Source organism: Pteropus vampyrus, unplaced genomic scaffold, assembly GCF_000151845.1.
Source record: "Pteropus vampyrus isolate Shadow unplaced genomic scaffold, Pvam_2.0 Scaffold139, whole genome shotgun sequence".
NCBI classification, from domain to species: Eukaryota; Metazoa; Chordata; class Mammalia; order Chiroptera; family Pteropodidae; genus Pteropus; species Pteropus vampyrus.
This window is the reverse complement of record NW_011888920.1, coordinates 3,626,570-3,765,720: the sequence shown is the minus strand read 5'-3', so window position 1 is coordinate 3,765,720 and position 139,151 is coordinate 3,626,570. Positions and strand designations below refer to the sequence as shown.

General features: G+C 33.6%; 1 protein-coding gene and 1 pseudogene across 6 annotated transcripts; one reads left to right on the top strand and one right to left on the bottom strand.

Annotated features, from left to right (window-relative positions):
• The first annotated feature begins 32,866 nt into the window (after positions 1 to 32,866).
• On the top strand, positions 32,867 to 125,181 carry CWF19L2 (CWF19 like 2, cell cycle control (S. pombe)). Of its 6 annotated transcripts, none has more exons than XM_023535389.1 (18): positions 32,867 to 33,033; positions 34,555 to 34,665; positions 35,393 to 35,530; positions 41,070 to 41,183; positions 41,938 to 42,060; positions 47,690 to 47,783; positions 52,557 to 52,672; positions 55,806 to 56,458; positions 66,793 to 66,889; positions 68,581 to 68,670; positions 82,638 to 82,754; positions 84,337 to 84,474; positions 106,202 to 106,414; positions 109,585 to 109,701; positions 116,241 to 116,396; positions 118,256 to 118,336; positions 123,483 to 123,584; positions 124,359 to 125,181. In XM_023535389.1, the coding sequence occupies exons 5-18, from the start codon at positions 41,953 to 41,955 to the stop codon at positions 124,500 to 124,502; spliced, it is 2,226 nt and encodes a 741-aa protein (XP_023391157.1). In that variant the 5' UTR covers positions 32,867 to 33,033; positions 34,555 to 34,665; positions 35,393 to 35,530; positions 41,070 to 41,183; positions 41,938 to 41,952; the 3' UTR covers positions 124,503 to 125,181. The 6 variants fall into 6 exon arrangements, with proteins under 6 accessions (XP_023391157.1, XP_011366436.1, XP_023391155.1 ...); XM_011368134.2 differs by having other exon boundaries at positions 35,408 to 35,530; positions 41,941 to 42,060; positions 124,359 to 125,047; XM_023535387.1 differs by having other exon boundaries at positions 35,408 to 35,530; positions 52,572 to 52,672; positions 124,359 to 125,047.
• LOC105297451 lies at positions 89,608 to 95,335 on the bottom strand (annotated as a pseudogene).
• Positions 125,182 to 139,151: the final 13,970 nt, after the last annotated feature.

Sequence of the window (139,151 nt, the reverse complement as noted above, 5' to 3'; positions counted from 1 at the left end):
CTCTTGTATTTTTTGAGGGTATCTCTGTGTTCCAGTATGTGGTCAGTCCTTGAGAATGTTCCATGTGCACTGGAGAAGAATGTATAAGCAGCTGTTTTGGGCTCTGTAAATGTCAATTATGTCCAGTTGGTCTAATGTGTCATTTAAGGATATTATTTCCTTATTGATTTTCTGTTCGGATGATCTGTCCATATCCGACAGTGGTGTATTTAGGTTGCTTGCTATGATAGTGTTTCGGTCTGTTTCTCCTTTAGTTCTGTTAGTAATTGCTTTACATATTTTGGGGCTCCCTGATTGGGACCATAGATATCAATAAGTGTTATTTCTTCTTGGTGCATGATTCCCTTTATCATTATGAAGTGTCCCTCATTATCTTTCTTTACCTTTTTTATTTTGAAGTCTACTTTGTCCGATATTAGTACCACTATTCCCGCTTTTCTCTGAATGCCATTTGCTTGACATATCATTTTCCACCCTTCACTTTGAGTCTATATTTGTCTTTGGAATTGAGATGTGTGTCCTGAAGGCAGCATATGTTTGGGTCTTTTTATTTATTTATTTTATCCAATCTGCAACTGCGTGCCTTTTTATTGGTGAGTTCAGTCCATTTCTATTTAGGGTGAATATTGAATATGAAGTTTTCCTACAGCCATTTTATCTTTTTCTCTCTGGTAGCTCGATGTTTCCATTGCTTCCTTGTCCTTGTGTGTGTGCATGTGTGTGTTTTTTATTTTGGTTGGCTTTTTTGGGTTTTCCCTCTGGTTCTTCTTGTTTTATGTTATATACTTCAGTTCTGAAACTTTGGTATGTGGTTACCATTACGAATAAGTAAAGGAAATTTATATATGTACAGTCATCCATTTTCTTCCGCATGTGACTTATCTCCATTTCCCTCTGTTAATTTAGATCTTTGAATCCTCCTCTTTTCAGTCCTTGTTATCTCAATTTGTCCCTATGTATGCTGAATGTTCATTACTATCTTGCTATAGCAAATCTCTTCTTATTGTTTAAGCTTATAATGCTCTGTTCTTAGTAAGAGTTGCACTCTTCTGCTTGTCTCTACCTGCTAGTCGCTTTACTCATAATTATGTTTTTGGTTTTTTTGTCATTTTGTTTTAGGTGAACTGACCCCTTTCAGTATTTCCTATAATGTGGGGCTCGTATTGGAGAATTCCCTCAATTTTTGTATGTCTGGAAACGTCTTTATTTCTGTTTCATATCTAAAGGAGAGCTTTGCTGGATACATTATTCTAGGCTGGTAGTTCCTTTCATTTAATAGTTTGAATATTTGATTCCATTCCTTTCTGGCTTGTAAGGTCTGTGCTGAGGAGTCCGATGATAACCTAATGGGTTTTCCTTTATACGTTGCCACTTTCTTCTCCCTGGCTGCCTTGACAATTCTATCTTTGTCGTTGATTTTTGATAATTTTAATACAGTGTGTCTTGGTGAAGGCCTTTTTGGGTTGAGATAATTGGGTGTTCTGTTGACTTCTTGAATTCCAAGCTCCAGCTCATTCCTTAGATTTGGGAAATTCTCGTCAACTATGTTTCTGAAAATGCTTTCTAGTCTCTGCTCCTTTTCCTCCCCTTTGATAACGCCCATGATTCTTATGTTTCCTCTCCTGATGGTATCAGCTAGTTCTTATATTTCTCTTTCATTATTTTTCATTCTTCGGTTTCTCTTTTCTTCTGATTTATTTCTAGATTTCTTTCTTTAATATCATTGATCCTTTCCTCCATTTTGTAGACTCTATTTCCTAAGCTTGCTATTTCGTTTTTCATTTATTTCCATGTGTTCTTCATCTCTACAAGTTCTATTTGGTTCTTTTTAAGGGTTTCTATCTCCTTGCCAAAAAACTCATTCTTCTGATCTAGTTGTTTTCTCAATTCCTGGAATTGTTGATATGAATTATTTTGGAAATCACTGAGTTTTTTCAGAAGTACCATCCTGAATTCTTTGTCATTTAAGTTGCATATTTCTATGACTGTAGGCTTATTTTCTGGAGATTTTTCTCTTTCTTTCTGAGATGCCTTGTCACCTTGGTTGTTCAGGTGTGTAATGGACTATTTCTCTGCCTAAGGGTTAATGGAAATGTATCCTGCTTTTTTTTTTTTTTTCCAGAAAGAAGATTTATTATATAAAGGTCTCACTTTAGCTTGCTGCAATGAAGTCTCTTTTCTTTTGTTTTCCAGTAGGTGGTGTCTAAGCCTCTTGGATCCCTGCTTTATATAAAGTCTTAATAATTTTTTTTCTTATAAATATTCAATCACGCTCGCTACCCTCAGTCTCAGTCCCTGTCAGTATTAGCAACAGTTTTTGGTAGCATTTGCTCAGATTCCCTTGGAGGTTCCGCAGTGTTTGGTCTTGGAGGATACGGGTAGAGGGGCCTTGTGAGTTGGGGGCTGGGAACTGAGGGTCAGCCTCACGTTTTGCAATTGTGGCTGGTAATAATCAACTATTGTTTCACTGCCTTCCGCTTCTCTGCTTTCTGCTCTGATTCCTGGACATGGCTGCTGCGTGGAGCTCATACCTCTTCCAGGCAGGGCTGATCAGGGAACCCACCACACTTTCTCCCCTCTCCCTCCTCCTGCATGTAGCTCTGGCTGTGAGAGGCAGCTTCTTTTCATCTTCCAAACTATCACCCGGCTCCTGGGTTCTGAACTGTGATAGCTCTTATTCACATATCCCATGCTCAGACATGCTGGTGTGCAGGCTGGGTGTTTTTTTGTTGAGTTTTAGATGTTTAGCTTATTGTTGATTCAAGGGAAGAGACCTGGAGACATCTCTCACTCAACCATGTTTCTGATTGTACTTTTGCATCACTTTAATTTTTGAGGGAGCTACATTGGTCATGTTGTACTTTTTCTTTTAATGGGATAATATTTTAAGCAGAATTTTGGCATTGAGATTTATTAATGAGAATTGTTTGTAGTTTTCTTTCTTTCTTTCTTTTTTGCAGTCTTTGTAGGTTTTAACATCAGTGTTCTATTTCCTTCATAAATCCAATTTGGAATTTTTCTTTCCACTTGCCCACTTCTCTCTTTGTGACTCTTCAAGTTCTAAGATCATTAAATAGCATTGGAATCATCTGTTCCTTAAAAGGTTGGTAGAATTCTTTTATGAAGTAGTCTGGCTGTTTTGTTTGTTTTGTTGAGTGGGAATTAGCTCTTTGACAAATTCTGTATTTTTTTCTGTAGAATATAATTAGGTTTTCTGCGTCTTCTGGGCTACAGTATTATCTTAGACTATTATCCTTTTTACACAAGTTTTCATAATTATTTGCACAGGATTGAACAAAATGATCTTTTGTTTCTTATTTTGTTTTTCCATTATTACTCCTATTATCATTTGATTCAGTTAGTAGTTTGTTGAACTTCTCTCCAAAGAACTAGCTATTGGATTTATTCTGTATTACTGTTTTTCTGTTTCCTAACTCATTAATATACTTGCTTCTGCTTTCCTTTTGAAGCAGATGTTTAATTTGTTTATTTTCTTTTCCTTTTATATTTTTCCATTTTCATCGAAGATCTTTAGATTCCGATAATATCATGTTTCCATCATGACTGATTTTAAGAAATCTAACAATTTCCATTAATGTTTCCTTTTTGTTTAAAGAGTTATTTACATAAAAGGGCTTTAAAATTTCCAGGCACCATGGAAACTTTTATTTTCTGATTTTCTAATAAATTTGTTTAATTCCATATATATATATTTTTTTACTTTTATTGTATTTGCGATAAGCGAATGTTATCTATACTGGTTCTACTTTTTATAATTTATCAAAACCGGGTTTGGAGCCTGATATATGGTGAGTTTTTATGAATGTCTGAGCATCTGAAAAGAAGGTATTTATTTTGGGGTTATAAAGTTAGATATATATCCATCAGATTTTCCTCACTTATTATCTTATTTGAGAACTCTGTTCTTTACTTTCCAAATTTGATTAAAGCCAGCCTTAGCTTCTTTACATCTAGATTACTAGGAAGTCCAATATCATTAAACATGGCCTGTTTAAGGGTTGCTCTCTATAAGTCGGAATTCAGCGTATAGCACAGATGACACACTCAAATTAGGTAATAGTGGAAAGTTTAATTTAAAGACTGTATACAGAAGTGAGGGCAAGGTTAAGGGAAACCATTAGAGCAAGGTGATGGCTGGCAACATCTGGGAGGCATCACTCTCCTAAGGCATGAAGCAACAAGGTTAGGGGAAAGGGGGTAGTTATTGGAGCCCAGAGAGGGTAACTGTGGGAAAGAGCTGCTGACAGCAGTCTATTTAATTAACAGGCAAATGGGTAGGGAAGTCAGGAGACTAAATACATCTACTTCTCTTTTCTCCTGCCTGTGTCTCTCATCGGCTGAACCCACGAGGAAACCAGAAAGCAAAGGAACCCAGAGATGCAGTCCACGAAGGTCAACTTCCTGGGGGCACAGAGTAGGATGAAAGGTGTGGAGTGGATATCTCCACACCTGACACAACTAACTCCCTTTGGGCCTGAAACCCAAAAGTTAGTTTCCTACTTTCCTTTCCAGGGAACTGAAAGGCCTGGGTATCATCTTGGGAGTGAGAAAAATTCTTTTCCAAGAGAAAGACACAGCACTATACCTCATAAGCTTATACTAGGTATTGTTATTACTGGTCGGACACTTCTGATCTTCCTCAGAAACTAGAGGATTCTGATAGGTAGGGAGAGGAAAAGACAGGTTCTCTGAGCTCTAAAGTCAAGTGGTGATTAAGAGAATAGAGAGCCTCTGCTCTACTTTAAAATTCAGTTTAAACTAGACACTAGGGCTCATCTGACTCAGTGTTCTGTCCTCTTTCTACATAATGCTACACAGGTGAAGGAAGATTCCCTTAAGGAATGAGAAATCTACATGTCTTCAGTTAGAAAATAAACTTCATAAAAATTCTGCTTGAGAAATGAATTGACCCAAGTAACCTTCTTGGATTACACAAGGTTCACGCATACAAGCCAGGATATTGTCAATGTATTAGACCTGCAGGAGGAACTTCATGCCAGTTGGCCAAAGGACAGTTTTTATCCTGGGTGATATTAAAAAGACAACTTCTTCAGAATGTCAGGGTTGTTGTGAAACGATATCATACTGGAAATTTTTTCCACAGAAGCAGGTGGTTTTAATCTAGGCAGAGGTTTTTTCCAGGAAGCCTTAATCCATTTTCCTAGTCAGCTGAACAAAATGTGAGTGAAGAACCTCTCATGAGGGAAATTGGGTTTGAAAACTTCAAGCCAAATGAGTTCCTCCAAAGCCCTTGTGAAATGAGAAATGCTGTAAATGACCTCTGTGTTTCTCAGAGGAGGAATGCAAAGCAAACATACCTGTCACAATCCAGAGGGAGGAGGTTTGTGTTGACCACCAAGCGGACTCTGGTCAGCCCATTATCTGCCGGTCTGGAAAAACAGACAGATGTGGTTTTAAGAAGCAACTTTCACAGTTACAGAGAAAATACTCTTTGGGCACACGGGCTATGATCTAGACTGAAACAAAAAAAATTTTTTCCCTCTATTAATTCTTAATTATTGTTGAATTATCATTTTACATGGGTAAAACAGGCCTTTGGAGGTTTTCCTACAATCTCCATATGGTGTGTAATCATCTAGAGCGGTTTTTCTCAAAATGTGGTCCCTTATCACCTGCACAAGAATTACCTGGTGTTGCCTGATAGAAATCCTGGTTCCTGGGCCTGAGAAACTAGATTAACTCTGAGACTGGGACCCAGGTGTAAGAGCATTTTGAGAGGCTCTCTAAGTGATGTTCGTGCTTTCATGATAAAAAAGGGTTTTAATTCTGTTTCTGTTTTTAATATTTCTAACAAGATCATTGAACTCAGGAGACCCAGGTTCAGGTTTCAGTTATATCCTTTACCAACTGTGTGAGCTTGGATAAAAAACACATACACTCTGAGTCAGAGTTTCTTCATCAGTAACGGCGGGGAGATAAAGCCTCCATTCTACAGTGAATAAAAAATATTAGAGGAGATATCTATGGAAGAACTTTGTAAATTGCAAAGACCTAAATAAATGATAATTGATTAGTTATAACAATAAGAGATGACATAAGTGGAACATATTATTGTAGAAATTTAGAGAAAGGCTGCGATAACATTTGGCTAAGGTAACCAGGGAAGAAATTCATGGAAGAGGTGGTGTTTTAGCTACACTTTGAAGAATGGATAAGGATTTCAATAGGTGTAAATGGTGGGAGAATTACAAAGAGTTGAAAGCAGAAATGCACATACCTACATTTTCAAAGTCTGATTTGACTAAAGCAGTGCACTGGTCAGGATCATTTGGGGAGCCTTTTAAAAATGTGAAGGTCTGGCCCACACCCTAGGCCAGTTAAGCAAGAACCTCTGAGAATTGGAGCCTAGGCATCCCCAGGTGATTCTAATGGGCAGGCCTGGCTGAGAACTATTCTAGACAGTGTTGTCCATTTGGGGTAGGAGGGAATGGGACATGAGGCTGGAAAGAGAGGTTGGGATAAGAGTATAAAAGGCTTCGCACACTAGTTAAGGAAAATGGAATTTATATAATAGGAACAGAGTCCTAATAGTTTTCTGAGCAGCAGAATGATTAAATTAGAGCAGCAGAATGATTAAATTAGAGCAGCAGTTCAGGGAGATTAATGTGGTCGAGGTGTATAAAATGGTCTGGGCTGAGAGAGGGGAAGGCAGAACAGGGCGCAAGGAGACTTGTTGGGCTAGCACAGTAGTCCATGAATGAAGTGAAAGAAAAACATATAAGACTCTCTTAAAAAATAAGATCAGAAAAATGCTTTTCTTTAAGGAAGATGTACAACTTCAAAGCACTGTAGGGCTTGACTGCTATATTGAAGTTAAAAAAAAAAAAGGTGTCAACATGAATGTATTTTTGGTTGCTTTCCACTTTAATAATTGATCTGTAACCTCCTAACCTAAAAAGAAAAGAAGATAATTCTTTTAGCACTCAGAAATTTGATGTTTTATTGGTTTATTTTTTTTCTCTTTCCCTTTGTTCTTTCTTCCAACAGACTAAAGCCCTCTGGTGACTTTTAATTGCTTCAAATGCTCTTAAACATTGTTCAGATAATTATATAATTATAATCAGAAAACATTTGTAAATGTGAAAATTAAAGGTGATTTTAAAATGTAGTCATTGATTTTAAAAATGTAAAACTTACTAAGCTTTTCTTAAAGGGGCAAGGTATTCATGACATACAAGAGCTTTATTTATCTTTGTGGTGTTTAATAAACAACTTATTACAGAGATAAAAGGTGATTTGAGAAGTTTTCCTGAATCTTAAACAGTATAGAAAACTTTCGTTTGCTTAACTGATTTTGACAATGAAATAATAAGAAGGTTAGCAGTGGGAGGGAAAAGAAAGGAATAATTGAAAATCTTATAAAAAGATTTAGCAACTACTTTGATGCGTGAGATCAAGGGCAAAAGAGTATGGTTGGTATCCTTGAGAGAAGTCAGATGTTTGAAAGAGACATTGGGTATTAAAAAAGATAAATCCAGTGTCAGTTACTCCTGAGTTGAGGTGCCAACTCCCTTTCCCCTTTCCACCTCTGTCTCTTCTTCCATCTTGGGCCAAATAGAGAAGATAACCCCAAAGATCACAATTTTATTGCCCTGTAGGAAAGTAACAAATGTTATTTTAGAATCTTATTTAGAATCTTATTTCAACATTTCTTTCCTAACCGACTATAAATTATAGTAGTTCACATACTCCAGTGATCTTGTCCTCCAGCTGTTCTTTTGTTAGTGGATCAGGTAAAACTTTGATATGTGCTAAAAAGCAATTTTGTCTGAGTATTTTGTATAATAGTATCTAACTGTTGCTAAACCCAATTTGTAAATATAATCACACTTAGAAGACCTGTTTTATATAAGCCAAGGATTTATTTATGAAGCAGCATCCATGGTTGTAAATATACCCACGTCTTTGGCAATGGTTGGTCTCCTACAGCTCACTGAATGGCAGAAAGAAATCACAAACTGTTATCCCCCAGCCCTGAAAGCCGTGAGTGACATTGTCATTGTTCTTTAGTGTGGAGTGCCATGGAAGGAGGGAGAGGACTTTGCAATAGTTGTCTGGCACACACAATTTCTTAAACTCTTATTTCTTCAAGAGCTGTGTTGTCTAACATGGTAGCCACTAGCCGCATGTGGCTATTAAAATTTAAATTAATTAAAATGAGATAAAATTTAAAACTTCAGTTTCTCAGTTGAATCAGTCATATTTCAAGTGCTCAATAACCACATGTAGCTATGGCTACCATATTAGAGAGTGCAGATATAGAACAGTTACATCATCCCCAAAAGTACTATTGGCCAGCACTGCTGTAGGAAATTTCAACCTTAAGTGAAAATGTAAAATACAGCAGGCTATCACAAACCCAGGAGTACTTCTCTGGAAATCTGGCTTAAGGGATAAAATATTTAAAAGAGCATCATGCCATGTTCTACTTTTCACATTTTCCCCCTTTTGGTAGATGCTATCTTTTGCAGTGACATCTGTTCATGAAAGCAATTGGATATCAGATGCGACAAGAACTCTCAATCTGTATTATAACCACTCTATGTGAGCTGAGGAACTTTGAAGGGAAAATCTGCTATATCTTAGCCAAAAAAAAAAAGAAGGGGTTTCCTATTGCTATGATTGTTTTTCTTAAATTTATTCTACTTATTTTCTAGAGATACGTTGACACTATGAATTATACAGGTTTTTGTGGCCTGTGGGAAATAGTGCTTTAATAAATAAAAGGAAAACAATGCAGACCTTTGCATTTTCCTTCAAGATGATAGGTCATGATGAAAAATAAGCTTGAGTTTGAGGAAATAAGTGGAAACAATAGAGAAGTGGTAGCACTCAAATTTCTGTATAAAAAACCCTCGTAGTATATGAGTATATGAGGCACTATTGATATTCTTTCCCTTGGAGAGTTGCTCCTTTAAATTACAAACTTACTAGGGAATGACCATGTTTACTTTTTGAGAAGTCTAGAGAGGTGCTAGATATCTCAAAAAGTAAACATGATCATTCCCTGTTCACTAATGCACTCAATTAATATAACTAATATAAAGTAGGGAATTATAAAAATTTGTTGTAGTTATAGAGCAATGAAGAGACTTGTAGCCACTCAGACAGGACCTCCTACTTAAAGTGGAAGGTGTGCCAGTGATTATCATAATCTAGGGGTGGGCTTCAGGTTTGTAGGTCCAGAAACTCAATTTTGATAGAAAGGCCAGAGTTGATCAGGAGCAGGAGACTGTCTCAGTATCTAAGGTCATGAGGGACTGATAGAATCCCTTTTGTTTCTGTATAATGGAAGACATTTCTTTCTAGAGACTAGACTTCAACAAGTAACGTTTGTTAGTATTAAGGTTCTTGGAATATAGCATTAGTCCTCAAAAGATTCTTGTGGAATTCATGGAATAAAATGGAAATGGTATCCTCTGGATTTATGCCATGTGACAGCCTGGGAATCCTAGCAAAGATAATTGAAGAGTTTTGAGGAATATTTCTCTTATACAATGATAGGAATTGACAAAACATCAACAGATCACATCTCTCTGGTGATTGACAAGTCAATGTTTTCTCTGTTTTTTTTTTTTTTTTTTTCCCCCTCTTGGACAATGGCTAATGCTTGTTCTTAGCTTTTCCCTCTTCTAGGCTCTATCACATGATATTTCCTCAGATGTAGTTCACCTCAGCCCCATGCAAGGACACTTTTTAAAAACATAATCTGCTTTGATCTGTTGTAAGTAATCAAGATTAGAATAAAATGGAGATAGAAATATAAATATGTTTTCCACTATCTACCCCTAGTTTCCATTTAGCACCCAAATCATCTCTTATCAAATATTAAAAGCGCTCAATCATTGCACAAAATATTATACTGATGTTCTTTTAAATGTTCTTCAATGTTTTATTACAATTATACTTAACATTACTGCCTTTTCTACTGCAAAAAGCAGTAGAAAATAAATAGTGGGTAACAATATCAGTTTTGAAATCAGAATAATGTTTGGTTCTTGTATAACTTAAGCTCTCTGTATTGCTCGACTGTAAAATGAGAATCGCGATAGTAACTTTTTTATAGGGTTGTTGCAAGGACTAAAAGAGCTAATGCACTTAAATTGATTTAGCATAGTTCTTGGCATGGACAACACACTCAGTAAATGTGAGCTTTTCTCCTCCACCTCTTCATCCCCATCTTATCTTTCTCCTCTTTCTCTACCCTCTCTCAAAGTTTCGATTAACTATTTTAGCATAAAATTGTTTTCACTATGAAGCAAACAACCATGGTCCCTAAACATGTGAACATGGCATCAAGTTGTCATTGAATAAATATTTTCTCTAATTTTTTCCTTTCTGGTAGGTTGTTCTCTTGTTAGTGTTTGATTACCATACATAGTCAATGCCTCACTCTAGATTATACCCCACTTCCACCCTAATCCCATCACATGATCTTGTTACATGATGTCTAAAGCAGGCACAATGACCGACTCTTCAATAGATGCATGGGATTTTTCTGTAGTAAGCATCTACTCTAAATATCTAAGCCAATACAGACTGGCTCCTGACAGCAAACAGGCTTTTGTGATGTCTCCTCATATGATTATAAGGCACAGTGCTCGGGGAAAGCAGACTCATTTTAATGAAATCACAAGTACAGCATAACTTGCAAAGTAAATCTGCTTCTGGGAAAAATAATTGTGCTCTAAAACATATATGATTCAGGACAATGCTGTATAGAAATATGTCCTTATGCCCCTTCATTACTATGGATGATTAAGAGTTGATTGGTACTTAAAATACAATGAACTTTTTGCATGAGAAAATAGAAATTCATAGTTTGTTATTCCCTGCCTTCCTCGCTTAGAAGACTAAAAATCCATTGGCTGTAGGCTCAGCCATCTTAGGTTCTAAACCAGAGAAAGCCTTACCTGGCAAAATAGTGGAAGTCTCAAACTCACTGAGATGGGAGGGATCAATTATCTTGACCCCTTGCCATGCAATATACCAGTGTTTCTATTGAGTGGAAAATGCAAGTCAATACTAGCAGGAGCTGGGAGAAACTAACAGGCAGAAGATATGCCCACCTCCATGGAGAAACAACATTCTTAAGTTACCAAGATCAAGGAAGTTTAACCTATTCTGCTCTGATTAGGCCAGGTGTCAATATCCAAGGGGTTCAGGCCAAAGGGAACACAATCAGGATTCTTAGGAATCTGGTAGGGATCAGAATCATATAGGTTGGGAGTTCTTTTCAGAATAGTGTGGGAGATAACAAAAGAAGCATCTATCTGGTCCCAGGGAAGAAGCTGGTAGATAGGGGAGATCCCAAACCTTCCCTTCAATTGAGCTGAGACTCAGGATCAGGTTTCAGTCTTAGGATCCAGCCCCAGTTGTACACCAGTGGAGGAAAAATTAGAAACTAGGCAGGACTAGTTGTGCAGATAGACCACATAGAAAACAGATGTAAAAGGAAGGCATTCACTGTGTCAGATTCAACCCAGGAACACCAGATGCTGTGTGAAACAGTAGTCATATAATTCCTTAGTACATGAAGTGCTCCCAATATCCTGCTAATTTAGACTTTGGTTAAATATTGGGTGGAGCTGAACTTTTTGAGTGGCAGACTTCTAGTGTCCACAGCAGTCAGGGTATGTCAGATAGGGGGAGAGAATATTTTCAAACCATTTCTACTACAACAACAGAAAATAATGAAAGAGTTCACCATGGTGACGTCTCTAACCTTAAAATCAATTATTAGTAAATCAATTAATTAAAATTAAAGCACTTAGCTAATGTGGACCAGATGAGGTAAAAGTGATTTTTGGACAACATGATCTCTAAATATAGGCTATAGCTGGTTTGTCTGGTGTTAAACTGAAAAACATTGATCTGTGCCATTCTGGCAAAGTACTGGCATATAGACTTACTGAGAAAGGGTTTTTTAAGTTTTTTTCCTACACGACTTGTAAATATGAATGCAATGAACTCTATAAGGATACATGCCATAAATATTGGGGGAAAATGATTTAGTGTGGCATCAGGTAATTGACAAGAGTGTGATAAGGCCTCAGTGAAGTCTAAAAATAATTGTTGGTGATATACATTGAGCACTTAGATGTTAGAGGTACTGTTCTAAGGTTTGTATACCTTTACTCATTTCATTCTCACAGAAGTTCTAAAAGGTATATATTATTTCCATTTCACAGGTGGAGAACCAAGGCGTGAAGCAGATTATGTAAACCAGCCCAGCTAGTAAGGGGCGGAGTTAGTATTTAACTGAGGAAGTCTGGCTTTAGAACCTATGCATTGAACACCTCACTAATGCCTTTACATCATTATAATAGTGGCTGGAAGATAGAGACTTTTATTTTTTTAGCCTTTTTAAAAATTTTATTATTAGTTTTAAGTATAAAATATATTGGTTAGACATTTATGTAGTTTATGAAACAATCCCCCCGATTACTCTGTTACCCCCTCGGAATCTACACCTAGCCATTACCTTACTGCTGACTACATTCTCTACGCTACGCTCCACACCCCTGTGATCATCTGTCAACTACTAATTTGTACTTCTTTAACCTTTCACCCCACTCTCCCAGCTCCCTAATGCCTCTCTCCTCTGGCCATTACCAGATTGTCCTCTATATTTGTGAGTCTGTTTTCAATTAGTTTGTTCTTTTTGTTCCTTAGATTTGCATATAAGTGAAATCATATGGTATTTATCTTTCTTTACCTGACTTATTCCGCTCAGTATAATAACTTCTAGGTCCATCCATGTTGCAAATTATAGAATTTCATTTTGTACAGGTGAGTAATATTCCATGGTATATATGAACTATAACTATTTATTCCATCATCTGTTGATGGGCATTTGGATTGTTTCTATACCTTGGCTATTGTGAATAGCACTGCCATGAACATAGGGGTGCATAGACCTTTATGAATTATTGTTTTGATTTTCTTTGGATAAATACCCAGAAGTACAATCGCTAGGTCAAAAGGTCGATCCATTTTTAATTTTTTTGATTTTCCATAGTAGCTGTACCAATCTCCAATCTCATCAATAGTGCATGAGGGTTCCCTTTTCTGCACATCCTCACCAACACTTGTTGTTCTTTGATTTACTGATGATAGCCATTCTGACAGGTATGAAGTGATATCTCATTGTGGTTTTAATTTGCATTCCTCTGATGATTAGTGACCTTGAGTATCTTTTCATATTTCTCTTGGCCATCTGTATTTCTTCTTTGGAGAAATATCTATTCAGGCCCTCTGACCACTTTTTAATTGGATTGTTTGTTTTTTTTTTGTTGTCAAGTTGTATGAACTCTTTACATATTTTAGATATTAACCCCTTAACTGATGTATCATAAGCAAATATCTTCTCCCATTCAGTAGGTTGTCTTTTCATTTAGTTGATGGTTTCATTTGCTGTGCAAAAAGTTTTTAGTTTGATGTAGTCTCATTTGTTTATATTTTCTTTTGTTTCCCTTGCCCAAAGAGATATATCCAAAAAGAAATTACTAGTAGCAATATCAGAGAGTTTACTGCCTATGTTTTCTTCTAGAAGTTTTATAGTTTCAGATCTTGCATTTAAGTCTTTAATCCATTTTGAGTTTATTCTTGTATATGGTGTAAGAAGGTGGTCCAGTTTTATTTTTTGCATGTATCTGTTCAATTTTCCCAGCACCATTTATTGAAGAGACTGTCTTTATGCCATTGTATATTCTTGCCTCCTTTGTCATAGCCATAGATTTGTGTATAGACTAAACTTCTTGCTGGTATTTTCAGAAAGTGATGCACTTTGTTTCCGGTAAGTTCTTAGTTTGTGCACAGGCATAGATTTATTTCTGGGCTCTCTATTCTGTTCCATTGATCAATGTATCTGTTTTATCCCAGCCCCATGCTGTTTTGATTACTGTAGACTTGCAGTATAGTTTGCTATCAGGTAATGTATTACCTCTAACTTTGTTCTCAAGATTGCCCTGGCTATTTGAGATCTTTTATGATTCCATAAAAATTTCAGGATTATTTGTTCTCGTTCACTGAAAATGCCATTGGTATTTTGATAGAAATTACATTGAATCTACATATTGCTTTAGGTAGTATGGTCATTTTAATGATGTTGATTCTTTCTACCTGTGAGCATGGTATATGCTTCCATTTATTTGTATCTTCTTCAATTTCATTTCCAATGACTTGTAATTTTTTGAGAATAAGTTTTTCACCTCCCTGGTTAATTTGATTCCTAGGTATTGTTTTTGATGTAATTATAAATGCTATTGTTTTTTTAATTTCTCTTTCTGAAAGTTCATCATTGGTGTATAAAAATGCAACTGACTTCTGAATATTAATTTTGTATCCTGCTACTTTACTGAATTCATCGATCAGTTCTAACGATTTCTTTTTGGTGGAATCTTTAGGGTTCTCTATATGTAGTATCATGTCATCAGCAAATAGTGACAGTTTTACTTCTTCCTTTGCAATTTGAATACTTTTTATTTCTCTTTCTTGTCTAATTGCTGTAGCTAGGACTTCCAATACAATGTTGAATAGGAGTAGTGAAAGTGGGCCTCCTTGTCTTGTTCCTGATCGTAAGGAAAATGCTTTTAGCCTTTCCCCATTGTGTATGATGTTAGCTGTAGGTTTGTCACATATGGCCTTTATTGTGTTGAGGTATGTTCCCTCTATTCCCACTTTGCTGGGAGTTTTTATCATCAATGGATGATGGATCTGTTGAATGCTTTTTCTGCATCTATTGATAAGATCATATGACTTTTATCTTTTAATTTGTTAAAATAGTGTATCATATTAATTGATTTGTGGATATTGAACCAACCTTACACCCAGAAATAAATCCAATTTGATTATGGTGTATGATATTTTTAATGTATTGCTGAATTCGGTTTGCTAATATTTTGTTGAGGATTTTTGCATCAATGTTCATAAGAGGTATTGGCCAATGGTTTTCTTTTTTTGTAATATCTTTGGTTTTGGAATTAAGGTAATGGTAGCCTCATAAAAAGTATTAGGGAGCCTTCCTTCTTCTTGAATTTTTTGGGATAGTTTGAGAAGAATAGGTGTTAATTCTTTTTTGAATATTTGGTAAAATTTGCCTCTGAAGCCATCTGGTCCAGGCCTTTTGTTTTGGGGGGAGCTTTTTGATTACCGATTTGATTTCCTTGGTGGTAATTGGACAGTTCAGATTTTCTGTTTCTTTTTGACTCAGTCTTGGGAGATTGTATGTTCCTAGGAATGTATTAATTTCTTCCAGATTGTCTAATTTGTTGGCATATAATTGCTCGTAGTATTTTATTATGATCCTTTGTATTTCTGTGGAGTTCATGTTACTTCTCCTCTTTCATTTCTGATTTTATTTGAGTTCTCTCTTTTTTTCTTGATGAGTCTCATTAAGGGTTTATCAGCGCTATTTTTTCAAAGAATCAGCTCTTGGTTTCATTAATCTTTTGTATTGTTTTTCCAGACTCTATTTCATTTATTTCTGTTCTAATCTTTATTATTTCTTTCCTTCTACTCATTTTGGGCTTTTTCTTTTAGCTATTCTTTTCCTAGTTCTTTTAAGTGTAAGGTTAGATTGTTTATTTGAGCTTTTTCTTATTTCTTGATGTAGGTCTATATTGCTATGAATTTCCCTTTTAGGACTTCTTTTCTTGTGTCCCATAGATTTTGAATCATTGTGTTTTCATTTTCATTTGTCTCTAGGTATCTTTTGATTTCTTCCTTGATCTCATTGTTAACCCATTCATTGTTTAGTAGCATATTATTTGGCCTCCATGTGTTTGTGTATTTCCTAATTTTTTTCTTGTAGTTGATTTCGTTTTATACCATTGTGATCAGAGAAGACGATTGACATGATTTCAGTCTTCTAAAATTTACTGAGATTTGTTTTTTGGCCTAACATGTGGTCTATCCTGGAAAATGTTCCCTATGCATTTAAGAAGAATATATATTTTGCTCCTTTCAGGTGAAATGCTCTGAAAATATCTATTATATCCATCTGGTCTAGTGTGTCATTTAAGCCTACTATTATTTCTTTGTTGATTTTCTCTCTGGAAGATCTGTCCATTGGAGTCAATGGCGTGTTAAAGTCTCCTACTATGAGTGTATTACTGTTGATCTCCCCTTTTATGTCAGTAAATAATTGCTTTATGTATATAGGTGCTCCTATGTTGGGTGCGTATATGTTTACTAGGGTTATGTCCTCTTGATGTATTGATGATTAATGATCTATTAATCATTATGTAATGCCCCTCTTTGTCTCTTATTATAGCCTTTTTTGTAAAGTCTATTTTTTCTCATGTAAGTATTGCTACCCTGGCTTTTTTTCATTTCCATTTGTATGAAATATCTTTTTCCATCTTTTTGCTTTCAGTCTCCTTGTGTCATTTGATCTGAAGTGGGTCTCTTATGGGCAGCATATGCATGGGGCTTATTTTCTTATCCATTCAGCTACCCTATGTCTTTTGACTGGAGCATTTAATCCATTTTCATGTAAAGTAATTCTTGATAGGTACATCATTATTGCCATTTTATTATTCATATTTATGGGCCCCCATCTTTTTTTTTTTAACAGAAGTCCTTTTAACATTTCTTGTAATACTGGCTTGTTGGCGATAAATTCCTTAAGCTTTTTTCTGTCTGGGGAGCTCTTTATCTCACCTTCCATTTTAATTGATAGTCTTGCTGGGTAGGGTATTTTTTGTTGTAGATTCTAGTTTTTCATAACTTTGAATATTTCTTGCCAGTCCCTTCTGGCCTGAAAAGTTTCTGTTAAAAGAATTAGCAGATATTTTTATGGGGGTACCATTGTAAGTAACTAGCTTCCTTTCTCTTGCCGCTTTTAAGATTCTCTGTCTTTGACCTTTGGCATTTTAATTATGATGTGTCTTGGTGTGGGCGTATTTGAATTCCTTTTGTTTGGGAATCTTTGTGCTTCCTGGATTTGTATGTCTAATTCTTTTGTCAGATTAGGGAAATTTTCTGTCATTATTTCTTCAAATAGATTCTCAATCCCTTCTCCTTCTGGTACTCCTATGATGAAGATATTGTTATGCTTCATGTTGTCCCAGAGGTCTCTTAAACTATCCTCATTTTTAAAATTATTTTTTCTTTTTGCTATTTGGAAAATAGAGACTTTTAAATCTGGGTTATTCACCACATTGTTAGAAAAGACTCTTAGCTTTCCTTTTAATTCTACTTTCATTTAAAGATAGGCAGACTTATGTTGACAAAGAATTAAGATTGGTTTAATGGTATGGTAACCATGTGCTTTATTATCCAAACTGGGACACCTTCAAAAATAAAATGGAGTGCTATTAATAACTTCACCAGGAATCCTGGAACATATGGTCATTATACTTACATGATATGTTTCAATTTCAAAGACATGCAGAGTACTGGTGAAGTTGCATATTACTGTACACATTACATATTAATACATGTATATTCCCATATATGGTTGTTTGCTCCAGACCACATACCTGTATTTTAATGACGATTTGAAAGATTTTCAAGGATAATCTTGACTGTGTTTGACATTAGCCTTATTTGTGGATAATGGAATTTAACCCTACAGAAATGTGACTTCAATATATAGATAGGGTAGACATTTTTAAACAAGTTCTCTCATCTAGCAGACTGGACAATCTAAAGAAAAATGTTTTTGAGATATTCTATGAACTGATAATTTTGAGTTCCTGTAACAATTAGCATGAATTTGAAATAAAAGAGATTTGAAAAGAGTGTTTTTATACTGTAAGTAGATTAATACATTTCTTTAGATAAATTCATTTATTCATGAAATTTGTTGAGCTCCCATGTGCCAGGTGCTTTGCTAGAGGTAGAGATACAGTAGGGCACAAACAAATAAGCAAATAAATAGTCAAGGTCATTGCAAGTAGAGGTCAAGTATTCTAATGAAAATAAGACAGAAGGATATGATAGAGTAATTGGGGAGTAGTGTCAGGGTATGGTAATTAGAACCTTCCTTGACATTACATTAATGTAATGTCAAGGAAGGTTCAGGGAAGAGACATTTGGTCTGAGACATGAATTACCAAAATTTGCTAATCATATAAGAGTTCCTGGCAAAGAGAATGCTGAGTACAAAGGCCTTGGGTGGGAAAGAGAACAGAAAGGAGTCTCATGTGACTAAGTCGCAGTGTGTGGAAGATCAGGTGAGAGAGACAGTGGAGGGGTAGTATCTGTGTAGTTCTTACACCCTATTCATCTCACTTGTATTGTCCCCTGAGCCTTGGCTGTCTCCTTCAGTATCTATCAGGAGTCAGGCCTTACCAGTCTGCATATCTCTTTACATGGTGGTGGGGACAGGACAGAGTAGATACTGTGAAATACATGACGATTCAGGTAACACGTGAGGGTGGACCAGGGCATGGGCAAGCAGCTCTGATCATAGCAATAACAATACCCAGTGGTCTTTCCCCTACATTGCATGATGGGGTGGTGGTGGGGGCAGGAATGTCAAGAAAAGAAGTATCAAAATCTAGCCTTTAGTTGCCTGATGTGTCCATTTCTTGTGATTCTTTTAGTAGAAAGGCTTATGGGTGTTTCTTTCTCAATGATAAAATGATCTTCCAAAGTCCCTCTGACTGATAGAGATACAAGATCACTATGTAAAGTGTACCAGAGTGGTTAGACGATATTTTATGACATGCTCTCTTGTATGCCTTAGGTACCAGGCATCTGTCTTGTCTTGTCACCTCGCCTGAGATGTACGAGCTGCGCAGTGTGCAGCCTCCCTAATAAAGTGAATGAAATCAGATAATCTCCAAGAGAAGATTTTACTTAAAACCTACTTTTTTTTTTTTGCTTAAAATCTACTCTGGAATTTAAAAAATGGAATTCATATCCTAGAAAAGTGAAAAGCATACGGCTTTTTGAAAATTCTTATTTCTGACACATAAGTCTAGCTACCTATCAGAGCTCTTCCTTTAGATATATGTCTTAAATATCCCTGAGTTGCCAGAGGCAAAGAAGAAAATAGCCTATCCTAATCTTCCCTTTTCTACCTACATGAACCAATTGAATTAAGTACTCAAAATGCCCAGCCTCTTGATGCAGAGAACTATTTATTGGCATGTAAAGAAGACAAAGGAGGAGGTCCCTTGGTCCCTTGGTGGGAGATAATCTCATGACTGAAGCATTTTTTCTCATGGTGATGGAATCTCCTCTTGTACCCAGGCCTGAGCAGCACTAGACCTTCAACCTCTGTAGATTTTTCAAGGAAGAAGCCTAGGAGTAGAATCAGGTATTGGAGTGCCATTCAAAGAAGCAGTTTTCCAAGGTTGCTTCGTCAGAAGGGATCATTCTAATCACTCCTAGAAAATTTGTTAGATAGGGAGCAGTCAGTTCACCTATTTTTTCACCTGAATGTGCCTTGTTTTCTTGTGCCTCTGTACATTTAGTTACACTGTGCTCTCTACCCAGAAGTCCTCCTACCCTTCCCACCCCTTGCCCTGCTCCTACAGTGTTTCAAGATTCAGTTTAAGTTTAGAATTACTACCAATGGAAAGCCTTTTCAGAAACCTCAACACTGAACTAGGAGCATCCCTCAACCTGTCCTACCATCTATAGTCCTAATCACTCCAGGAATTCCTCTGTCAGAGCCACCACATGCCTTGATAGTCATTAAACAGAAATGTGTTTATGGTAGACACTATTTTAAGCACTGGAGCAAAAATAGACTAAAATCCCTGTTCTAATAAAATTTATTTTTGGTGGAGGGAAAACAGGCCGTGAATAAATGAATAAATTCTTGTAATAGGATACTATGCAGCTATAAAAGGGAATCAGGAAAAGATATCTCACTATGGAGTGAGCTCCAGGATGTATTATTTATCTATTGTGATTCTAGATTTGGTCAATCACTTCCATGTAATGCCCCTTAACCTGTTTCTCTAGTTCCCATGTTTCTAATAAACTAGTTAGAACTAGAGACTGGATTGAATTCATGTTTCTTTTTGGGTCTTTTGTTTTTGGCAGAAATGTCTTGTCAGTGATGCTATGTACTTCCTATTGTATTGCATCTTAAAGAACATAATGTCTGGTATGCTTCCTTTTGTGCTTATAATTCTAAAAAGAAAATAAAAAAAGGATAACCAAAGGCTAATAAAAATGATTACCTATAGGGAAGTGAGGGTACAGGGATATAAATAAGACTTCTCTGGGTGTGTTTTGTTGAAACTGTATAAATATCTAGGTAATTTAGACAGAACACTACAGGGTGAGGGAATAGCATGTGCAAATGACCTGCACATGCCTGCCTGGTACATTCATGAAAGAGCAAAGAGGTCAGTGAGTAATTTCTGGTTTACTTGTATGCTTTCTCTGCTAGACTTTATGCTTTTGAAGATAGGGCCAATGGTTTTCATCTTTGTAGACTAGATTTTTATATAGTGTCTGACACATTCTCTATGCTTGATACATGTTTGTTGAATAAATGAGTGAAAGGTTGTTTGACTCCAATCATTCAGTGTCCTGGACAGGGGGAAAAAAATAAGATGGAAGAACTCTTGGGATTTCATTGCCATAAGGTAACGAATCTAAAAATGTCCTCATCAGTCTTCCCTGATAAATCTGGAGAAGGTTATAATGTCTCTAAAAGAGGATAACTCTGGCAAAATTAAAATATTAGCATGCTATTAAAGATCTTCAATGTACATGAGAAGCCAAAAAAAAAAAAAATCACGCTGTCTCAGGAAAGTAACACTTCAGAGCCACTTTTCTTTTCATTAGCTTATACTTGCATTTGATTATTACAATTATTTAAAGGCAATGATTTAATAAAAACAAAAATAAAATCTATCTTATGAACAAATAAGATAAAAATGATTGAACAAAATTTTTAAAATAAGTAAAATTAAAATTATAAACAAATACATAATAATAAATTAATAACAAAATGAACAAATCATTAAAACCATAAATAATACTTTAAATTTATTTCCTAGATGAGAATAAAATAAAGATCTCAGTTTTTTGCTCTTTATTCCTCTCTCTCTATGTGTGTATACGTGTACATCATTCCTACATGTCTGCATTGTACAGGTACCAAAGAAGAGCTGAATGAGGGAACCAAGAGTTGCTGCTGTTCTTTCAATTTATCTCTGCCTGCTTCAAGGCACCCAATTTAATGCATAAAATATGTGCAGAATAAAGGAAAATAAATATTTTATTGGCCCCTGAGGGGTTGGAGATGCATATTTAGAGTTTCTGGATATAGGAGACTGGTTAAAGACGGGTGACAAAAGAGTCCTTTCCGCTAGAATGGAAGCTCAGTGAGGGCAGAGGTCCTCATAGCCACAGGGCTTAGCAGAGCATTTGGTATGTAGGTGCTCAGTTAATGGTGTAAATAAGAATGAATAAAGTGTATCCATTGGTAGAACTCTTTTATATTATTTTATTCTGATGTGAAGAAGGGAAGAGGAAAAATCAGGAGCCTCTAGGAGTCATCTTGGGTAAGAGAACTCATTTCTTCAGAACTCAGTTTCCTCCTCTTTGAAATTAGGGGACCAGTGTTTTTCAATAGAAATTTCTGTGATGATGAAAATGTCCTGTATCTGCACTCTCTAGAAGCAAAATGAAGGAAACTAAAAATCTAGTAGTCACTCATCAGATATGCCTATTTTAATTTAAATGAATTAAAAGGAGATAAAATATAAAATTAATTCAGTTTCTCAATCACACTAACCACATTTTAATTCTCAATAGCTACGAGTTGCTAATGGGCTGCTATGCAGATGTGGTGGTGCTGGGCCAATTTTGATCTTGTAGATGAGGACAGTGCCCTAGAGATCAGCCAAGCAACAAGGAACCTGGGCCTCTGCATGATAGTTAGGCCACTACCTGTCTCTAACTAGCTTCCTACAGTTGGACCATTATACAACAGAAGGTTAATTTCTGTCTCACTTGGGCTGCTGTATTTTTGGGTTCCTTTGTTACTGCAGCTTCGCCTGTATTGGAATACAGTGATATGACAAAAGAAAGGAAAGGTGGTATGGGGGAAAATTACAATCTTGAGGGGTGAGGAACATTCATTTGAAGAAGTGGTTTTTTAGCTGATTCTTGAAGGTATAGGTTGAGTTAGTGATCATATGTATAAACAGTATCAATAAAACATTTGTTTCTGGTTCTGAATACTGAGCATGAAAATTTTAAATCTCTAAGCTTTATATTTGATATAGACAACAGCTGTCAAATCTTACTCAGAAAAAATATGAGTTCTTTGGTGCCAAGAGAGCAGCATTTCATAGACTGTAGTTTTCAAGAAAGAAAAATGTCATTATGGTCATTTGCTGCTGTAATCCTTTGTTGTGATAAATGCCATCACCAAAGAACTTGCACTAAGGAAATATAATAAAGGAATGACATGAGAAGAAGATACATTTTTGCCCCTAATCACAACCCTTATTCTCCTCTCAGTGCCTGGTTCTAGGATGTGTATTAGTAATTATCTTGGAGAAATATAGATTAGATATAATCATATTAGGGGGTGGTCATATTAAAATGGAACAAACATAAAAGAATGTCTAATCATTTAAATTTTGAGCCTAAGCGATCAAATTTTATAGGCTTTTTCTCTGACTTATAATTTTATTTTTTTTCATGCAAATCTATCAAGTAGATTTTACAGTGTGAAACTCATTTGGTTTGATTAAGATTAATTTGTTTCTGTATTTATTAAAAAGTAGTAGAAAAAATATGGGGAATAATTTGTACATGGTGAACCCCTCAGATGTTTATAGACTAAGTAAATGAATGTTTTAGTTTGTTAAAATTATTATCAAACCATTTTCACTCATTGACAGGCAAGAAATGATTCATTAAAGGGTGAAGTTTCTCATTTGTCATTGATAGGCAATGTAGAATAGTGGTTAAGCATACAAGGGAGAGCGGCTATCTGAATTCAAAGAGTGGCTTTGTAATTTATTAGCTATGTGAACTTTACAAATTATTTAACATTTCCATGTCCCAGTTTCTCATCTGAAGAATAAAAATAATAATAACATCTATAGCAGAGGTATTAAGGACTAAGTGAATTCACTTTTATAAAGTACTTAGAACAATGCCTGGTGCATATTAAATCCTGTATGTGTTTGGTTGATAAGCTACCTTCAGGAGCTATGATTGTGAAAAGACTGATAGCAACAAATGATATTTCTATATGGTATGGAAGGTCTAATTCAGGAATACTCAATCAGAGGCTCACATCCTCAGGGGGCATATCAGAATCTCTAGCCTTGTTTGAAGAATTATATTTAATATACAAATATTTAATATCATAATATATTTCAATATTTGGAAAACTTAGTCTAGTCTTCTAAAAGTATAGACTATAAAAAAATGTAACAGTATTCTTAGCAAGCTATTTTGTAGATATTGACAAACTGCTTCTAAATTTTATAGGGAAAGGAAAAAAGCTTTGGATAGCCAACACAATACTAAAAAAAAAGTTAGAAGATTCACATTACCCAATTTCAAGATTTACTATAAAACTACAGTAATCAAAACAGCATGATATTGATGAAAGAATAGATATATGGATCAATAGAACAAAATAGAAAACCCAGAAATAATCCATACAAATAGAGTCAATGACCTTTGAAAAAGGAGCAAAAGCAATTCAATGAAGAAAGGATAGTCTTTTCAATAAATGGTGCTATAACAGTTGAACAAACATATGCAAAAAATGAACCTAGACATAGACCTTATACCTTTCACAAACATTAACTCAAAATATATAATAAGCCTAAATGTAAAGTACAAAAATATAAAATATTTCTGGAAGGTAACAAAGAAAAAAATCTGTTATTTTGGACTTGGTGATGAGTTTTTAGATACAACACCAAAAGCCTAATCCATGAAAGAAAAAAATAAGTTGGACTTACTAGAATTAAAAACTTCTTCTCTGTGAAGTTTATCACACAACAAAACGACAAGACACAGACTGGGAGAAAATATTTACAAAACACATATTTGATAAAGGACTTCTATTCAAAATACATTTAAAAAAACTCTTGAAACTCAACAAGAAGGAAACAGATTTGAACAGACACTTCACCAAAAATGATATACAGATTGCAAATAAGCATATAAAAAGATGCTCACCATCGCCTGTCAGTATGCAATTGTAAACTAAAATAACAATGAGGTATTTTACATACCATTTAGAATGGCTAAAATCCCTCATACTTATAATAACAATTACTGGCAAGGAACAACAGGAACTCTCATTCAGTGTTGAAAGGAATACAAAATGGTGCAGAAACTTTAGAATACAGTTTGGCACTTTATTTCAAGCTAAAAAAAGTTTTATCATACAATCCAGCAATTGCACTCCCAGGTATTTACCCAACTGATTTAAAAATTTATGTCCACACAAAAACTTGCATGTGAATGTTGGTAGTAGCTTTACTCATAATTGCCAAAAACTGGAAGCAACCAAGATGTCCTTTGACAGATGACTGGATAGATAAATTATGGTATATCCATACAGTAGAATATTATTCAATGATAAAAAATGAGCTATCAAGACATGAAAAACACAAGGATGAATCTTAAATTCATATTGCTAGGTAAAAGAAGCTAGTCTATAAAGTCCATGTATTTTATGATTTCAATTCTATGACATTCTGGAAAAGGTGAAACTATAGAGAGAGCAAAAAGAGCACTGATTGGCAATGGTTTGGGGGAAAGTAGGGAGGTTGAATAGGTGAAACGGGATATTTCAGGGCAGTGAAACTATTCGTTATGATATTCTGCTGGAAGCTTGATGACATTATGCATTTGTGAAAACTTGAAACTATACAGCACAAAAGTGAAACAATGTATGCAGGGTTTTTAAATAGGAGGTATGGGGATTCAAGGATGAAATGTGGAAACACAAAAGAATCTGTGTTACATACATGGGAAACAACTTCACCAAAGGGGGTGAAGAAAAAGGTGCTCATCTAAGTAACTTTGGAAATGAGTGGAATCTGTAAGACTAAAGTAAAAAACTATACATAAGCACTGTTTCTCTAGTTGATAAACTTGAGCTGAACAATTAAGTAAATGGATGGCAGATGGTGGAAGCCAGGTTTCTCATTGCTGGAATGGGAATTTACAGATAAGGGGAGGAGGCTAGAATGATCTATGTAGCAATAGAGTTGGTGACATCAGTATGAACTCATGTTTATCTTAATATAGATAAGATGATCAAATATAGGAATGTTTACAGACATGTGTACACACATAGGTTAGCATGTAAACATATTTGTCTTTGTCAGTTAGGGGGCCTAGAAGGAATAGCACTTCAGTAGCGATGAGCACAGCTTGAACATCTTGATTTTTAATACTATTCTCCAAGAAAAGGAACCAGAGCTTTTTGGAGAAAGGATTGATTCTAGAACTGGAGCAGGAAATACATAAGATGAGCTTGGAGCCTCTTGTCACACCAGAAAATAAGGAAGTACTAAAACAAAACAAAATAAAACAAAACCCTGCAATAATGAGAGCATATAAAAGAGATAAGGAGCCCACTGAAAGAGCTCTCAGTGGCCAAAGCCGGAACAATTTGAATAGAAAAATATAGTATTGGATTTTAACTGAAAGTATGAAATAGATATCCATGAGTCCATACTGATGTAAATAACTGCATAAATAAGTAGGGGAAAAGAGACAAATCTCCTATGCAGAAAAATTTGAAGTAATTGATGTGGATACTCCACCCTGAAGGAGTTGCAGGGTAAACCCCTGCTCCTTATGTATGGACTGCACATAGAAACTTTCTTCCAGAGTGTAGTATGGAAAGGGAGAGAAGAAAAGAGGAAGTTTACAGTGCAGAAACCTGACAAGTACGACCTCAGCCAAGGGGTCAAGGTTAACATCCTAAACAGTAATCATGAGAAAAATCCCAACTGAGAGACAATTTACAAAATTACCTGATCAATACTCCTTAAAATCATAAAGGTCATCAAACAAGTAAAGTCTGAGAAACTGTCATAGGCATAAGGAACCTAAGAAGACATAGTAACTAAGTGTAATGTGATAAACTGGGTGGGAGCTGGGAACAGAAAAAGGACATTAGGTAAAAACTAAGGAAATTTAAATAAAGTATGGACTTTAGCAATATTAATGTAAGTTGTTAATAATAGGGAAGACTGATTGTGGGGTAAACTCCCTGTACTATCCTTGCAATTTTTCAGTAACTCTAAAACTGTTCTAAAATATTAAACAAACAAAATGTATCTTTTTGTCCAGTCCAGGAAGACAGAGAAAATGAGAGAGCATTTCCCTGTGATGTCTAAAATTAACATGAAATGTAAAATGAATGTGAAAGTGTGGTGCAAATTATATTGAATTTCTTATATCACATAACAGACATACCATAAACTATATGAGTGCAATGTTATATGAGCGGAAGTAATGTGTTCCATTCCTAGCTTAAGTTTCTTAAGAAGTGGGTGTACTTCTCCAACATTTTTTTCTTTCCATTGGTTGGATGCCAAACAGTGATGCCCTAGGTGATGACTGAGACACAGATGAAAGCAGCTCAGGCTCTTGAATGACTCCGTAGAGCAGAATCACGCACTGAGAAGAACACCTACCATGGGCTGTTAACAAGAAATAAACTTCTATTGTAATTTTACGGATTAGTTAACCACAGTATAGTCTAATCTAATTAATATAGGATCCTTTTTCACATAATTTATGTAAACTATTTCCTGATTCATGAAAGAGCTGATTATAAAAATAAAAATACAGTCTGAGGCAATTTAAAAAATAAATATATTGAATATGCATATGGAAAGGTATTAACCTCAAAAGTAATCAGGAAAATGCAAAGCAAAAGAACAGTAATACAGCATTTGAATTTCACTTATCCATTTCACAAAAAGTTAAAAAATTGGTAATATACAATATTTGTGAAGGATTGAGACTATAACTCTGTCATATGCTGATGATGGTGGTGTAAATTGGTAGATTAGAAGGCAAGTTTCACAACAATATATATAATATAATCCCATTTATATATGCAAATTGATATGCATAGACATAAATATATGGGCAAAGTGGGGAGAGAGATAAAGAGTTTATATTGCTAGAAATTTTTAGCAATGTAAAAATTATATTTTTAGTGAAAACTGTATTGTAGTGTTACATAATAAAAAAAACACATTTTGAAATCAAAGAAGGAAAGATTGGTGAGCTAGGAAATGTAACATATAATTAAATCCAAATTGATGGTAATGATGTTTAGAAATTCTAAGGAAGAAGTTTTTGAAGCCAACGAGGTATAATGTAAAGGAAAACGATAATATTCTACAAATAACTTTTAAAAATTTAGAACATTCAGGAATGTGTATGTGTTTGAATTTGGAGATGGTGGGGAAAGGCTTCATTTTAATGAGAGAGAGAAGGTTGGGTAAATAGATGATCCAAGTGAGGATGTATGAATAGTTATCATTTTTACTTAATAATAAAGATATAAATGTTTAGCTATATTAGATAAGAGCAGTAAGATAACTAGTAGCATAACTAGAATACATACTAGGATTTTCAAATCAATGAGAGAAAACTTGACCAAGCCAGTGAAAGTAAGGAAAGGGTAAAAGAAGGAACAGAGTAAAATTTGAAGTAAGCATAAAACAAGAAAGTCTAATATCTGGTATATCAGTTATTACACTAAATGTGATTGCACTGATTTCTCTTAAAAGATAGGGTAAAAATAATCAACATTCAGCTATATATTGAGTAAAAGAAATATGCCTATAATAAAATGACAAAAAAGTCAAAATACTAATATCAATGTAATACTAATATCAATTCAAGGCCAGAAACATTAAATATTGCAATTGGAGATAATACGTGATAATAAAAGGTACAACCCAACAAGAAAACATAAGTTAAACAAAGGATTGTGTAAGATAGGGCAGATCGCAGCAGAGTTGGCATATTTTTTTGATCTCTCTAAAGCTCCTGACAAAAAGAGAGCAACTAAGAAGGCAACTTTTTAAAGAACACTGGACAAGAAAGTATCCCAATAATCTCAGAATTTGAGTGGAAGAGGCCAAATCATCTACAACTTCAGGAGCAATAAGGAAGCAGCAACTGTATGAAAACAAAAGGAGAAGGATTGAGGGCACTTCTGAGTGTCTCAAGGACTATGGAACCTGAAATCAGCAACAAGCACTCACTTCAACACCAGGACACCCAACTCAAAGTGGAGGAATTGTCCAATCTGGGAGGGGCTCCACCGGCTCTAACCTTTTATCAAATATAAAGGGATGAAGTAAGATCTGAGAATGTTGAGTTGGTCTGGTTCCTCCAGGTTCTCAGAAACTCCCAGAAAAGATAGAGCCCATATAGAGGAGAAACTGATAAAAATAGAACATGTATAGGTCAGGGCAAGAACTCTTTTGGTAAAGGAGAAAGAAGGGTCAGACGTTTGTGGAAGAGATGCCAGGGGCTGGACATATAAAGCATGAAGGAGACATGGCAAAAAACATAGAGGCTGTATTTTTTCATGTCATGGCAACAGTGAAAAAGTGCACATGAAGCATAATCCATGAAGTAAATTATCTTGGCACCACAAATCCTCATTCTAAAAGTCTGAGAAAATCCATACAACAGAAAAAGATTATGGTGAAATCTCATACAGGATATCGTAAGGGGAAAAAATAGAATAATAATGATTTGACTATCATACAGATAAAAAATGGCATACCAGAAAAATATAGCCATCAAGTAGAAGAAAACTATAATGTAATATTTTAAATGGAGCTGTAGGAAATTAAAAAAATAGCCATGAGAGAAATACATAAATCGGAATTAGAGAAGCTCAGATATGAGATGGCTAGAGACAGGGAGACATACAAAGAATTCTTAAATTGGGAGAAAATTAGAAATCAAAGAAAACATTTCAGAAAGAGATATCATGGAAAATATCATAAGGAAAATAAAGAATGAAAAAAGTGAAAAAAAAAAGAAAACCAAACAGAAATGAAGAAGGAAATAAAAAGGATTTGAAAGTGACAGTTATATATGAGAGTCAAGGAAGATCTAAAAGGAATCCAAGAAGAAGAAAAAAAATCAAAGCAGTGAAACAAAACAGATAATAAAAGCTATAATTCAGGAAAACTTTTCTTAAATAAAGCAGACTTAAACCTACACATTGAAAGTACAAAGTGTGTACTTGGGAAATCGGCCCAGAATGGCCAACAATGAGACATATTCTAGTAAAACTACTGGATTTTAAAGGAAAAAAAGTATCTTAAAAAAAAGTATCTATAGGCAAAAAGACTGAGTCGATTAAGAGAAAGAAAATCAGATTGGCATTGAACTTTTTGATAGCAACACTTTACGCCAGAGAACAATGATATAAAATATTTTAAGATATCAGGAAAATAAACTGTAGCCAAGGATTTTCTAGCTAGCCAAACTGACCAGCATGCATAAAGGCTATAAGAAATACTATTAGAAACACGCAAGAACTCAGAGAATATTGTCCCTATGAGTCCTTTCCCAGGCTCGAGAATAGACCGGAAAAACTTTGGTATGACTAGTGGTGAACACTGAACATGTGTAAAAATAGAACAAAGACTAAATAATAGGGATAAAAATAACAGAATACTATGTAATTATTACATGTTCTGATAATGTAGATGTAATATAATTAAAAATAGAGGGAGAAGTAAATGCAAAGTAGAATATTAGGTATTTATAAAAAGACTCAAATTATCTTTAAAATGATACTGGGGAGATGGTAAGAAGGAATTACTAGTTAACCTAATTATTGTTCAAAGTACAAAATTAATAGTTGTTTATAAAAGTGGGGAATAGGGTTGTACATAAAAGTATTAATATGAAAGAACCATTAGAAAAAAACATGTAAACCTTCCTAAATACCAAAATAAATACTAAAAAACGAGAGAGGAAACGTAGCACACGAAGAAAGATTAGATATATGTATATGAAAGATACACCCATTTTCAAAAAGTCGTCATGGAGGCACAAAACAAACTCTTTACAATATGCTTACATAGGGAAAAGGAGAGAAAGTTTGAGACAAGGATAAAACCTTTAGAGTTTTTAGAGTTTAGACTTAGGACTATATAGCTTTTACAAAATTAAATATCCCCCCCACCCCCGCCAGCAAACCATAAAATGAAAAGCAAATACTAGTAACAAGTGAACCTAAGTGGCATAACCACACTGGGAAGAATCATTTTAAGTGACTGTAAAATGTATTTTTACTATAAATTACTGGTGGGATATATCTTAGGGACAAAAATAATCTCAAATAAATACCAAATTGCATTTGGTTATGTTATTGTTAGCAACATTATTGATATATATCTGAAAATGTAGATATAAGAATAAAAGTTATGTTAATATCATTAAGAACCAGAATTTTAATGAGTAGTGACACAAATATAAAATCAAAGATAAAAATCTGTCAATCTTCAATTCGAAGTGGAAATATCTGTACAAATTCGTAACTTATTTTTCTCTTTAGCTCTGTCCCTTGTAATGGCCTAGGGATAACAAAATCCTCCTAGCAATGAGCAACAGTAGTGCCAGAATTGTATCCAGATACTGTTTTCCCCATGACTGATTTCAAACTTTGCTCTAAAAGATTAGAGCTTGAAGGGACTGTCACTGGTCAAACCTGGAACAATTTGAGCATCAAAATAAATATCGATAATAATGTATTATGTATTAACCCTCTGAATAAAAATATAAGTCTACTGAATAAAACAGAAATCATGAGTCCATATTGGTATAAAAAATGAATAATTTGAAAGTTTGAGGAGGAATTTGCATAGTTTCAAGAACGCCTCAAAAAATACTTGTTAATTACAAAAAAAAAAAAGAAAAGAAATAACTTTGCAGTGAAGAAGTTTGACACCACTTTAAAAGATCAGTGTTAACAGCACTACTAATGGGTCAGACTTCTGTAATAGTTCTGCTCAAGATGCCTAACCTGAGTCTAAAAGAAACCTCAGACAAATCCAAGCTGAGTGTCATTCATAACATAATTGTCCTGGAATCTTCATAACTCTTCTGTAGTTATATAGCTGTGGTCATGGGACTTACTTCTGGTTCATAAGATTTAAATGGAAGAAACTGGACTAGGCTTTAGGAAAGATCATTTTTTTCCAATAAAAATGGAGGTAGGCTTAGCTGGCATACACTATTTGCCCTTTGTTCTTCCCTCTTATTCCTACATTTTTATAGCTGCTATGCATAGATGTGGAAGAATGCAATGCATTCCTCTTGACTGTGAAGAATTTAAGTCACAGATTAAATGTTACAAAGCAGAAAAGGAAAAACAACCTGTTTCCTTCAGCAACTGCACCAAACCTGTAAGAGCTACCTTCAGGCTCCTTATTACATTACCCCTTGTTTAATTAAACCATGGATTCCTATCATGTGTGGCCAAATGCAATTAATGAAGACAACTTGCTTTCTCCTTATTTTTCTGTATCAGCCTACTTCCCATCCCTGATCTCATTTTGTTGTTGTTGTTAGTTTTATTGGTATTGCATTATATTTACAAATTAATTTATGAACAATTGATTTCTTTATGATGTCGAGCCTTCTTCTTCAAGCACATGGTATACCTCTTCATTTTTTCTAGTCTTTAGTTTGTGTCTTGAGTAGGATTTAAAGTTTTTGTCATATAATTTTGCATGTTTTTGCTACAATTGCTCTTTGTTCTTACTTGTCTCATAATTAATGCAAGGGGGCAGCAATGGATGTTTTCTGAATCCCAAAAGAATCTGAAAAGACTTTTAATGTTATTTGAGTTATGACAAAATCAGTCAAGGCACAGTTAGTGGGTTAAATATTTCAAGGTCAATTTGTAAATTAAAATTCACTTTTCTGTATCAAAATACAATGAATATGTTCTATTTTATATGTCCAACAAGTAAACATTACATGCTCAAGGTTAAGATTTTCAGATTGGTAACGTTTAAACTCCTGGGAAAGCTTCGTGCAAACACAAATTTAAGCTTATAAAACCTGGAAAGAAAGCATATTTATCTAATCTGGTTTATGTTAACTATTTTTAATGCCTTTAAAGTAGCTAGTTTATATTATTCTCCAGCCTCTTTATCTTTACGATTATGTGAACTCGGTGTGTTCTATTCTCAGAACCCTCAAAGAATACTTCAGAATGTCTTATTCTTCATGAAATAAAGTTTGGGAGATACAAACATAAAACAAGAAAAGTCACACAAATAGGTAATTGCACACCATAAAGAAAAATGCTTGGATCGTATAAGAAAAATGCTTGGATCATATAAGAAAATAATATGAGGTCAGAGAAAAAATAATAATGTAAAATTTATAACAGCACCGATAAATTATGGAGTATATGCCTTTAAAGTAGCTAGTTCATATATTGGGGAAGAAAATCCACCAAAGCAAAACATTTCGTCTTCAAAGCAATTTTGCCCTTCTGACCAGCCTCCCTTCAGCCCACTGCTCCAGCACAGGGCAATTCTTTGTCGAGAAGGGCACTTTGGTGGGAAACTTCTGAGATGTACGGACTTGAAACCTCTACGAGTTTCTAACTTACTCCGGCGATTTTAAAAGAAAATAGGTGAGAATGCTGTTGGTATCGTGAAAAGCGCGTAATAAATGTACAATGACATTAATCCTGCTCAGGGCTATGCCACTACACCAAGGAAAGTAACAGCTCAGCTTGGTTTTCAAGTCTCTAAAACCTGGTGTTAAGAGTAAACGCCAGAGCCTTTCTGCGCATGTTCTATTGGTGGAGCAGCGCCCGTTCTCTCTAGTCGGAAGTCCGGTTTGTTTGTTAAATTACGACAGTCGTAAACTGAGATTCCGTGACGGTTTCCTAGCTTTACGATGATAACAAGTATGGCGGCTGCCAGTGGTAGATTTGAAAGTGCGAGGAATATCGAAGAGCGTAAAGAGCAGACCCGGATTGCTAGAGCCGAGGTGTTGCGCCAGGTACCTCCGGTTCGGGGCTTTTAGAACCGTTTAGAATTGTGAGGGTGGAGGTTTCTTGGGAGCTAGGCCTCTAGCTCTCCTTCCCCACCTCGCTTTTTCTCTCACCATCTCAGTATCTCACCTTATCTGATCAGAAGGGGGTCTCCCTTTGGGATGCTTGCAAACTTGAATATCTTCTTCCTCTTAGGTGCTCTGGCAGGCGCCAGTTGCTCATTTTCTTTTCAGGAAGGCCTGTTTTTTTTTCCCTCTGAGTTACTACTTTTTACATAATGCATCCTTGATATTTACGTCACCTCCTGCGCACTTTCGAGGCACTCCGCCGCTAATACTGTTTCCCCGGCGTATTTCACAGCTCCAGTCCTCACTCCTACTGTTTGTGAAATGAAATTTTTCGTTTTCAGGAACACTTGTAAGGCGTATTGCAGTAAATTGGGTTTGGCCGTTTCATTTTCCTGTCGTACTGTTGGTATCAGTTCCTGGTTTATTGTAAACCTTTACTGATCCAAACAAGGATTGACACAAGAGAGCCAGAAAATTTAGCCCTTCGGAACAGATTGAGAAATTTTATATTTCTAATTAAGATTGAAATGCAAAGAGTTAACTTATCAAGAATCGAGGAAGTAAACTATTGAATTATCCGACAAAATGTAAGTGTGGCAGCGAAGTGAAAAGTGAAGGAGAGAGCGTCATAGAGTGTAAGTGAGGATTTGTTTTGTTTTAAGATGGAACAGTTTTAACAAGTTTAAATATAGAGAAAGAGCAGGTAGAGGCGACAGGAAGAAGGCATAATGCCTACAGCTAGATTTTAAAGGGGAAGAGTGGGTGATAAGTTTTGGGCAGGTAAAAGGTCAGTATTCTTTGGTTTCAACATATGAAACATATATGTATAATAAATATTTTACACCCTTGTCTCTTTGATAGTTCAGGAAGCTTTTGGAGGGAATATGGTTTGTACACTGTGATAAATTTTATAAGATAGGTATAGAGCTTAAGAACCAAACCCAGCTTTAGAGTTTGAGGAGAGAATTAATGGCAGGAACAACCTCCTAGGAAGAACTTACTTTATTTGACTAAGGTTGAAGGATGAATAAAAATTAAAATGATCATTTGTTTTTAGAAAGATGACTGTTCCTGAAGCATTTTTGGGCAGTGGGTAGAGGGTTATGGGCAGATGAAGGCTTAGAGGTCAGTCTCCTAACAATTACAAATGTTTCAGGCAGTAGCACTGGGATGGTAAAGGGAAAAGAGATTCAAGTCATAATTGAAGTTAGAAGCTTAAGGAAAGAAGAAGGTCTAGAATAGTTCCCAAGATTCTGTCCTTGATTAATGGCTGGAGATTGGTAATGTGGAAAGAGAGGTATTTTTATTTAAAAAAAAATCTTTCCTACACTTTGGTAGAAGCAAATTCCTGGTAAGGGACAGACATTTGATTCACGAGAACATATATGAAAGTGGGAGAATGTATTGTTTTGTGAAAAACAGTTGAATCAATTGTTAATTTTTCTTTTTTCATCTTTTTAGGCTAAAGCCAATTTCGAAAAGGAAGAAAGGTGTAAAGAACTTAAACGACTTCGGGGTGAGGATACATGGATGCTACCTGATGTGAATGAGCGGATTGAACAGTTCTCACAGGTGAATATTAACAGGTTTACTTGCTATAAGCATGTCTGACTTCTTTTTGCTACTCCAGTTAATATTGGAGAAGCTACTTCATAGACTATTTTCAAAAGTTACAGAATGAATATCACATAGTGGGCATTACAGAATAGTTTTTTGTTTTTTGTTTTTTTGTCTCTGGAGAGATTATATATTGTAATATTTTGGACATTATGACATTGGACAGATTTTGTTACTTGAGTTAGCTAGTAGAAAGCTTAGCTTCAAATTTCTGGCCCACTTGTAGCAAGCTTATGAAGGATCTGAAGAAGTATGCATTTTAAGCTTAATGTCATGTTTTTGCTTTTTTTTGGTCTCAATCCTTGTTTTCTCTTTCCATAATTTTAATGTATGCTATATTTTCAATGCCTAATCTTTACAAATTCTTTTGGGGCCATAGATGGAAATATACATATAAATGCATACACACATATGTTTGTGTGTGTTTATTTTATTATATCTGTCAAATGAATCTACAAATAAAACTAAAACTTCCCTCATATTTTCAGATATCTCAGCTCTATGATTTATTAGTAGTGCACATATTATAGAAGCATGTTAAGATTTCTTAGATCTTATTCATTCAGTCATATTTCTTGTCTCATTTCATGAAAAATTTAAAGTCTTTGGAATATAGATTTTTTCCTTAAAATACTTCCTTTTAAAGTAAGATAAAATTAAATTCACTTTCTAACCTCTTCAGCATGATTATTTATAGGAACACTCTGTGAAGAAAAAGAAGAAAAAAGACAAGCATTCAAAAAAAGTAAAGAAAGAGAAGAAAAAAAAGAGTAAGAAACAAAAGTATGAAAAAAACAATGAGTCAAGTGATAATTCATCAGTAAGTATGTACTAAAACTAACCAAGGCAGCTACCTGAGAAAATTTTATTTAAAGAAATAATGTATTGGAACTTAAAATATATGAGAACCTAAAAAAAAATATTACTAGTTAGGATATGAAAATGCCTGGGAAGCATCTGACTTGGAGATATCCAGGAAGTAGTGGAAATACGGATCTTAGGTTACAGAGAAATGTAAGAAGATGGAATGAGATTTGGGGATCATTGCTTATTGAAGCCATTAGAATAAATGAATTGCGTAGGAAAACTGAAAAGAAAGAACAACACTGTGGAGCCAGACAGGAAGTAAAACACATTAAACAGAAGTGGTTGAAAAATTAGAAGCAGGAGAGAGCAGAACTGTAAAAATAAGAGAAAAGAGTTCCAAGACATTTGATAGTCTGTTCCTTCGGTTTGTTTTTTCATAGAAATTAACATTTAAATCTTTAAAATAGAATATATTTATTTATTTTTGGGACCAAAAGAGAATGCTAGGACTGCTCTGTCTAACCAGTTCTGGGATGAGCGGACTTAACAGAGGAAAGGAAGGCAAGTCAAAACCTTCATGCATTGTTTCAGGAAGAAAGAGGTATATTGTGCTTAGAAAGTGATGGGCTAGAGATGTTTAAGGTTAATCGGTCTCCTAGATATGATCTTCGAAGGTTATTCTCTCAAGTGAATCACCATATTCCCAAGTCTGGTCCTCTTACAGTTTTAGAAAGTAAATTTTTGGCAGTATGTCCTATATCCTAAGATGATAATTGGCTCATGAAAGGCTATCTTATATGAGAATGCAGTTTATTAATTCATAGTGAGAAGGACAACTGGCTAGTTTTGTCAAGTAGCCAGCATATTTTGTAATGGTAGGAATGTTTATATTGAAAACATTGTTTTGGAATGTAACTCAGGGCAAAAGGAGTTAGGAAAATTGTGAAAGAAGGTAAAGACACTATTTTTACACTTGTGGGTTTGGCTTGCAGATTCCATTGAGAAACTGATAAAAGTAAGTGATCTTTCAAAAAGAAATTGATATACAGATTTGTTTATTTCAGTGGGGTTTATCAAATTCCTTTGAGTTTATGCAGGGATCACATCCCGTGGGGCTAGATCTGCCCAGTTGAATAAACATTTTTGTCATTTCATTAAGGGCACTTACTTCCCCTTACTTGAAAGACATTATCCTGTCTTTTGTCTTCCTTTTTCTCCTGGAAATATACATCAGTCTTCTTATTGCAGCATACAGTATATACATATATACATACCTAATCAGTTGCATAACATATACCTTAGGGTAGTTTGAATGAATGCTCAGTGCCCGCATCATATTAAAGTGGATTGAAGAGGGAAAGAGAAGTCTATACTGACAGTGAAGAGAAGGAAAGACAGAAGAGTAGAGAAGTCAGTGTGGCTGGGAGTTCTTTTTGAGAAAATGTTTTTAGGGAAAGAAGGATAAATAATATTGAAAAGAATGACAAGTTTGGATGAGCAGGGTCCCAGAGGAAGGGGTAAGCTTTGATCAGAAGCATCTTCTCTTCTGAGCTAGGAAGGAAGTTGTGGAGATGTGTGCAAGAACAGATAAATGAGGAGGAGATATGGGGAGGAGGAGAGAACATTATTGGCGGTGTATCTGCTGCTGTTCTTGGTACTCTTGTGAAGTAGAGGATAAAATCATCTGAGAAGAAAATATGAGAGAAGTAGGATGTAAAGATTGAGGAAATAGTGTAAATTTGAAATAACTTTGCTTAGGTAATGAAAAGCAAATGAATTGCTGAGCAGTATTGAGGATCCATGTGAGGTTGGAAAGCATTATCTTGACTTTGTCAGGGTCTATTTTTTTCTTTTAACTTTTAAAATCAACTTTACTGAGGTATAATTTACGTATAATAAAATGTTCTCATTTTAAGTGTACTGTTTGGTAAATACACCTGTTTATCCCTGTCCTTTAAGATATTGCCGCCTTCCTCCCCCATGTATCTGCATTGGGACACTATAGATTAATTTTCTCTGTTCTAGAGTTTCATACAAATTATTCACATAATGTGATTTTTTTTGTGTTTTGGACTTCTGTAGCTTGACATAAATTTTTTTTTTTTTTTTTGCAATTCATGTAGTTTCATGTTATTAGTAGCTCCTTCCCTTTTATTTCTGCATTTTAGTGTATGAATATGCCACAATTTGTTTATGTGTTTACCTGTTGAAAGTCATTTGGGTTGGTTTTAGTTTTTGTTTTCAGTTTTGTGATAAAGTTACTATAAATATTTGTGTGCAAGTCCTTTTGTGCACGTTTTTGTTTCTCATGGGAAAATGTTGTTATTTTAGAAATGGTTGAATCATTTTTCACTCCTGTTAGCAATGTATGAGCATTCCAGTTATTCCACATCTTGCAAACACTTGGTATTGTCAGTCTTTGTACTTTTGGTCATCCTACTGTATGTATATATTTAATGTGAAATCATCCCTGAAGACCAGTGATGTAAAGCATCGTTTTAGATGTTTATTGGCCATTCTGTGTTTTCTGTTGTGAAGTCCAATTTATCAATTATAGTCTTTTTTCATTATTTTTCTTAGTTATTGCTGTTGGAATCCTAATCTTCGTACATCTCAAGGTTGTGAAGATTTTCTAGAAGTTTATAGCTTTGGCTTTTTTGCTTATCAAAGATTCATTTTGAGTTAACTTTTGTTTATGGTGTGTAGTAAGTGTTAACATTTAATTTTTTGTATAGATTTCCAGTTCTTCCAGCATCATTTGTTGAAAAAGCTAACCTTTCTCTGTTTAATTACCTTGGATCATTTGTCGAAAATAAGTTGAGCATACATATTTGTGAGTTCATTTCTCGATTCTCTGTTCTGTTCCACTGAGCTACATGAAAATTGTTTTGGTTATTCTAAGTTCCTTCCATTTAAAAAATGAATTTTAGAATCAGCTTAACACCTTCGACAAAAATTAGTACAATTGGTGGTAGTTCAAGTCATGAGAATGGACCTGGTAGCCCAAGGGGGCATGTTTAGGGATTTAAAAATGTAGTGGACAAAGAATGGAACATTGATATTTAAGGGCTGAGCAAAGGAGAATGAGTGCATGAAGGAAATGAAGAAGAAACAAAGAATGGAAGAACTGAGAAATGTTATGGAAATCAAGAAAGTGAGTAATTAACAGCTAAATTCAGCAGAGAAGTCTAGAGAGAGAAAGACAGAAACATTTTTGCTGAATTGGGCAAAGTGGAAGCCATTGGTGACTTTCGAAGATGTTTTAGTTGATTATTGAGACAGTAGCCATATTGTAGAGTTTTGAGAAATGAATGAAAGTGAAGATGTGAAGGCAGTGGATGTAGACTACTCTTTCAAGAAGTTTGGCTTAGGATGGATGTTGGAAGATAACCTGCTGCTAGAAGGAGAATAGAGTCAGGGAACGTACCCCTTCTTCCCTCCACCACTAAAAAAGAGAGGGAGAAATGCTTGAGCATATTTCTAGGTCAACAGAGAGTTTGGTCAAAGCTATAGGAAGAGATATTTGATGGAGCAAGGTCCTGGAGAAATAGGAATGGTTGGGATCAAGATCTTTGGAGGAGGAGCTGACTTAAACAGGAAGAGTTTATAGGAACTATGGGTAGGCACAGGTATAAATAATTTTGTTGGACAGTGGATAGGAAGCTAAGGCCTCATTTTTCTTGATCAAGGAAGAGGAAAAATCATTTGCTGAGAGTATGGGAAATGGGAGTTAATAGGAAACCTGAGGAGGGTGCTGAAGAAGATAATGAGTGCCTTCTATCTGCCAGGGTATTAACCTAGGTCCTTGGGGATGCAAAGTAGGCAAAAGCATATATGGTTGCTGTCTTCATAGAACTTACTGCTTAGTAGGAGAGTGAGGCATTAATCAAATAGTCACACAACTAAATGTAAAACTGATAAGTGCTTCAAAAGGGAATAAGTGAAGGGAATAGAAGAGAGAAATGACCAAGGACCAGTAAGAGGAATACTGGTTGGGTTTGAGACTCTAGCTCACCTGAAGTTGTAGATCATGATGACTGGATTTTTCCAGGGTTGATTGCAGTTGTAGTGGTGAAGCAAGTGATGGCTCTGGTTAGTGAATTTCAAGTAATTAGTTAACATATGGTAGATAGATAAAATCTATCTACTAATTTCAAGTAATTAGTTAACATATGGTAGATAGATAAAATCTGTAGTTTTAGAAGAAGGCCTTTGATGGAATCCTCTGGAATACCAGCTTATTTTTAGATTGATCTTAGCAAACTGACGATTCCCCAATGAAAGTGCTAATTTTTCTTATTATAAACTTTAATGGATAACACCAAGAGACAGGAACCAAGTCTCTCTAAATTGATTTGTTGATGTAAATATGAGTAGACCAGAAATATGTTTATAATAATTATACTAAAGTATTGTAAGTACACACACACACACACACACACACACACACACACACACGTAGTTCTAAGGTTTTTCTAAATCTAGATCAAGACCTAAATGAATGCTCTGCATTGGGAAACAGTGGGTAGTTGAAATGCCAGAGCACAAATATGTTTATATCATGTGGATTATACCTTTTACTGGACAGATTTGTGTTCTCTAGTTAGGTAATTTTCAGGAACTTCGTGGAATGAAAATATTGATATCATTCAGGAAACCCACTTTTTCCTTCCTTGGCTTCAGAATTTCTCTGCTACGCATTATTAATAAGTGGTTTGTGGTGGTTGATTTCCAGGATCTTTCCTACACTTCAGTTGTATAGTTTTAAGGAATAAATTTTAGAGGCAGTCAGATCTTGATTTCTGTTCTGGTTCTCCTGTTTGGATACCATGTATTCTGGGCAAGTTACTTGATTTGGGGGAACCTTTCTTACCTCTAAAACCAAAATAATATTTCATGTAGGGTTGTTTTAAGGAGTCAGCATGATAGCATATGTGAAAGTACTTATTATTGTACTTAACAGAGGAGTTGATTGACAAATTTGTTGAAAACAAAACCCCAAACCTGGCATAATGCTGAGCACATAGGGAATGTTGACTAAATACTACTTAGCTGATTTAATAACCTGGTTTTTAAACCCAGTAAGCAAAGTGCTTTTCCAGCCTAGCTGTTAAATGAGATTTCTGCATTTTTGGATCTAAGGAGATATCAAAATTTGAAACTTCGAGGCAAACTCTTTTAGTTGGGTGTTTTTTCCTTTGTTCTGGTTAAGCAAAAATGTCAGTACTACTTGATGTTGGTAGGAACTGTAGCTTTGTGCTGAAGTGAGTTCTCTATCCAGCAGTTCTCATTCTTTATTTTTTGCTTTCCCTTGGCTTGATAATAAGCTACTAAGAACAGAAATAATTTAAGTGGTGCTTTGTGAGTTTATTCCTAAATAGAGAGTTTACATGTTCTTTCTTCAAATTTTCAGTGTAATTTTTTAAAGGGGAAGTATATAGTGTAAGAATTTTATCTAGGAAGCTGAATTTCTACTATTTAACAACAGCATAGAATTTTTACATGAAAGTATGCAAATCTGAGAATTTCACTTGTATGCTAATTATTCTTAGAGCTCCGAAGATGAATGGGTTGAAGCTGTTCCATCCCAGACTTCTGGCAAAGAAAAGGCCTGGAAAGTAAAAGATGAAAAGTCAGAAAAAGAAAAAGATAACCAAACTATTAAGGTAAGCCACCTGATTTTAAGCAAAGAAGTATGAACTTTTAAGAATAGATGAATGTTGAAATGAAAGATGAAAGATAATTAAAATATAAGTGGAAAAATTAGATTTTGAAACAATATATTTTTATGAATAATTTTGGCAGTAATACTATTTGCTGAGCCATTAGACCCCCCTTGTTTTTTGAGAAGGTAAGAGTTTATCTCTATTCTTGTCCTTCAGAGGGTTTTATACCTCTGGTTTTTGATAGAGAAGTGGTACTTTCCCCTTATGTACTTGAAGCCTTGTACTATTACCTCTATCTAAGCTTTTTATAGTTAGTAGAGTTCAATCACAATATTTCTTTCCTTTTTCCTCATGTCATTTTTCTTAGCAATACTTAGAGTTGAATAGTTCACAGATTTTGGGTTATAGTTCATATGCCTGAGGAAGAATGCTATTTATACACTGATAGCCACAGGGAAAAACAGAAAGGTAAAAAAGGACCTAATGTTTGAGTGTCTGTTGTGTGTCAGGCACTGGTCTGGATGCCTTAAATCTGTTTTCTTGCTTATTTCTTAAAACAGTACTGAAAGGTAGGGATTTTATCCCATTTTTTCAGGGGAGACACTAAGGCATAGAGAGATGAAGAAACTTGCTTTAAGTTAGATAGTCATGTAGAATTTCATCCAGGTTTGAATGCCTCCAAAGTACCTAGTCTTACTACTGTTTACTGTTAAGTTCTAATCAATTTAGATTGAAATAACTTATTTATTTTTAGCAGAGGGATGAGTGGATGACTGTTGATTTTATGTCTTTTAAAACTGTGTCATCATCATCATTCAAAGCTGAAAAGGAAACAGTAAAGAAAATAGAGCAAGAGAAAACCCAAGCTCTTGAACAGGTAAGATAATATTTAAAATACTTTAACTTTCTAATTTGTCTTTATTAAACTGATGACATTTATTTAAATGCAGCTTTCCTTGTAAGATATCATTTTTTGTGGAATTTAATAAAATTAGTGGAAAAACTATGAAGTATAAGTTCTTTAAAAATAAGTTTTCTGTAGGAAGTCAGTTTAAAGGTATATTAAATTAAAAATATATTGATTTTGGTTTATAGCTTGGATTCATAAGGGTTTAGGGCTTGAACTGTGCTTCCTGTGTGGTCTGAAAAATCTTTAGGTGAGAATTTATTTTAAAGTATTCTTGAGTTGATAGTGTCTTGAAGTGCTTGGCAGAAGTAACTTCCAATCCTTTCTTTAGGATCACACTGTCAGTTCGCACATCATAAGTTTCCCAGAAACAAGTTCTGTGGAATGTAAGCTCATAAAATCATAAAATACATGAAAATACAAGATAGTCTATGAATGAGAGTCATCTGAAACAATAAACAGCAAAATCAGACCCATAAAACCTTTATCTGTTGGAATATTTAATAGCTTTATTATAGTAACAGTAGGTATAGAAAACATGAATAAGGAATAAAAGATTATTCAGAAGGCAGATTTGAGAAAAAGCCAAGAAGAACTTAAAGAAATGAAAAATATTACAGTTGAAATTAGAAAGTCAGTAGTTGGTTAAACAACAGATTGAATACAGCCAAAAAGAGAATTAGTGAACTAGAAGGTCATCTTTAAGAATTTACCTTGGATGCAACATAGAGGGACTGATAAATGAAAAATATGAAAGAATGAACACAAGAGTCCTATGATCAATGTTGTTTTCTGTTTTTGTTTTCCTCTAGTTTAATTTTAATTCTGAAAATGTACATGTGGTTAATTGTATAGGCTTATTAAGTAGCTATCCATATGGAACATTGGAAGCTAGGAGTTTTTAGAACATCTTGACTAAGTTCCATAAAATGTCTTTGTCTCTGAGTTAGTCCTGAAGGAGTTGGGACTCATACTAAAAGGAAAGGGGAAAGTACAATAAGGGGATAATCAGTGGATAGTGGAGCAAGAAGGGGGAGCTGTATGAAGTCTGGAAGTTAATTTTACGCATTGCTATTACATGTTTGCTTGTGAAATCATGCTCTGCTGGTAGTGAGTGTTGATGTCTGGTAACCCTGGCTTGTGGTCTTATGTTTTGCTGATATTCATGCCTGTTCTCTATAACAAATAATAGAACATAGTAAACTCTTGAATATCTTTAACAGATTAAAATAGTGATTAGTCTTTCTTTGAAATACTTTTAATAAAATTAATAAAATACTTTTAATACTTTTTAATAAAATTTTCACTTTCCTAAGAATCTAATACTTTTTTGTGCTTGTCATACCAACTTTCCATTTTTGAATTTTCGGCTTTCTGATTAACCATTTTTTTCTTACAAATTCTTATATAAAATTCTCTGATTTAGTTAAGTCAGCATGTATTGATCTACTCATTCGCTTTCATAGTTTTTGTCTTTTGCATCTGTATTATCTTTTTTATTCCTATTGGTACTGCTCTAGTTCAAATGCCACTTATTAGTTGTATGTCTTCATCTTTCTGAGCCTCATTTATCTCATCTGTGCTGGAGCTGAGTTAATATGTGTTATGAACTGAAGACAGTCCCTGGAACTAAAAACCATTTAAGGTGTGATATGGTTCAGGCTCTAAAATTACTCTTGGATGGGCAATTACAATAATAACCTCTTTGTTTTTCAGCATCCTACAGTTGATGTCGGTTAATTTTTTCAAAGTAGGATTTTGGTCACGGTATTCTGTTTAGAAGTCTTCAATGATTTAAGTTAAGGAGAATGTGTCTTTATCATTTTCAACGTTTCCTTTCTAGGAGAAGAAGCTCCACTAGTGGTATTTCATCTTATCCTTTCTCATTCTGTCTTTGAGGATATAGAGTAAATTTTCTTATTGGAAAATTTGGAAGGATAAATGGGGCATACTTTGCTTGCCTCTGCCTTTCCTGCAGGCTGCATGCAGAGACTATGTGGGGAATGAGGTGAGGTGGGGTTGATTGAGTGGTATTTACACCCGGGAAAGTCTTCTTTAATGTGGGCTTCCGATGACAGTCCCATTTGGCTTTCACTGAAAGAAAATTTATCTTCCAATTAAGCTTTATCAGCAATAGAGTTACTTTTTGTCCTTTATCTCCTATACTTTTTATTGTATTTCCTAACTTGTTCTGGGCCTGGATTGAAAAGAAAGATGCTGTATTTATTGTTCTCCTTTAAAGGCCCCAAAAAGCTGCCTGCAAATAGAGTCTAAACACGTTAGATTGAACTCTTTTTCTTAGGTAATTTGTACCTCAACCAAATTAGTTTAATTACTTTCCTTCATATGTCTCTGCATTTTCGTTCATCTCGTTCTTTCTAAGTGAATTCCCTCTCTCTGTATTTCTGCCTCCTGTTTTATCTTTCAAGACCTGACTTGATATGTATGATGAAATTCTTCATATTTCCTTTGATTGAAATAAATCTCTTCTTCCTTTAGTTTCTGCAGCACTTATTTGCTCCTTTACTATATAGTACTTATAGTTTTCTGTAAAGTACTGTAATTTAATGTAATAATAATAAATCATCGATTTATTATTATTTTCTCCATGAATTTACCTTGTTGCCCTGTAAATCCTGGATTTAGTTCTGAAGTTGATAATCTGTGGTAATTTTTTATTTTAATTTGAGTAAGAATTCAGCTTGTGTAGAGAAGTAAATTATTAAGATTAGTGAGACTAGCCAATTTTCAAACATCTGCACATCAGTTTGAGTGTGTTGTCCTGTGCATATCATTATATTCTTAACACATAATAAATATTTGGTTTGAGAAAAAAAAATGCTGTTGCCGTAGAGCCAAATGTTAATTCTGGTAATGAGAGTGAGGATAAAGATAGTAAGTCTAAAGTGATGGTTCTTCACTGAAACTTTGGTTTGAAGCATGTTGATTTATGTCTTCTGGATTTTGAGGACATCATTTCTTTGGTTTTCTAGGCTAATGTTTTTCAAAATGTGGGTGATGAAATTATTTCAATCACCATTTAAAAATATGAAATATCAAAATGTATTACGTATAATAGAGATATATTTTGTTTCCTAAATCCTTAGTTTTGAGGAGACACAGACACACACATGCACACACACTCTTTCTTTGGGTCAAAGTCACAAAAAAGTTTGAAAATCAATGCTTAAAGCTGTGTCTGTGTCTATGTCTTCAGACCTATAGATGCAATCTGTAGCATTATAACGATGCATACCAACTTCTTTTTGTAAGCAGGAGATCTCCCCATCCCAGTCCTTGACTTCATGTAATGAGACTGGCTTCATTTCCCTGTTTCAGCAGCACTTTCAGTGTTTATCTTATACAGATTGAACTAAGAACTAAGAACTTTGTGTTTGCATATAGAGCCCAAAAGGCCTGTGGCTTCAGTTCTGCTTGCTTACTGCTTTGCATTTCTGTTCTGGCCCACAGAGATATTTATTTTGTTTTGAACTCAAGTAAGTTTTATATCTTGTATATCTTTTCTGTTTATCCTGAGCAGGGAGGTTGTGATGAATGGAACTTTAACAAGCCATCTTGACTAGAAGACCTAAGAGATTGATTCATGTTGATATGTTTTATTTCTATTTTATTTTTTAAACACTGTATAGTGTTTCATCATCTAATTATGACATACTGTAAATATCCATTTCTTTTGGAATCTGTGGCCATTTACATTGCTGTTTTTCACTATTACACACTATTATAAACAGTGTTAAATGAAAGCCCTTATACAGTTTTTCTCATGCACATGTGTGCAGATTCTCCATGGTGCATATCTAGATGAAATGCTGAGTTATAAAGTATGTACTTATCTTCTTTTACAAAAACTTGCAGAGATTATAACAGTTTATACTGCTATCAATTTGTTTCTTTACCATACTATCTGTATTGTCAAACTTTAAAATTTGTCACGCTAATTAATAGGTAAGAAATGGTATTTCATTGTTTTTATATGCATCTGTCTTATTACTATGAGAGCTTTTCATGTTTTTTTGGTCATTCAGATTTCTTATAATATGAACTGCTTGTTTATCTTTTTTGCTTATTTTTCTTATGGAGTTTTCTTACTAATTTGTTGTAGTTTTTGATATATTCAGTTTTTTGCGTGTGTGTAGTATTTCATAATTTTTCTATCTTGTTATCAGTTGTCCTCCTTTTTTTTATCTTGTTGAGTATCTGATGTGTATCTCTTTGAGTGTCTAAATAAGACCACTGGAAGAAATTCCTTGATTATAGATGTTGTGAAATTTTGTAGTAGAGGTGAAGGAATCTTTTTTGGTACGAAAGAAATTAAATCCTTATGGTTTTGCTTATCTATAAACCTTTAACCTAAACTTTGTCCTTCGAAGATTTTGTACCTTTTTGTCAGCTCGTGGTATTTTAAAAGCCTCTTTTTTTTAATCTTCCATGTTTCTTTTCAATAGTTTGGTAGATTCATATTACTGGAAACTAACATTTAACTCTTTCCATTCTCCATCTAATTGCCATTTTTTGTTCTATTAATTGTCCTTATTCTCAGAAGCATTTTTTGACTTCTCAAGGTCAAGTTAGGAACCCTTACTTTGTGGTTTTATGGTATCCTTTATTCTTCATAGCACTTACCTATATTTATATTGCCTAATTGTCTCTTCCCTTTCTCTAGACCATAGTATCTTTGATGGCAAGAATTTTGATGCCTGGCTTACTCATTCCTCCAGTACCCAGCATAGGACTTGGAATACAGGAGGCACTTGAATTGTGATTAGGCTACCATCATCTCTTTCCTGATTAATGCCACAATCTTCTGACTAGATTCCTGCCTCTAACCTTGCTCTTCCTCAGTCTTCCCTCCACTCTGAAACCATTTTGCTCTTCATGTAATACAAAGCTTATCTTTTTCATGACTCCCCAGCATAAAACCTAACAGCAGTTTAAAATGGTTTATGTGGCGTATTCCCTGATTATTGTACAGCCTAATTTTTTAACAGCTACTCACTCATGCTTTTAAGTTTTAGCCAGTCTGAATTACTTTAAGTTTTCTGAAGTTGCTCTGTTTTTTAGTTTTCTCTACAGTTTTATGAACATGCTGTTCCTTCTACCTGGAGCATCTTTGTGTCTTCTTCCCCCACAAAAGAAAATTTGGCTAATTTCTGCTCATCCTACGTCTAAGAATGCACATATTACTTCCTCTGGGAAGTCTTTGATCCTTCAGTGTGAGAGGAATTTGAATTATATGTGGTTGTAGCTCTCTGTGCTTATATCTTCAAAACACTGTTAGTTACTTGTTTATTGTCTATATTCCTCATTATCTCATAAGCTTTCAAGAACTGAGTTAGGTATATTGATTGTTATGTCTTTTGTCTGTAGCACAGTTGTGGTTCATAGTAAGGATTCAATGGAAGCATTAGATAAATTTACCCATTATTTTCTGCAAGTTGCAGAAGAGCGTTTCTTAAGAGTGTTTTAAATGTTTGTCCAAGGTTACAACTGTTAACTGAGTATCAGATACATTATTTGTTAATACATTTTATAGTAGGGTTATTTTTAAATTATAACTTTTGAAAATGTTTTTTTCTAGTCCAGACTGCTGGAAAGAGAATTGAATCCATACTGGAAGGATGGTGGGACAGGTCTTCCACCAGAAAACTGTACTTTATCATCAGTTGGTAAAGGTATTCTCTCTCTATTTTGATTTGGCTACACAAACGTTTCTTCTAACTTGGTATTTCTAAGGCAGTGAACTGAGTTTGTTGGTAGATTGGCAAGATATATTATGTATTCCAAAAATGCTTAATAATCCAAATGAGATTTTGAGATGTATTATATCTAAATTTTATTACTGGTTATTTTACTATTTCTGCTTGATGCTGTACTTTTGATCAAGTCTGTAATTATTTATCTTTGCTTCTGTATTTGGAAAATAACTATTGATTATCTAATATGAAATTTGTATGGTTCCATATTAGGAGTATTTATTGATTATTACTAAAGGTTCAGTTTACATATGACAAGCATTGATAAAATGTTTGCAGTCTCGTGAGGCCATATTTAAATTATAAGTGATTGGAAGATGATATATTTGGGAGCAAATCGATTATATTTTTATAGTTATTAATCTTATTTTTGAGTTTTTATTTTGAATGGATTAATACAAAGTATGATTCTGTGAGGATATAATTCTTCGGTTTGTTACATTCTATAACAAAATGTTAAAAGTATTAAGTCTGAAATTTCATGAAAATAATATACAAATATTACAGATATGATTTCATATATCCAGAAATTTTTACCTTTCCAGGATTCATAAAATTGGTATTGAGCTTAAGATAGTGCTGTTATTTTCCAGCAGATGGAGACAAAATATTTAAGTGTCACATAATTATACTTGATACCATAATTAAAAAATACTTATGCCAACTAGGTGTTACATTGACAGCTCATCTAAAAGTTTATTTAACTACAATTAACCCAGCATACAGATAGTAATATTATCTTATTAAATCATATTATCTTTTTCTCTTAGTGATTTATCAGAATATTTTCTTGCTTTTTATACATATTTTTATTTTGGCCATTTGTTAAAATTCTTTTGTATTTTATGTAGAGATGCCTCTAGAGCCATTTTATAGGTTTTTTTAATTCTTAAATAACTTTTAATAGTTTACCAAAGTTATTAGTAACATTTTTTTATTGCCTTTTACCATGGGTAGAAATGTCTCTGCTAGTTTATATAATAGTAACTTTAGTCATACAAGGATCCCTTTGAAATGCTGTTTTTCAGAAAACTATGACTATGTAGGGCTGATTTTGTAATCCAAGAGTTTGCCACCAATATTGTCAGAGGACAGTCAATAAATTTGTTTTTGGGGAGAACTTAGAATTGACAAACACAATCTTTAGGTATTTGCAGTCAGCATGTCCTTGACTTCACTGAGTATAGGATACCTAATGTTCTACCTTAGGTAGTATCTTTAAGTGGGCTGTTATGGCAGAATGAAAAGATTCTAAGGAGAAAAATGACCTTTCATAAAGCTTTTAGAGAGCCTTTCTCCCTTCTTCTTCATATCATGCTTTCACCACTTCTTTCCCACATTTATTTAGAAAGAGGAAAAATGACAGCTTATGTCTGTCAAGAGGTTCAGATCCCAGAGTTGAAATTAAGTTTACAAATATGATCTGTAGATTTTACTGCATATGCAGATAGTGTGTTTTTTCTGTTTAGACCAATGGTAGGGCTGAAATGATCAGGCACCTGAAAGTGTCATAACTTTAGTATTGAGGTATGTAGAGGTGACATAGTGTTATAGGTAAGGATTCAGACTTTGGAGTTGGGCTACTTGGGATCAGAATTTTGCTTTTTTACTTACTAGCTTTGTGATTTTGGGAGTTTTCTGATCTAAGTCCAATGTACTCATCTGTAATAGGGACTGATGATAGTACCTATATACAGTTATTGTGAGGGTTAATTGAGAAACTTTTTGCACAATGTATGGAATATAGTAAATACTCAATAATGACAATGATGTCAAATACTTGTCCTTAAGATTAAATGTTTTGGGAAGATTTTATCAAAAATTTTTTTTTGCAATTATTGTGCCATATTTTAAATAATTCGTTAATTTTGATTTTTTGATTGAGAAAATTAAGTGGAGAAAGTAAGTAAACTGTTTTCAGCATCCATACAAAATTATTTTTAGTCGTATTTTAGTAATGAGAATATTTGTAAAATTTTAAAATTTACATGACACTTTGACATGTCAGCTTATTTTCGTTGCAACCATGTGAAAAAAGCAAAGTAGATGTCATTGTAATTTTATAGCTCAGGCAACCCAGGTTTAGAGTGGTTAGGTAATTTTCTTAGTCAGATGATTAATACTAAGACCCGGGGTTTCTGATTTCTAGTTCAGGGTTAGTTACTCTAGATTCTTCATTGGAAGACTATATTTATACATTGTAGTTAGTAGAAATTCTTGCTTACAAAACTCTTCTGCTATGTTCTTGTTCTTTTTATGTATTTTTCCCATCCGTTTTTCAGCTTTCACTTTTAGAATCTTTTGAGTTGGAAGAAATTTCAAAGGTGGTTTAAATCAGTTGCCTTAACAGATAAAGACACAAAGTTCCAAAGATGTCAATGACTTGCTTAAGATCTTTAAACTTGTTACTAGTTGCAGCAAGACTAAAAATCTAGGTCTCCTTATATTTATTTTATTGCTATTTTTATATTATCCTGTATTTTGAGAAAAATGGAGAGCGCAGCCCAGATTCATTTGATTGTATTTTGTCTATAACAATATAACTTTTAATTGTGATGGAAGCATACACTTTTTTAGTCTCTTAATTTTTGATTTACAAAAAGTAATTTTACATATTTATATATTAATATTAAGTGCTGCATACCAATGAATTTACTATAACTACTTGATATAACTTTTATCTCTACATGGAAGAGAGGGACTATATCTTATTCATGTTTTTACTCCCTAATGTGGGTAACAGATTTTAATATTCATAGTAAATTTCTGTAAATATTTGTTGGATTGAATTTTATGATCAGTGGTGCTTCAAATTGGTATTTTTTTGTTTGCTTTTTAAATATTAAATTTTTCTTGTTAAATTTGATTTCTATTAAAAATATTGTATTATTGCCATCTAATCATAAAATTAATAAAACTCTTGAAATAGGACACATAATCAACTGAAGGTGACATTATTACATAAATATTTCTAAAATTATAGATTTGACTCATGACCGAATTTACTAAAAGTTTTTATTCCTGTTAAGATTTTCTTAATGTCAATAAAAGCCGTCTTTTTCTCGTTTTTCTTTTTCTCTGAACTGTTAATATATTGGTGATTGTTCAGGAAGTTTTACTGTACCCATCAGCATTTTGTCAATTTCACAAATAAAGCTTTGGAATAATCAATTTAATTACATACCCAGGATATTAACATAGATATTAGTTATGGTGGATTTCTCTTAGCACTGAGTAAATTGCACAATTACACTAACTTTCTTGAGTAGTTGCATTGTTAATTTTGAGCTCGTAGACTATATAAATAAGAAAAAAAAAAAGAGGAAGGCAAAATAAACTTGAATGAAAAGTGAATCATTGAGTTAACTAGATATCTAGGTTTTGAAGTACAAAGTATTTTAGATCTGTAAAGAAAGACCCATAATCTTAGAACAGATTGCTTAGTAAAGATAAACTTGTTAGATTTGAATGAGGGACTAGAATTTGCGGGTTGAAAAATCTTTTTTTTTTTTAACCTTTCTGTTGACATTTAACACTTACAGGGAAGTACACAACTCATACAGAATGAAAACACCTCTGTTATCAGCACACAGTTTGAGAAACAGAACATAGTTAGCATTCCAGAAGATCTCTTTGCATTCCTTCTATGTCCCCATGCTCTTTACAGAAGAGTAACCACTATCCTAATTTCTAGAACCCAAAATCAGTTTTTCCTGGAATCATGTCTCTTTTGTTTCCTGATGCTTTAGTCCACATTTTCAGGTTGTTTGTATAGTTGTAATTACTCATTCTCATTGCTAGACTATTTTAAGAATATATCGTAATTTATGATATATATCCATTTGACTGATGGTAAATGTTTGGGTTGTTTTCTAGGCCAGGATTACTGCAGATTTTAAATGAATATTCTTGTACATGTCTTTTGGGGCATATATGTATGCACTTATATTGGTTATAGAACTAGGGTGGATCTAAAGTAGTCCATATTTGGACAAGGAAAATTCGGAAGAGTTTTGATTTAATTGATTAGATTTCTTCTTTATTCATCAAAAGTGTGATGTGTGTAGAAGAAACATAAGTTACTTAATAAAGCACATTGAAGGCATTCACATTTTCATATTTGGTAATTATAACTAAAGTAGAAAAATTTGATTTAATGGACATTTGAGCATTATCATCTGTAATTTCCTTACTTGTTTTTGTGCTGTATCTGGGGTACCTTTTTTCCCTTCTATGCCTGTGCCTTTATTCTTTCCTTATTTATTTTTGAGACTGCCCTGCCTGCTCTTAACTTTGTTTATAGAAATCTAACTCATTTTTTTGAGCCTTGTTTGTGAAATTTTACCTTCCACTTAGAAATAATTCTCCTCCTTTCTAATTTTTCTATAATTCTTTATATCTTTGTAATATTTATCCAATATTATTTTTATTGTTATTACTTATAGCCTTTTATCCTCATTCTCTTAGATTGCAGTTTTTTTGAGGGTACTTTTCTTTATTTTTCCTTGATAGTCACAAAACTTGGTACCTTGCATATATTGGCACCCAAATATATGCTGAATTTTAAATGCACTTATGACTTTTGTGTTCAAGGAAAAATATTTAATTTTATACTTTAGAAGTCATTTTGAAAGCAATAAATGTTGTCTTATCACATGAAAAGTACTACTGACATTTAATAATGAAAATTAGTTTCAGTAATAGAAGATGGTGGATTAAGCTGGCTAAGGAAGTCATATCAAAGAATGAAGGAACAAGCTGGGAAACAAAATAGAAATTTTGAAGACATTGTAGCTGAAAGATATGGGGTGAGTATTTATATTAAGGAAATATTTATTTTCAGAGTTATACGAGAAATTGTCTTTGTCAGTGTTTTGTGCCATGAAACACTTTTGAATTGAGTTGATATTAAATTTCAAATCTACATACCGTTGAAGCCATTTTCTGCTTTTTGTTATTATGTAAACTTATGTAACATTTTAATTGACATAATGAAAAAAGTATATAAAATTTAAGTGTGTGTGTTTAATGTAAAAATAACATTTTCTCATTGCGACGAAAATTTAAATAATAAGGAAAGCTTCCATAGTACACTTCTGGAGATAATCACTGTTGAGATTTTGGTGTATTTCAGAGTTTTTGGTTTATTCCAGAGTTTTTGTTATGTTCTAGAGTTTTGGAATATAACAGTTTTAAGAGTGTGTATGTACTCTTAAAACAATGGAACTATGCCGCAGTACATGATATTTCAGGACCAGCTCTCTCATTCACCATCTGCGGATAATCTATTTTAGGAGTTATTGATCTCTCTCTCTTTTTAATTTCCAGAAAAAAGCAGATTTAGGAAGTAAGGTTTCTAAAATACAGGCAAGCATCCTTTGTTTTAAGACAATCTTTGTTAACATTTTGATACATATATATTTTCTCAGATAAAATAGTTTTACTAAATTAGGCTCATAGACTACATCCTGCTTCTTTCACTAATATAAACATAGTTGGATGTCAGTAAATATATAGGTTTTAGTGACCTTTTAATATTTCAATATACATTTGTATGGTTTTACCATAATTGTCAACAGAGGGACATTTATGGTTTTGTTTTTTCTCTTAAATTGCAGTGTGCTGACCATCTTTCTACAGTGCATTTTGCAAACTTATGTTTTTTTTCTTAAAAACATTTTTTAAAAACATGACTATTAGTATCAATCTCATAAGATTATTGTGAGCATTAATAATAATTTGAGGGCTTTTCATGTGCCAGACATTGTTAAATGCTTTGTGTAATTAACTTATTTAATATCCACAACAGTACTATTTATTATCTTGTTTTATGTAAATGAGGAAACTGAGGCAGGCAGAGGTTTAATAACTTAACCAAGATTACTTATACTTAGTAGATTTGAATTAGATGTTATTCCTGGAGCCCACTTAAATTATGCAAACAATGTAACATAATAAGTGTGGTAATTGCTGTTTTTGTCTTTATTTTGTCATATTTTATTGACTCTAAGAAGTCACTAATTGTAGACACCATTATTTTATGTATCAGAAGAAAAAAGCTTCCTGTGAGGAGTTGCTTTCATTATGAAAATATTTCCCCCACCTCACTGCCATCATTCCTGTTCTATTCATGTTGTCATTAAATTTAAGAAACATGTTAAATCTATATTTTAAAAATAGTTAAAAAAATTAAATGTTATAGATTATCTCTGCCTAGTCTAACATGATAATTATAGCATGTTTTGATCCCCCATGTCCCCTCTCTGATATTATTGAAATAATTTGAAGTTTATTATACACATTTTATTCTTGACCATTGTATTAAACTTCACAACTACAAGAACAATTATTTAGACTTAACTTTTACATTTGCCATTTTGTTTATAGCATGTCTTCCCTTTTTTTAGTGATCTTTACCCTAATTCATTTATGGTTTGGCTTAATGATCCTGAGTAACCCCATCTCCCCCTCAGAATTAGTAAGTGATTTGCTTTCTGATTCTTTGCATTTTTGAAAATGACTTTCTTTTGCCCATACCGGGGAGGAATAGTTTGAGTGCGGATTAAATTCTATATATAGAATTATTGCCCTATGACATTTTTCAAAATTTGATCTTTATTCCATTATCTTACAGCATTTAGTATTGTAGATGAAAAATTGTTGAAAGTCTTACTTTTTTTCCTTTATAGGTAATGTGTTGTTTATTTTCCTATTCACATTTGTTTACATTCTCATATTCCCTCCTTCCTCTGATCCATTTTGATCCAGAATAATTTTTTTATATGAATTTTGAGATTTAAGAGTTAGAATTTTTAATGTATGAGCCTTTGTATGCTTCACTTTCTCCTCTCTACTAGGGGTATTGGATGGTCCCTTCAGATCTGGAAAATTAGCTAGGGAAATTTTCTTATTTTCTTAATGCTTTCTTCTATCTTTGTTCTCTTTCTGGAAGTACTAGAATATGCATATTAAATTCTTTTAGAATTAATTGTCCATGTGGCTTTTTTCCTTATATCTATTTACTAACTTTTCCTAAGTATAAAGAATTTCCAGGTTAATGTTGTATTCACTAATTTGGATTCAGTACTTTCTATTCTTCCATTCACTGCATCTGCATGTATTAGACGCAGTTTTTATTAACAAGCCCTTTTTTTTTTTTTGAACTGTGCTTTTTTCCATGAGAGGCTGTTACATTTTAGCAGTGTAGCAACCTTTGAATCTCACTGACAGTAGGAATTATTATTTTTTTAAATTTATGTCTTTATTATTTCCTGTATTACATATTTTACCTACTAGCTCTTCTTTTCAGTTCTCAGATTTTTTTTTTTTAACTTAGTAATTTTTTATTGATTACTCATATTTTTTTTAAGTACTCATTTTAGGGTAGTATATTAGTTTGCTAGGGCTGCCATTGCAGAGTTCCACAGAGCTGGGTGGCTTAAATAACAAATTTATTTTCTCACAGTTCAGGACAATGTCCAAGATGAAGGCATCAGCAGGTTTGATTTCTTCTGAGGCCTCTCTTCTTGGCTTGTAGATGGCTGACTTCTTGCCGTGTTCTCACATGGTATTTTCTCTTTCTGTGTGTGACCCTTGTGTCTCTTTGTGTGTCTAAATTTATTCTTATAATGATGTCAGATTGGATTAGGGCCTAACCTAGGGACCTCACTTTAACTTAATCACTTCTTTAAAGGCCCTGTTTTCCAATTCAGTCACATTCTGAGATACTATGGGTTTGGACTTCAACAGAAGAATTTGGTGGGAGGACACCTTTTAGCCCATATCAGGTTGGATGATTGCATAGGTCTTTTTTTCCCCCTTTCTTGGGTTTTTCTTTCATTGTGCCACATAACAGTATGTTATGACATATTGGCAAGTGGGGTACAAGTCACTAAGCCTTTTTAAATTTTATATATCTTGTTTAATTTTTCTCCTTTGTAGTCAATGGAAATATTTCAGTTGAAATTAGAAGAAGCTGAAAAAACTGCATACGCAAAAGAAGACTGTAGACGAGAACGCTGGATGAAACCAACATGTTCAGATAAAGCACAAAGTTGTCAAGGAAGTAGAAAATCAGATTTGGTACAATATGATATAAGTTCAAAGGATCGATATAGTTCAACAGATATTACAAAGAATAAAGATAATTTTAGTGGCGATGAAAAAGATAATAGATCTGGGTCTTTAGAAGCATATAGAAGAGACTCCAATCCAAGACAAAATCAAGAGTTTTCTTCTTTTGGAAATTTGAGATCTAAATTCTTAAGACCCTCTGATGATGAAGAACTGTCATTTCATCACAAGGGCAGAAATTTTAAACCATCTAGTTCATCCTCAGCACTGGTCACTCAGGATTCTGTGCATTGTGGATTTCGAAAACTCACAGAGAACAGTGAAGAAAGTTTATCATCATGGAGTCGATCTGATGATAGAGAAAGAAAGAGGAAACATTCAAATCGAAAGCCCTTAGAAACCAGTAGCAGTGTTGACTATCAGCACATTTCAGAAGACGCAAGAGAAAAATCACAGAATGAAAGCTTGAGAGAAGACTCTCTGAAAAAAGAACACCTACAGGACACAAAGTCATTTGCTGGGTATTTTGTCATTTGTTTTTTAAACCGATAAATGAATATTAAGGTTGGAGAATTCAAAGAACTGAACTGTGTTTTTAGAACATCAGTTATTAATTAGATGTGAGTTATCTCCTGTTTCTTAAATTTGATGGAAAGGATAAGATATGCACATTTATCAGTTCAGTATCATTTTATGGATTGCATTTAATTTCATTATTATTTACAAAAAGACCTGGAAGAATTCAGTAGCTATATTTGCTCAAAATTTGCTATTCTTTTGCAATCTGAAAAATTGAATGAGTTAATAATCCTTTTTAACTGGATGTGCTACTGGAGATATTTTGGTAGATTTTGTTACTGTTGCCATATTACTTTCAAAGGAAATTACTCCATTGTTAAGAATAATCATAATTGTAAGTATTGCATGCCTAAAGGAGGTCTGGGAGACTGACGGAAAATTTATTGCCATAGCCCAAATAGAAGTGAAAAACATGTGAAAGATCCTGCAGGGGGAAGCATAAATTAGAGCGATGGTTTTGCAGAGAGAGAGATAATCTACTTTTGACAGTTGACAAGTTTTAAAGCTAATGTTAGTGTTTTCAAAGCAAAATATAGGTAGGATAGTGGTTGTACCTGTAATGATTAGGAAAATAGGTAGCACTTACTGGTTTTGTTATTCTTGTATTTATTATGTTTATATATAAGGTTGGATCAGTAGAACAGGAAACCCAGCTTGACTGGGATCAGACCTAGGAGAACTTGATTTAGCCATAGGACTGGGCCTATAGGAGATAGCCATAAATAGAAAATGAATAATCAAAGGATAATGACTAACTTTCACTTGAATGATTATCAAAATATGTTCTAAAGTACCACCAAATGAATGGAACATTAAAGAAAGATGTTTTAGGAAATAATAGAACTCAGTGGTGGCAGTAGTAGGTTTTAAGCATTGTGTTTTGGGTCATAAGTCTGATAAATCGCTTTTGCTAATGACTCAATCCGAAGTTGTGGATTATAAATTACAGTGTGTAGCTTTCAGTGGGAGGAAGCTGGCCAAATCTGTACTGAATGATGGGAGGCCCAGTCAAATGGGCTGTTGTTCAAGTGGGGGCTTTGGTCCCAGGAAACCAGAGGAGAAATCCAATTGAATTGACCAGATAAACATGGCAGGGATTAGAGAATACTTAAAACTTTATATATATATATATATATATACACACAGTTGTCAAGGTTTCACTCCAGGTACTCTAGAAGGTAGACTATTTCCAGTCCCTAGTTGCTAGTGGGATGAGGCATTTGTTTCCTGATATCATTAGGGTTGGCTTAGTATTTGCGTGATCTGACTTCTACAACTGCAGTTAAGCAAAGGATGTGAAACAATCGTATTCTGTTAGTATTCTGTCTGGTTCTCTGATTGCTTCATGTTTGTATGTCATATTTAAATTGTAATCTGATATATTGTACAGGCACTCACTGAAAGCTATATTTTTTTGGTTGAAAGACTATTTGTTAGCTTTGTTAATTTTGATGTTATAGGTGGTTTGAAGCTTTCTGTGAATTCCATGATTAACTGGAGAGGGAAAGAACAGTCTAGGAATCATTCACATATATGTGAAAGGAAAAAAAAAATTACTGAGTGTGTAGAATTGTGTAAACTGAGAGACCAAGGTAGAACCTTGAAGAATGTCTGTTTTCAGGGACTGGAAAGATTCAGTGAAAGATTGTTAGAAACTGTTAGTATGTCTGAACATTATTGTGGGTATATGTCGAATTCTTTATAAAATGCCAGCATTCTAGGGAGGTTTACAACAAATAGATTTTAGAACTAAGAAAAAAATTGTAGAACTGATTTCAGATCTAGAAGAAATCACAGTCTGACTCCTGCATTTTCCAGATATAGAAACTAAGATAACTGAGGTTGTGACTTGCACAGTGTTATGTAACTAGAGTTGCCAGATATAGCATGTAAAACTAAGTCCCTGGCAGTATTTGGACATACTTATACTAAAAAAAATGTGTTGTTTACCCAAAATTCAAATTTAACTGAGTATCATGTATTTTATCTTCAGTCATGTGTAACACTTAGCCATTTCTTAGGTCTGTGACCTTTTTACAAGATAGCATATACAATGTAATTATGTTTAAAAACTTAATATATATTAAATGACTTAGTTTCACAGTGCATTTACTATTCTGATCCTTGTTATTTTTCCAGTCAATATATCTTAAAAATCTTTTCACGTTAGCCTGTATATATGTATTTTTTTCACATCAAAGGCTCTTTAATGTTCTGTTGTAAAACTTAGATATAAGTTTTTATTTCTCATTGGTCTTTAATGGACTTTAGGTTGTTTCTCGTTTGTTGCTCTTATAAATAATGCTGCAGTGAATAGTTTTGTCTGTGTATCTTTGCACACTATTTAAATATAGCTATACAATAAATTCCAAGGAATGGAATTTGTATATTTTATTGTATTAACCAATTTTCAATCTTAGCAGTCTTGTATGAGAATGACTTTTCCCTTCCTTGCCGACAGTATTGAACTTTTTAACCTTTGCCATATACATAGTTGAGAAACAATCTTTTTTTTGATTTGCATTTCTTTAAGTATGGGTAAAGTTTGGCATATTTTTATAAATGTTGTTTATTTTTATTTTATTTTTGTTAACTAGTCATGTTTTGCCTACTTTTTCTGTTTTTTTTTTTTAAATTGGGAGCTCTTTATAGTTGTCATGTTATATGTATAGTTTTTTCCATCATTTCTAGATTCCTTTTTTCTTCTTTACTTTTTTTTCACCTATTCATTCATTCTTAATGTGATGATATTTATCATTCTTTTCCTTTATCTTTTTTAGGCTCTGCCTAAACTACTTGAAAAACATTCTCTAGTAGAGGCCCATGTGATTAAGAATTTTAAGCTTATTATTCTTAGAATAAAATGTGTATATAATTTTGTTTTTTTGGGAAGTATATTAGCTATGTATTTTCAGGAGTTTGAAGCCTAGAGTAGTATGTAATATGAGCGAAAACCAGTGTGATGTCCTTCATTTAGTTTTATAAAGTTAATATCGGGAACTAACTCACGTTTTATTATTTATTTATTTATTTATTTATATAACTTCAATTACAGTTGGTATACAATATTGTATTAGTTTTCAGGTGTACAATATGATGATTAGATATTTACATAACTTAAGAAATGATTACTCCAGTAAATCTAGTACCTATTTGACACCGTACATAGTTATTATGATATTGACTATATTCCTTATGCTATATTTTATATCCCCATGCCTGTTTGTAACTACTAATGTGTACTTCTTAATGTGTGTAACAATATGTGCCAATGTGGGGAATTTTTTCACCCACTTCCCCAACCCCCCTCTCATCTGACAACCAGCAAAATGAGGAACTAACTCATTTTATATAATTTTAACTTTTGGATGTTATTCTTGGCAGAGTTTGCTATTGTAGCCCAGAAGGTCAAGAGAAAGATGCCAGATTCTGAAGGCTTTGAGTATAGTCATGAGATCCTTTGACAGGAGAGAAAATTTGAGAACGAGTGGTAAGAAAGGAATAATTAAAAGGAGGAAGTCTGTGAACACTGTCTGCAGGCAAAGAATAATTGCAATGTAATATACTCAAGGTTTGTGAAAGTCATTGGGCAGGAGCTCTTTTAATTCTTCAAAAGTCTTCAGCAGGGGCAGTGCGTGCGTGCGTGCGTGCGTGCGTGTGTGTGTGTGTGTGTGTGTGTGTGTGTGTGTGTTAAAGAGAATATATTTCAATGAGAAACTAGGATTTGCTTTTTAGAAATTAATTATGAAGAGGACTTCTGAAATATAACAGTAGTCATAGAAAATGAGAAATGATTGTACTTTTTTCTTTTTGTAGGATAAATGCAGATGTCATGTTTCAGAGCATCTGATTGTTATAAATGTTTAGAGAAAGTAAGGATCTATTTCTTGCTGTTTGGAGCAGAGCAGTATCTTTGCTGTGCTATTTAACAAGATGAAATAATGTATTCTTTAGTCATTATGTGCCAAACAACTCTCATTTAATGTCTTTATTTGATACCTATTACTGTTCTATTAAGTATGTTGAAGTTATCTGTTAATATTGAAAATACTAGGATCAGATATGTTCAGAATTCTTGTATATCATCTTATTTATCCTCATCCACTATTCACCTCCTAATAAACAATTTAATTCCTGTTAGAAAGTTAACCCTGCCCCCCTAAAATTCAAATGAATTATATTTATAATACAATAGAAATTACTTGTACCTCAGAATTTAATTTTAAAAAGTTATTGAAAACTATTTTCCTTACAAAAAAAAAAATACAACTAATGATACAAGCAGTACCTCAACCCACAGAAGCACATAAAAAGTAATAATGTTCTCTTGCTTACACAAATGCAGTGCCCCTACTGTTCGTCTTAATTGGTTTTTAAAATGTAGACTAACAGAACTTGAGGGGAACAAAAATGTTACTTTCTAGTGGTTCTTTGCATGAACTGTTTTAGATTTCTTAGTCTAAGCACCAGAGTATTGCCTTGCCTTTCACCAATATGAGAAGAAATGGTTCTTACAGAGTTTCTGCAAAAATTAATGTCTTTTTAAAAAAACTGAAGTTCTGTCTATTAAAAGACTTCTATTTTTTGCTCAAAAGGAATCCACTATTTAAAAATAGTTTCCATAAATGGTTGTTAGGTCGAGTTTTGATTTGGAGATCTGTTCATATATTTTGCTATTACTTGCTCAGAATGCATGTTGAAAACTCAGGTTAATTTCAGCAGAGTATGATGAAATGTAGGCATTCAGGAAAACTAGTAGTACAGATACATACTTTATATTTGAGATTATGACAGATTTTCTGCTTAAAAATTTTTTTTATTACTCAGGGGTTTTAAAAACAACTTTGAGCTATAATTGATATAATAAACTATGTATATATATATATCAAGTGCACACTTTGGTAAATTTTGAAATATGTATATTCTAACAAAACCATTACCCCAAAAATTTCCTGGTATCTTTTCATAATCCCTCTCTTTCACCTTTGGCAGGCCCTGCCATCTTCCATAGACAACCATTCATTATCTTTCTTTCATTATAGACTTTTTTTGCATTTTCTAGTCATATAAATGGGATCATCCATCACACACTTTTTGCTAGCATCTTCCACTCAGTGTAATTATTTTGAGCTTCATCCACGTTGCATGTAGCAATAGTTCACTTCCTTTTATTCATGGGTAGGATGGCATTGGTAAAAGATACCACAATTCGTTTTCCTATTCATCTGTGTGTGGATATTTAGACTGTTTCCAGTTTTCGACTATTAGAAATAAAAGCTTCCTTGAACACTTATGTACAAGTCTTTGTATGTATATATGCTTTCTTTTCTCTTGGGTAAATATCTAGAAGAATGGCTAGATCATATGGTAACCAAGTGGTTATATCATTTTACATTACCGTGAATAGTATGCGATTCAATTGCTTCACTTCCTTGCAGAAACTTGGAATGGTCAGCCTTTTTAATTTTAACTGTTCTAGTGGATGTATAGCAGTATCTCATGGTTTTAATTTGCATTCCTCTAATGACTACTTTTGTTGAGCATCTCCTCATGTGCTTATTTGCCGTCTCTTTTTGTAGGGTGCTTAGAATGTGTAGTGATTTTGCTTCTCTCATTTCTTCATTGGTAATTTTTATCTTTTCCTGATCGTTCATGGTAGAGGTTTATCAGTTTCATTGATTGTATTAACTGCTTTTGGTTTCATTGAATTTCTTTATTGTTTTTCTGTTTTTTATTTACTTTATTTCTACTTTTATTTTTACTTTTTCTTATTCCTGCTTGCTTTGGGTTTAATTTGTTCTTTTTCTGTTTTCTTAGTTGTAAACCGAGATTATTGAATTGAGATCTCCTTTTCCAATGAAAGCATTTAGTGCTATAAATTTCCCCGAGTAATGCTTTAGCAGCATCCCACAAATTCTGATATTGTTGTGTTTATATTTCTATACAGTTCAAAACACTTTTAAATTCCTCTTTGATTTTGTTCTTGATCCATGGGTTATTTACAGGTGTGCTTTTTAGTTTCCAAGTAGTTGAGGATTTTCCAGAGATCTTTATGATTTTTAATTTAATTGTGGTCAGAGAACATAATTTATATGACTTGAATTTTTTTAAATTATTGAAACCTGTTTTATGGCTCAGAATATGGTTTATCATGGTAAATGTTTCATATATGCTTGGAAAGAATGCATATTCTGTTGGGTGGAGTATTTTATGAATGTCCATTAGGTCATGTTAGTTGATAGTGTTATTCAGGTTTTTCATACCCTTGCTGATTTTCTGTTTACATATTCGATCAAGTATTGAGAGTAGGATCTTGAAATCTGCAACTGTAGTTGCAGATTGTCTGTTTCTCTTGGCAGTTTTGTCAGTATTTTGAAGTTCTGTTATTAGATGCGTATATATTAAGAAATTCTTCTGTACTCTTTATAGATTTACCTTTTTTTCATATGAAACGACTTTGTCCCTGGTGATGTTTTTTACTCTGCAATCTAATTTGATATTAAAGAAGCCACTTCAGCTTTCTTTTGACTAGTATTAAAATGTATTAATATGATACATTTTTCCCTATTTTTTTATGTTTAACACATTTATGTATTTTTATTTATAGTGCATTTCTTGTAGTTGAGTTGTGCTTTCTTATCCATCTGACAATTTTTGCTTTTTTAAAAATAATTTATTCAATTACCATTGACATTCAATATTATATTAGTTTCAGATGTACAGTATAATAATTAGACATTTATATAACTTACAAAGCGATCACTCTGATGAGTCTAGTACCCATCTGACACCATAAATAGTTATTATGATATTATTGACTATATTCCCACTGCTATATTTTACATTTCCATGACTGTTTTGTAACTACCAATGTGTACTACTTAATCCCTTCCCCTTTTTCAGTTATCCCCCAAATCCCCTCCCATCTGGCAATCATCAGTTTGTTCTCTATATCTGTGCATTTGTTTGTTTGTTTTTTAGATTCCACATATAAGTGAAACATATGGTATTAGTCTTTTTCTATCAGACTTACTTCACTTAGGATAATACCCTATAGGTCTATCCAGGTTGTCACGAATGGCAAGATTTCACTTTTTTTTTTATAGCCGAGTAATACTCCATTGTACCTATATACCACATCTTTATCTATTCATCTATTGATGGACACTTAGGTTGCTTCTGTGTCTTGGCTACTGTAAATAATGCTGCAATGAACATAGGAATGCATATGTCTTTTCAAATTAGTGTTTTGGGTTTCTTTGGATAAACACCCAAAAGTGAAATTGTTGGGTCCTTCTTTGTCTCTTGTTATAGCCTTTGTTTTAAAGTCAGTTTTATCTGATATAAGTATTGCTACCCCAGCTTTTTTTCGTTCCATTTGCATGAAGTATCTTTTTCTACTCTTTACTTTCGGTCTGTGTGTATCTTTCAATCTGAATGGGTCTCGTAAGCAGTATATGTATAGATCTTGTTTTCTTATTTATTCAGCCATCTTATGTCTTTTGATTGGTGTATTTAATACATTTACATTTAAAGTAATTTTTGATAGACATGTAGTTATTACCATTTTATTTGTATTTTTGATCTTTTTTTTTTTTTTTCCTTTTTAAAGAAGTCTCTTAACATTTTGTATAATACTAGTTTGGTTACAATGAACTCTTTTAGCTTTTTCTTGTCTGGGAAGCTCTTTATCCTTTGATTCTAAATGATAGCCTTGCTGGGTAGAGTAATTTTCATTGTAGGTCCTTGCTTTTTTCATCACTGACTATTTCGCGCCAATCCCTTCTGGCCCGAACTTCTGCCTTATAATTCAGGTGTTTAGACCATTCGTATATAATGTGATATAATTAGGTTCAAATCTGTAATTTTGTTATGTGTTTCTATTTGTCCTGGCCTTTGTTTTCTTTTTCCTCTTTGACTTCTTTTGGATTAATTGAATATTTTTATGATTCTATTTTATTTCTCTTATTGATATATATATATATATCAACATATATATATAATAACACACACACATATATATATACATATATATACGTATATATATATGTATGTTATTTTAGTGGTTTCTTTAGCTTTGAATAGTGACATTATGCCACTCCTTTATGGCATAGGAACTTTACAATAGTTTGTTTCTATTTCTCTTCTCCTGTCCTTTCTGTTACTGTTGTTGTACTTTTTACTCAAATTTTTTATAAACCCTTCATATATTGTCATTAGTTTTGTTAAATAGTTAAGGAGATTTAAGTAAAAAGGATAATGTGTTATATATTTACCCTTGTAGGCATCATCTCTGTTGCTCTTCCTTTTGTGTTGATCCATATTTCAGTCTGGTATAATTTTTCTTCTGCCTGGAGGCTTCTCTCGAACATTTTTTTCAGCTTTTTATGCCTGAAAAAGTCTTAATTTCACTTTTTTTTGAAAGATACTTTCACTTGACATAGAATCCTAGGTTGACACTTTAAAGTACTTTAGAGATGTTACTGCTGTCTTCTTGCTTGTATTGTTCTGATGAGAAATATGCTGTCATACTTACTTTGTTTCTATGTGCATTAATTTGTCTTTTTCCCCCTCCTATGCCTGCTTTAAAAATGTTCTCTTTATCACTAATTTTGAGCAATTTGATTATCATGTGCTTTAGTATATTTTTTTCATGTAGTTTTTTTATACTTAGGCTTCCTTGAGCTTCTTGGATCTGTAAGGTTTTTAGTTTTCAACAAATTTAGAAAATTTTAGCCTTTGTTTCTTCTGTTTCTCATTCCTCAATGACATGAATATTAAGGATTTAAGGTTATCCTACAGCTCTCTGATGCTCTTTTTATTTTTTAAAAGTTTTTTTCTTTCTGTGTGTTTCATTTTGCATAGTTTCTAATGCTTCAGGTTCACTAATATTTTCAGTTGTAGTTTAATGTTCCATCAATCCTATCCAGTGTATTTTTTATCTCAGACATCGTAATTTTCATCTGTAGAAATTCAACTTATTTAATATCTTAGTTGTTTCTAACTTTTGGAACATATGGAATACAGTTATAATAACTTTTAGTGCCTTTGTCTGCTATTTCTTATATCAGTGTCAGTTCTGGGTTGATTTTGATGGATAGCTTTTTCTCTTAATTATGGGTCTTATTTTTCTTTATCTTTGTATGTCTGGTAATCTTCGATTGGATACTAGATATTAGGAATTTTAATTTGTTGAGTGCTGGGTATTTTTACATTTCTATAAATATTCTTGAGCTTTGTTCTGGGACACGTTAAGCTAATTGGAAACCACTTGATCTTTTTGACTTTTGCTTTAACATTTGTTAGGTGGGCCCAGGGCAGCATTTAGTCTAGGGCTTATTACTTCTTACTAATGAAGTAAGACCCTTAATACTCTACCCAGTGCTTTGTGAATTATGACTTTTCTTACTCTGACCAGGCACTATTCCCAGGAGTGCTGAAAACTATTCTCTAACCCTTTGGATTCTTTTCCTGACTGGGTAGCTTCTTGCTGAATACTTCAGGAGAACTGCCTGCAGTTCTCTGGTATTCTCTCACTGTGCAAGCTCTCTCTTCTCTAGATGCTTCAGAATACTTGGACTCTTACCTATGCCTAGGTTTACCCTCCCTGCATTACAGTCTTGAATCTTCCTCAAGGGAGTAAGCCAGGGCAACTTTGTATGTGTCAGGAATCTGGAAATTTTTCTTCTGCAAAGCTTCTATAGTACAGGTTTGGTACATAATCTTTGTTGTAAATTGGTTTATGTAGTCTAATTGTTGACTTTGCAAAAGAGCACAGGATCATTGTTTTTATTATTTGAATGCAGTTAAATGTCATTTTCTGGTTACAGTTTTTTAGATTATCAATAACATCCTATTGAATGAGGAAGAAATTTTGCCAGATATGTAGAATAATGGCCTGATTATAGTGTTTTTATTTTATTTTTCATTTGTTTCTTTTTTAGAATGCGTGGGCGGTTATTTAATAGTGAAGAATAGTTTGCTTATATATTTTTACCATCGTTACTGGGACTTTGGTCAGATATTATAACTGCTATAAGCTATCATGGCATTGTAACAGTTTTTTAAACTATTGATTTATAGTGGAACGTTGAGATTATACACACACACGTATGTGTGTGTGTGTGTGTGTGTGTGTGTGTGTATATATATATGGATCATAATCTGTTTGTGTTTATGTTTTGTTGAGGTCAATTAAAGTAACATTTGAGTCTTGATGTTGTTACTTGCACTGTACCTGTATTTCATATGCTCTTAATCTTACCTGTTCAAACAGAAGTAGTACAGAGGATGAGTCCATGCACATCCTGAGTGTTGATGAAAAGAACAAGTTGGGAGCCAAGATTATCAAGGCAGAGATGATGGGAAATATGGTAAGACTTATATGTTGTTTTTTTTTGGAGAATAGTAATTAAATATTTAACTTATGAAGAGTAATATTGGAGGTTCCTTAACAGGTGGATATAGCGTACTTTGACAATAACTGCTGCTTATTGATTCTTTAAAGTAATTCTCGAACACTTCTAAAAACAGTACTGTCTGTCTGCTTTTAAATTATCCACTTTCTCTGTCAGATTTCTGATATTTAAGGTCCTAGGGAACCGAATGTTTTTTAATTTATTTTTTTACTTTGCTGCTTGCCTGCCTGCCTTCCCCTCCCTCCCCTCCCTTTCTTGCCCCTTTCCTCTCTTCCCCTCCCCTCCGTTCATTTGTTTGAAAATTTCTTGAGTTTATTTGAGTGAAACTGAAGATATATGCCAAGGAGCAAGATATCACATGTTCCCACTATTTGCTTTATTCTTGCATTTCTAACTTATTAAGCATATTTGAGGGGGATAAAGATATCACTGCCATCTTTCCCTTTTTTAGTCATATATTATTAAGAATGTGTATTACTTTCTTAAATTCCTTTACATAGGAACCTAAAAAATGAGATCCTAGAAAAGATGATTAATTCATTTATTCAAATTTTAAGTCAATGTATTCGTGCCTGATAATGTGTGAGATGTTTTGTATAGGTTAGTTCATTTAATTTCTATAATAATGTGATTAAGACTGATTTACCACAGAATTGAATAAAAACAGGGATGATTTGGTAAGAGCTGCATCTATTTATGTATATATGTATGTATGTATTATATTGTCACATTCCTTTTATACTAATATATGTTGCATTGCAAATGGCAGAACAGCAAAGTCTGATAGTTTTTCATGTCTTGATAGAATAGATTCTCTCATGGTCATATGTATGTACTTATCTCATACTCAAATATAAATCAGCTTTAAGTAGCCTTCTGTTTTGATATATATTACACACTTGGCCAAACAAGGTATGTCTATTGTTATTAGTTTGTATGTCTAATAAAAGGCATATCTTGCATATGCTGCACTCCCTCTTTGAATTTTAAAAGCACAAAAGAATTGGTTAAAATAGTGAGAGAAGTCACCAAGTTAGGAGGTTAATTTATGTTAAAAGAAATGTTCCTGTATTTATGGAACCACTGCAGTGGCGAATGCTGTTTTTTGCTTGTCATATAAATCTACTTATTTAATTTATTGCTTTGTAATTTATTGCTTTGTATGTCAGTTGTTTCATATAAATTCCTATAGATTTACTAAAGTAAAAATGAAGTGTTTTCAGAATTTTTATCTAAATTATTTATCAGCAGTAAAGAAGGTAATATTTTAAGTCTTGTGATGTCTCCCTTCTTACAAATAACTGAAATTTTGAGGATCAGACTTGGTAATATCTAAGGAACTATAAAAGTGCCATTCTTAAGGTTATATATTTCCTCCATCTCCTAGACTCTCCTAAAATATATCTCTTCGTAATTATTATCTTTTAAAGCATAAACAAATGCTACAGATATTTGAGAAGTTTGTAACTGAGATAAGTTTGTTAAAAAATGATATGCTAGACTTTGAGTTGGTAACTGAATTTAGGCGATGGCTAGATAGATGTTCACTATTCATTTTTCTTTCTATTGTATGAGTTTGAAATAGTCGATAGCGTGGAATTAAACTATATATATCACACTTATTTTGTTTGTTTTTCTATTTGAAGGAATTAGCTGAACAACTTAAAGCCCAACTTGAAAAGGCAAATAAATTTAAAGAAACTATAACACAGATATCAAAAAAATCTGGGATAGAGGTAAGCAATAAAATTTTTTTTGTAAGTATATAATTGCTTTGTGTAATACTGCTATTTTAGCAGTGGTAATATTTTAATATAAAATGTATGTATAACTGTATTGATATGTTTGTGTATATATGCTTGTTTTTAAAAGTTATTTTCATATGTATTCTCTTATTTTCCACCAGTGTGTCCTGATGGGAAAAAGCATAGGCCAGGGAGACCTGGTTTTGTTCTGGACTCTGTCATTTACTGTTTGACCTTATACAAGTCAAACTGGTTTTTAAATTCTACACCTACAGAATGAGAGACTTGAGTTTGGCGTCCATTTTATATAAAACAAGTTATTTTGTTCCACGATTCATTCATGCATCTGTTAATGAACAAAGTAGATAAAAACACCTGCCTGCTTGGAGTTTCATTTGGGAAGGGAGAGAGAGGCAATAAATAATAAAAATAATAAATTTTACAGCATAGTAGAAAGTTATACATCCGGTATGGCAGTGTAGTGAGGATCTTGAGTGCCAGGTATGCTGATTGCTTGGGGTACACAGGCTAATTCCATTGAGAAAGTGACATTGATATAAAGACTTAAATTAAAGCAGTGAATCTCTGTGTATCTGAGTGAAGAGCATTTCAGTCATTAGGAACAAATTTTTAAAGGTGCAAATATGGGAACATGTCTTATGTGTAGGAATAACAGCACGGAGAGGCCAGTGTTGCTGGAGTGGCATGAATGAGAGAGAGAGAATTAGGAGATCCAGGTTGGGGAGACTGTGGGAGGCTAGTTCATATTAAACTTGAAAGTCATAGTAAGGAAGTGGGCTTTTGTTCTGGGTGAGATGAAAGCTGTAAAGGGTTTTGAGCAGAAAATACATTTTGACAGATCAACCTGGCCTTTTTGTTAAGAACAGATTGAAAGGGAATAAGGGTGGAAGCTAGAGTCTAGTTAAGTTTTTGCAATAATACACACAAGAAATGATAGTGGCTTTGACCAAGATAGTAGCTGAAAAGATTGTTAGAAGTGATTAGATTTTGAATATGTATAAATGTTTTCTGTATATGTTTTGAAAGGAGAGCTGACAGAAATTTTATGATGTTTTAGATGGGAGAGGAGTAAGAGGTAAAAAAGAAATGGCAAAGTGGATTCTACAGTTTTTAGCCTGAGAAACTGGAAGAATAGAGTGGCCATTATTTGAGATGTGTAGAAAGAGGAGGAGTAGGTTTTTTGGGCAACAATTAGAAGTTCTGTTTTTGATATATTGAGTTTGGATGTCTTTTAGATATGGAACAAACAGAGATGTCAAGTAGGCAGGTGGATATATATGGTTGAGAGTTGGGAGAAGCCTGGGCTGGAAATAGAAATTAGGTAGTTATTAACATATAGATGGTATTTAAATCTACAATACTGCGTGAAGTCACCATGAGAGTAAATGTAGATAGAAAAAGTTGAAGGGCTGAATTGGGTGCATTACAGTGCTGAGAGGTTTATAATGAGGTTATAACTAATTTTAAAGGACTATTCTCAAAGATTAATTTATACAATTTAATGTTAGCATGAGAGGAGATGAGAATGTCTGAAGTCAAATTTCATAGAATTTTCTTCAATCTAACATTATTAATGACTTAGACAATAGTATATAAAGTATGTTTATGGAACTGACTTTTTACTAAGTTGTGCTAGCTAATGTTTTTAAAGAGTGGATAATATTAGGTTATATGAACAAGGTAAATCTCTTGGTTCAACGAGCTGAATATTTTGGCTTTGGTGAAAAGCCCTAAGCACTTGGCAAAATATTGATTTGCATATTTATCTTCCATTTTAGAGCGTGAACTATTTAATATTTAGGGCAAGGGCTATTTCTTTGATATCTTAGTGATATATGAAATCATACTTAGTTCATATCTGGTGTCTAGGGTAATGGTACATTGTAGATAACCAAGAAATACTTGAAATATTTGTTGTACAAGTATCTTCTATTTATTTTCCGCCCTATAGTTTTCTGTCGTAAATCTTAAAAATGATCCATGAACTTCTAAACCCTCTAGTCTGTCCTTCTTATGAGTAAGCTTCCTAATTTAAATATAGCATCTCCATCTAACTTGTACTTGGACACCGAGTAATAAAATTCATTGAGTTAATATATTAGATGTTAATTTGCCCTTCTGTAACTTCTGCTGGTTAATCATCCTTTAGTGGAATTACATCATGGACACATTTAATCTAAGGGAATTCATCTCTACACTTTTTTTTTTCCTAGTAGGGCAGAAAATTCAGCTGTTTGCAGTAAATAATGAAAGTCACAGCATAATTGTGGAGCAGCTTTAAAGTTTAGTTCACACTGCTGGGAAAGAAGGGAAATATATTATTATAATCCCCGGGCTGCTCTATAATCCTCGGACATTCTCCTGAAAGAAATTGGGGAGTTAACTGAAGGGCTTAGAAGATCATAGAGGAACATTAACTAATAATTAAATAACTAGATGAACTCACCTGTGGCATTTTGGACAGAAAGTCAGTTACTTAACTGGTGCTTAAAGTATTTCCAATAGTTCGACCATACTTTATTATTGCCTTAACACACTGTCTTTTAAATCTAATTCTTAGATCTTTTAAGTTCACTGTATTACCATTTGTGGGATTCGCAGGATATATGTACGCCTAGACTGGTTTTCTGTTTTGGCATCCCAGTCTATGCAGTGGATCCCTATAAACATAGTAAAACAGAAAAAAATTAATTACAAAATTAAAAAATCTATAGTGTTGATGGTTTGCTTTTCATTTTTATCAAGCGATCTTCTTTCAAAAAATACTTTTTAGTTCCTTCTTTGTAGAAGTCATTTGCATTCTCAGTTTTCCATATCAAATATTTTAAATCTAAAATAAACATTAGCTTGGCATTTATGTCACTATTTACCATATCACATTCCGATAGGTACACTTTACTTGATAGTATAGTGTTTCCTGACACAGAGTAGGTGCATAAAAATGTTTTCTCCTTGTAATCATTTAGCTGATTTCTTCCCCAGCCAAGCAGAATAGGTCAGTGCAATGGATGGACCTACTTTGTACACACTTCAGCCTGTTTTTTTACCCTCCCAAAAGTATGCCTCATTTCTGTGCTCTACAATTAGAAATAAGAGTATCTTATGCATTACTAGAGGGCTTATTTTTTGCAAACATTTTAAGCTAAATTAAAGCAAAATGATTTTATAGATAATATAGAAATACAAACATATTTTATAGTAACATAATCTTGTATCTGTGCAAATTTATCAATTTTACTTGCTAAATATTTTTTAAATCTACTGTTTGCTTTCCTTATCTACTACATTAAGATAACTATCTCTTCATCATCATCATCATCTATACCTCTGATGTAGCTTTATTCCTGCCTCAGTGCCTTTGTACAAAGTCTTTCCTTTGTTTATAATATTATTCTTCTTTCCCACTCTTTTCTTAGTTCCTTCGATTCATCTTTTAGATCTTAACTCAGACATCATATTTTCCTTTGGAAAACATTCTCTTTGGAAATAGAACATATAAATAGTATTAATTATACAAATAAACAATTATAATTTTGATAGTACTTCAAAGGAACAGTATAGAAATATGGGGGAAGTGAAGAGGGCCCAGTGCAATTTGGGTATCCAAAGAATTCTTGAGAATATAGCCATTATTCTTGAGTTTCATCAGCATTTTGTAACTTTGCCAAAGGAAAAAGCTATTCTCTTTACGACTGTTATCTGTAAGATTTATTTCTATACCCCAGAAATAATCTTTAACATGGCTGCTAAGTATTACCCTAGATGTGAGTGATGCCCCACAGACATCAGTCATTGAATAGGAAACAACACTCATTCATATGACTATAGGCCATATTTAATTGTTAATGCATTCTGGAACAGTTTTTTTAATTTTGTTTTATGAAGAGTATTCTCTCAAGTGTAATAATTTAGAGAAACTTTTAATTTGGATAGTTGTGGTTGTATATTTTTTAGATTGAATTTTGAGATGAATTTTTTGTGGACTGTCTCAAATTTTGAACCAGGACTCTGCAACAGATACTGAAGCCATATAGTTGGTTTCTTTGGAGAAGGAAGAATGACTAGCAGCAGCCTTTCTGCTCCACCAATTTGCTTCTGTTCCCCCAAGTGCTCATTAGTTGTTTTCTCACTAAGTCTGCTGTCATCAACATTTCATTTATTTCTCTGCTTTTTAATTAAATTTAAGAGAAAAGTGAAATTTTGCTCCATATTTTCTTGAAGAGATTGATCCTTACATGTTCCCTTTCCAGGATTTTTTGAGGAGAAGGGAGGGATGATGTTACATATCTCTACTGTATTTTTGCAATTTAAGGAGAAAACATTTTAAGTGAAATGAAATAAATCAACTCTAAAGTAAATTTTATCTTTACATATTCAAAAATTGCTTTAGCTATATTGTAGAATGTGTAACAAGTTATTGAAGATAGTTATAAGAAGTCAAATTTAATTTGTTTTTAGGAAAGCTGAAAATATAGTTTTCATTTTTATAGTGCATAATAAGTATGCAGGTACCAAACAGGTTCTGACCAGAATAATTGTAGTAGACAGTTACTAATAAAGATTTATGAGGAAGAGAAAATAAAATTAGTTGAGTGAAACTTAACACCGAAAACCCCAAAAACAAAACAAAAGAAAAACACTTGAAATTATGTCACAATGAATCAGAAAAGAATGATGGTATTTATCATGTTCTTGTCTACTCAGAAATACTAAGTAAATCATCCATGCGTGTTTCTTTGAATTTAGTCTAAAAATTAAGTTATAAAATGTGGATTAGTTTAAAAATCTGTGCCATCTGAACACTATGGAATATGTTCAATAAAGAATTATTACCTTGAGAAAACCAATTTGCTTTTTAATTCTTTTAATATCTTATTTTTTTACTTAAGTTCTATTTCTAAATTTGTTTCATTGAATTTCAAGGTATGATTTTATTTTTCAAGACAATGATATTAATTGACGTATATTGTACTACCATTCCTGCTATAATTATATAGTAATGGGTGATATTTTTTGAGGGCATACTATGTGCCAAGATTTGTTTTAAGCACTTTATATAGAGAAATTTCTTCTTCTTCTCTTTAAAATTCTGTGGGTTCATTTATCTTCATTTTTTGAATAAGTGTAGATGAGCTGAGTCTCAATTAAATTTTAATTTGGTGGCAAGAAATAAGGTTAAGTATATGTGTGCAATTTAAAATTATTTAAAGTAAATAAAAATTATTAGAGCAATTGCTTTGACTTAGATTGATAAGCTGATGTTTGAAATATAAAACAGCAATCTTGCCTATATGTTGAAATTAATTTTAAATTAAACTTTTTATATTTTTTTAATTAACTTTTTTTATAGTGACATTATTTAACGAAATCCAGTAAGTTTCAGGTCTACAATTTAACAGTCAGGCATATATATATTGCATCGTGTGTTCACCTCCCATAATTAGCTTTCTTTCTGTCACCACATATTTGACCCCTTTTATCCCACCTACCTCCCCTCTCCCCGACCTTCTGGTAACCACTAGTCTATTGTCCATTTCCATGAGTCTCTGTTTGCTGTCCTGTTCGTTTGTTGCTTTTAGGTTTATATCCTACATATAAATGATATTATGTGATTTTTAACTTTTTCTGTCTGGTTTATTTCGCTTAGCATGGTTATCTCTAGGTCCATCCATGTTGTCACAAATAGCAGTATTTCATCTTATGGCTGAGTAATATTCCATTGTATATATGTACCATAGCTTCTTTATCCAGTTATCTATTGTAGGACACTTCGGTTGCTTCCATGTCCTGGCCACCGTGAAAAAATTAATTTTATATTTGACAGTTATATAAGCTCTAAACACAAAAATTTAAGTTATCTTGAAATGCTCATGTAATAGAAAAATTTCCATTAAAGTGATTTTGTATGTGGGCTTGAAAAAATAAATTGAAGTATATGTTTCTTTTTTTATTCTTAGGAGACTTCCAATTATAAGTAAAATATACATTTTTTTGGTAGAATTTGGAAAATGCAAAAAAAAAAAAAAAGCATAAAGGAGTAAATAAAAATCTCCCCAAATCCTGTCATTCAATTTTAAGTATTTCCCTCTAGATTCCCCCCTTCATTCTTTCCCTTCCTAATAATGTGTTAAATATTCTTGAACAATTAACATAATAAAGCAAAACAGAAGAAAAACATCCACTTTGCTTTTTGGTATTTCCCTCAAGTCTCTGTCTATTATAAATATGTATACATGTGCATAATGTTACATAATTGTAATCTTTTTTACTCATTGTATCAGCATTTTTCCATGGTACACAGTATTTATCATTTAATGAAATTGTAATCATATCAGTTTATTCAGTGTCCCATTAACATAATTTCTGAAATCTAAGGAAAGGATACTGAAGAAATTCAGAATGGTTTTTTTCCTGTAAATTTGCCCCCCCCCCCCAAAAAAAAAAAAAAACCTTTTCTTTTTTTTAACAGTTACTCAAAACTTTTGCCATTCTGTGCAGATTCCCTGTTTTACTTTTAGTACTTTGCTTCCTACTTCATTTGGAAAATAGAGATTGTAAGTTTGAATATTTACAAAGGATGTCTACCAACCAGAAATGAATGGGTAGGAATGTTTTAATGTCTGCCTCTGCTCCCTGAAAATTAATCTTTCTGCATCTCTCATTTGGCAATGGGAACGGCATTCTCTTTAAGGCCAAGTTTTTATAAGGTTCCTAATTTCATTCCTTTTCTGTCCCTTTGGAACAAGTTCTACCAGTTATACGGAATCTTTTAGTTTCTTTCTGTTGGCCCCTTTCCCATTACTTGCAAGTATGCTTATGAGACATTGTCCTTAAACAAACAAAAATCAGCTTGCTTTTCCCTGAGGAACTTTACCATCCTCCTCTGGCAGGAAAGCATGATACAGGCAGGGCAGCTTGGGTAACGGTGCAAAGGTGAGAGCGAGATGTTTAAAAAATGGTATGTTGTCTTGAATGGTTACAGAGTAAAGAATGAGTGAGAACATAGGAAGAAGAGATTGGATAGGTAGACAAGGATCAAATCTCAATTTTCATCCTGTCTATATCTCCTAGTTTCATGATTTCAGTTAACATCTTTATGAGAATGTGAATCTCAAATATGTAACTCTAGCTCTGTACTCTGTGCTGAGCTCTAAACTAGTATTTTCAGTTGTCTACTAGACTTTTATGGGTATTTTGTAAGTTCAGCTTTTATAAAACCATCCCTTTTATATGTAATTTCCCTTTTCTTAATCATATGATCATCTGTCTATTTTTCTTGAATTAAAAACCATGTAGAAGTCCTTAACTACTTCTGGCAGCGCGTTCAAATTATCATCAAGTAGTATGGTTTTACCTTGCCTTCTCTCCTGTACATATCTTATCCTTTTAATTTCTTCAGTCACTGCCCTAGTTCAGTGCCTCATCATCTGTTGCCTAGAGTATTACAGTAATATTCCAAGTGATCTACTTGCCACTATTCCTTTGCTCATCAAAGTGTCCTTTCAGCTACTGCCAGAATTAATGTAAATGCATTTGTGGTATAGTTGAAAGAACTCTGAATTTGGGGAGTTAGAATCTCAGGTTATGTCTCTTTTTATTCCTTTAGCTAAGTTATTTATCTTGAGACAAGATCCATTAAAATAATATTGAGAACTTAAAAATGTAATATAAATTTTAAAATTTTCTAAGACACGAATGTGCCTTTGCTTAGAAATCTTTATGTACTACTGGATCTTTGTGCTTTTGTTCACTGTTTTTCTCTTTACTTATAATTCTTTTACCTGTTCATCTTTGCTTCTGAAAACCTAGTTCAGTTGTACCTAGGAATGGCTCCATTTCTCATCCCTGTGATCCAGTACTACTTGGTTTAACTTTATCTTACTTGCTAGTCAAATGAAGATTTGTATAAACTCTTGTTTCCTCCTCCTTTTTCTCTCTGCCATTTTATTTATGAATTCCTTAACAACTGGAGCCATATCTTGTTCATCTTTTTAGACACATTTATGCCATTGGATTATATAATATAAAAGAAATTCTGAGTGTTATGAGTTCATTGATTAAATAGAATTAAGTGAAATAGAATATTAAATAATGAAAAGTCTGCATTTTTTTTCTCTATTTATGCAGTTTCATCCCAAAACCAGAGAGTCTCATAAAATATATTAAACCAAAAATTAAAATTTGGTTTTGTTGTTGAGTTCTTAATAAGATACTCAAGCATTCTGTCAGAAAGTGGGCAAATTTTCATTTATGTGAAAGAAATTTTCCATAATTAAAAAACAGATCACCAGTAAAAGGAGCATTGTTAGCTTACTTTTTCTTTCAAAAAGTGACAGGGTTTACTAAAATGTAATTTTTACTAAATCATTTTATTAGAGACATGGAGTAATAGAAATAGCATGTAATGGAAAGCGTATAGGGATAGAAATAGCCTGAGATTTTGAAGCCAAAGATCTAGAATTGGATCTGCAGCTTCATCATTTATTGTATGTGATTCTTAGTATCCTCATTAGTAAAATGTGGCTTAATAATACCTATATACAGAATTGTTAAAATTAGGTATATTTTAGAATTTTATAAAATTATGTCAGTATTAATTTCTATCTGGAAAAATCGTCAAAATAGGAAAAACATGAAGCAGATTTTAGATTTCATTGCTGTTAATGTATGAAATATAATGTCCTTAAATTTATATTATAACTGTCAAATAACTAAAGCTTTTTTCACATCTAAAAGAATTTTATTATTTTAATGTGAAAAAATTCTAAAATGTTAGTCAACCTTGAAAAATGTTTTAAATCTTTTCCTCTCCTCCCTCTCCATCCTGGCATATGCCGAAAGGAATGTGGTTAGAAATACGATATAAATTATATTCTCATAGCTAGCTTTATATGTAAGGATTATGAAAGGAACAGTTATGAAAGAAGGAAAAGAGACTAAAGAATGGAATTGGTTTTTTTATGCTAGAACCAGATTTTATATTGGCTCTAGAAAATATCTGCCTAACAAAATTAAAATTGATAGTGGTTAAACATGTCTCCGAATAATCCGCTTTTGATATTCTGAATTGAACTGTAGTCTTAAAATATTACTCATACTTTTTTTTAGTGATGATCCTTTCCACTAATATTTTTCTCAAGCTTATACATGTTTAATGTATTTCATGTCTATTTTATTCGCAGCTTTATGAGAGAGACATTAGGCAGGTCATTATTACTATTACAAGAAATAAAACTGAGGCTAAAATAAATATGTGCTTTCATTTTAATTCTAGAGCATGCTCTAGAAGAATTCCAGGATGGACAGGATGGCTTGAGTAACTTAAAAGATGTGGTCATGGAATATATTTTCAGTTTATATCTGGCTTATCTCTTATCTTTCTGAACCTCAATATTGATACAGAGTTTGCACAGTGGTGTCTACAACCTAAAGAATTTGGGAAATTATTGAGCAACATTTCGAGTGCTATGATTAGAGGTGCATTAATGCTTTGAGGCCTTCACTCTGTACAAAAAACAAAGCAATCGCAACCAAAATATAAAAAGAAAAAATTGGAAGAGATGTAACATGGCTCAAAAATAAATACTTTTGTGTGAATGGAAAACTGAATAGAAACATAAAACAATAAGGAGCTGGAGTTTGCAGGGATCCAAATTCAAAAATAGGCAGAGTGGCTGAGAATTGAAAATCCGAGATAATGGGAATTAAAAGATCCCCTTTCATAGCTTCTCTCTACCTGAATCAAGTTTGATGGTTTCTGTAAAATAAGTGTGGAAAAGGCCTTTTGGATTCTTAATTAAGGCTGTAGCTCATAAGAAATTGTTTATGATGGGAGGCGTAGAGAAAGCAGACATAGGTTTTCAGCCATGTAGAATATCCCCAATATCACATGGGTGATATTGTAAGAACTGGGAATCCTAATAGATTGAGTGGAGACAGTGTCAAAACTTATCAATCAGCGAGTGGTCAGAGTAGGCAGAGAGACAGGAAAGAAGGAAATAAACCTACTTAAAATATGCTTGCATACCAGGAAAGACAGTAAAAAATAATTGGGAAATAGATACTCTCTGTAAGTAAATTTAAAATGGTAGAACAACTTTAAAATGATTTAAAATAAGTATGTTTAGTAGCTTCACTTATAAGAACAGAATAATATTTGTAAAAAAGAAAAAGATATGAAACAAAATCAAGTGAAACAATAGGTAGATATGAAGAAAGAATAAAATTTTAGGAAATTTGAAGGTGAAATGAGATAAATTTGAGGCAGAACTCAGACAAAGAAAGAAAGAATTAAAGATAAAAATTAGAGCTAATATTTTTTTGATCACTTTTATATCTAGGTATTGTTCTGAATACCTTACATATATTATTTGGTCCTGAAAACACCCTATTATTTTATTTTACAAATGAGGGAATTGAGGTGATTAAATAACTTGCAAGGTTACCTAATGAGGCAGGATTGGAACTTGGGTGTTCTGGCTCTAGCGTCCGTACCATCACACTGTGCTGCCGGTGGTATTGGCCAATAACAACACAAGAGAAAAGAAAAAGAGAATATATTAAAAAGTGGATATGAAGTATGATGGTTAGATAAAAGCTTAAATTACTGAAATAGAAAACTGAAAATAAGCGGAAGTGATCAAAAAAGCAGAAGCTTATTCTTTGAAAAAAAAAAAATAGGTAAGCCTTTAGAAAGACTGATCTAGGAGGGGATGCAGGATAGAAAGAAGACACAAACAGTAGTGAAAATTGAAAAGAGGAGACATCTGGTGCCTTTATCAGATTAGATAAAGGTGCCTCCTTTGAGCAGATGCAGTCCTATGAATGTCTTCGTATAAATTTAAAAATTAGCAGTGAGTAGACCAAACACTAAGCTACATTACATTAACATCTCAGTTAATGTAATGTAGTGTAGCTTGGTGTTTGATCTACTCACTGCCTTGGTCAGGTACTTGTGTGTGTAGTGAACAACCTGCTCTCTGTGGACGTAATTAGAAATACAGTAGAGAGTGTTCAAAAGTCATGAAAATGCTAAGAACAATAACTGCTTATTTCTTGAAAATTTAAAAGATAAAAATGAAAACAGATGCTATATGGCTTTCAATAATGACAAACTTGCAAAATCTCAGTTGGTGGGAAAATATGATCTTGTAGAAGTTTTCCTTTCTTTCCAAAATGCTAGAAAAAGGCTTTCAAACAAACACTTAGAATTTTTAATACCAGCTTTGAATCAAAGCAACGTATGCTTTTTCCTTTTCTTTTTAATCAGTGTGTTATATATAAATGGTGCTAAAAGGCCTGTATCAAAGAATAACAATGGCTTGAGCCTTTTCCAGACCTTACTGGATCCAGCCCCTTTTAGTTGTCAGCTGCTGCTTCTGGCTTTTACTTCTCTAAGCAAAGTTATCTCTTGATTCTGTAAATAGATACTGTTAAGCCAAATTATATTATGATTGTCTTTCTTTTATGTAAAAAACTTAATTGACATTAATATTTGCTTTTTTTTTTTTTTTTTTGGTTTGCTTTATTTTCTTTGGCCTTTGGGCCATAATTTGTTGACCCTGATATACATTCTTAAATAAGCCCAAACTTCTGAATTAATGTAGTAGCAAATACAGAACTTACTCAGTGTTTCTAGTTTTTTTCAGTATTTCTATCTTGGGTTCTGAAAGTGGGAGAACTTGCTGTCCTTTGTATTGGCATGCCTGAGGAACAGAAAGTAGAAAAGCTGGGAGGAGAGGAAAGTGGAAGGGATAGTGGTTTAGCTTAGGAAGTATAGTTAATCTGAGACGCCAGTTTGTTAATTCCATTTATTAAGCATTTATTGAATACCCACTGTTTTTTGACACTGTGCCAGGTCCAGTACATACCAAGTAGTATATAGCTTGGTCTTTGGCCTAGAAAAGTGACAAAGACATATAATTGTAAATGGACAAGTAGTTACTTAAAAGAATACTGTCTAGCAATATAAGTATGCCTAAAATTATTTAGAAGCAAAATGCACAGTAAATTAACAAAAGTGTGAAGAGCTAGAAAAAAAGTGAATTTGAAGAGGGCCTTAGTATTTGAATTTGTAGGCCTCATATACTGTATTAAGATGCCTGGTCTTTATTCCACTGTCTAATGCAGTGTTTGTCAGATTGATGTAGGATCAGAATGTTTTTTGTTTTTTTTTTTAATTTTCCAGTGCATCATGGACAATAGTTTTGTAAAACACTACAAAAAATGTGGAAAAATGTAATATATGTTATAAAATATAAAATATATAGGTCCAAATTTTATTTAGACTAAACAAGCATAAGATTACTCTTTAAGATTGTTTTTAAGCTCATTTTTTATGCTTAACTCATCATGGACTGGTAAATATTTCATGGCTGGTAATTCTCAGATTGGCACTAGCCTGTGGGCCACACTTTGGTCTTGATTTCCTAGACGATATGGGGTCTCTGCAGGTTTTCAGCCAGGAAAAGCATAATTATATTTATGTATAACATAACAAATATTTTGGCAGTACAAGTGATAATTAAGTTTCAGACTGGATGTAAATGAAGGAATCCTGGAATCATCAGCATTGAAGGGTAGCTCAAAATGGAGGCGAAAGTGAAATTGACTTTCTTTATACTGATAATTTATGTAGAGAATAATTCTTTCAATGGGCTATAAGCTTCTCAAAGGCAGGGACTATATTTCTTTTAGTTACTATGTAAGGCAGGCACTTTTAAAAATATTGAATGAATGAATGAATGAATGAGTCAGAGAGGTAAGGCAGCAGAACCAGGAAAGTAGAGTATTTAAAATCGGAAAAAGAAGACTTTTAGGCTGAGAATATAATAAACAGAATCAAATACTTTCAAATCAAGGAAGATGATAATTGATAAATATTTATTAAATTTAGTAATTTGAAAATCCTTAGAAGATCGGCTTTAGCAATATGATAAACTTAGAAGCCAGATTATAGTGTTTTGCCCATCTCTCTTATGTAGTAAGAGAGTGAATTGAGGTACCCTTTAAAATACGACAATTAATTAATGTTAATTATTTGAAGAAAAGAAGTGATGTTCTTAACCATCTACTTAATACTGTGCGTGAAAATAAGATCAATAATTGATAAGTATTTTTTATTCCATTTCAACAGGGGAACTAAATCTTTATTAAATGGAATTGATTTTTAATAATTGATTCTGATTTGAGAAGAAAATTGAAATGTGAATAATTTGCTTGGTCTTGTTTCAAATTGATTTTTAATAAAGTAGTTATCTAATATTCATTTATATGTTTTTTTCATTAGAATAGAACCTTTCTAATAACATTCTATTTTCATCATAGTATAAAGTTTATTCTTATTTTATACTGTACTGGGTGTGTATGTATTTGGCTAAAAATTTGTAGAAAAAAGATATGGATTGAAAAAGTATGTGGGATATAACTTCTTCCAAAGATTCAGAGATGTGAAAAGCATTTCAAGACTGTTAATGGAAAAAAATAGAAATCATGTGGAGTATCATGTGTGTGGAGTGGCTAATTTAACAAATTTGTTTTGTCATTTAATTGCTTTATTTCTTAAAATCAAATCTTAGTAAGATCTTTTGAAATTAAAGAAACACGGACTACGTAGGTGATGGATAGTCTTATGTCTTTGAATATTGATTCTTTGTCGTCTTTTAATATTGTCTAAATGAAACTTCATTTGAAGTTTGCTTCTATGATTGCTTTAGAAAAAACAACAGTAAAATAAACTGGATATTTTTTCCTACCTTTTCCATGAAAAGATTGTGGTCGTTTTACTTTATAGTGGGTAATGAAAGTCGAGAGTACTTAAGATAATCCATAATATTATATGAAAGCTAGAATCATTTTTATTTTTTTCTTGTTATTAAATATAAGTGTTCAACACACTTCACAATAATTTCAAAAGTTATTTCCAAATCTTCCTATAGAATGAAGATCAGCAAGAAGTGATTCTTTTCAGGACAGATCAGTCTGGAAGAGTATGGCCTGTGAACACGCCAGGGAAACCTCTGGAATCTAAGGGAGGAAGAAGGAAGAGACAGATGGTACATTCAACATATGTCTTTGTTTATTCAGAATTCCTTTTGTCCCCTTGGGGCTTTCTTTGCAACAGATTACTTTAAAATATTTTCTGAAATCTCTGTATAATACAAATATTAGAAGGTAGTAAATTATGTTATTACAGGTTAGTAAATATTTGTTAATACAAATATTAGAAAGTAGTAAATTATGTTATCATATTAAACATTTAATGTAGACATTAAATGTTTAAGGCAGTTTTAATTTTAATGTACATTTCTTTTCATATACTTACCATAGCTCTCCCAGACCTGTTATCTCTGTTAGCCAATTTGAGACCTAGTGATGGAGTATGTATGTATATAATGTCTTAATTATGTAGTTGCTATGATTCTTTATAAACCTAGTACTCTTTTTCATCTTCTAGCTCTACAATTAGTTTTTAGCAGTACCTTGAGGCTCTTGAGATGACAAAAACAGTGTATTCAGTTTTCCCAAGTTAGGCGTTTTGTTTTAAATTTGAAATGTCGTACAAGTGGTAATTGGGTCCATAAAAGATTTGTTCATTCAGAATTTTTCTGTCAAATATTTATCATTTGCTTGTTGAGTACCTATGCTGCTAGAGATAGTAATTAACTTATTCAGCAAATAGAAGTGAGATAGATACCTCTTCTAATGAAATGGGTGGAATTAGGGATTTGGAGGGACAAAGTGGCAGGAGAATAGTAAAGGTTTGAATTGTGTGAAATGACAGAACTGGCTAGGGATCCATAGATGCATTGTCAGTTGGTATCATGGGATCTTTCTGAGTTGCTACCAAGCAGTCTAGCTCTGGGAGTAAAGAGAGCAGACACCTTCATTCAAGACTGAGGTTTGCTTTTCGACTATTATGAAAGGACAAGAGGGCCAGGAATTAAGGGTCTGGAGCCAGAGAGTCTTTGAAATCAAGGAATATGAGATGTGAGCTAGTGAAGACAGGAATAGTAATGTTGGAGAAAATATCGGACAAGTGGTTCCAAAGATCTCAAAGAAGTTGAAGAGCAGGTTTTACTTGTATAAGCGAATGTGAGAACAGTGTGGGAGAGATTTGATTTGGGAGGAAATAAAGAGCACTTTCCCTTTCCCCTTGGAGGTATGGAACCAACTGATAGGAAAACCCAGGACTGATTTAGCTAAGAATCAGAGTATCAACTCTATTTCTGATAGAGCTGTTCGGAGTGGGTTTGCTAATACTTTACCTGTTTTCAATATGCTTTCTTGATCTATGGATAACCACAGACTTCCCTCCACAGGAGTAGGGAATTTTTACTACAGTGAGGAGAAGAGAAGAGAGAAGAAGAGATAAAACGATTCTGCCTTTTCTTCCAAACTTAAAAATCAGATAATATCCTGTCTCTATCCCCGGGGAAGAGGAAAATAAAGGGGCAAAAGTAGGGAGTGTTATTCTAATTGAAATTCTTATATGTGGAAGCAGATAGGATAGGGATAAACTGGAAGATCATAATACATAAGGGGATTTTTCATTTAATATTAGATTCATATGTAATTTATTAAAATACTTTAAAGACTCATATCTTTATTAAATTAATAATGTTCTTTTTGTCATAGGCTTCAACCCATGAGGAAAAAGAAAGGGTTCGATACTTTCATGATGATGATAATCTAAGCCTAAATGATTTAGTCAAGAATGAAAAGATGGGAACAGCAGAAAATCAAAACAAACTTTTTATGAGAATGGCATCTAAGGTAAGATATATTCCTAGGATCCCTTTGAATTTTGAGAAGCTAGTTTTTCAATTTAGCAATGATCTACTTTTCAGACAGAACTAGTTCTTTCTAATCTTGATTTATTTTATTAAACTAAAACCTATGTAAGACATATTAGGAACATTCATTTTGGAATTGATTTAATTGGGAAATATACATTTAGGATTTAGTTATTTTTTTAATTTTTATTTATTTTTAAAATTTTATTTTAATTTTTTATGATGACATTGATTAACAAAATCCGAAAGTTTTAGCTGTATATTTTAACAATAAGGCATATATATATTTACATTGTGTGTTCACCTCCCATAGTTAGATTTCTTTCTGTCACCACATATTTGACCCCTTTTACCATCTACCTCCCCCTTCCCCGTCTACCCTCTTACTTAGTTTTTAAATATAGACTCTGGTTTAGTTGTTTAAATGAATTCCATAAAGATGTTAATTATATATTTAATCGATCATTTAAGGGAAAGTTTTGGGTCAGAGTTTAATGTTGACAGCATGCTGCTAGTTAGGTTACCAGTTCATTTTGTCTTAATGTTCCTCCAGTTCTTCATAATTATGCCGTAGGGAGTATATTTGGAGTAATAGATTATAGAGAAGATATTTTGGAATAATCTTGTCTATTTATATGAAAATTTTATATTTATACTTTATATTTGTATGAAAATGTATATTAATATATTGTTATTGGTAGTATAAATTTTTGTTTCAAATAGCATTCTTCGTTGAAATATTTACTGTCTGGCCCTTTACAGAAAAATTGTGCCCATTCCTGCTTTATTGTACTAGTGTTTACTTTTGGATGGTAGGAGTTTGAACTAGGTATCTGAGGGACAGGAGGGAGGCTTTCTACTGTACCTTTTCAAATTTTTTTTAAAACTATGTGAATATATTACCTAGAAAAAATTTTACTTAGTGAAAACTAGAATAAAGGTAACCAAGGTATCTGTGTGTGTATTTGTTAGGGGAGGGGTAAAACAAAGGTTCAAATAGAAACGGCCATTCTTCTTTCCCATCACCAAGAATTGTGTGAGATCTTAAATTTAGCCCATTAGGATCATTTTACTTCTCTGTTTTGGAGGAAATACTCGAAATCTCCTAGGATCTGGAAATTCAGTGCAGAAAGAAGGACATGTTTTTATGAAAGTTTCCTCAGAAATGTGACAGACCACTTTATGTGCAAGTCTGAATTAAATATAGTTTTAGTAATCTTATCATAATCTGTTCAGGTTTATACACAAGATAAATCTTGTTGAAAATTGCAAGTCATTTATTAATCCAACAATTGTTTATTGAACACCTAATTTGTACTAGGTACCATGCTAAGTGTTGTGTATAGAGGAGTGATCGAGTCATAGTTCCTCCCCTCAAGAAGCTTATTTTTCCAGTGGATAACACAGAATATGAACAAAAACAGGATATAAAAGATTATATAACATAGATAATATATTCTAAAATAGAAAATATTTTTGTAGAGAATAATGCAAAATAGAAGGAGAAAGGGTAGTATTTTCAGTAGAGTGTTGAAAGAAGGTCTCTGTGGAGGTGATGTTTCTGTATATTCTGAACCAAAGTGAGGGAGTAGTTCGTGTGAATATCTGAGGGAAGAATATTCATACAGAAGAAACAGCAAATACAAAGAAGCAGAGAAGTTGAAAGAGCATTAAAAGACAACAAGATGACATGTGTGACAAGCACTAGACAGAGAAAAGAAAAGAGAAATAAAAGATGAGATGGGAGACATAGCTGAGTCAGATCATGTAAGGTATTACGTACGGGCTATGGTGTAAGAACTTTTGTTTTTGTTTTAAATAATAGGAAGCTATTTAAAGGTTGTTAGTAAGATAGTGTCATGATTTGATTTACGTTTTTTTTTTTGTAGTTCCACAGTTCCTGTATATTCTGTTTTTTGTTTTTGTTTTTGTTTTTTTCATTCTTGTTCTCTCGGCTTTTCAGTTGTGAAAGTCTCTGTTGTCATACCCTCAAGCTCAGAGATTCTTTCCTCAGCCACATCATTTTCTAATAAACCTATCAAAGGCATACTTCATTTCTGTTACAGTGTTTTTTATCTCTAGCCTTTTTTTTTTCTTAGAATTTCCATCTCTCTGTTTACATACGTTCTTGGTGAGCATGTGCCCCTGGACTGTGAACTTCACCAGTACTTCCCAGTGTTCTCCCTGCTTAGTTGGGACAAGATGACTAGATGGAGCTGTAGTTGGGTGTTTTCTCTTCCTTCAGGTAGGGTAGGCTCTGATAAAACCCCAGCAAGCTAAGCTCTAGTAAAATAGTTTCTGCAGAGGACAGGCCTTGTTAAGAACAGAACACTCTGGTGTATTTCAAAATGGTTTCTTTTCCCCTGGAACCAGGAGAAGATTTTTTTTGACCTTTACTAGGACTTGATAGAACTCTTAGAGGTAAGGAGGACACCTATGACTTGGTCCTCTTGGAAGTTTTTAACTCTCAGACTTGTTTATGCTGAGCCTCCAGCAATTTGTCAATTACAGTTTAGGTTTTCCTGCACTAACACTGGTTCCCACAGAACCACTAGGTTTCTGCACAGATAAATTGTATTTTCTGTACCCATCTACCTATCTATCTGATTTTGGGAGCAGTCACTTTCCTGATGGATCTAAGAAGAGATGTAGATTTTTCAGTCTGTTCAGCTTTGTACTTCTTAGGATAGAACTTCTCAGCTCCTTAAACTTCAGACTGGAAACCACTGCCTTATGTTTTGAAAAGGTTTTTCTGGTGGCTCTCTGAGAAGTTAATGTAGAGAGTCAACTGTGCATGCAGCAGGGCAATCACTTAGCATTGTTATTGCATTAATTCCGATAGAGCCTCAGATTAGTAAACTGGTGAGAAGTATTAGGATTTGGGGCAATGGTGGTACCATTTATTTAAATAGAAAAACTTTGCAGGGGGACAAATTTTGCAAGAGTCAGGAGGTCAAGTGTACTATTATGGACATGTAAAATACAAAATGCCCATCAGACGTTCACATGGTGATGTGGAGTTTCGAGTAGTTGTTAGTTTTCTCATATGTATTTGGATACTGTTAGTATTTAAATGTATTTAAAGCCATGGGACTTAAGAAATTATTGAGGAGCTTCTGAAGACTGAGCCCTGGAGCACTGTCTGGTAGAGGACAAAAAGAATTTAAAAAATGAGATTGAGAACGTGAAGCCAGAGGTAGAAGGAAAAGTGAGGGTGTGGTGTTTCAGAAGACAGGAAGGAGATTGTGAGTAACTGCTTCAGTTGCTTCTCAGAGGTAAAAGGCATCTATCTATATCGGAAAGGAAGAAATAAAATTTTCTCTGCTGATGATACAATCTTGTATATAGTAAATTCTAAAGATGCCAGCAAAAATTTGTTATAACTAATAAATGATTGGGTAAAATTTCAAGATACAAAATCAGCATACAAAAGTCAGTTGTAATTGTACGCACTAACAGTGAACTATCTGAAAAAATAAATAAAACATTCTCATTTACAATAGCATGAAGAACAATAAAATACTTAGGAAGGAATAAATTTAACCAAGGAAATGGAAGATCCGTACACTGAAAACTATGAGACATTGGTGAAAGAAATTTAAGACAAATGAATGGAAAGATATCCTGTATCCATAAAATTTCCATACTACCCAAAGCCATTTATAGATTCAGTGAAATTCCTATCAAAATTCTGTTGGCATTTTTCACACGAGTGAAAACAATTCTAAAATTTGTATAGAACCACAAAAGACCCCAAATAGCCAAAAAGGTCTTGAGAAAGAAGAAAACTGGAGGTATCACACTTTCTGATTTAAAGTATGTTACAAAGCTATAGTAAGCAAAACAATATGGTATTGGCATAAAAGCAGACACATAGACCAATGGAACAGAATTGAGAGCCTAGAAGTAAATGCATCCATTGGTCTATGTGTCTGCATAAAAGCAGACACATAGACCAATGGAACAGAATTGAGAGCCTAGAAGTAAATGCATCTATGTATATATAATCAACTAATATTTGACAATGGAGTCAAGAATGGAGAGAAGATAATCTCTTTAACAAATGATGGGAGAACTGAGTATTCACATGCAAAAGAATGAAATTGAACGTCTATCTTTCACTTATCACAAAAATTAACTTGAAATGGATTAAGGACTTAAATGTAATACCTGCAAACCATTAAACTCCTAGAAAAAAACAGGGAAAAAGTTCCTTGATGTCGGTCTTGGCAATGTTTTTTTCCTATATGACACCAAAAGCACAAGCCACAAAAACAAAAAATGAACAAGTGGGACTACATCAAACTAAAAAGTTTCTGCACAGCAAAGGAAACAATCAAATTGAAAAGGCAGCCTACTGAATGAGAGAAAATATTGGCAAACCATCTCTCTGATAAGGGTTTAATATCCAAAATATATAAAGAACTCATACAACTCAATAACAAAAACAAAACAAAACAAATAATCTACTTTAAAATTGGCAGAATAGACAAAGTTTTGTAGAGATGACATATAGATGTTCCACAAGTACATGAATAGATACTTAGCATCACTAATCATCAGGGAAATACAAATAAAAACTGCAATATCACCTCACACCTGTTAGAATGACTTACCGAAAAGAGAACAGGTAACAGATGCTGGTGAGGATATGGACAAAAAAGGAACCCTGATACACTGTTAGTGTGAATGTAAATTGGTACAACCACTATGGAAAACGGTATGGATGTTCCTCAAAAAATTAAAGATAGAACTACCATATGATCCAGCAGTTCCACTTCTGGGTATTCAGAGAAGATAAAACCATTATCTCGAAGACATCCGCACCCCCATATTCATTGCAGCGTTATTCAAAATAGCCAAGACATGAAAATAACCTGTGTTCATCAACAGATGAATGGATAAAGAAAATGTGATGGGGATAGATAAACGTCTGTTTGCCTGCCTGCCTATTTGTTTATCTATCTATCTATCTATCTATCTATCTATCTATCTACCTACCTACCTACCTACCTACCTACCTACCTATCTATCTACCTAACTATCTATCTATATATATAAGAGTCAGCCATAAAATAAAAGGAAATCCTGCTATTTGTGACATGAATGGATCTTGAAGGCATTATAAGTGAAATTAGTCAGATACAAATGGTGTATGATTGTATGTATATATGGGATCTGAAAATACTAAACTCAGAAACAGTAGAATGGTGTTTGCCAGAGGTGGGTGAAGAGAGGAGCTATTGGTCAAAAGGTACAAACTTTCAGTTATAAGATGATCTGATGTACAGCATAGTGACTATAGTTAACAGTACTGTATTGTATACTGGCATGTTGCTGTGAGAGTACAGCTTTAATGGTCTCACTATAACAACAATGAAAAAATAGTAATTATGTAAGGTAAAGGATATGTTAAGGAACCATTTTGCAATATGGACATATCAAATCTTCACATTGTACACCTTAAACTTACACAATGTTATATCTCAATAAACTGGAGAAAAAAAGTTTATCAGTAGCATATGATTCTTAAAAGTTTCATTTCCAGGCTATATTAGCTACAGCAGAAATTTTTAACTTACAAAATAATATTCCAGTTTTATAAAATGACACGTTTTGGATTAAATAGTCACATGAAATCATCTTTACTAAATGGATTTATAAGAAATCCATTTTAGACAGTAGGCACTCAATAAATGTTTCTTTCTCATTGTCCATTCATTTTTTCCCCACTACTCATAAGTAAATATTTTTAATATGATTTAGATATTGCCTAATGATTTTTGGCAGAAATCAGCCAGAGCTAATAGCAATAAGTAAACCTACAAACTGGGCAAACTTGATAGACATAAAATTCAGATTTTATGAAAAGCATTGATCGATTTTATGTATTGATATTGTAGTGGTGAGGTATTAAGATTTTCAAAAGGGTGTCGTTTTATTCTGAGCAAATTTTCTTTGTATTATTTAATGTAGATGTTAATTTTGTTGTAGCAACCAAAGAAATGCATTAAGTGCCCTCCCATTTCCCCTCCTGCAGTCAGTTGTTATAACTTTATCATGTCTTTTTGTTTATTTTTGGCTGAAGATGAATTTGTATATGATAGCAGAAGGAAAGAGGTTGGCTTGAATCATCTTAGGTAATTTCTTATAGAAAAGATAAACTTTTTAAATACACAGAGTAATGCCCATTCCTACCATTTATGTGGTAGAGTTAATGGAGTTACAGATTACTATAAAAATGCTGATTTGGCATTATGATTTTGTTCATCATGGCAAATAATTAACCATAGCATAGTAGCAATTTTTGTTTTTTATGTTTAATAATTAAAATCAGCTTTCCTAGAAATTTGAAGAAATGCTAAAAAGCTTATAAAAAACAAAGTATTTAGAGTATTGACCATTTCTATTAATACTGTGCTTAATCTCTTTACTCTTAAAAAAGTATGAACTAATGTAGTTGTTACTGCATTTTTTACTCCAAAATTTCAATAGCCATTTATTTTTGGGAATATTTTCATTCATATTTAAAATGGGGATTATTACTTTTTATCATTGACGCAGACCAGTTTACATGAACTGTCATTACATAACATGAAGGGAGCATGTGGGAAAATCAAGTAGAAATAAGATTTTCAACTAAACAGTTCTTAAACTAACGATTACTGTTATGGAAAATATAAATGCTTTGAAACATAAAATATTGTACTTAGAATAACAGCATTCTAGAAGAAAATCTTAAACTGAAGACAAGGTCTTTATTTTACAATAGGTATAATTATGTAATTTATTAAAAATACAATTTATATACAAAATATTAACGTGGTCATTTTTAAGTTTGATAAGCACTTCAAATACAAAAATGTTAAGATGGCAAAACTACACTAAGAAACTTTTGCGTCAATAAATCTAGCTCACTAGTTCCTGCTGAACATTCACTCTCCTAAGTCTTTCTTCAGGCATGCAAAAAACAGGACTAATAGGTTTACCTGTTCTCCAAAAAGTGACAATCCAGCAATTCCAAATAAAATATGAAAAGGATCTACTATATCTCCTGGCCTGTCTGCAAATCTTTCTGTTTCTTCATCTTGACATACAAATACAAAACGATGCAGTTTTTCTTTTCTCAGTCCAGTGAAGCCTTTCAATTATCTTAGGAAAGCCAGCACTCCCCATGAGTAACATACATCTGGTAACTTCTCTGGCCTTGCATTGAGTCCTCTTGAAGGTAACTGTCATTCACTAAGCCACCAGCCGAGTGAATCAGAATTTACTTGATTCAGCTGCTTAGTAATAGCCAGGAATCTTGCCCCGTATGGGATTCAGAACCTAGTCTACTACGAAATCCACCATCGAAGTTCATACATGGTAAAACAAATACGATTGCCTTTTCCACATTAATAACATCCCGCTTCCCCAATAGACCCAAAGTTGTCACTGCACAAAAAGAGAATCTCGTATTAATTTATCTCTAGTATATAAAAGTAGATTTTGACATTCCATGAAGCAGCTCTTCTCTCCAGCCTGCGCTGTATTCAGTCCTTATCTTTTAGACCGGCCCCCTCTGTTCCAATGCTTCTGTATGCTGATATAACTAGCCCAGTGCATGCTGGCACTTAAAGCAGACCATTAACTCCAGTTAGACCAGCTGCTTAGTGGGACCCCAAATATCTCCAGCAAAAGAACCCTCTTCTTTCTATAGACTCTGAACATATTTCACAACTTTCTTTACATCAATAACATTAATACTAACATACAGAATACGAATCTGGGCAGCACTCAAAGTATACAAAAGATGAGGTCATGTCCAATGCTAGCACCTATTCCACCACTTTTGTTGACATGACTTCATAAATTTGAGAATTTCTTCCTTATTTATGCGGTGTAGTTGTCCAATGGGATCTCTTATAGTCAGACCCCAAAAGATGCTACTCGTTCTCAGGTACTCATACAGTACTTATAATCTTTCTTTGAGCCACAGGATGTGATATGTAATCTGCATGCTTCTCCAGTAATAGGGTGTCAGGTGCATCTGGCTTGATAATAACATTCTTTCGTGATGTGCCCATGTCTGAGAGCAAAAAGACTTACTGCATTTTTAGAGAGAATAATATCATTGGCATATAGTTTCGATGTTAAATAGTTTCGTGAAAAGAGCTCAAGAGCTCATTACCCTGTGTTTTTTCTTTTATTAGTCTATGATAGAGGTTGACAAACTTCTCTAAAGGGCTAGATTGTGAATATTTTTAGCTTCCTTTTGCAATTACCAGCTCTGTTATTGTGGCATAAAAGCAGCTAGAGCCGATATATAAAATGGTATGACTGTATTCCAACAAAACTTTATTTCCAAAATAGGTACCTGGCCTAATTTGGCCTGTGGGCCATGGTTTGTCAGTCCTTGGTGCAGGATATCAGAATGATATGTATTTTTATGGCAAATGTCTTTGAATTTGGGTCCTTCCTTTACTTAGTAGTTACTCTGAAAATGGATCTAAAAGGCCTTGGGAGAAGTAACCAGTCAGTAATAACTGATATAAATCAAGTTCCTGTTTATTTGTTTATTCAGTCAAAAAATGTTAATTGACTACATTCAGTGTGTGAGGTGTTCTACTGATACACTTGGTACTTTAGGAAGACATGACCCTTGCTTTTAGGAAGCTTGTAATCTAGTGAGAAAAAAGACACATTCAATAAATAATTATGAGAAATGAATCTAGTAATTATGGACGTGCAAATTACTGTGAAAGACCAGGGGAAGTCTTTTGAGAGTAATACCTGGTGTCCTCACCTAAACTGAGAAGAGGAAATATTTCGGATTGAACAGCAAATTTGATACTACTTCCGGTCTGTATTCAATTCTACTCTTTTGTATTATATTTATTTGTTTATTTAATTTTTACTGTCCATTCTTTTTTTATAATTCTGAAATTCAGATTATGCTCACTTTCTTTACAGTTGTATTTTACCACTAAATCATTAATACCATCTCTTTCTTATATCTAGGTTAAGAAAGGTATCTCATGCCAAATATAAACTTGATTATATTTTTATATTTGGTTAGGGAAATAGTGGTTGTTGGTCTTTTTATCCTTTCTGTATTTCTCAGTTTTTTTCTGAGTATTAATGAAATAAGGAGAAAATAAAAAATATCTTGACAAAGAACAGTATGTACATCTATTATCATACTGTATATATATCTTAGAGTATAGGTGACAGTGTATTTATTATATACCTAAGAAAATAGGTATATAGTAACTTTTTGAAAGTTTCTTCAAAATCATAGAACTAAAGAATATTCGATTGTAGGAAGGGACTTTACTAATCTTGCTTTAACCTTCTACATTTTACTAATGATGAAACTAAGACTAAGAGAATTAAATGGCTCATGCGAGGCTAAGTAAGTATTCCAAGTTCCCAAAGCTAATGAATTGTAAAAGCCAGCACCAGAAGCATTAACTTTTAACTCCCAGTCCAGCTTTTTTCATTAAACAGTACTGCCTTTTAGATGACTCAGGTTAATGGATAGTTGTTGATTGTTTCCTAAATTTAATTGTCTTTGTACAATTGCCATGTGCCATTTGTTGGTATTTGGGAATAAATGGTGTGTGCTTTGCTCTTTCTTAAAATACATTCTTTTGACTCCAACCTTCTTTAAATATAAACTCTTCCATTTAAAATCTAAGACGTCAGTGTTTCCTTGGCAACGTAAACTTAGGCACATCTTCATGAGATCTATATACATCTTTCCTCATTAATTTTGTTAGCACTGTGGGCAGTAATTTTATACTTTTTATACTGATAGTGTGTTAAAAATGGACTGAAGGGGAGGGCAAATGGAAGGTACAAGAGAAGACAGGAAGGGAAAGAATGACTTAAAGTAATTAAGATTTTACTTTAAATTGTAAGAAAAGATGATTTTATTTTCTATTAAAGGATGCTTGTGTTTCTATTGATAATTTTATTTTTCCTGAATTTGTGACACTCACGAGTTGATATATTTTTTGATGGAAGTCTTTAAATACAAAGTACATATTTCCAGAATATATAGTAGAACTTAAATGCTTTTTTTATTTTTTAGTAAGCCAATATTAATAACAAATCTTAAGAGATTAAGTGACATACTTTTCTTAAAGGCATGATTAGAAGAAGATAAGGAATGTCAAAATTGCCAACCCATTGCAGCATCCTTTCATTGTTTAAGTTCTCATGGTAGCTATTTCCATTTTCATAAACTTTCATCGGAAAGGGGTTGAAATTAGTGTTGGAAATAGTTAATCCAAGAGTGTGAAATTATGTATATTTTCCTGTGACATCCTTTAAAGAAAATTTGAAGTTTGGTTTTATAGATTGATAGAGGTGATATTTTGCTTATATGTGGAACAGAATAAAATAAATTTTCATTCAGTTTGTTTATTTTATAAAAGATTTAGGCTTAAATCCAGTCTATGCTGTATAACAAATTTTATTTTTTTCCTGAACATCACTTAGGGGTGGGAACACCAGAATTTATTTAATATACTTTAGTTCAATCTTATTTGTTTTTTTTTTTTTATGGTAAAATATACATAACAAAAAACTTAATACTGTAATCATTTTTCACTGTGCAATTCAGTACATTCATGATGTTGTGCACCTCTCTGTGATTTTGTGTTACCACTATCTATTTCCATACTTTTTCATCATTCTGAACTGAAGCTCAGGACCCATGAAACAATAACTCCTGTTCCCACCTTTGTGTTTCCCTTAGCCCATGGCAACCTCTGTTCTTTCTCTGTCTCTATGGATTTGCGTATTCTAGGTACGTCATATAAGTGGAATCATACAATATTTGTCCTTTTGTGTCTGGCTTATTTCACTTAGCATAATTTTTTCAAGGTTTATCCATTTTGTATCATGTGTCAGAATTTCATTCCTTGTCCAGGCTGAATAACATTCCATTGTATGTATATACCACGCTTTTTTTTATCCATTCATGTGCTGATTGACATTTGGGTCATTTTCTACCTTTTGGCTATTGTGAATAATGCTGCTATGAAGATTGGAGTACAAGTGTCTTTTGAGTCCCTGCTTTCAGTTCTTCTGGATGTGTATACGTAAATGTGGAATTGCTCAATCTATGTTCAACTTTGTGAGGAACTACCAATCTTTTTTCTTTTGTCTGTTTTTTTTTTTAATCCTTTTTAAACGCAACTGTCCTAAATGGGTGTGAAGTAGTATCTTATTGTGGTCAGGTCCTAGTTTTTGACCATGGTGAGATTTATGAGATCTGTCTGCAGTTCTCTCAGATTTTGGTCTGTTAAGTAATTAGAATCAACTAATTCTTTTTCTAGTACATTTGAGGCCTTGGAGTTTGAAAGATAGTTTCACAGTTTTGATAAAAATTTTGATTAAAAATTGTCATAAAAGTTGAAATGCTTATGTAAGAATTAGACTGTAATCTGTTTTTCTCTGTTGGTAAGCCCTGTGTAGTAATGCAATATTACTTAAATATATTTGTTGCAAATCATTGTTTCTACATAATGATGCTAAGAAAAGCTTTCAGTTTTCAATTTTCATGTAGTTTTTCTTAGTATCTGATTTTTTATAAGGTGACAGTTTGTTATAGTTCATGTTTTTTTACTCAAACATCAAAATAGGAAAACAAATTCACTTACTTGGTTAGAAGACATTTTTGTATGCTTAGTATTTAGCTATTCACAAACATCTTCAATTTCTAGGCTTGAATTTGGAAACTATTTGCAAGATTAAACAATTTAATAATTTAACTCCTCAATTCACGTAGATGGTCATTATAATCAATGAATACAAAAGAACTTTCCTTGCTGCAACAATGTGATTATATCCCTCTGGAACAGGGTTTTTCACCTGTGGCATTTTTGATATTTGGGGCTGGTTAACTCTTTGTTATCAGAAGACTGTCTATTGTAGAATGTTTAGCAGCATCCCTAACCTTCTACCCAGTCGATGCCAGTAGCATCCACACTCACGCCATGTCATGACAACCAAAAATATCTCTAGACATTGCCAAATGTCCCGTTGACAGTCACCCCTAGTTGAAAACTGTGCTCTAGGAGAGAATAATAACTACTGTTCTTTTAGGTTTTGCTACATACCAGGCTCTTTACATACACTGATGTTTATAACTATTAGACAGCATTGGTATTATTAACCCCATTTAATAAAGAAAAACTGTTGCTCAGAGATACTGAGTAGCTTGCCAATGGTCATATTTCCCTTTCCTGAGCCCTGATTCATTTTCAGTTTTTTCCTTTATCAGTACATGGTACTACTACCTAGCCTAGGTCTGAAAGCTAGGATTTATCAGTGACACTTCTCCTTAATTTTCCACATCAAGTCTGTCACCAATTTTGTCCTCCCCCTATTCCTAATCAATCATCTTCTCTTTATTCCCACTGTTACACCAGGTCTGTGAAAGTAGTGTTGCAGGTGCTTTTTGGCATTCCTTCTTACCTTCTAATTCTTTCTTAACTCTACCTCACTGAAGGCAGAGGAATTTTTTTTTTTTTTTCCCAAAATGTATATCTGATCTTTTGGCCTCTGTGTTAAAACATTTCAAATGCCATTTGGTTTCTATTAGGTTAAAGACCAAATTCTTAAATATGGCCTAACAAGACCTTGAATAGTTTGGTCTCTACCTCTCCAGCCTCATCTCGAATCTTGTTTTCTATTTTCTGTTGTTCTCAATAATGCCTGTTTTGATTTTGCAACAATATTATTTTAAAACCAAGCACAATCTTTCATCTCTTTGTTTTTGTCCTTTTTATTATCAACCTTCTCTACATCTAAAAAAATTTTGAAGTTGTCATACCACTGAACTGCAGAGAAATAGTCATTCAGGTTTTATCAGAAAGAAGAGGTGTGGTGATAGGGATAGTCAGATAATGGAGAAAATTTCCTGGAATGTGTGGTTGATTTGTAGTACACAGAATCAAGAATTGAATGTATATGTTTTTAAGTTTCAAAAATAGCAGTGATATTTTTAGAAGCTCAAATGCTTAACAAATAGCATGATGAGAATATATTAACTATTAAGTTGCTTGAATAAAACTAGCGAAATTTTAATAGCACCTTTTAAAAAAAAAAAACAAACGTTTGTCTGTAATCCATGCCTTAATTTAAATATCAAATACATAGAATTACATATAAGCCAGTACCATATTAGCAAATATTCTCAAGTTCTGCCACTAATTCCTGTTATTGTCCTCTTCCAGCAAAGACCTTAGGGAGGGCTCAGGATATTTATACCTCCTGGCATAATATACATGACCCAGTAATGCTACAGATGGAAACATTGGAAAAGTAAAATTATACAATACTGATTTTTTTAAAAAGTGAATAAATGTTGTTGAATAGTCTTATTAAATGTGTTATACAGAAATTATCCGCACAGCAAAACAAGGATGACAGGGATTACTTATAACGTTCCCAGGTCTTTTAGACATGTAAATATTCTAATGAAAAATGTTGTGAGTTGCTTGTAAAAGCTAACATTAAAGTTTATTTTTATTTATGTAGGTAGTAAGAGAATGTGGAATTAAAAACTACCCTAGGAGTTTGCTCATTGATAGGTCGAATCTCTTTTGCTTCTTATGGCATCAGTAATATCCACTTCCATTTTCAATGTTTCAGATAAGGTTTTCTTTTTTATTTTAATAATTTTTTAATTTTTCATTTAGCATGCAATATTATATTAATTTCAAGTATACAGCATAGTGATTAGACATTTAAATAACTTACGAAGTGAACTACAGTACCCATCTGACACCATACATAGTTATTACATTATTGACTATGTTTCTTATACTGTACTTTACATCTCCATGACTATTTTTTAACTACTAATTTGTATTTCTTAATCCTATCCTCTTTTTTGCCCACCCCCTCAACTCCCATCTGGCAATCATCAAAATGTTCTCTATGAGTTTGTTTCTGTTTTGTTTGTTTCTTTATTTTGTTCTTTAGAGTCTACATGTAAGTAAAATTATATGACATTTGTCTTTCTCTGTCTGACTTACTCCACTCAGCACAATACCCAACAGGTCCAACCAACCATGTTGTTGCAGGTGGCAAGATTTTATTCCTTGTTATGGCTAAGTAATATTGCATTGTATACATGTACCACCTCTTCTTTATCCATTCATCCATTAATAGATGCTAGGTTGCCACCATATCTCGGCTGTTGTACATAATGCGGCAATGAACATATGGATGCACATGTCTCTTTGAAGTAGTGTTTTGGGTTTCTTTGGATCAGTATCCAGAAGTGGGTTTGCCGGGTCCTTCTTTGTCTCTTGCTATATAGCCTTTGTTTTAAAGTCTGTTTTGTCTGGTATAAGTATTGCTACCCCAGCTTTTTATTTTGTTTTGTTTTCATTTTCATGAAATATAAAATGTTTTTTTTCTATGATTTAACATCAGTGATTTCTTCTCTTTTCATAATAATTTGTGTGTGTGATTTTTTTTCTTCCATGAAGAAATCACTTATGAAAGTGACTCATTCTTGTGCAATAAAAACTGATAGTTCTAATAAGTTAGTTTTAATTCCCAGATGTTTTGTAGGGAAAAATATAATTAAGAAATCAGCTTTAGGATTTAAACCATCTGGAAGTGAATGATTTGTTATGTAATTTCATAAGATTTTAATATAATTTGATGGAATTCCATGGTTTTTCTTGTCTTGTTCTTTTTTTTTAAAACAGACTTTGTTAGTAGACAAAATTATGATCCATTTGGCATATCTATTTAGCTGCTGAGTTTCTAGCATTACAGTGGTACGTGATTTAACAAGAGAGCAGTTTTTAAAAATAGTTTTTCAGCTAAGAATTGCTATAATAGGATGTATTTCAATTGAGATTTTTCTGTCAACTGAAACTTAATGGTTATTTAATCATCACTTGACTTGTATGCTTGCTTGGTAGTTATATGAAAAACTGAAACATGGGTATGTTTTTAGTCATTTCATGAAGTTGACACTTGAAAATTAGTATTTATCAACAAACTAGGTGATAATGATGCTAGTTCTTTATGAACTATGAGAGTTTTATTTGTAAAAGAGCTAGGTAATATAATACTTCACATAGTATGAATGTGTAAGGTGAAGACCAAAAGCACAGTTACGTTGTTTTAGTACATCATTTGCTCTTCTTTGTCTTTGCCACTTGGCTTTAGTTCCACTTCGAAAAATAATTACTCGTGAGTCTTTGAGTTTGAAATAATCTTAAACAATTTTGAAAATATAGAATTAATTTCCTTATTTTATTCTTCTAACAGATTATAGTGACTATTTTAGCCTCATAATAATGCAGTGTACAAATGGTGATTAGTAGTAGAAGAAACAAGATTCAAAAAGTTGCTTCTGGCTAGGATGTCATTGTAGGCCAGTGAATAAGACAAACATATGAACCCTTTTTTTCCCCATGATATGTCATGGTTTTAAAATATAGCATTTTATGTCTCTTCTCTTGATGCTAATCAAATATTTATAGATTGTAGGCTAGCTTTTCTGTTTTTACTCAAAATATAACAACTATTTATTGATTACCTGGAGAAGGTGCCTCAAGAACCCAACTTTTATATATGTATATATATATATAATTCTAATATACCTGGTTATCCAGTTTCAGACTAGAAGTATAATACAATCAGGAGGTTAGAAGTGGGAAAACAGACTACCACAAGGAGAAATGCTTACAGCAATGAGAACTGACAGCTGACTTAATACACAGAGCAAAGAATAAGATGGAAAAATGGAGAGAAATAACTAAAAAAAATCACGGATGTCTTGGTTGATATAGCTAGCATAGAAGCAACCAGACCTCCAGAGGGCCTTTCTAGAATTATAACACATTATAGTAATTGTCCCAGTAATTATCCTGTATTATCAGGGAAAGATTAAGTTCCATATATTCTATTTTAAAAGGCAGGAATGTTTATAATACTGTTTGGGAACATTTCTTTTCAAAGTGACTACAGTAAGAAATGTTTTTATACATCAGTGGTAAACCTATAGCTATTTGGAAATTTGGCTCTTCAGAAGGACTTATTCTACCATTTTTCAATAATGGTTGTATTCTAAATATCATTCACAATTTGACATCTCCCACATTATTATCAGCTATCAGTCACTATTTAATAAAATTCTGACTTCTTCTCTTGATATTTAAGAGATTTAGCTTTTGACTGTGGAATGCATTCCAAAAGCATATTTAAAACAGAATAATCTTTAGCATGCTCGAATACTTAAATTCTGATTTGGAAGAGTTGTTGGCAAGTGAAGGAAAGGCCGATAATAAAGGAAAAAATGGAGAAGTTATGAGTGACTTATCTGAGCAGACTCTATCCAGAGTGTATAGAAAGGGATTAGAGTTCAGTGAATGGATGCCAGGATTAATTTGAATAGGAACACATGTGCCTTTTATTATAGCAGTAGGGAAGAAGTACAAGCCCTGTGCTTGCTGGGTGCTTTGTAGGTCTGGAGGTAGGAAGATGAGGAAATTCGTGTCTAATTTTAATTTTCTCTTTGAGCCCATCTACTGAGAGTGAGAGGGGAGTTGATGGAGTATACAGAATTTAATGGTGATCTTCCAAAATAGCTACTGTGGAAAATGGGAGTTTTTAAAAATCGTGTTGAAGAGTTAGTTCAGCTTATGAGTTTATAGTGGAACCATTTGCAATATTTAGTGACTTTTCTGTCATAACATGGCAACCAGGACATAGGACTAGAGAAGGGAGATAATTGACTACATTCAAATTGGACCATACTAAAATAGTATTTTTGGATTTAGTCATTACAGATAGTGGACTGAAGCAGAAAAAGAATGGTTTTACTTCATTATTACATTAATTTTAGTTGACATTTGAAATGTCTCAGTTTCTGTACTGTTACATACTACTTCTAAACAGTGGTTAATGATATTAAAAATAATATTATTCCTGGAACATTCTTGAAAGAATATACAAGCATAGTCCCTGAACAAAAGCAGCTTGTTACTGCTATTTTTAGAAGGTTAAATCTGTATCAGTCACTTTTCAGTCAGAGAAACAGAACTACTAAGAGATAACAGATACAGGTTTCATACAGGGATTTGACCTTATGAAATTGTGGGCGTTGATTAAGCAGTCTCATTAAGGCTTTTGTGTTTGCATCTGATGTTGGAGCTTGAAGTCTAGAGGGCAGGCACTCTAAGCCTTCCATAAGAATCTCTTTCATTGCCCACCCTAACCATAACACAAACAGAAGGGAATTCTGGTAAATGTATGTCAGACTAGTCAAATTGACAGAGTGACCATGCCTTATATCTATCTATCTATCTATCTATCTATCTATCTATCTAGATAGATAGATAGATAGATAGATAGATAGATAGATAGATAGATAGATATAAGGCATGGTCACTCTGTCAATATATATATATATTGCCTTGGTATATCGCCTTAAATTGTATTTAATCTCCAAATAAAGAAAATAAGAAAGTCATGCTTTTGTCTAACATTATATAACTATCTTATATACAACCAAAAACATGCTAACCTTTTCTCTGGAATAGAATACAAAGCTACATTATAATATATTTTGTGTTAGATGGTAAGGGGATGAAAAGAAAAAAAGTTTTGGTTAATGTTTAAATGTACATTCACATAAGTATTCATATAAAAATATTGAAGGTATATTACAACTATTACAGTATTAATTTCTGAAACTGGTTATGTGGTTTTAGCTAGCATTTACAACTGCTTTCTTCTATTACCCATTCCATATTCCCTTTGCTTTCAGCAGCACCTTAGCTGCCGAAGGTCTGGACCACTTATTAGCAATCTTGCCTTAATGGAGTTGTTGTAGTTTATCATTGACTTTAATCATAGGCCATGAGAATACTAAGAGGTGCCCCAAAAGATCTCCGACATTCTAGATATTCTTCACTTTACCTCAGTTGTGTAATAGCAGCCCAATTTTCCCTTGACAGTCAATCAGTTACTCCAGCAAGTACAGTAACTCCTTTCTTTGCCTCTTGATTCAGTGGAACGAGGAAGTAGAGCGGCCAGATGGCAGTCTCACTTCAAGTTCAATGAGTGATTGTTGTGTCCCTTGGTAGACGTATTCCTCCCTTTGGAACTAAGACCTCTAGACCAGTAGGGCCTAAAGTCAAAGAGATGAGAAGCAAAAATTTGCTAGTGTGTCAAAAGGGACAAGAGTGAGATGGGTCACTCTTATTTTTTCACCTAGATTCTCAGACCTGTGAATCCCAGCTGTGGGAGAGGCAACATCGTGGTTTGGATGCTGGTTTAAGTATACACTTCATCCTGGAGAACATTGCCCTATCATCACAAAATGTCACCTAGCCAGCACTTGTAACTAAATCTTGAAAAGGCCAGTTCACTGTTCTGTCCAGCCGGCTACTTCAGGATGATGGGGAACTTGGTGAATTAAATGAGGATGGGCCGTTGTCTGGTGGTCATCTTCACCTTCTTTCCTCCAGCAGTTTTTTTTCACTTTTCCCCCTTAGACTTAATACATTCTCCACTATTTGTTAATAGTCCATCCATTAAAACAGTATTTTTTAAATGTTAATTACGTTGCCAAAGATAGAAAGGGCTAAAGGTTATAGATGATGTGTACATGGCTGACAAATTTCAAATATTTTGGATCTAACCCCAAAGACAAGATAATGGAAAAAAATGCAAAAAATTAGAGGATATTAGGAGGAGGGAATTATAGTTACTGTTCTTGGATTGATGAATATCATATTTTATTTCATTTATGTTGAAGAATCATTCAGATTCAATTGGCAAGACTGTACCCTGTTTAATTCAACACTATGAATAAATCAGAGAAGTTTGACAACACTTGTGAATGTAAAGAATAAAAACACTGTCTCATATGTAGAGATTTCATTTGAATTGAATATATTCTCTGATCAGTTATGAACTTTTTTTAATAGTTGATATAATCATATATCATATGAAAGCCCAGTTAATATATAAAAGTCTGTATTTTTCTCCTACTAATATATTTCAAATAAGATAATTACCTATTAGATATCTGTGTTCTCTTGGATAAGTACCTTAACCTAATTGGGTATGTTTATTCTAGATGAAATTTAAGTTTTCTTCAAATTCTCTATTCTGCTTCAAAGACTATATATTCAAGATATACCCTTTCTATGTTTTAAAGGTGGATTTCTTAAGTGAGAGAGGCTTATTATATACCTGGCACTCTTCAATTTCATAGTTGGATCAACCTGTGTTTGATTCTGTATTCTGTCTTTTAGTAGCAGTGTGATTTTGACTGTTATTTAGTCTCTATTAGCCTCAGCTTTTTAATATGTACAAGTGAGAATGACAGTTCCTGTGTTGCCAGGGATATTTGGAGAGAGTACTTAAAGTTTTTATTAATATCTAGCACATAGTTGGTCACTATTATGAAAAACATTTAGTGAACAGTTCTGACATTTTTCAAAATGTAATGCACTACAGTTGAGATACAGATCTGAAGTTAAAATAATAATTTGTAAGTTATAGCAGTTTACATAAATAGACAAACTTGAAAGAATAGCAAGATATACAAAGATTAATATGGAGAAAAAGAAGATAAAAATCAGTTCCGAGTATGGACAAGGAAGCCGATGTGCTCTGAGAAATACCTAACTAATAACCTTTTTACCTGATTCTCTCAATAATAATATTTTAGAAATTTTCTTCTGTTTATATTTTTTCATTATTTCTTTATTTTTTGTAGTTTTTTTAAGATGAAAGGTGACATTGATTTAGTCCTTTCCTGTTTTCTAATACAGGTGTTTAATGCTTTAATTGTCCCTGTGAGTACTGTTTTAGCACCGTCCCACATATTTGCATCTATTGTATTTTTTCTTTTTTCTGCTTTTTAATTTTTTTTATTTTTTATTTTTTTGTTGATCCATTGGTTATTTGGAAGTGTGAAATTTAGTTTCCAAATAGTTGGCGGTTTTCCAAATATTTTTCTGTTGTAATTTCTTATTTAATTCCATTGTGTTCAGTGCACATACTTTATGTTAATTGAATCCTTTTAAATTTATTGAGACTTATGTTAGGGCCAAGAATGTTATTTATCTTGGTAAATGTACTCTGTGCACTTGAGAAGAATGTATTTTGCTGACATTGGATAGAATCTTTATCAGTGTCAGTTAGGTCAAGTTAATTGATAGTTTGTTCAAGTCTTCTATGTGCTTATTGATTTTCTACTTGTTCTATCAGTGTTTGAAAGGTATTTAAATTTATGACTACAGTTGTGGATTTGTCTATTTCTCCAGCAATTCTATCAAATTTTACGTAATATATTTTGAAACTCTGTTATTAGGTACATAAACTTTAGGATTGTTATGTCTTCTTGATGGTATGACTCTTATCATTATTAAATGACCTTCTTTATCCTTCAAAATATTCTTTGCTTTCCAGTCTACTTTCTCTGACACAGAGCCCTCCAGCTTTCATCAACTCTTTAAAATATCAGTTAAGATTCAAGCATCTTGCTATTGCTTTGTATTTGATGATAAAAGGTAGTTCTCTTTTTGGTAGTTAGTAGACTAAGTAGAACTTAGAACTTAGTCTAATGGAAGAAAAACACAAGTTAATAAGCACTTATGATACATTGTGCTCATGAGACTGATGTGGTTATAGTGCTGGAGGAGCATGGAAGATCTAGGGAAGTTCTTTTATAGAGGTGACAACTGAAATGGAGCCTCAGATTGAATATGAGTAGGAGCAGAATGGCAGAATTGATGGGAAAATTGATTAGAGAGTTATATGTGCCAAGCCTGAAGAAAACTGTACTTTTGGGCACTGAAAATAGGGTGGCTGGAGCATAGAGTTTGCATAGGGATGTGATCAAATGTGCCTGGAGAGGTCATCATTGCCACATCTTGAAAAGATTTGTAATAATGGTGGCTCACAATTATGAGTCTTTTCTGTGTGCTAGGCATGTGTTGTAAGGATTAAGTGAAATAACCCTATTATAGATACTGTTATAACCATTGTAAAATGAAGAAATAAAGCATAGAGAGAGCATGGAGAGATTAAATAACTTGCCCAAGGTGATAGAGTTTTACCACGGTCTTTCCAACTATAGAGTGCAAGCTTTTAACCACTGTACCTTTCTGTTCTGTGATTCAAAAGACCAAACTAGAGTTTGATCTTGATCTTGTTCACAATGTAGAGCTCTTCGAGGATTTTAATCAGACATAAATAAAATAAGTAAATAAAATTTGTGTTGTGTGTTATAAAAATGTCATCTATAGTTTGTGTTATAGTTTATGTTGGGGAGGTATGGAGAAGGTACCTGGAGATATAGTTGAAAAATGTTTTATGTTCTATATGACTCTATATATGCTAATTTTAAAGTGAACTAGTTCTTAACCTCTCTGTGGTTCAGTTTCCTCATCTATTAAATGGAAATGAGAATGATCCCCTCTTCATAGGAGTATAAAACAATCAAATTTCATAGAATTGCACATAGTAATTAGTAAACTTTAGCTGTGATGATGACGATGATGATGGATTGACCCTTGAAGGTCAAGCTTAAATTTTAATCATTTTTTTTCTTTTTTTCTAATGTAAGAATTTTATCGTAGAACTTATGAACATGACTTCCATGTGCTACAGTACAATAAAATCTTAGCTACTATCTTCCGACTACTGTTATTTTGATTTTTCAGTTTATGGGAAAAACAGATGGAGACTATTATACTCTGGATGACATGTTTGTCTCCAAAGCAGCCGAGAGAGAGCGTTTTGGTGAAGAGGAAGAGAACCAAAGGAAACAAGCTATTGCAGAACACCGGAGTCTTGCTGCACAAATGGAAAAATGTCTGTATTGTTTCAACAGCTCTCAATTTCCCAAGCACCTTATTGTTGCAATAGGTGTTAAGGTAGGAAATATAACATTTATTGCCCTAAAGAAATGATTTAGTGGAATATGTAGTTTATCTCTTTCTTCATACTCTTATAAGATTCCTAAGGAATCTGTCTTCTCTTATTCTGTGTTTCAAATATTTTTTTTCTAGAATCCCGTGATTCTTAGAATCTTCTTTATAGTAAATATAAATATTTAAGTAATATGAAGCTCACATTTTGTATGGTTCTGCTCTTGAGAAACAGCATTGGGTAGTGGTTAAGGCCTTGGATTGTGGAACCAGACTACCTGAGTTCAAATTCTGGCCCAGCCATTTACCAGCTGTACAGACTTATTTTCAAGATTGTCACTTGATTCTCAGTATTAAAATCACTTCAAAGTTACTCAGTCTAAAGTAGCTTCTGCTTCTTCCCTTACTTCCTCATAATTTCTATTTATTTTTTCATAGACTATCCCATAATTTGAAAAAGTTTAATGTATTTTGGTTTACTTGTTTATTGGGTCTCTTCCCCTATAGTCTGTAAGTTCCACGAAGGCATAGATAACTTTTACTCATCATCATATACCAAACATGCATATTTACAATCATTTGTTCAATAATCACTTATTTAATAGTCACTAATAATAGTCACTTATTTCAATAAATATTTGGTGATTTAATTCTTACATTAAGTAAATCATTATCATGTAGCTGATATATGCCAAACTCTAATTGGTTACTGGGGAAAGTAGAGACTCAGAGCTTGTATTCTAATGAAATAGGACAGAAAATAAACAGAGTAATAATTTTCCTGATTTAAGAAAGTGATAGTAAGTCGTAGAGCAAATAAAAGGAAGGGGAATGAAATAAAATGATGGGAGAGTATTTTTGAAATGGTGGCCAAAGAGGCTTCCCTGAGGAGTTATTTTGTAAAGATATGAAAGACGAGAAGGAGCAAGTAACATGAAGATATGAATGAGTAATAGTTGAGGAAGGGGCATCAGTGAGTGAAAAGCCTTAAGGAGGAAATGAACTTGACATTCATGAAAGAGAAAGACTAGTGTAGCTGGAGTGAAGTGAGTGAGAAAAAGTAATGAGAAGAATGAATGCTAGTCTTAGGAAGTCATAGTTTTGGGAACATACATATACATTTTCCTTAATTAATTTGTTTATTTTATATACACACTTACATGCACACCCTTATGTATCCAAAGAATTAGCTTTTCCATTCCAACTCCAGTCTTTACTATCTTTAGGTCATTAACAGTTTATCAGTTTGGATTTTGGTTTCTTTATTCCCTTACCCTTCTTTTTCTTCTCCTTCCATACTTTATGAAAAAGGCGAATGTAAAAATTTGATTCAAAGTTTAATCAATTTAAAAAAACTCCACTTTAACCAGTTAACTCGTATTATTTTTTCTAATTTCTTTTCCAGATCTTTACATACACATTTACATTTTTATAATTATGATTGTGTATAAATATTTCATTCCTCTTCAGTCTGACTCCTTATCTTTAAAAAAATGTAAGAATAAATTAAACAAAATTTTCCTAATGTTTCAAATGCTTTAGGAGAAGTTTGGGTTTTTTTCAGTGACTTCCTTTTCCCTAGTGTACTGAGGACAGGCTGGGTCCAGGGAAGCACAGAGGGTTAAGTGTACAAAACTTTTGTTAGCCTCCTGCTTCTGTAGGCTGAATCACGTAGTAGGCATTTTTCATTCACTGATGAAAGGAAACCATTGGCCAGTAAACAGACATTTTCTGTGTTTTGTTTTTTTTAACTCATATTACTATCTCATAGATTCTTTTTCCCATTCCTCTCAGCTTTCCTCTTCTGTGAAGCAATCTACATTTTCCAATTAGTTATTTCTAATGCATTTCCTACAGTATCTGACTGCCTCTTTATTCCATGGTAGCTAATAGGTTATTTTATTAATCTGAATAAACAATAACAAATTATTCCTTTTAGTTATTACTTAAGTTAATCATATTTGATAATGAGTTTCTAAGTGTACAGTTAAGCAGAAACGATAAATAGTATTTCAAAACAATTCAATAATTCTCACTCAGCTTGAATGTCTAATATTTGAAGTTAATGTTTCAAATCCAAATGCATTAATGAAACAATATTGTACTCATTAGAGTCAGTTAAATAACTTTCTGGTCATCAGCTGTCCCTGACTCTTCGTTATTTTTTGAAAAGAAAAGTTATTTAGCCATCTCCTTGTCTTAACACTATATTTTACTTTTTTTAAAAGTGCAGTTTGTCTTTTAGAGCAGTTGTAGATTTATATTGAGAAGAGAGTACAGAGCTCCTTAAACTCCATACTCGTTTCCTCTGTTAACTCCTTACATTAGTACATTTTTACAATTAATGAATCAGTACTGATACTGTATTTAATTGTGAATATGGTCATGATTTTACTATAAATTTAAGTAAATATATCTACTACTTTGTCCTTTCTCAGCAGTTTAAAAAATTTGCATTACTTTGTTAAACAAACATACATTGTCTGCTATACAAAATATTTCTAGCTAAAATCTCAACAAACAGTAACAGAAAATAAGATCAAGCCTTTTTGCAGAACATTATGCTCCTGCGAATACCTTTTGCTCACTACATACATACTAATTGAGCCTTTTAATTTTAAAAAGGACAGTTTATAATGGAAAAGTAGCACTAGCTTGTAGGTAATACATGTATGTAAACAAATAGAACTTAACCAGGGCAGTAAAGACATACAGAGGTTATTTCATTGTCTTTCTTAGTTGAGTTAATTCTCTTTTCTCAGCCAGTGAGAGAAGGAAGGCCTGAATTAATAGGCATCAGTTAGATTTCTCTGCCATTACTAGACCATGGTGTTTTTTCTACTCTTGCAAAAATTGTATTATTTCAAGGGCTTTGATATCATACAGCTTTCTCAGATCAAAGAAAAAGTGTCATTTATTCTGCCCTTGGGTAAGCTTAATCTTTGATGTAAAATAGTTAAAATTGAGACGTGCTATTAATTTCCAGTTTATTAAAAGCTATCTTCATGGCTTTTTAAATATTTTTAAAATATTAAATATCTATTAAGGCTTTAAAATATATTGCTTATAAACAAGTATACTTTATTAAATGTTAACATGTTTCCTTTTAGGGGTTCATCTGTTGCAACTGAGAATAAATAGCAATAACATTTCACCTTTCCAATTTTTTCCCATAGGTTTATTTATGTTTACCCAACTTTCAATCTCTTACTGAGGGGCACTGCCTGATAGTCCCTTTGCAGCACCACAGAGCAGCTACTTTATTAGATGAAGACATCTGGGAGGAAATTCAAGTCAGTATGATAATGCTCATTGCTATTGTCAGTATGTAATGCTCACAAGCAATTTTTACAAAACTATTGTGATAAATTATAACAAGTTTTATACTTTTGTCGGATGATTTTACTTTCTGAACTTAAATATTCGTATACATTTTCATAGTGCGGATATATATGGATCAGGATCTTTTCACCATAATCCTTTATGTACTCCATGTTTTGAAAGCTTTAAAATTGTTTTTTATTGAGATATAATATACATATAACATATTAGCTTTAGGTGTATAACTGAAAGTTTTTGTCTACTAAATAAATTGTGACAAAGTAATAATTATTTTTACTTAAAAAAATCAGTGGAACATTTCTAAGCCATGCTTTTGTGGAACATTGAGATCATCATTCTTATAGTAAGCTAATAACTTACAGCCAAAGGAAAGATATTTTCAGATAATAAAAAATAAATTTTGGAAGTCAGAGATTTATATTCAGCAGTTGTCATATTTTCCTATAATGGAATTATTAACTTATTCTGCTACTATGATTTTTGTGCTGATTTTGTTACCAGCTTTAATTTTTCTCTCACTATTCCTTTCATAACCTGACCCAGAGTTTAGATTCAGGGTTGTGTGTGTGTGTGTGGCTGATTTTTAAGAAATTGAAAGGTACAACATAGGTGAAATTATATCAAGACCTGAATTACATCAAGATCTAGCACAGGTTACCAAAAAGAAGGAAGGAGGGAGGGAAGGAGAGAGGGAGGAAGGGGGAAGAGAGAGAGAGAGAGAGAGAGAGAGAGAGAGGGAGGGAGGGAGGGAGGGAGAGAGAGAATGTTAGTTTTGTGTTTCTAATACCTGACAGCCGAGTAGGTGTTATAGTGACTTTTAGTTTAAAAATGTGAAAATTGTAAGATTTCAGAAGAGACCATATACTAGTTTTTGCATCATGCTGATAAAGATACTAAAAGAGGAGATATTCAGACCGCGTTCAGTGAAATTCAGTCTCTTTCTCCCTGTAATATTTAAGTCTGTGCTGTGAAAGTTAAAGGGCAAACTGTTTTAATGCATCTATGGCCTAACAAGGATAAGAATGTGGACAAATATATTTGATGTGAAATTTTTTTTTTCTAATACATACCAGTGCTGTCAATAATTTAAAATGGAAAGTATGCAAATTTGGTGTTCAGAATTATTTTGGGACTTTTCTGAAATGCCTTTTAAAAATTTATACATGCAAAGCTGATTTAACTTAGAGCAAAATACAGTGCCAAAAATATTCTAAGTAATACAAGAATCTGGCCTGTGTGTTTTATATTTCTGTGAGAAATTAAGCTACTTGATGAAAAACATTGAGGTAGATAAAGAAGAAATTTATTCAGTACAACATATGCTGAGTACGTGAGTATAAGATAATTCAGGTGTTGTGAGAACTGCAGAGACAAAATCATCTATCAATTTTGCCCAAAGGATGGTATATTCTAGCACAGGTTACATTATAATTTAGCAGATTGTATAAGCCATATGCATTATGGAAATTTGAGTGAGGGAGGAAAAGCCAAACCGCTTTATGCAAATAATAGCTCTCTTTGTGTGATAAAAGAAAAAAATTGTTAGAAGTTGTAAACTACTGTAAGATAGTGAACACACAGAATATCTGAATTCTAGCTTACTTCAAGAAATGTAGCTTTTTGGATTTTTGTTTTTACTTTCAAATATGTACAAAAACTCAAATTAATTATGCCTTGGTGAATATCCTTATGGTCAGCCATTCACCTCTTTTAGGGAATATATGTATTTAAAAAAATATTGAAAAATATATTGTTTGCTAATACAGGAACCATTTCATTCAAGTGATTTTTATCACCAACCTCTAGTAACATTTAATGAATTTTTAGATCTTATATTTAATAGAAGATGCGAAGATAAATTTTAGCAGAGCATATGGGAATAATCATAAATTTCGAATGAATAAGATCCAGATTTTTAGTTTATTAAATATATAGTGAAACTCTGTCCCCTTTAAATTTATTCTTATCAGTTTGACAAATACGCTGGAACATATGTTATAGTCAGACACTGTAGGTTCATTTTTTTAAACACCCCAAGTTAACAGTATGATGGTGGGGGCCCTTGGTGCTTATCTACAGTAGGCTTCACTGTGGAGTGATTTGGTGGGGCCATTTTATTCGGACACCTCCAGTGTTGGTACCTTTAGGTCTTTTCCCTGGAGCCAGTCAGAATCTTTAGAATCCTTTTAATCCTTTTAATCAGAATCTTTTTAATCTTTTGCCTAGAGCACTAAGTCAGCTTGCCAGTGTTCTGGGAGCTGAGTTGGGGAATAAGGCTGGGGTGGGGTGGCAGAATGTTGAACATTTTAGAACATTAAGTAACACCTCCTATAATGCCCCTCTTTTCAGACTGTATACTTTCAACTCTCTAGTTTCCCCAGCCCAGCAACCTTCTCCAAAGGATAACTCTATAGTGTTCTGCTGGTGTGGAGGAAGGGATCTGGCATGTTAATTGCTTTTTTCAAAAGACTTTCATCTATGCCATCTGTTTTTCACCACACTTTCACTTCTACTTCCATGGCTACTTGGCACTGTCAACTCCTAAGCCTTTTGAGGATTCTGTGGTGCAGCTTGGCTTTCTTTACAATTCCTGCTTTACTCCCTGCCCCCCCACACCACCCACGTATCTAATCAGCTTTCTAGTGTTTAAGTCAGATATGTGGGCTGATCTGATTTTCAGTGTATTTTCTCTATTCTCTTTGTTTTTGTAGGTTTGCGCTGTTTTAAAAATTAATGTCATTTTCGAAAGGGGTCATTCTATGAAGGGTATAGAGTTTAAAATGTATATTCTGCTCTATCTCATAACATTTATCTTTGGATAACTTTAGACATTCTATTTAGAAAAAATTGAATAATTTTAGTATTAATATTACATGATCAATCCTATATAGCTTTAATATTTTTAAAGAAAATACATTTTTATTTGAAAATTGTTTATTCAAATTTCTTGATTTTTTTGTAACGTGAATTGCTGAATATTAAGAATTATAAAACCCTGTAGTATAGTTTACTTAACTATGTTGGAAATAATTTTAGTTTAGGTGTGTTAACTAAATGAAAAATGTAGATGAGTAATCATAGTTTAGAAATGTGGAAAATATTGATTACCCAAAGGATATAAGTGTTTTCTACTCAGAATAATGGGAATTTTATGTCATCCCCATAACATGAGATCTCTGTCTCTTTCTGAAGCATAAAATAATTTTGGTATCTTATGATAATGAACTAAAAAACTTTCTTCACTGTTTAGTTATCATGTAACTTTAAAAAAAATGAATATTATTTAAATATGTATAAAATATTATATTGAGCTTGGAGGAAATCCTGCTTAATGGAGTTGGGAACTTCAAATTATACATTATACCATTAAACTCATATTTTTAAATTAAAGTCTTTTATATACATAGAGAAGTACTTAAATGTGTGTTTCTTCCTTGAAGCTATTAGTATGATGTTTATATATTTTATAATATTGAACTATTCTTGCATCACTACTAATTTAGTACTGTTGAGTTTTCAGTATAATGCATGACATCTTGAGTCTGTCTTCACTGTTGTCCAGGTTAGAATCTAAAACAGTTAAACCAGGAAAGGATTATGAACAGACATGAAGGAAGGAACTTTGTGAGATAATCTTTGGATTATCTAAATTTTTATTGTTGTTACTGCTGCTTTTTTATCTTTTAAAAAAGTTTGGTTTTCAAATATATAGTACCATCTTAGTAATAATTTTTTATTTTTCTGGTATATAAAATTATCTTCTCACGACAGAACTAGATAATTAAATGACAATTAATTGAAAATATTCATAATACATAAAAATTCACAAACATAGTAACAATTAACAAAATAGAGACAATTTAAAAAACTGTTATAAAACCAAATTTGTTTATTTTCCCATTTGATTTTGTATTTTAGTTTCAGGAATGAGAACAAAATCTGGGACATACAATTGAATGGAGGGAACAATAGAGTTAAATATTGTCACTTTCTGGTTCATCAGCAGCTTCAGTCATATCACTGATGTCAGTTAATTGTCCATCTTACTATTCTTACTGCTGTTGCAAATAAAACCTAACTCACAATACCTTAAGCCAGCAAAGTTAATTTTTTATATATACATTTATTACTCAGAGCTGAATGTAGCCCCACCTAAGTCCCAGAGAAGCTGGAACATTTAGTCTTCTTGTTTGCCTAAGAAGAGGAAAATGAAACAGTGTAGTTAACACAGAATTTATTGAGAAGGGTTTTTATCTGCAGAAATTAGGTTGAGGGCATGGCAACTTATAAAATTTGAATGATCAGTTTTACCATTTAGGCATTTATACCAATATTTTATATTTTATTATTTTTATTGTAATTTAGCTTCAGTTGTGCGTGTGCTATTTCTATTAATGGGATTTTATAAAGTGTAATACCTAAGTTCGGAATTTTTAAAAGGGGAAATATTCATCTATAATCATCTATAATGGTTTATCTAACTGTCACCTCTAATGAGATTATAGAGGTAGAAAGTCTGCAGTCCCTTATATTATTGGAACTTTGAATTTAGCATCTTGGCAGACTTTGAATTAAACAACAAATCGAGTGTCTAAAGTAGAGAGACTTCAGTATATATACACACATACGTGTGTGTGTGTGTGTGTGTGTGTGTGTGTGTGTGTGTGTGTGTGTGTGTCCCGTATCTGTTGCTTACTAGGTACCTTTCTAATTCACCTCAAATTAATAATAACTCAATTCCTTTTTTTTTTTTTATACCTACTTGCTCTTATTTTATCAAGTAAGTGGAAAACAGAAAAGTGATGAGTGATCGATAATGTTATCAGTGAGGGCCTGGTGGGAACCCAGAATGTTCATCTCCTACCCAGCAGAGTAGGTGTCAACAGAGGCAAAGTGAGGAACCTGAACTTCTATCTCCATGTGGTAGTAACTAGGCAATGTCTCAACAGCAACCTGGTTGACTCTCCAGGGAATTATGCTGCGTGAACTACGCCAGCCCCAGAAGATTATGTAATTCCATTCATTTATATTACATTCTTTTTTTTCTTTCATTTATTTTTTAATTTGTGTAATTGGTATACAGTCTTAGATTGGTTATATTTGTTTCTGGTGTACAATATAGTGATTTTACATTTTTATGTCTTATAATGTGATCACCCCACTAATTATCTGACACTATAAACTTACCACAGTCTTATTGACGATATTCCCTTACTCCTTTTTTATCCATCCCTCAACCTCCTCCCTCTGGTAACCATCCCTTTGGTTCTATGAATTTGTTTTTGTTTTCTTTGTTTTGTTTTTTTATATAACTTTCTTGAAATGACAAAATTAAAGAAATGGAGAGCAGATTAGTGATTGACAAGATTTAAGAAAGGGGGAGTGGGAGTGAGTGTGACCATAAAAGGACAACAGGAAGGATCCTCATGGTGTTGGAGTTGTTCAGTATCTAGAATATCAGTATTAATTTCCTGGTTCTGTGTAGTTTTGGGGTAAATTGGGTTAAAGGTACATGAGATTGCTCTGTATTATTTCTACATGTGACCTAGGATCATAATTTAAAAATTTAATTAAATATTAAGTTATAAATCAAGCTGACAAATTAAAAAAAAAAGTATCTCGTCCTCCTACTTAGGCACATATACTTGCATCACATTCTACAAGGCCAAGTTGGAATATGTAATTCTCAGATACCTTGGAGATCCACACATGGTGATATGGGTGGAGGTGGCTTTTGGCTCTTGGTCTGCAGCCTCCTCCTCTTTCTTCTAATCCCCGGCTTCATCCTGTACTACAAGGGACATCCTGTGAATACATGTGAACATCCTGGACCCCAACCACCTTCTATAAACAACTGTTCTTCAGGCTTAGTAGTGTAAAATAAATAAATAGATAAGTGAATAAGTAAAAAGTCATAAAAAATATGGATTTTATAATAATGATGGGCTCTTTGGGAAAAGAAAACACTCTTACTTGCCAACTTTAGTATATTCAATTTTCATATAGGACCGGATTGTATGTAAAAATAGGTTACAAGTGAAAGGTCAGCAGACATGTATGGAAATAAGCAAAAGAAGGTGCTGTGAGCATACGGAAACAATTAGAAGTGAATTCTGCTTGTCTCCTACTGAATTGAAGGATACCTACCTGCTCAGAGCATATTTTGGGCTTATGGATGTTTTCTATGATTTTACTGTCAGTTCTGCGTATTTTACAATCTGAATTTGATTTTATCGCTTTCTTTTCTTATTTTGGTTTACTGGAACCATTTAATACACGTAAAACTATGCAGAGTGAGTTTTAGTTTTAAAAAATGTTGCTTAAATATGTGAAATTATGTAGAGGATTTAGAAAGTGAAGTAACATTATGGAGTTCAGATATTTACCATTTGTTTTTTATTTTAGAGGGATTCATTGTACTTTATTATTGTTTTTGTGTTTTGCATCTTCTCTAAATGCTTTATTTATGTAACCATTTTCCTTTCTTCAGATGTTTAGAAAATCATTGGTCAAGATGTTTGAAGATAAAGGATTGGACTGCATCTTTTTAGAAACTAATATGAACATGAAGAAACCGTATCATATGGTTTATGAATGTATTCCTCTCCCAAAGGAAATGGGTGATATGGCTCCCATCTATTTTAAGGTATTTATAGATAGTCTTTACGTGCATACTTATTTTTTGCTGTGGTGATGTTTTATGAATACAGTTATCTTCATTCTTTTTTTTCCCTCTAATATACTTAAATTTTATATAAAGAAATGGAGTAAAGCATAAAAAATTCTGTATAAATTTAAGTAGAAAGATATTTGGGATTTTGACCTTTAAAAGCATGCTTATTTATAAGTGTGAATATACTGTCAAGTGGTAATTTGTAATTTCTATTTTAATTTCTCATGAAAAATTAGGGTTTTACCTTGAAGTACTTCCAAGTCAAAATTATAGTCATAACTCTAAAAACCTTACCAAAATTCACAAGAGCTATAGATAGTTACATATAGACAGTACAAATTACAATTGCTGAGACAAGTTATTGCTGTAAGTTTAGTATTTAATACCTCTTTATGCTATTTGTAAGGAGAAACTAATATCTAACCTTGACATACATTTTTGGATGTATACTAAATGACTAGAGTTCTTAATTAAGTGTTATTATAATATTCAAGCAGCTTTTACTAAATAGCATGTGTTTGATACTGACTTGAATACTCTATAATTTATAGACTAAATACATAAATGTGGAACCATATATGAAATAATAACAATGTGCAATGAAAAGGAGGTAATACATTGTGAGGTAGGTGTAGGAAGATTTGCATGTACAATGTTTAAACTGTTTAGGCTGGTAAAGTTTATTGATGTGAAATTTCAAATAAAAAGATTATGAAACTTTGTAAGGTTAAAGAGGTGAAAACCTGCTTTCTAGGAATTTTAAAAAACAATCTGATTATTTGATTTGAAGACTTATGCTATTAAAATATAGGAGGATAGACCAGATAATCTCAAAATCCATGTCAACCTTATATTAAACAAAATCAGTTGAGAAAAATTATTATATTGTTCTTCAGTGGTCTTTTTCTGGGGGGTGGTACTTCCTCAGTAGACTCTTCGGTGATCAGGGTTATAGGCATTGAAGTATAGGACACAACATAGGACAGCCACTGTTGCTCATGTTGAGTGACAGAATTATCATCTCTTAGCAGAATGATATGTCACTTTTCTACACTAAACCTTTTATATGCTCATTAAAGATGCATTTATTGTATTTGGCTTCAGTTTCACAGGGAATGCTACATTATTGTGTCAACACAAACATCCCATGCCTTTTTAATAGGGAACAGCAGTATATGTGTTGTATTTAAATTGTGCTTATTTGAATGTTAATTTGCTCCATTAATAATGATACTGTACAAAATGAGATTATTTTATACTTATCACCCTGGCCTTTCTATTAAACATTTCTTTTCCATAAATAGTAGTCATACTATAAGCCTAGAAAGTCTTATAATACCATTTCTATCATTTTCCCCTTGCATTTTACTTTTTTGTTATATGGCCAGATACAGTTTAAGTACTTGGTTGCTAGAAAGCATATAAATTGCTCTTTTCATCTTTTTAAGAAGAGCAGTAAAGCTAAGTGTATTTGAGTAGAGTTCTATGAATCTTAGGAATTTTTGAACTTTTATGTTCACACATTATGTGCAATATTAAATTGCCTGGTCTTATTAAGGATTGTTTCTGTCATATTAAGGTGAGCTGAAGTTAACTTCAATACCAGATTTAAGGATGAGTAAAATAGTATTATCTTGGCTAAAGATAGGATTATAAAAAAAATCAAGAAGTTCCAATTTTAAATAACAGAAATTGAAGCCTAATTTATTCAAAATAATGACTTACCATGTATAATATACCTTGCAATTAATTTACTGTATTATTTAACTTTTAAACTGTCTTTTTGTATTTGCACATGTATTATTTTTTACTAATATATGGCTATTTCTTAGAAAGCCATAATGGAATCTGATGAAGAGTGGTCTATGAATAAGAAATTGATTGACCTTTCTTCAAAAGATATCAGAAAGTCTGTAAGTATCTTTTTTTCCCTCCAATATGAAAAAATTACCCTAGTGTTCAGGATTTTCATTAATTTCTACATTTTACTTGAGAAAGAGACCATTTGGCTGAGTGACCAAATGAAAAAGTAACTAATGAAGAAGAAAATATTTTCATTCTACTTGATCTAACAAATGCATATTTGTTCTAGTGCTTATCTGAATGTTTATTCCTGACCTTCTGGCCCTCTGTCATATAATTGGCTGTGACAGCCATCAGACTTGGCCAGAAATCCTCTCATGGGCTCCCCAGTCGCTGAAGGACAAGTGGTGGGAGAGGCTTTCTCGTTAATGGAATTATAATGAGAGCAACACTTTCCTAGAGGCTCTATTTTGAATTTGGAACTCATTTTTTGTTTGTTTGTTTTTTCTTATGCAAAGGTTCCCTGTTATATTTCTTTAAAACAGGTGAGTTAGACAACACATTCATAATTTTTGGGAAAAGCTTCTTTACCATTTTTCATAATTTAATCTTGATTTGCTTGGGTCAACTTGTAGATACAAGTTACACATAAGTTGAATACTTCTGTGATGACCTCTCTTCTAGAAATATAAATTAAATGGAATAGAGATATAATAGAATTGTGGATTCTTTTTTGTTTTTTTATTAAAAAAGTAATTTAGTCTATAAAAGTTTATTGAGTACCTCCTCTTTACCAAGCACTATTCTAGCTGCTTTTTATACATAATGGAACAAAATAGAGATAATCCTTGATTTTAGAGAGCTTATACTTTAGTGCAGGGGTTGGGAACCTCCAGCCTGTGTGTGAAATCCAGCCTGCTGTCTATTTGTAAAAGTGAAGTTTTATTGAAACACAGCTGCACCCATTTATGTATTGTCTTTGGGAGCTTTCATGTAACAAGGACAGACTTAAGAGTTGCAACAAGAGACTGTATGATCTGCAGAGCCCAAAATATTTTATTTAAATGGAAACTTTGACAAGTTTTTTTTCTTTAAGTTTGCTAACCCCTGTTCTCGGAGATGTCACTAGAATATTTTTCTCCGATTTCTTCTTTTGGAAAGCTAGACTCCTGATTTATGTGACTGATAGGATTCCTTATTACATTTATTATATCCCAGTCCAAAGATTCAAATTTCATTGCATTATTGAAGATAATTTTAATTTAAAGGTAAAATATTCTCTATGATCTTTTTCTCTTTCCTTGCTGGCGAATGGGGCCAGAAAATATTTTAACAAACAAAACCAAACAAAACTCCTTCTAAATAACCTATATACTTCTGCCTTATGAGCCTATAGAAAAAGGTATCTAATGTACACTTATTTTGTGTCTGAGTTTTTCACTTCGCATAATTTCCAATGCATTAAATATTCTTTTAGATCACGATTTTAATGGTAGTTGAAAATATTTCAAAGTAGAAATTTTAAAAGAAATGTATTGTTCTTCATTTGCCGCACTGCGTATGCAGTTTTTTTTACTGGTAAACTATCTCCTCCTACCTGTTTTAAGTTTGTTTTTTAAAACTTGGATAAGTACTTAAGTACCCAGAGGGTTCTAATATTTTAACTTAACCAGTATGGAGAATAAGAAACAGATACAGATACTTGTAGGAATGGTAGTTGTATATTCAACTTTGAAGCATTTCAAATACAGTGCCAATCACCTTTTCTAAATCACCACATAGTATTGTATCTAAGAGTCACAGCAAATGGATGGGGTGTGAGCTTGCTGACCTCTTGAGGTCCTTCTACACTTTAGGATTCAGTAATTATGTGCATAGAATTGTGAAGGGAACTCAAGTATAAGAATAATTCCAAAGCAGGTCACTTTTTAGGTTAACAATCTTTCCAGTGTCCTTTTCAAATGATAAAAATGTTTCTGAGCATGAAGTGAACAGTCTTTAGTTATTTTAACATAATTTTTATTCTGAAATAACCCCATTATACTTTTAAAAGCTCTGTGTCCTTTGCAGTTTCATGAGGTATTTGACCTGCTTTATTAGAGAGAGGTAGGGTGATTTTCTTCTCCTCAGTAGATTCTTATTTTTTATTAGAGATTCACAGATTTATAATTCATTTTGATTCTTTGTTGGTTTATGTTTTCCCTTGATGTGTAAGTATAACCTTTTCTTTTTATGCCCATTTGTTGATTTTCTCTGGGTCTTTTGATATCTTTGCAGTGTAGTGTGAAGTTTATGAAAATATATAAGGGAAACATCTGAATGTTCATTACAAAGAAGTTACATGATATTAAATAACTTGTCAAGAAAAGTCATTTTTTACAAGGCTATTTTATTGAGATTTCGGATGAATTCTTTCTGAACTTTTAAATATTGTGGTTTTTAAGTTTAATTTTGTGATAACAATAGTTGAAAAACATCTAAAACATTTAGGGACTGGTTTTTTTTTTAAACTAAAGAAAGGCAGTCTCAGGGAAAATTTGGATTTACCCAGAGACCTTTAAACTCACGGACAATTATAGAATGTCAGGAGTAACATCTGGAATTTTAAGAGGAGAAAATTCAAATATTACTGTTTTTCTACCATCAGTAACATTTTTTTTTTACAATTCTGGTAATTGCAGAAAATATAATTCTATTAGTACCTTTCAAGAGTGGTACCAAAGTTTCAACTTTCTTCCCTCTGGCTGGTCAAGGCAAGAAAAGGAAAATGCTAAATGTGCATATATTTTGGTAGTAGAGGCTTTGCAATGCCTGCCCACTGACAACTCTTCTAGCAAGACAGTAGCTTATACCTTTTGCAGCCTGCATGCAGAGAACAGGAAAAGCTTGTGACAACAGTTGTTCTTTGTGTAAAAGTAGTAAAGTGTTCATTGTGCCATCTTTGCACTTAGGCAGTAGGTCGTTGAGATTTGGTGTGTATATTAGTTTTCTAACGCGGTTTTAACAACTTACCACAAACTTATTGGTTTAAAACAACACAGATTTATTAGTTCTGGAGATCACAAGTGTAAAATAGAGGTCACTGGGCTGATATCAAGGTGTTAAGCAGACCTTCATTCTTTCTGGAGGCTCTAGAAAGAATCTTTTTCCTTCCCTTTTCCAGCTTCTAGAAGCTACCTGCATTCCATGGCTTATGGTCTCTTCCTTCATCTTTAAAGCCAACAATGTAGGGTCTTCCAGTCTTTCCCTGACTCTTAGTTTTGTTCCTCTCCTAAAGTACCATTGTGGTTACATTGGGCCCACCTGGATAACTCAGGATAATCTCCTGACTTCAAGATTCATAACTTAATTGCATTTGCAAAGTCTTTTTTGCCATATAAGGTAAGGTATTCATGGCCAATAATGGATTAGATTATCAACATATTTAAGGGGCTATTATTCTGCCAGACACAGTTAATACAAATGAAAGGCATGGACACTGTCATCACAAATTGCTTCCTCAAGTTCTCTCTCCTTTGAAGTACTGTCCTTTAGTTGATATAGTTCTATAACATTCTTTTATCCCTTCAGAGTCACATTTCCCACATGATCTACTTCACATAGCAAAAATATTCTAATGGAAACTTCCATCCTTTTTTCTTTTACCACTGGTTTTACAAAAAGCACTATTGTTTGGGAGACAGTAATGTTCAAATAATCTTGTCTGTGCCAAGCATTGGGCCATGCACTTTATGCACATTTTCCGATTCTATCCTCATTGCAAACCTCTGAACTCTTCATAATTCTCATGAGATTTAGAGATGTTAAATAACTTGCCTGTGGTTACATAGTTATAAGAATCAGGCTGGATTGAGAGCATTGTTTGTTTCTTTTTTTTTTCTTAATCGTCTAGGTCATACATGTTTGTATTTAAAACATGAAAATATAAAAAAAAAATACAAAGTCATAAAATGTTAGCCCATTTCTCTGCATTTTATGTTTTATACTATTTTGTAAACTGATTTGTTTTACTTATGCTTTTCTTGTAACATGAACAACTCTTTATTAGCCCTAATTTTAATTGCTTTATATTATTTCAAGATGACCACTTTCTTTCCACTATACCGTACTGTCTACTTCTAAGTTGTGCCTTCTTGAGGACATAATACAAAATACTTCAAGTTGAGTAGAAATATGTGATTCGGGGCCAAAATGAGTAAATGCTGACTGTATGAGGGGATAAGAAAGATAGTACTACAAATGGACTCACTTGAATGATTTCTAGTGACAATTAGAATTTGAGGGGGAAACTTGCAAGGACACAAAGTTTACTTAATTGATAAAGCAATAAATTGCGACCTTTTCTAATCAAGATAGAGTTTAAAATACTGTGTGTGTGTGTGTGTGTGTGTGTGTATAGAAAGAGGGAAGGAGGGAAAGATATAGTTGACCCCTGAACAACATGGATTTGAACTGCATGGGTCCGCTTATACTGTGGATATTTTTTCAATAAATGCCTGTATTGTTTTTGATCTGCGGTTGGGAGTCCGTGGATGCAGAGGGCCAACTGTATGTATTGATCCATGCTATTTTAGTATCCACAGAGGGTTCTAGAACCACTCCCTCACAGATACGGAGTAGTTAGGTACTTCTGGCATCAAAAGTTATACATGGATTTTCGATTGCTCAGAGTTCAGTACCCCTAAACTCCTGCATTGTTCAGGGTTCAACTGTAGTTATTCTAGAGATATTTTGAAATGTGGTTGGTAAACTAAGTATTGCTATACTCGTATCATCACCAGTTAACAAAAAAGTTATTATTTTTCAGGTTTAATTTATCTTTGATAAATAGTAGTAAAGCCTCAGGGATATTATAAACAAAGCTCTAAATATGAGTAGGCCCCTCTTCCTATTCTACATTGTGAGGAAAATATAAGAAAGTGTATCCTCATTCTCTGTTTGTGTAGTCTAAGGAAAAATTATTCTGCTGTTAAATATTTTTAAAAATACCCTTACTTTCCTGTTTTCCCCAAATCAAAAATAATCGTTTTTAATTATAATTGCTGGATGTTAGAGCTATCTGGTTGAAAGGCTACCAAGTGAAATATTTTACTTAAGAAAGGTCATTGCTTTGGTATCTTTTAGAATTGGAAATTTATTGTATACTTTTGTCTTGAGAGTTGCTTAAGTACTGTCATGTCAGAGAGCAAGAAGAAGGATTAAGCATGACTTTCTGATTTCATGCTGTATTCATGTGTGATTTATCTATTTATTTAGGTACCCAAAGGCTTGCCTTACTTCTCTGTGGATTTTGGCCTCCAGGGAGGGTTTGCCCATGTCATTGAAGATCAACACAAATTTCCTCGTTACTTTGGAAAGGTATGCTTACAAATTTAATAAAATTCCAGAGTTTAGCAACTCATAACCTTTTTTTTTTTGAAGGTAAGTCAAGACTTTCGTCACAATATACAGTGAAGTTGGTGAATACTGTTCTAACCAATTTTTAGAGGAACAACATAGAAACTATTAATAAAATTATCCCAGAATATTTATAACATCCGGATGTCACATCTGACTATGCAAACCCTGTAATCTTGGCTGTGTCTGCTTGTCAAACAATTTGTTTATTTTGTTGCTTGTTAGCACATCTACCAGAGGCAGCAAAGGGGAAGAAGAGAAAGTGAAATTCAATTAATTTGGTCCTTATTAGCTGTTCTGGTAAAACAGTTTGAAGAAAAAGTTAATCAACATGTAGCAATTATTAACTTTGTTGTTCAGCTGCAGTTGAATCGCAGGCTAATGTTCTCTCGGCTACGCAGTGTATTTATAAACCAATTTCTTCTATTAGTTGGAGATCTTTTTTAAGGAATCAAAAACATATTTTGATACTAATCTAAGTAAACCAAGAATTAAAAACTATAAATCACCTTCATTTTAAGTCACGTTCCCAACCCCTAAAAGGAATGGATCTTATCTGCTTATTATTCTGTTATTATTTTCTTCACGATTCTCTTCCTCAGCTGTTAGCTACAAAATTAATCAAATTTATGCTTGTGAGTGTCCATGTACAGAAAGATAAATAAATAAATAGTTTCATTCCTATTTTCAGTATTCAGACATACATATGTTTGTATTTTTCTCATTCTTTAAAAGGAAATCATTGGTGGGATGCTGGATATAGAACCAAGACTTTGGAGGAAGGGAATCCGGGAAAGCTTTGAGGATCAGAGGAAGAAAGCACTGCAGTTTGCTCAGTGGTGGAAACCATTTGACTTTACCAAAAGTAAAAAATGTTGAGTCATATCTTTCATTTTTATTTCTTCTTCAGAATCCTTTCAGTTTTATTTCTATTGTATCTAATTAAACCAACTGACCCTCGGGTCATAGGGAAAAGAAGTCTTGCGTGGGTCCCAGACGACTGTGCCTCATTCGGTTGTGTCATTTCTTTCCCCACCTGCTCCTATTGCCTTGATTGTCGTAACCTGGGAATAAGAACCGGATATATTGGGTGACCTGTTCACGTTCCTGTTCTGTACCTCCATCTTGATGTTCTGAACTATTCAGTGAATATATACAAAGACTTTTCTGAAGCATTATCTAGGAAGTGTATAGCATATTGCTGGTTCAGAGGGAAGTAGGTCAGCTTCAAGGTTAAGTCTATTGATTAACTTTGACATTTTTTAAATTAAGAATTGGCATATTCAGTAATAATTGAAATTTCTTCTTATAGCATTTTATAGAACTCTTCATTTTCTACCAGTAGCATATATATCACTGTGTATATTCTTTTATTGAAGGAAAAAGATTGTCCCAAAGGTAATAAAGAGTTAAATGAAGTATAACATGTTCATGATTTGTTTTTATTTCTAGATTTTTAAATGGTGTCTTTGAATTTTGATACTTTGAGTAATTGTTCCAAGAAAGAATTTACAGTTGTTTGGGGTTTGTATAAAAATTAAAAATTTTAGCCAAATCATCATTTTTGCATTGTATTATTACAAAATCTTAAGTGGTAGAGTACTCTAAATGTCAGAAGCACATTCTGTTGTCTTTCATTTCTCTTTGTTTTTATACTTGGTGTCAAGAGAAAACTATATACTTATAAATATGGCCATGGTGTAAGAGTTCTACTTTTTTTTTTTTAATATGGAAGATATTTTTGTAGTAACTCTTTTTCAAAGATGTTACTTTTTTGAAGTTGAACCTTGACATTTTGTCATGAAATGTTGAATACCTAGAATCGGTATGCTGCATACTCTAGAGTAACTCATAACTCTACATAATTGATTTTAATATTGACATTTCATTATCTTGTTAGTATCTTTAAAAAATGTTATGGTCTATCTGTAGTTATAAAATTTCACATATGAGTTGAAATGTAATAGTTTTAAAGTTGCTTTTTCTAGTACTCTGCATTCCTTTGAGTTGATCTAAATTCATATTTGGCGTCGAGTAAATAGGCATAAAGTCAACTTGGTTTTTTTTTTTTTTAGCCTTGCCTATTCTTTCTTGCTATTTCTAATTTATTAATTGATTATGTAGTGATATTTGCTCCATATTTTTTTTGCTCAGTGATCTCCCTTATTTTTTAAAAATCATCTTGTTTTTGAGCTTTTGCTTATTATTTAGACTTTCCTCAAACTCCTTAAGAAACAATTTATAAAAATTTATTTCTTTTGTGTGATTTTTCTTCTAGTCATGTTCTTTGTTGTCTACATGCTTTGTTCCAATTTATTTATACATTCTTTGACACAATTTTTGCGTATATGCAGTTAACAGGATATTTTCTTTTCATCTTGCTTTTCCTTGGAGGTCTGTGCTGAACATTTATCAAAAATGATATCACTTGACTTTCTTTACACTTTAACTTGGACCAGTTTGTTTTCTAGTTGGCTCTGTAGTTTGAGGCCTGGATATTTCATATAATCTCTACTTTTTTTTGTAGTCCGAGGAAATTGTGGGGAAGAGTGGAGAGAGGAGGTATTGTTGAGATGGTTTCTTGTTTTGTTACAATTGCTGGGCTCTGTGGTCTTTCTCTGAGATATTAAATATTTCGTGTCAGATTTCATGTTATCTAGTTAGGAATCTGTCCCATTCCCATGGGGAAGATCAGTAGGATTTAAATTATTTCCCAATTCATTTTCTAGCACTGGATGTATTAAATTATTAGCTAGCATAATTTTAAGAATCTCTGTACAACTATACAAGGTGTTCATAATACTCAGAGGAGCTTACTTTTCTAGCAAGAGGAAATAAACTCGTGTTTAGACCTTAAGTATTTCAAGCTATTTATGGTCTGTTAAGATTCATCTTTAAGTACTCTAAATAAGAACCAAATGGGCATAATCAGCAAATCAGCAATCAAGGAATTTGAATGTCCATGGTAACATATTCTTTCAGAAGACAAAAACTATTTTTCTCAGGGGGCTTTTGAGTTCAAAGACTTGCCTCTAGTAAGGTATATTTTTTGAAAAGATATTACATAGCAGTGATGAGATTCTGCTCATCCAGCTTCTTGCTAATCTGGCAGTTGGACTTAAATTGTGCCTGGGCCCAAAAGGAGCTAGATATATATTAATACAATAACACGAAAGATACAGAGGGGCTGATGACCTGATTATATTGGAAGAGACTAGAGAAATGTGACAACTATTGCATGTTTCCTGATTAATTCTTGTATAAGAAAAAGCAAACAACTATAAAGGAACAGTTGGTAAAATTTGATTGGAACAAATGGCAAAAATCTGAAAAGAGACTATCTTAGATTCTAGTTGTTTTTTTTTTAATCTGTTAAATTTCCTGAGTGTAATCATCAAATTATGTAGGAGAATGCTTTTTATGCATCAAATTTTGTAGGAGAGATACATGGTGAACTGTTTAGGGATGAAGTATCAAAGGCTGCATGTAGCTCTAAAATTGTTGAGGGAAAAAAAATATGTGTATATATGCAGAGAAAGCAAATGATGCAAAATGTTGAAACTAGTGAATCTAGGGGAACAGCAAACAGGTATTTAATGTAATAATAGTCTTGCAAATCCCGAATGTGTGAAATTTTTCAAAGTAAATAATTTGGAAATGTGTATACAAATCAGAGAATGAGATTGAGTGAACAATATAAAGTAGTGTGAATCTAGTTATTAATTATATCAGACTCAGTTCTCATTTTCATAATATTTTTAATGCCATCTTGGATGAAATCCATAGATAATAAAACCTACTTACACATGAAATTTTAAAGATTGATAGAATGCCCTAACATAAAAGAACAAAAGATCACGTTTTCAGTGGCTTAATTCTTGGGCACAATTACACTGTTAGAATAATTTAAATGTCCTCATAGATTTCTAGACTCACCCCTAGGGGGTGGTCCTGCCCATGTTGCGAACAACTGGGTTAACCCCTTGCTCATGTAGCAGGGACATTACCCTGAGATATCAGTGCAGCTAAAACATGACTGTGTGTTTGCTGAGTGGATGAGAGACCCATGAAGCATCAATCTGTGTGCATTAATTTGCCTGAAGTTTTTGAGTTTAGGGCTATATCAGGAAGGAGAATTAGTAGGTACCTGAGTTACAGGTAAAGGTACCGTAGAGTGTCTGTTTTCCCACTTGGTTGCCACAGATTTTCTTTAAGCTTCATGAAGGAATAAGGACCTAGTAAAAGTCGAAGCTGTTTTTTTTTTTTTTTTCTTGTAGGATTGCTGAGGGAGATGTAGACACCAGTGTGTTATTTGTGTATTGTCATGTTGACAGCACTGCTGGATGAAATTTATTTAGTCTCCCTTAGTTTCTTAAAATTCATACAATGGAGGACGTCTTCCCCATGCCCCTGGATGAAACTTGGGCAGGCTCATAGCTTTCCTGATTAGTATTAGATAACACATGTAGGTAACTCTAAGTTGTCCTGATTCCATGGTTTAAGATGTTCAGTATATTAGAAAATTCTTCATTCCAAGATACAGACTTCCTGCTCTCTAGTTAGGGCCTATAGTAGGTGGGCCCCTACCTTCCCTAGAAAAGGGTGTGGTTGCCTTCTTAATCTTTTTTCCTCCCTCCTTTACTAAATACTCTTACCTAATGACTCCTCCAGATGGAATTGGAACATTGAGTGGAAAAGGGGAAAGGAGGACAGAGAGTTTCACTGAATAGGTCTTAAGGTAACTTCAAACTCTCTGAGTCTGACAGCTGTAGAAAGCTGACTGTCCTGTGGCTGTATTCATGGCATTTCGGAGGCTTCCCTGCTGGGCATGCTGACTGTCATGTGTGATGAACTCTCTTTCTAAATTGTCACTTGCCTCTCAGCTCTAGTTTTCTGGCAGGCCCCAGTCTGGCTCTCTCCCCTACCGGGCCCACATTTGGTCCATGGAAAACATTCATGAATGTTTTGACTCATAAAACTGAAGAGAGCAGGGCAGTCCCAACACAGATGTCTCTACTTTGCGCTGACCATTGGAGCACCCAGCTGGTCCCATTGTAATGGAAGAGAGGCCATTAGATTTCTTAGGCAGGTATCAGACTTTAGTCCACTGTTCCTTCCAGACTTCAGAAGATACCTGTCAAGCTTTTCGAGTGATCCCACTAACGTCCTCTCTGCAGAATAGAGGCGAAGGAAGTAGAGTTGCATTTTTGCCTCTCAGCTTTGGGGAATGGGTGGTTCTCACAGTCCCCAGTTGCTCTTTCAAATATTTTCACAAATCCTCTCTGACTCTCCACTACCTTGATCCTTTTATATCCTCGATGTGACTTTCTTTCAAAGCTTGCACCTAATCATGACAAATCATTATGGAATTTGATATCTATTTTATGGTGGAGCCTCCGTGGGAACTCCCAATTTAGCATTCTTTTCTCCTTAGTGTCCTAGGTAACAGTGCAGTGGGGCAAGGAGGCTAGACGTGGTGGGGTCACGTTTAAATTTGACTTTGGATCCCACCACTAGTTTTGCAATTTTGGACAAGTTACTTAACCTGTTTGTAAAATCAGGTAACATATTAATAGGGTCATTATAGGAAGTAAACGAGATAGTCTGTGTAAATCATTTAGGCCTGGGGCATAGTAAGTGCTCAGTAACTTGTAATTATTGTTATCCTTTCCATTTCTATATAGAACAAACTGGTGCTCTAGTGCCCTCAGACGTGGCAAATTTGGGAACATTAGAAGATATTTTCTTAGAATGTATGTGACCATTCGCATGGTAGGCAAACTGTAGCAATGAGGAAGCGCCCTCTGTGGCCAAATGGGTAGCAGACGTCAGCCAGGGGCCTGGAGTAGTAGAGGTGATAAGTTGGACTGTGAGCATCTCGGAGATACCCCTAGAGATGCCTGAGTATAACCTGATGAGATTTCTTAGGAGATGTCCCACATGACCTTTCTCTGGGAAATAACAGTAACATATGTGTTATTACTGATAAAGTGAGCCTGTCAGCCAAATAAGCGAAGTGAAGAGCAGAGCTTATCAGATTTCTTAAGGATTATAATTATATAGTCTTTTGTTAAGAGAGAAATACTGAAATGGTTAGAATATATTCAGATGCAGCTAGATTACCTAACTGACTTGTGAAGTAAAACTTAACTATCTCATATAACAAGAAATCTTAGAGTAGGCAAAACCACTTATTTGGTTAGCTGACTCCAAATTCTTATTGCCAGCCTCTCTGCAATTATTGTAGCCTCATGTCTTGATCACTAAATGTTTTCTGCCTTTCCAGTACCAGGCAATTGAAGGCAAACCAAGGCTAGCACATTGCCCAGCTCCAGGGGGCATATTACATCATAGCCTAGGAGCCAGCACCCTGTGGAGCCGAGCAGTTCACATTTTGTACAGTTATCACAGTAGTCCTATTGGCTAACATTCAAGTTCTCATCTTTCTGACTCCAAAGACCATAGGTTCTTTCTGCTATGGAACAAGCATAATTCTTAGGCCTAGATGACAGAAAAAGGAGTTCTGGTAAGTCTCAACCTAAAATCTAAAGGAATTTCTAATATCTCAGGATCTTTTGATTTGGAAGTGAAAATAATTATGCCCACCCTTTTTTATGATGCAGGATGCTGGCAAGTATTCAAACATTTTCCAGAAGCCTTCAGAGCTATAATCCAGAAGGACTATAATCTAGGTGTGAGTGCTATATTGAATTCCTTTAATAAATTCTCTTTGAATTCCTGACAAACCTGAAATATGCTTAATTATGTATTATTGTTAAGAGACAAAGTCTAGAAAATCTCTCATGTTTATTTTTCTAACAATGACAAATGCTAGGATTTTTAATTTACATGCTTTATTTTAACATATTTGCTATAAAACTATTGAGCCTCGAATTGACTTGGAAGTATGCAGTGAGTGTGTTCTTATAATTTATTCCATTACATTTTCCGGTTAGCTAGTTTACACATTGCTATAAAAGCATTCATTGTCTTTCAAAGCTAAGAGTAGGCAGTAAATAGTCTGACATTTTAATTAGATACTTAGCTTCATGTGCATTTCAGCAACAATCTAGCAAAGCTGAATAATAGATGACAGTTCAGTCTGACTTCAGACATTCTCATTCTTCCAGTTGCATCACAATAGACAATACAGGAATACAGGATGAGAACAATGTTCATTTTTTCTCTTAAACCATACCTTGCTATTCTTTTCCTATAGCTATTCTAATTCACTCATTGGTTTTCTATCCTGTTAGCTGTGCAGTGATGCTTGTTAGCAGAGTACCTACTATCTTAATACAGAGTTATATTTTTAAATGTTACTATTAGAAGATTAGATAATAACCGTCCAAGTTCCCCAGCCTCTCCTTCTCTCTCCTTTGTCTCCCACACCTGACAGGTGGGGTCACTAGGTTTGGGCTATTCATCTAGGAACCTGGGACTGGATAACACTACCCTCTGTAAGCATGGAGCTGCATAGTGGATTTCATAGGCTGCCACCTTAGGCCGATCTCTATCACACTGGGGCAGACCATCCAATTAGGTTGTTGATCCAAGAAAGCTAAGCTGAGAGGGAGAATCTAAGTGGGAGACAAAGGTTGAAAAACCAGGTAAATGCTAGAAAAAGAAGCAAATGGTGGGGGCAGATCTAGGAGTTACTGAGGCCTTGCTGTGATAGGGTTGTATTACGATAATAGGCAAGACATAATTCTCATCCTCAGAAAAGCTTAGATAGCAAGACGACTACAATATGGGGTAACATGTTAGAATAGAGGTATGCACAAAGTATTGTGAAGGAATTTAAACTACTTGAGGTAGATGGGAACAGGAGGAAGGTCAAGGACCATGTACCAAGGAAGATGATGTGAGAACTTAGCCTTGAAGGATGAATGGTATTTAAATAAGCAGAAGATAAGGGAGAACATTCCAGGAAGGGACAACCTAGAGCAAATTCATCAAGTTGTCATATAGGAAGTGATGACAAAGATTTTAGAATGTAACCCAAGGTGAGAACAAAGGAGATCCAAGCACTGATACTGGCGAGATGGCAAGGAGCCAGGACATAAAGGGACATCTGTTCTATACTCACAAGTTAGGACTTTATCTGTGGGTAAGGGGAATCATTAATGATTTTAAGGTAGTGTGGCGAGATCAGATTTGTTTAGAAGGACCACTTTGTCACTCATGTGGAGGATGCCTCAGAAGGACGTGACTTAAGACAAGGGAGATTAGTTTATAGGCATTTGCAATACAGTCTACTCGAGATGAAAAGGACATGGACCAAGGAAGTGGCAATAATAGGTTAAAGATCTATTTGAGAAATATTTTGTAAACAGAATTTTGAAAACGGGTCATAGATGGGTACCAGATTTGGGGTGGATAGAAGGAACACAGGAGGAGAAACAGTTTGGGGAGTGGTCAGGAGAGATAAACCAAATGAAGTTGGTTTTAGATTTTTTGAATTTTGAGAGCTTTAGGACAGGGGTCCCCAACCCCTGGGCCATGGACCAGGCTGTGGCCTATTAGGAACTGGGCCACGCAACAGGAGGTGAGCAGCGGATGAGTGAGGGAAGCATCATCTATATTCGCAGCCCCTCCCCAGCACCAGCATCACCACCTCAGCTCCACCTCAGATCATCAGGCATTAGATTCTCATAGGAGCACTGGTCCCTAGTGCCAAAAAAGTTGGGGACCATTGCTCTAGGACATTCAGGAGGATATTTCCAAAAGTAAAATAGACCTCAGGAGATTGGTGATGCTGAAGATAAATCTGAATGTCATCCATCCACGGATAATAGTTGAATCTACAGCCTGGATGAAATTAACCAAAATGATCTGAAATAAATTCTGGGGATGTAATACACAACATGGTGACTATAGTTAACAACACTGTATTGTATATTTGAAAGTTGCTAAGAGTACATCTTAAAAGTTCTCATTAAAAAAAACTTGTAACTATATAAGGTGATAGATATTAACTTATAATTTTACAATATGTACATATATCAAACCATTATGTTGCATATCTTAAACTTATACAATGTTATATGTCAATTACATCTCAATAAAACTGGAAAAAATCAATAACAAATATGAAGGCCAAGGACAAAGCCATAAAGAACACTAATATTAAAGGGGAGAATGGAAAGGATACTGTAATGAAAGTGGATTTCTGTGAAAGCTTCAGAACAGCAGTGTTTAATATTGTCCAAAGAATCAGAAGAGTAAGTAAAGGGTTATATTTGACAGCAATTATATTTGACAGCATTATATTTGATAGCAGTGGTCTTAGAGCATTCAGTTGAGGGTCAATTTAAGGTTAGGGAGAGGTGAAAGTCAAAATTGTGACTTCCATTTTTCTAGAAGCTTGACTATGAAGGGAAAGAGAAAAAGATAATAGCTGTACGAGATAGGCAGGTCGTGTATTATCTTTAACAGATGGCAAAACAAGCTCAAGGTTGCAGTTTGTCCAGAGTCAACCACTAGTTAGTAGCAGAACCAAAATGAAAATCCTGGTCTTTGATTCTGAATTCAGATTCCCTTCTGCTTGCTCACCTGAGTAATTGAATGATCATCCAGTGCAGTGGACATGATCATAATCAGTATAAGTATGACTCTAGTGTATTTCATCTAAAGGATAAAGTATAGTGGAAGGCATGGTAAGGAAGGGGAAGAATTATTTTTCTTGTTGGTCTGAACTTGTGAAATATGGACAGGAAAACTTCATTTAAGCCCCATTTGGCATATTTTCTTGGCTGGGTATGAGTTTTCCAGGGGACAATCCTATTTTCCTTCTTAGCTGTGTCCTTGACAGCCTTGTGCTCCTACTGTGATTTCAACTCATGACCTGACCAAGGATGAAAAACGGTAAATTCCATTCTCAAGTATATCCATACTATATAGGCCAATTACTCAGCTGCCTGATATACTCTGTCACTTGGACAACATGCATCAGATGAAACCTTACTTCCTTAATTAAAGAAAAACATTTTATTTGGTGTTTTCTTTGGAAATTAAAGCAACCGTTCTTGCAATGAAGCATAGGCTTTTGGAGTCAGAACAGCCATCTGCACTAATGAGAATTATGTAAGGTGTCTTGCTTTCATGTAAAGATAAAGCTCATATGCAGATGTCTGGACAGCAAGCAGGTCCTGTACTGAACTCAGGCACTGTGAACCGGCGTCAAAACTCTGGTCGTCCTCACCAAGGACCTAGGATCCTGGAATTAGAATTAGATGCAGTGCTTTAAAATGCTTGGAGACAAGTTCACCTGGAAAGATGGTATCTGTCTTAGGATTAAGCCAATAGAATACGTTCACATACTTTGTGAATGATCTTGGCCTAATAATGGACTTTTTTTTTTTTTCCCACAATTACTCAAACCTAAATATCTATTCCTCAAGCAGCCATTTGCCTCCTTTTGTAAGAAGTAACAAGTTAAAGAATGGTATCTCTTGACATAGATACTAAGCTTAAGAGTAGGAATCCTGTCTTGTTTCATCATCATAATTTATATATAATTATATCCTATAGGTTAATAAATGTTATGAGCTAATACTTATTATTTATTTAACATAGTAATGCCTAGTAAATAATTGCTGATGGGTTTTATCCCAGAAATATAAAATTTGCAACTCAACTGCAAATTTTAAGTTGAACTAATGTTCACTCAATCAAAGAAACAGTACTGACAAACTTCAAAGAAAGCTGCCTTCGGGGGTTGCTAGCCGAAAAGCTGTTCTAAATGTGATGCATCTAAGAAAAAAAACAATAAAAAAATTGAATATTTTCCTTCAAATTTTCTATTTGGTATTTACTGTCTAATTACTTCTGATTACAGGTGCACATAAAAATAGATATTTACAAGCTTTGTTCTTTTTTATACCCAGTTGTTAAATGTCTTTATGAAATAAGAGCTTAGCAATGGTGAAATTGTCTTCTCTCTTTCTGCATCTTAAAGTTCAGTCCCAGCCTGTCCCAACCAGTTCTCCCCCCATCCCTTTGCATCCCCTGCATATTAGGAGGAAATGGATCTAATCTAATACAAAAAAGCCCTAAGTGGAGTCCATGAGAGTTTGTAATTTTTTATAAGAACGTAGCTTTTCTTGAGCCAGAAGCCCTTCTTCCATTCTCAGCTTTGTGAAAAATATTCCCATTCACGGTGTCACCAGCCAGCCTTCTGGCCTGATCAAGGTTCTGTCTGAGCAAAAAGAACTTGAGTTCAGAAGGCTAATGAAGCAACACCCAGAGTCAGACAGGTTGCGCTTGGCTGCTCGCAAAGTAAAAGCATCCCAAAGTTCTTCCTAGCTTCACAGCTGTATTGAAACTATACTCAACATCTTCATAAGCTACACATCCAGACAAGGAATATTAATTGACCAAACATTCACAGATCTTATTGGATAACATGGCCTGAATCGTAATTTCCATTTATTGCTAGGAAATGTAGGAAAGCTACATATTTGAAACAGTGGTGAATTTTGCCATCTGTAAAAGTGAAGGATGCTGCTGTTTTAATTAACAAATCCAAAGATAATATTCAAATCTTAGTATGGTAAGTAGAGCACAGCACCTAGCACTGTACCTGACATTTAATAAGTGCTCAGTAAATACTTGTCAATTGAGTGGATACTTTGCTCACTGTTTCCTGTTTCTCAACCCCCTAATCCCACCCTAGCCAACCAGATTTTTGACTTGGGAAGAAATGAATGCACTTGAGCATAACTTATGGCCTTTGTTATTGATCACTTATTTGTTATTTGGCCATATTTAGTTTTCAAAAGCTCTTCCTAGCCAAAAGGTATCAAAGGAGAGAAATGCAATGGATCTACCTATTCCCCAGTCTTTAGTTTATAAACAGGTTCAAGTTGGTTACTCACACATAGCAAAAATAGAAAGGGATTTTTAATACTAAGGCTCCATTTCTGGCTTCATTTTCTTCTCAGTCTCTAAGAAGAGTTATGAATATCCCAAAGGACTTCTGGATACCTAGTAGCTAAGATCAAATGAAATAGAGGAAATGTGTATCACACTGGTCAGTAGCAGAGCCAAAATGAAATTCTTTATTCTTGAAATGAACTGTCAAAATTTTTTAACAAATATAATAGACTGTTAAATGGGACATATGCTGTTGCCTCCTAATTTCAACTAAAACCTCAAAGCTAAGGATGAAAAGGGAGATATACCCACACTTTGTAAGAAGAATCACTAGACTCATCCACACAAGATCTGCAAAAAGATGGAAGAAAGGTATCCATCATTCACCCCCTGTCTGTGTAGAAGGTGACTGGGGATGTCAAAAACGATTTGCTTAAGGAATTTGTATGAGTAGAGAATGCTTTGTCTTTTGTCCTTTCTCCCCTTCCAGCCAAGTGTTAGAGGATTCCAAGGAAATGGCTCATAGAAATTGGGACGTGCAAGAGGGAAACGTTGGAATTTGCAAGAAGGGAAACGTATTTAACTCAGTGGCTAGAGACTTACTTAGCTGTAAAAATTCCTAGCTCCATCCTGCAATGGCTGCAGATTCGGAGTGTGGAGAGTTCTTGGAAGGTGCTAAAATGGATCCCCGCGAGTTTGAATGCATACCTGAACCTGACACTAGTAATCACTTCCTGTCTGGAGGATCTGGAATACAGGAAGCTGTCTGGAACTGCCTGTGCTATGACAGCAGGACACAAAAGCAGCCTGCACTGGAAGATGAAAGATAACGTGAGTTCCCTCAGGTCACGTGGCTGCCATGGACACTCCAACCCTGCTGATGTGGACTACCAACCAGAGTAAGGGGTCCCCAGCAGAAAGTAGCTGTGGGTGTCTTGCTGGGTGGCGTTGAGAGGTGGGGGACAAGAGTCAGAGTTGAGCCAGAGTACAAATTAGTACATTTCTGAAGGACACTCAAAATTTTAAGTGTGCATATTCATTGACCTGGTAATTCTGCTTATAAATATTTATCCTAAGAAAATAATTGCACAAGTGCTCAAGTGTAGCCATTAAGTGTTTTAAATGATGCAAAAGTGGAATCTACATGTATATGTATGAATTATGGTTAAATTATGGCGTGTTTCTCTTATGGTGTACTATGCTGCTGTTAAAAATGATTCAGAGCTAAGTTTATTGACATGGATTAATGTTCACAGTATATTGTTATAGAAAAAGGCAGTTTATAATCCTTTATATGACTTGGCACAAATGTTAGTTCTCTTAGAATACTCCTTCCTTCAGATCACTTCCCACTCTACCCTGTCTACAGTCACTGTGGGTGCCACTTCACTTCCCTATTCATTATTCTTTCAACCAGTGCTTATTGAATGCCAATTATGTCCCCTGTGCAAATCTTCGTTCTTGCACTTTTATATTTTAATGATTTATGTGTATGCTTCTCCCACTAGAATGGGGATTCCTTGAAGGAGGAGATGGTTTTATTTGTCTTTGTTTCTAAAGATATTTTGGTACTTGATAAATGTTGATCAAATGAATGAGAGGGAGAAAAGAAAATAAAAGTGAGAATAATACCAATATAAAACAAGAGCATACAGTTATAGAGATGTTGCCAGTGACAGAAATGGGTATTATATACCATGAGAACCCTGTTGAATCACTTGAATTTTTGTAACCCAGAAGAAATGGTCGTGAATCCTTATAAGTAGGTCTTTTAGATTCCCCACTGTTCCCAATGCAAATATGTGATGTATTTGACATGCAACTTCAAATGTATGTATATAAATGTATGTGTGCATGTATGTTTATTGGGCTTTTTCTGTACACCGTGGTTTCACCAACCACTTCTTTCTCCATCATCAAATTACTTGGCCAAGAAAAAAAAGAAGAATAGAATGTAATATTTTTAACATTTACAGTCTTTCTAGAATCATTAAAAACTATATAATACAATATATTTTTCATGCATTTATTCCATGGAAACTATTGTATCAGGATGTCATGTGAGAAGGTTTCCATTGTCCCAGGATTTCAGAGTTAAGAATAAAAAGGTCTACATATACTAATAGTCTAAACCCAGAGAACTGCCAAAATGCACAGCCATTTATCCATAAAGCTTACCAAAAAAAAAAAATCTAGTTCAAAGAATTGGCCTAACATTGCCTCTGTTTCTCCAACTGCCTTTTCTCCTTTCCTACTCCTCACATTTGATATAAAGACATCTGCAAGTGGGGAGGCTGCCTTTGGGAAGTGCGATGCAGTGTATCTGAGGAGATTTTCTCCCTTCAAGACCTGCTGGTGTAGAGAGGCAATGGGGTGGGGGGGGGTCATCTGTTCCTGTAGTGAAGGGAGAAGGGTCCCAATAGAGCCACTTGTAAAGATGAGGGACAGCGTAGGAAGAAAGACCGGCATGTTGTCCCCTAGATAGGCCTTTGTCTAAATAGTGGGGCTGCTAATTTGCCTCTGTGTTACCACAGCAGGGGGAAAAAGAATCAAGGAAGGCATCACCTCTGGGAAAGAACTTACAAGCAAAGATGAGGCCAAAGCTGCTTCTCTACCTGGAGGCGGAGAGGATGGCTTCCACATGGGCTGACGGTGCCCAAGATGTCGCCATATCACCCAGTGACTGCCGAGGCCTGGAGTTGATTCTGAGTAGAGGGCCCCTAATTAGCAGAAGTGGTTGGAGTGGCCACCAGCCCACAGGAAGCCCACTATCTCTATCCTAGATACCCACAGAGAGAACTGAGACCTTGCTCAGATGAGGAAAGAGATACCTGTTTTTCTGTCTTCCTCTTGCCTACCCTGACTGGGAAGAGGGAGTGTAAGATGGTGTGTGAGGAGCAGCCATGCTCCATCCTGCACGACATGCTGCTAGAACCATAAGGCAAGCCTGAATTAGGACTGAGGAAAGAATGGGGCAGAGGAAGAGCTTTAATCATGTATGAAACTAAAGTTTAAAAACGAACAGAACTGATTCTTAACACATCTTTGTAATTCTCAGGACATTTTCGAAAACCAAAAGTGATTAAAATGTTATGGAACCTAGTTAAGAGGAAAGATGGATGTGACATAGTATCATTGGGTGGCAGTTTTAGGGAGGAAAAAAAAACGTGTTTTTTTTTTTTATCCTAACAATTTACTCCTCAGTAAACTGGTTGCACAATTTGACATCTATCTCCATGGGAAGCCACCCTGATTTTCAGGGAAAAGCCACTCTTTTCTCTAGCTGATCTTAAAAACAGTTGCTAATGGGTGACAAGCTCTGCTTTATAGGGGACAGTCTTAAAAAGGTGCTCATTAGCAGTTGATATTTAATGTGAGCGCTTTCTAATGTAACTTCATTTAGAGCTATTTTTATTTAATGAACCTTGGAAAGCTATAATGAAGCAACACACCCCTTTTGTTTTCACGGGTTTCCTGCAGCAGAGAAATACCACAGAGCCATGACACTTCAGCACACTCAGCAATGACGTGAGAAAAAACTGGCTGCAGTTGGGTTACAACCAGTAGAGGCTGTTTGTCCCATTTAAATTCAGCAAAGAATTAAGTTTCAAAAATGATACATTTTTGAGAACTAAAATTAGGCAGATGGAA

Excerpts from the sequence above, each read along its gene's own strand:
- CWF19L2 (XM_023535385.1), top strand. The coding sequence starts at position 32,929 with ATGATAACAAGTATGGCGGCTGCCAGTGGTAGATTTGAAAGTGCGAGG. Across the intron at positions 35,531-41,069 it reads AGTCAAGTGATAATTCATCA|AGCTCCGAAGATGAATGGGT; the intron begins GTAAGTATGTAC and ends AATTATTCTTAG. Across the intron at positions 118,337-123,482 it reads CAAAAGATATCAGAAAGTCT|GTACCCAAAGGCTTGCCTTA; the intron begins GTAAGTATCTTT and ends CTATTTATTTAG.